Below are 144,179 nucleotides of genomic sequence, written 5' to 3'. Positions count from 1 at the left end.
GAGCACAACAATAAATTATTTTTCCTTACGACGAGACGAAGTATCTCTCAAAAATTCATTGTCAGTTTATTATGCAGTACACAGTTAGGGTCAACTTATCTCGCTCATAGAAAGTGAGCAGGGACAGGAATATTTCATACATGGGCTGAAAAGTCCCGGGCCTAAGAAAGAAAACGCATTTTTTTTTTGTTCAAAATTGGCTTTATTCATAATCGTAGTCTCCATCAAGAGCCGCACAATCATTCCAGCGTCGCTCTAACCGATGAGCATTTTTTTGGAGGTATGCAAACATCCCGTAATCGATGGGAGCCATATCTGGCGAATACGGTGAATTTGGGAGCAATTCGAAGTTCAATTTATGTAGTTTTGCCATTATTTGATCGACTCGTGACACGATGCGTTGTCTTGATATGAACTTTTTTTCTTTGCAATATGCGATGGATTCTTTGCAATTTCCGCTATATAATATTCACTGTTGATGGTATTTTCCTTCTAAAGATAGTTGAGGAATATAACGCCACGCAAATCCCAAAATACCAAGGCCTCAACTTTTCCAGCCGATATTTATGCTTTCGCACCCTTTAGACAAGGTTCATCAGTTGCTCTCCACTCTGATGACGATCCTTTTGATTCCGGAGTGAGGTGATAGATCCATGTTTCATCCATTGTCACATATCGACGCAAAAATTCTGGTGAGTTATGTTTAAACATAGCCCAAACACTGCTCAGAATCATCAAGACGTTATTGTTTTTGGTCAACAGTGAGCTCGCGCGGTACCCACTTTGAACAGAGCTTTCTCATAGTCAAATGCTCAAGCAATCTAAAGCCAACACGTTCTTTTGATATCATTACAATGTCAGCTAAAGTCAAATTAAACGATAATGTGCACTCTTAAAGTCTCAAAGGCCAAAAAAACTAATACATAGAAATGAACCGGCAGCGAACTAGTCCACGTGGACTGTAGAATTGGCGGTTCGTATTGGATAGTTTTTAATAACCGAGTTTTATGATTGGCTGAAGAGTCATGAAATTAAATTTGAAGTCATGTTGTGGTGACGAATGGAAATCGGCAATGCGGGGATGGTTATCGCCGTCGTGTTCAGTTCAGGAACTGATCGCGATTTCGGTGTTGAAATTCGATATTGTTGCAGCTATAATAAATTAAAATTTTTGTTATCTGTTTGAAATGTGACCAGCTTGACAAGTACTGATACTAATAACGAGTGTGATAAAAACGTAGACATTTCCAGTGTAGTGATTCCAATAGCAATGGTGAACAATGCCAAAAAGGGATACCAGTGAATAAGATTCGGATGCATTTGAATATTGAAACACAGAGAGTATGTTTCAATGTAGGGTAGACCGGGGCGATCGGATCACAGGGCGAATCATATCAAAGTAAGAAATCTATGGATAATTCAAATATCGCATTCACATAGAACGCACTCAACCAGCGTTTTGTGTCTCTCCATTCACCTCGCACCCCCCAGACATGGGTAGTATTTCGATCATGCTTGTGAATCAGTGTCGACGACGCTCGTCAGCGACTTAGTCGTTTGTGTGTGTCGCAATTTTGGCGCTCATCCAAGGTACGTACTTACGATTTCTTTGTGTCATATTATGGATTTGTGTTGAAACTCAACTATATTGGTTTATATTGTTGAGCAAGGTGTCTAAATTAGAGAACCAATTCGCTTTCAAGTCTGATCTTAGAGGTCAACGTCTAAAATATTTATTTCAAAAGTCTTGATTTTGGGACTAATCGGATCATATCGTCAGGGGCGAATTGGATCACACTTTCAAACTGATTTATCACATGTTCGAGGTTATTGATTCACATTTATTTTATTGTAGATGATTCGCACATACGAAAGAAAGACTGATGCTGGAGAATGGTCTGAAGTAAAAATGAAAGAGGCTGTAAATAAAGTCCAGAACAAAGAGTCGACCTGATGTCAGGTTGCTGAGATTTTTGCAGTACCGTTCACGAGCTCACAGAGAAGAGTAACTTTATCCAGGGGTATTATTAGGCGCTGAGTTGAACCGCCAGCTTCAGATGAGAACTCAGAAAAAAGTTAGCTGACCGGCTATTGCACTTGGCAAATCATGGCTTCGAAATTACATACAAAGCGGTACGTAAAAACGCGTTCGAATTTGCGGCAAATGCAAAACATAAAATACAAATTTAACAGAGGTGCTGGAATGGCTAGTCAGGACTAGTTTCATCACTTCATGCAAAGAAATAAAAAATAAACTATTCGGAAGCCGATTTTCTCCTAGGTACTGAAGTTGCCATGACATAAAAGGACTGGGTCACCAAAGAATCTTTCAAGTTATGGCTGCAACATACCCATCGCTATCGTTTTTCAAACCGCTCAAAACCTATCATTATCAACAAGTCAAAGCATGGCAACACGCACATCCGGATCAAGGATTCAGGCTGCCACTGTTGGCAATGCTACAAAAGGCTACAAGAAGACTGGAATATTGCCACTAAACGCCAATGCAATACCTGACCTCAGGTTCATTGGTGATCAAGAGTCACACATTGTGGAGTCCCAAGTTCATTCCTCAAGCTCCCAACAAATTCAATCACAAGTGCAAACCACAAATAGACAGCCAGTAGCTGATGCAGCGTCAGCTGCAAGTTCACGACAGTCTGACAAAGCCCAGTCTTTCACGTGTGCAGATGAAAAAAAGGAGATGAAGAATAAAGCAACACCTGGGATAAAAATCAGCAAAACAGAGAGACTGTGAAGTGCCCCAAGTCCAATCCGAAAGTTCCCTACAAGTGCGTCCACAAGACCAATCCTCAAAACAAGTACAGTCAAAAATAAAGGTAGAATTCCAAGTCACAGATACAAAATAACTTATAATAATATATTGCCATCCACAAGTTCGCAACAGTCTAACAAAGCCCAGCCTTTCACCTGTTCAGAAATATTTAAAAAAATTCTTCCATCACCTTTGAAGTCACCAATTACTTCTAAGAGAATTCGTAAACTTATGGAGAGGGAAGGACCATATATAAGTGATTTATGTTCTGATATTAAAATTGATCTCATTATTAATTTTTACCACAGCAAGTGTTAATAAACTCAAAATTCAGTTACATGTTGTATACGATCCGATTCACCACGAAAGTTGGGTCGATGCCGATATTTTCCTTTTTTTACTTTTCAATAGCTAATTAAAAAATATATGGATGATTTAGGTTTTGAAATGTTTATTTCATAGCTGAATATTGCTTCTTACGTTTTCATCAATAAAAATAACATACACTTTAGTATGATTTGCTCAACTTCAAAAAAAAGTGATCCGATTCGCCTCGGTCTACCCTATGTAAGAATCTACATCTCAAGTTTGGTTTCGAGGGAAACAAACTATTACATCAAACAACATCAGATTTGACCGAAATTCCTTCATCAGCTGTCCTACGTAAAATAGTCAAAAACAAACCTTATGAACGCAAGACACGATCTGATACAGGATTACCAAAACTTTTGGATGTTCATATAATAAAATCTTCGAAAAAAAATATATGACTGTTACAAAAGCAATGAGATTCCTACAACTGAAATCATGAGGCAGAAATTTAATAATTCCGGCCATAACGTGAGCTGCTGTGACAAAACTCTTTAAAATTGGTGAAAGATACTAGGATTCAGATTTAACGTAATAAACAAACGTCAAGCAGTTATGGAAAGCAGAAGAATAGTGGAATTGCGTAAAAAATACTTAGAACAAATAATCAAATATAGACAAGAACAACGGCAAATTTTCTATTTGGTCGAAACTTGGCATGACACTCACGACACAGTTACGAAAGGGTGGACTGATGGTTCGAGAATGTGTACGCCTAACATGCCTGCAAACAAAGGATCGCCACTAATCATTGTGCATTGTGGGGGAAGTAAACGGTGGGTTCCGAATTCTTTGAAATTATATGGAAAAAACTGAGGACTGAGGAATGGTTTGAAAACACATTGATCCCAAATTTGGATTCGAATAGTGTAATAATTCTTAACAACGTTTCCTATCATTCGCGACAGCTCATCAAAGTATCGAATACAAATTCGAGGAAGGATGAAATACAAAGTTTTTTAATGGATTACAATTTGTATTTTGAAGAATACTATACCAAAAACCAACTACTTTTGAAGTTTCACAGACAAAAACCTTTGGAAAAAAGTGTGCCCTTAAGAGTATTGCTGAAATATGGTCACACTACTTTCCCTACTTTCCCAGTCACCTAAATAAACAAAATATTTATTACATAGTTATTGTGATTCTTATATAATCAGAAATGATTATTTATTAACGAAATTAGTTAACTCCCTAACTATATTATTAAAGGGGAGCTATTGGAAGGTAAGTTGCACCATATCGTTTACTTACTATAACTCACGCAAATTCACTTTTCAAAACGATTTTGTGTATTTTTTTTCATCTTTTCTGGTTTACTACCTTATTTGGACGTTTACTGCGTTCTGCACCATCGGTGTCTCTACGACCACATTTGAAGTCAGCAAACCAACATTTAATCGTTGTTTCTGATGACGCGGAGTCTGAATAAACTTTTCTAGCCATTGCCTCGCTCAAACGGTTTTTTTCCATCAGAGAGCAGTGTAAAATCAAAACACAAAATTGTTTTTGATCCATTGTTTTAAAAATAACAAAAGTGGTGTCACTCATAGCACAGTAACTCACAAACTCAAGAGTAGAATATCATGTAATTTCAACAGCTTTCATTTGGAAGTTAGTACTAACTGAAAAAGCGGTGAATGCGATAAGACTAGCGCCATCTATGTGTTAGGCCCAAGACTTTTCAGCCCATAAAGTATATTTGTTTTTTCGGTTGAAAATTTCAAGAACTGATAAAGTTCAATGGTGTGAATGTTTTAGATTGAATGACAGCAATTTCTGTCAGAAATTGAAAGCAATTCAATCCAAAAGATTTTCATTCATTTTACGATGAACAATCAAAGAGTGAAAAAGATATTTGCTCATATAGGTACGATACATCAAAAGCATTGATGCACTTCAAACATATACATTTTTTCTACTGATCTTGTATAAATGTCGTTTGTTGACAAAATCTTGTCTATTCGAAATTCGAATAGTTCCTTCTTTTTCTCAAACTGTATTTTCCATTAGCAATTATTTTCTCGGAGCTCAACATCACTAACATTGCATTGGAATATATTTTTTCTGTTATTTTTGACATTAAATTGCATTTTTGTATTCGTATTGAACATTTCCAATACTGATCCTCCAAAGCCTAGACAATCTTCCACTGTTATTTAAAGTCAGGTGTAAACATTATTCATTTGGATTCGTCTAATGGGAATTTTAGTATAATGCTTATTGAAGATATATCAGTAATGCGAGTTGCTATAAAGTAGATACGTTCAACAATCAATTAATATTATGACTTTTTATCACATTTTCTTTTGAAAAAGGCTAATTTTCCGTTTTCCGAACGTGAAATACTGTTAGCCGACAGTTTTACGTAGTATTAGTCACCGCTAGTTGATTGGTAGACGAATCAGGTGAAGAAATGATGAACTTTCCAGTTATTTTGACATTTGACAGTAGTTGGTAATTAGAAAACATTAGGATTTAATACCGAAAACAATTATGACAAAATATTATCAGTCGTCAAAATTTTTCTGTTTGATAATGAAGAAGGAGAATAATTTCAATCGGACGATTTAAGAAGTTTTGGGTATCAATGGCAAATATAAATTGGTAAGCTCATTTAACTTGAGGGGTATTTAAATTTTCAATTAACATTATTTTCAAGGTACCCAGCTAAAATAAAATGTTCAGAGGAAGATCCTATCTTGAACGAGAAACAAATTTCACTGCATTCGCTAGCTGATATACAGTTACGGTTTTTGTGCCCAGATGATTTGGATGAAGTCAGGGGGTTATGCCAGGATTGGTTTCCAATTGAATACCCATTCTATTGGTATGAACAAATTACCTCAACAAATAGGTAAGTTTCTCACTAAAGATAATTGTTTGTGTTACAGCCACTCCCTCAATTTATCATTGAAACAACTCATAAGGAAATTTCCTTTACCTAGGCTAGGTTGTGATAGTACAAAAAAGCATTTACTTGAGATCCAAGCCATTATAAAGTGCTATTAAATCACCTGTACTAGTTAGTGAAATTTATTGCATAAATGAGAAATTTGAATTCTACTGGACGGTTTACAAAACCCCAACATGTGTTTTGCAATACAATGGCTTTCTCAAAGGATTTTCATAAATTACGAAAACGCTAGAGGAAGCTATTGAATAGCGAAACACATTTTGCGTGTCTGTAAACTAGTATGACAACTCTTGAGGAAGTTATTATAAAGTGTTACTTAATTTTCATTAAGTATTGGTCAAGTCCATCAAATACTTCATTACCATTTATTACAGTCACAGAGTAACTTTAATAAGCTACAAAAAACAATGAATCACTTGAATATTTTGATGTAATAAAAGAATAATCAAATGTTAAATTACATTGCTTCTACAGACAACATCAACAGAATAGACCATTAGGTGACCCCTTAGAATTATTCACAGACATATGAAAAGTTACTAACAACAATAATACAAGGGGTTTCTGATATAGAAAAACAATGTTTGATTTCAATATTCAATATAGTTGCCTTCAAGAGCGTTACGACGACTATGGCGGTAATACAAAGATGCAAAAAAGAAAATAGGAATAAATATTTCAAACCAAAATACTTCACAACGTTTTGATTGTTAGTATCCACAAATACCTTCAGTTAATAGCTGGTTTAGCTTCATTTTTATTTTTCACATGTCATCGACATAAACATTTTTTTTTTTCATCTCAGATAGATTCCACTGCGAACTCATAATCATTCGGAGTAAAATATTGTTTTCTGTTCATCATTAGGATATTTGTGAGCGGGGCCACTTGAAGACACCCTGAGCAATGAGTGGGTATGTTATTAATATGTGTCAACACCTCGCAAAATGAACTTGAAATTCTGAAAACAAGCCAAAATCAAACATCCATCTGTTCGTTGACCTCTTGTCCTCCAGCGCCCTCTAACGGTCGTGTCGATAGTGACTCTTATTGATATATTCATTTTAATTATTTGTAAATTAACATTCTTTATGATTTTTTCACAGTAAGTTTTATTCATTGGCTGCAGTCTACAATCAGCGAATAATTGGCCTTATAGTGGCTAGAATCAAGTCATATTCCCACTTAAATGAGGAAGATCGGGGTATTCTCGCCAAATCTCTATCTGATTATGACATTGGCTATATACTTTCACTGGGAGTGCTGAAAGAGTATCGGAGGAATGGAATTGCCTCGCTTCTTCTGGATTCATTTCTCAAACATCTCTTAACAGATGAAAGGAGGCGTGTCAAAGCTGTGTTTTTACATGTTCTCACAACGAATTCTGCTGCCATACTATTTTATGAACAAAAAAAGTAAGTAAACACCCCTAGTTTGAGTGAAATTTCTCACTGTATTAAATCATTTAGATTTTCAATGCAACTTGTAAATTTTACTTTTATTTGTTTCACAGGTAAATATTAAATCAGGTCAGTTATAAAAATAATAAAGATACTCAAAATTATTGTGAAAAAAACCTCCTTCAACCGCTTATGAATGAACGATCCAAATGATCGACACTGCCTGTAGTCCAACCAGTGCTGGAAATCGCACGTTAAAAGGTAATACCTCGTTAATCCTCGGCTCGCACAAGTTTCGACTTATGAGGGTTGTTGTTTGTAGGAGGGCGACAGCTGGTTTTGAACAGACATATATCGTAGACTGTTCAAAAATTCTGTTAAAATCTGTTTTTCCGTTAGCTAGCTGTCGAAACTTGTTCGAGCTAAGGACTAACGAGGTCTTACCTTTGAATGTGTGATTCCTAACACGGGTTGGATGATAATAAGTAGTATCATCTCGAAGTTATGTGACTACTCAATATTACCCTCATGGATCTGTTTTGAAGCTTCTGTAGGCTGTTAAGATTTTCATTGCTTACAAAGTAGAGCAATGTACTGCAATAGTCAAAGTGGGGTGCTTGTATTGATTTATATATTGTTAATTTTGCAGATTCACTCATTTTATTTTTCAATCTATATAAAAGATGAATTTTCGTGGCTATTTTCTTCTAAATATGACTATAGTGCGCATTTCTTGAACTGCTTTGAGTATGTAATAAAACGCTGGCACAAGTGTGTTACATCTGAGGGGGACTACCTTGAAGGGGAAAAAATAGAAATTGACGAATGATTGAATGAATATTTTTGAGAAAAAATAAAATTCCTTTTTTTTTAATAGACACAATGTATTCAATTGATCCTTATGTAAATTAATTGAGCTGATAATAATTCAGGAAATAATATTTACGAATACCACTCGATCTAAAATTGTTTATATCAGATTTCATATCCCAATGTGAATCTTCAGTAAAGTATATTTTATGAAAACACCGCAGGTGATACATTGTAATATCTACTATGTCTATAAGATGTAAATTTTCTTCATGACAATAAACTATATATGATGGTAATGATAATGAAAATACAAGAGTGATGGAAACCACACATGACTCTCAAGTATATAATATAATGATGATGATGGGAATAAGAGCAATGAGAACCGCTCCACACTTTAGAATATATTTCCTTCACATAATTTATCAACAAGAAAGACTACAGTGGGTCACTTCAGCCTGTTAATTTCACCAAGTTACAAAGTATTCAGCAAAATGAAAATTTTGTAAAATGTAGAGGAACGACCATCAAAAGTGTTCACAGACCACATGACACTGATGTATACTTTTGATACAAACTTCATGATTAATAGCACACATCGAGAAGACGGGTCAAAAACCTAATACGTGAAGAGAGCTAAAGTATACTGTGCGAGTGGAAATTTCCAAGTATCTACTCGGCCGTCTTCTAGACATAAGCTCGGTAAACAGTCCGTCTTTCAGGCGAAATTGTATTACAGGTAACCAGGCAGTACATAAAATAAATTATTGGACACTTTGTAGGTATATGATTTTCTTTCTTAAAATTACGTTAACTCAAAACATAAAAAATTATAGGTGTTACCACCTGTTACCATCTTACATTTGATATTTATCGTCTTTATATCCTTCATAACACTCTAATTTTTCCTTCACAAAATGTACTTTTGAATATATATGTTGTACAAGAACTAAATGTGTAAATTAAATTTATCTGTTCCAGATTTAGGCTACATAGTTTTCTACCTTACTATTATTCTATCAATGGAAAATGTAAAGACGGATTTGTGTATGTATTATATATCAATGGAGGACACCCACCATGGACGATATTATATCCTTTTTGTTGAGAAATGACATTTGATTTTCAATTGTATAACTACCAAGAACAGTATAAGGGCATTGAGGAAAATATCTTGAAATTCTTGATCTCTGAAGGTTAAAAATGAAAGACAAGACAAAAATAAATACAATTTTATGGAACTTTCTTTACAAATTTAGATAAACATTTATTGAATATAGCTGAAACTCGAATTAAAATGTCACTTCCCTGTTTTTTTCAATACTACGAAATATTGAAGAATTCAGATGTGTTTTCGTAAATACAGAACACATTCATTTATAAATCATGTAATTGTTCGTGTTTGAAGAATTTTTTTTCAAATATATAATATGGTATTTCAATTGTATTGTTATATGAGTGAATTTTTAATTATAGAAACGTATAAAAAAAAATTAATACAAATTATGAAATTAAAATTCAACAACAAAAATTAATTGGTGCTCAAGGGTGACTTGATTGATTTGTGACTTGTCATTCAAAATTTAAAAATATACCTACTAATATGCCATTATTTTCAAATAATTTTTAAACTTTCTGAGGATGGTTTTCTACTTCACCCTCTTTATAGAATAAAATGTGGGAATCTCCTGGAGAAAAGATGTGTAGATCATGTAAAGAAGTAACTCTCAGACATAAACTGGAAGAAAAACCCCTTTTGAAATAACTACTTTCGTACAAACATTGAATTACACGAAAGAGTTTATTTTTGAATTATTCGCATCCAGAACTTTTGGCAAAACATAAAAGAATTGCTCAAAACACCAGGGTTTTCATGCATCTTGAACCAAACCTATATAATTTTAGCAAAGCTAATAATTTGAAAAAAACTGTAATATGTAATAGAAAATGTTTGCATACTTGCTCAATACTGGGGTCTTTTTACAGATTTCAAACAATCAGTAATAGTTGAATTCTCTTTGTTATTTAACAATATTTATTCAATCATTTATTTTTTATTCGAATGGTCAAAAATATATTATACTCAGGAATATATGTTTAATTTAGTATTAAAACATATATCGACACATTTAAGTACACAGCTTGACATTTGTTTATGTATTCATCTACTTACGGAGACGTGAAGATATTGACTTCATATTCTAGGGTTGTGAAGTATTCGTCAGGAGCTTCAAAATGATGTGTCACAAGACCCTCCTTTCAATTTAATTTTTTTTCACAGATGGCGCCCAGTCGCCATCTTGAAAGTTTCATCTGTCAATTTTACTTCAAAATAAAGTATTCATGCATTAATTTCATTATCCCAAATTTCAATTTTTTGAGTTGACCCGTTCAAAAAATAAAAGGGGGGATATTAAAGAAATGCACTGTATAAATTGACGTTTGCATTTATAATTACGTAGAAAATTAATTTATTCGTTACTTTAGGACCTCCCACTTTAGGATATTTTGAAGATCAATACTTTCTTAAAATTGTTTACCTGGAATGGTTCCATTGAAAATATCTGAAATTATTCCCTGTCATTTTTTACTTCGTATTCTATATATTTTGTATATTCAATAGATTTTCAAATGAATTAATTATCTGAGATATAAATTGAATGATGTAGCCGTTACTACGTGGTAGAAGATCAAAATGATTAATGAATCTTTCTGTGTTTTTTACCACTTTTATTTGTAACTATCATTACTGCAGTTTCGTCTTATACAGACATTTTCAAACTACAATAAAACTGAAAATAAATAATAATGATAGTCCTTTGATAACTAAACTCCATATAGGACGAAATTGCAGTAACGATAGTCTTGAATAAAAGTGGTAAAAAACATAGAAAGTTTAATTTCTCATTTTTCATGATCTGAGATATCTTCGCATATACAATTATATTAAAAAAATATATTTCCAGAGATATTACCTATACCCTCCTTATTTTCATGCCAAGATTTCAACAAAGCAAGTTTATTTCGATTTTCCTTAATTAAAGTTACCGATTATATAAAGTTCATGTGCGGCAAAGTGATAAACGGAGTGGCGATATTTCCTTGGGCAGTATTCAAAATGAACAAAATGCTGCACTGGATCTGGAGAGAGGAGACCGGTGATCAACACCAAGATTACTAAACAAATTAGAACTAGTCGCCAAAAATTATTTGTTATTCGATTTTGTACGGAATATTTATTCAAACCTATTGATATTATAAAATTTTGTTATATAATTATAGGTATATGATACTGTTCTGTTCGATTGGGAACCTATTTTATGGTATCAGTATTATGCGTATTAGACTAGATGTCATGGGGTCAATTAAAAGTGGTTCCGCAGAAGTATTGCTATTTGCAAGGATAAAAATGAACTAGCGTTGTAGAAATTGCTTTAAAATATTTTGCCACCAAATCAAGTAGCAGATGGTATTGCTGAATACAATTTATTGGAAGGTTTTTCGCAAAATACTCACTCTATAGTAAGTTTCCTCGGGCATAAGTGACAGATGTAAGATAAAGTATCTATCAAGTAAGTTGGTAAAAAAAATTATCAGGGCGGATACCAAAAATAAAACGCTACGTGCTACCGGATTAAAAACCATCATCAATTTCGACCATTTGTCTTCTATTGCAGGTGACTATTAGGTTGTTTCAAAAGTTTTGTCCATATTTATGAGTCTGCTTTAAACTGTAATATCTCGTTGAACACTTATTCAATTTAATCGAAATAAGGGCCATTTGAATCGGTGCACTTTTGCAAGTCAATTCCGTCAGCATAAAAATTGTTTGCTCGGGATTCGATGAAGTCAACGAAGGCCTTTATTGCCTAGTCCTGATTGCCGGAAGTTCAGCCGGTGGGAAAGTTATCGAAGTGCTTGAAAAGATGATAAACGGGTGGGGAGAAGTCTAGGAAGTATGATGGGTGAGGCAGAACTAAGACGTTCAATTCGTTTAATTTTCGGACGGTGATTTGTGATACGTGCGGATGGACGTTGTTGTGAGCAGAATCAGATCTCTTCTGTTAACCAGTGCCGGCTGCTGCTGACGCAATATTCGGTTTATTTTGTCGATTATTGCACAATAGGACTGCTGGTTTTGACATTTGAGAAGTGCCTAGATGGCACTTCGGCGTCCAACCATTGTTCTGAACATCTCCTGTTGTCGTAGAGGATCCATTTATTATCACACGTGACGGTCTGATTCAAAAAGGATAGTTTTGGTTGCGCAAAACTAAAGGAGAACAGACCTCGAGGCATGACAATTTTTGTGGATCGTTTAAACCATCAAAAAGCGCATGGAAGCTGACATCCAGTTCTTCCGCAATCCCGCGTACAATTTGTGATGGTTCAGTCTCCACAAGGGTCCTCAAATCCTCGTCCTGTATTACTATAGGTCGACCACTTCGGGGATTATCTTCGATGCTAAAATCTCCGGAACGAAATTTCGCAAACCAACGTCTTACAGTGCGTTCATTAACACTAAAATTGCTGCTTCGGCAGCGCTTTGGTTCAATTTTGTCTGAAAACCGCTTAACGAAATCATAAAGTAAAAAGCCGAAGAGAAGCCTTAAATTTAAATTTGTAAAAAAAATTAACAACATCAATGTAAAGAGTACAAAATTCTCTGTCGATCAGTTTATACCAATACACAGTATAATAAATATTTATCGAGATATGGAGCTACAAAAACACATGACATTAAAACTGACAAATCATTTCTTACAACCTAATAATATGAAAATGAATTAAATTTGATGAAGTATCATGTTTAGTAATTATATACATTTTTTGGACAAAGTATGTAAGTCTGCCAAAGCAAAACTGCAAATAACTTTTTTTATAGGTTTATCAACCAACGTCGTTAAAGAAATGATTTTGTTTTCACCCCTTCAGTCTTGAATAATTCAATACCTACACTTTTTCTGTGTTTCTTATGAACTGAATTTGATTTCATTCTATTGGTAATATACCTATGTAACTTATTTTGCATAATCACTAAATGTTATATTAAAAAATCGAAAGAATATTGAATTTCGTTTGAGATATTTTGGCAATGTTTCAAGGCATTTTTGATCTGGAAACACCAAACGGTTTTGTTCATAGTACATTTTTGAAAGTGGGTATTAAATTATCCTACCCCCTATAGAAACTCCTATTATTTAGAATTCGTGAAAAAAATATCAATTTTTTGGAAAGTAACGTGGATGGAATGAACCTTCTTCATGAGAATAGTACAGCGAACGTGTTAAGAGAGACAGCACTAATAGTAGGGACAAACATAAACTATTCACATGTAAAACAGTGTTATTTACGTAATATTAATTTATTTTTTTCAAATATAAATCTGATATAAAAAAAAATATTTTGTACTAGTATAATGCCAACAAAGCATTGCTGTTTTGCAAATTGTACGTCGGATAATCGATATGAGGAAGAAATCGTGTTTTTTATACCATTTATAAAACCTCATATTAATGAGGTTAGATGTAAGAAATGGATACATGCTTCGAGGAGAGTGGATATAACAGTGCAGAAAATAAATAAATATTCATATGTATGCTCTTAACGTGAAATGAATAGTAAATTTTTCATAGTTGATTATCATTGATCAGAATGAGATACAACCTCAATCGTTTATTAAATTATATTCATTCATTATATTTTATTTCATTACCTACCATCTATATTTGATTCATATTTCAGTCGGAAATAAATCTGAAATTCATAATTATTTTAAATTTCTTTCATTACAATTTGAATCTACCGCTACTCTTTTACTAGAGTCTGTATACTAACTAACCTGTCTATTCACTTTTTTTTTCAGTTACTTTTAAATTACGGCATGCAAGCCAACGTTATAATGTTACAACATTGTTATCCTTTACAGTTGCAAATTTTAGTTTTGCTACAGGAACATCTTCTGTTGAAAACAATCTTTTTTAATTGTACTTTACCATATGTTTATATGAGCATTAGGCAGTGTTTGTCCCTACCGAACTACTAGCGCTGCTAGTGAGTGATTTTTCGTACTTCAGGAAAAAGGTTCATTGAAAGCACAACTCTTTATTATTTCTTTGTTCCATAATTGACATTGAAAGATGAATTCCGACCTTTCTTCTTCTGTAGAACTATATCTAGTCATTTAACCAATAAAGGATATCACTGCTGCACTTTCTTGTAGAAAATTTTTATTGAGAAATTTATTTCAACCCGTACAAACCTCAATGTATTAATTTAATTTTTATATTATTGTATTTAAGATGTGTATGTAATTAGAATTTTATTTTTATTCAAGAAACGGTTAGTGTGATAAAAAAATACTATGTAAATTGTGAAATATTTCTATGTATACTTTTGTTGCTGAAAGAATGAGTTTCCAGAGTCGTTTCTACTATTTTTTGAAACAATTTATATATTAAGAACAATTAATTTTTTGTGTTGGAAAGTTTATTTCACATCATGCTAGATTTGCTTATTTTACCAGGGTACATTTCTGATAAATGCAGATAGTTATCAGCTGTTACTATAGTATTCTCATGGAATACATATGAGATATCTAAAGTCAGCATTTGCTATATAGAAGAAGCAGTCCTGCAGACTAATATCGTCATAAGTTTCATGATGGATATCAAACATCATAGGTGTTACTCTTGGTATACTATCCCATTTACTTCACTTGACTTTTCATTTCATTAAACAAGTATGTTGACAAAACAAAAATTTTAATTATGACTTTTTCATATACCAAAGGTTTAGGATCGATCCATTACCAAAAGATATTTTGCAAGTATTGTCTTGATCATTTTATAATTCATATTATAAAATGAACGAAAAAATCACTGTGTTTGATAATATATGATTTTATTTATATTGAATATATCAAAAATATGTACAAAATATATAGGTATATTATTTGTTTGTTTTATTTTATCTTCTGGTGATTTATTATGAATGTGTTTCATAAAATTTGTTATCTTTTAAATCGAAACGAACGGTTATATTTTTTGAGAGATAAGTTTTTGGAGAAAACTTTTTTGCTTTCACTTCTTTGACTTTTAACAAAAAAAAGTGAACTTTTCTAATGGAAAGAAGAAAGCAATCAAGTTAAAAATAAAATATTTTAAAGATGTGTAGATCATTCATAAAAGTCATTTTCAGGCACAAAGCCTTTCCAAAGACGAAGCCTTTCCAAATTAAAATTGAATGACATGAAACGCCTTCTTTCATATGAACTTTGAAAAATACGAAAATCACTTCTTTTTATTCAGTTTGTACTCCAAACATTTGTTATGGAATTGTTTATTTTAAACTTCATTGCTTTTTCCTTCTTTTGGAAGATTCCCACAATTATTTGTATGAAGATGGAGGAGGTGAATTTACCAAAATCTTTTGAATCATATTGCATCATAACAGAAGTTGAAGTACCGATCCTTGAGGAACCCCAAGGTCAGACGTAACGTCAGAGGAAACGCCTGGAATTCTATAAATGCTAAAAGCAAACTAAGCAGGATGCAAATACTTTCATGTTTGGGAATAACGGGAATAATGAAAACCACTACAGTAGATGTACTGTAAACCCCCAATAAATATAAATAATAATAAAAAGGTTTATTCACGAATGGGCGCGACATAATTTGTGTTCCTTTGGCCAATTGTTTTTTCACTTCGAGGAAAAAACAGTTCATCATTTTTTCTCGTATTGTGAGTATGCTTATGATACTTCAGTATTATTTTTCCTTTTTTTTTAAATACATGAATTTTTTTACAGAAAAGTTGACGAGCATCCATCATTATTTGAATTTATAGCTGATATTTTTTTTTATTATTTTCAAAATCCATTTCTGTAATACGTTGATCTTGTCTATGAAACATTCTCTCACACCACCCCATCCCAAAATTCAATATGTCAATTGTGATTGTGCCAATGCCAAATAAACTGATTTAAGGTTTTTAGGATCTAAAAATGCTTTCAAATATTAGAGTCTAGGAAGTATTCCTCGTATATTATTCGACAGATGCTTCATTTGAAGGTCCCATCTGAAATGCCGATCTATCATTATTTATGAATTGGGTTTCAGAAATTTTTGAATCTAGACCAACATCAATATCTCCCAAATGTGGCAATTCTGATGAATAGGAACAGAATGGTAGATAACAGCTCTTATTTAAGTTGAGAGTAAGTTTATTGTACTGAAGCCATTTAGCTATGTTAGAAAAATTATTCTCAATATTTTCTTGAAGTTCATTCCAAGTGTTTGCTTTGATGCTTTGTAAGTAACAACAGTATCATTTGCAAAACTAATAATTTCCCCCAAACTATCTATGTTAAAAAGACTATTTATGTATATACTAAAGAGTACCTACTGGTCCCAGAACAGACCCTTGCGGAACATCATAAGTTATTTTTCTAGAACTGCTACATACCTTATCAATTCGCACCTGTTGCGTTAGTTCTGACAGATAATCTTTTAACATATCATAGGCGTTTCCTATAATCCCATAATATTTCAATTTATTCAGAAACTTTTGGTGACTAACTGTATCGAAGGCCAAGAAAGATACTTATTGTTGGCACTGATTTATCTAAGGAATCATAAATTGATGTAAATTTGTGAATAGCATCTTCCGTTGATTTACCCTCGCGAAAACCAAATTGATTATCAGACAAAAGGTTGAATTTATTCAGGAAATTTGTGAGTCTGAATTTTATTACATGTTCCGTAATATTTATCCGGAGAAGATGCTCGGCAGTGATACTTGGTATACAGACGGGTCGACAACCGAAAACGAGCTGGAATATACTGTTCGGAAGGAGAAATCTTCTTCTCAGTTATCTGCTCCGTCAGTCGCCCATGCTGAAGGTATCTATGAAATCTTGCAAGAAACATTCATGGCCTCAACAATATGACACAGACAGCCAGGCTGCACTACACTAGGGACGCTGACAAACTCAAAAGTGATTTCGAGAGTGGCCTAGAAATAATAGTAATAATAATATTCTTTATTCAGTAGAACACAGGATTACAAAAAAAATCTATCAAATACTACAACATTTCCTATGCAAACTGAAAAGGCGGAGTTCATCTTGAGCACCTGGAGTGCACAAAGATGGTCTTCCACTCAACCTTTGGACAAGCAGAACAAAAGATCGCAGACAATTAATGAAAATTGAGTAAAACTATAGATATATGTGCTGATTCAAATAACCGCTTTCTAGATATTAGAGGATTTCATAAATTCAAACAAATGTTTTCGAAAGGAGGAGAGTATAATATTCTTAAAGTCATTTGGAATAGCATTGTAAGTGGTCGATATATTATAGAAAAAACTTCTCTCAAACAATTATGATTTGTGGATTGGTGGTGTTATAGTAACTTTCGATCTTATATTAAAATTGTGAACGTCAGTGCGGAACACAATCTTTCTATAAAGGTAGGAGGGAGTTTAGGTAGTAATTATTTTATAAGGTGGAGCAGTGAAGTTTTCGGCGAGATTTCATATTTAGCCACCCGACTTCTCGTAGCTTATGACTGATACGTTGACGCTTACGAATACCATAGATGAAGCGGAGACAATAGTTTTGGTTTCTCTGGATTTTTTGCGTAGATGTTGCCGTAAGACAAGAGCTATAGACCGTACCGCAATAAGTAAAGGTAGAAAGAACTAGAGACTCGCAAAGTATTTTTTTTTAAGATTCAAGTTCAAAGTTGCTCGAGATCCAAACAAAATTTTCAGTTTCCAGATAATTTTACGAATGCATTTCGATATATGCTTTTTGGATCGTAAGGTGTGATCTATCCAGAGCCCAAGATTTTTCACCACATCACAAAACTGTACAGGAATGTTATTGACAGTAATTTTTTTGGTGAAGAATTCTGTCATTTTGCCTCCCGAACAGAATTGCCTTAGATTGGTTTGGATTCAATGAGAGAGAATGATCTTTGGATATTTTGAAATTTCTATCGAGGTCTTCGTTAATTTTCTGAGAACCATTCACTATGTCTGAAGGGTGGAAGGAATACATCACCCGAGTATCATCCGCATACATTTGTAGTTAACAATGAGAGACAACATTTTTGAAAAACGCTGTGAAAATTACATAGGGAATTGGTCCCAAATGGATCCCTGTGAAACCTCACATGTCAGTTCTCTTGTTTGAGAAACCCTAGTATTGAATACAACTCGTAGCTCTCGACCACTTGGATAGCTATAAATATTCTTGTGAGAGTCCAATATATCGTAGAATGTGGTTCAGAGCAGAATGATTTAGGGTATCGAAAGCTTTCGGAGAGTCTAAGAGAACTAGAACAGTAATCATTCCCGAGTCGGTTGCCTGGAAGATACGATCTGTAACATTCAGAAGGGCTGTCGTGCAGCTGTGGCGTCCTTTTCTGAATCCATGAGTATCCGGAAAAATATATGTTTTCAAGAATTCCACGAATTGATCTTTTATACTTCTTTTTAATAATTTTGAGACAACGGGTAAAATGCTAATTGGTCTCAGGTTTTTGAGCTCACTGACAACCTGACATTTCGGTAATGGGATTACATTAGCCAATTTCCACTGAGTTGGATATACATGCCGTGAGGAACTGAGGAGTCTGGCGGACAGGAATAGAGTGACTATTGGTGTTCCCAAAAATACCCGGCCCAACTGAGAAAAAAATGTATTCATTTTTCAACATAATCTCCTTGCAGCTCTATACACTTTTCCCAGCAACTTTCAATAAGTTCGATACCGCTTTTATAATAAGAACTGTCTTGCTTTTTTTTATGACTAAACACAAGAACTACAGGGAAGTCCTAAAGGCGCTCTTAGAGCGGTGCCTGTGCGAAAGTAGTGATTCACATTGGATTTGAATCGCTGTAGATCAAATCCATTTTGAAAAACTTTCTCAGGAAGTTTAGTCTATATAAACTCCGTTGTCCAATTGAAATAGTGATTAAACAGTGAAGTTCGGGGTGTACTGAGTTGAACCTCGAAACAATGAGCAGCCACAATCCGTCGCGTATTTCTGATATGTACCGCTCTTGGTGGAATCAAATGTGCCAGGTCACTTGAACACTTCCCGTAAAAGTATCTATATAAGAAAAACAAATCTCCAACCTTTCTTCGATGTTCCAGACCATTAAGGTTGCGAGTGATGTTCGTGTCTCCAATCAGGCGGATGGCTCTTTTCTGGGTATGTTTGGGGGCGGATCTCCATACATGAGAACAATACTCCAAAGAAGGTCTGATCTGAGCTTTATAAAGCATCAAAAGTTGCTGAGGACTGTACAGTTTTCTAGTTTGGAACAGTGACCCAAGATTTTGAGAAGCTGCCTTTGCAATTCCAGCGACATGATTGTGCCAAGACATATTGGTGTTCATTTTAACCCCCCAAGAAACTAATCGAAGCAGAAAGCGGAATTGTCTGGCCTGACATTATTATTTCCGGTTCGGAAACATTTATCTTTTTGGAGAAAACCAATGCCTGGGTTTTTGTGGCATTGAATTGAACCTGGTTACTTTCACCCCACTTTGAAATTACTTATAGATCCTCATTAAGATATTGAACCTCCTGCTGCTGGTGAAGATGTGCATCCGCAGCCGATGTCCTGGAATCCAAATGTAATGGTGAGACAAGTGTGCTGTCGTCAGCAAAGCAATATATTGGATTCTTGTTTTTTTTCCAATAAGTCGTTGATATACAATAAAAATAGTGTTGGAGAAAATATGAATTGAATAATACAAATCTGTAAGTTTACGATCACTTTAATCGTAGTGTTACCTCAAAGGGTAGGCCTAATTTACATATGCATCAAACATAAATAAAAACCAAATTACAAAAACGTTCAAAAATCTGAATAATAAATCCCTAAATCCTTCAATTTCCACATGACTTCCTTCCACTGTTAAACAACTCAAATCCAAGTTTCCCGTAATACACCAATTTTTATCAGGAATACAATTTTCTGACAAATAATAAAAACGTTTCCCATATGGTGCAAACTTTTTGAAACTCACTGTATATTATACTATTCACATAATGGGGAAAATCTATTTTCTTAAAATCCCAACTGTAATTACTTGAAACACATCTGTGACCCATATGCTTGCCACATTCACAACAGTATGTTGAAAGTGAAATGTTATATCCCTTATTTTTGAGAAGTTTCTTATTGAATATTGACGAAGTTTCAAACACTTCCTCTAAGAAAAACAAATTCTGCAGAATATTGTAGTTTCATTCAGTTTCTTCTTATGAATACAAGAGTTAAGCCCTTTTTCACCTTTCCATTGAACTCTTGATAAAAAAAATTAGTTACACTAATAATATTAATTTTCTAATTATATTATTTTTCTCAATTGTTCCCAAGTTGACATTTGTAACTGAGGAGTCTGAATTTCTACACAAATTCGTTTTCTGAATGTATTTTTTTTTCTATATCAGATATGACAAAATAAATAATAATGAAGCTTACCATCAAAATCCATGGCCGGATCTATTTTTGGTGTTAAAAATGCTATAAATAGGTTCAAGTGATAAATACCTAATGCATATGTTACTATGTACCATCCCTACAAAAAATATTTATTAATGAAGTATACATTTGTGACCATACAAAACCAAGCATGGCAGGTTCTTGATTTTTCATCATTGGGTTCTTGTAAACTGTAGGATAGTAGTAATATGGAGGTAAGATACATAATTTGAAAAACAAGGGTAGCAGGGAAATGATGAATTTGATTTTAATTAAAAAAAATAACAAGGACAATGCATGTCTATTGAAAACAATGCAACTGTATTTTGTTGTCCCTGGGGAACACCGGCGATGATGGTGAAAGTATTCGAGGGATATCCATCGACGGCCACTTGCAGGTAAAGTTCTTCCAGGAAGCTGAGGAGCCATACAAAAATTATTCGACAAGCCATAGCATCGAAATTTGACCAGCAAACCCACATGCTACACACTGTCAAAGGCCTAAGAAATATCAAGCGCAACAGCTCTTGACTCTCCACGATTCTCGATTGCGTTATTCCAAATACGGTAGAAGGTCGCCTGTTGATCTTTGTTTCCATATTGATAATCGCTCAAGATGTTGAATCCTTCCAAATATTTAAGTATATGATGGTTTTTGATATCACTGATAGCAAAGCTCCTCAAAATAGCCATCAACTGTCGACATCACATCTTCATCGTTTGAAAATCTTTGGCCACTTGGTCATTTTTTCAAGTTTAGGAACAGAAAATAATCCGAGGAGACTAAATCAGGCGAATAGGGTGCACAGGCTGGCAATTAAAAACTTTAATTCGTTAATTTTGGTCATTGCGATAATGGATTTGTGAGCTGATGCATTGTCTTGATTGAACAACACATTGAACAATACTTTTTTATTAGCTAAATGCGGTCGTTTTTGCTTGATTTCTTCACTCAAACGTTGCAATAAGTTTACGTAATACACGCCGTTGATAGTTTTACCTTTTTTAAGAGATCCAATAAAGATTATCCCACGCGCATTTCAAAAAACCGATGCCACGACCTTACCTGCAGATGAACCGATCTTTGCCTTCTGTGGAGCCGGTTCTCCATTTTGAGTCCACTGTTTTGATTGCTCATTTGTCTCGGGTATGAAGTGATGGACACGTCTTTCTTCCATGGTTATGAAACGACGCAAGAATCTTGCTTTGTTTCTGTTTAAAATCTGTTTTTCCGTTAATCAGATGTCGCCCCCATACGAACGACAACTCTCAGAAGTTGAGAAACTGCGAGCTAAGGACTAACGAGGTCTTACCTTTTAACGTGTGATTCCTAACACGGTTGCAGAATCATCCCCGCTTCAACCAGATACATTCTCTCGAGAAAAGTATCTGGTCGAGGCGGGAATCGAACCCATGATCTTCCGATCGTGAGTCGGGCGCACTACCACCGCGGCCAATTCCACTGTGAAACTTTGGTTAAAAGTCGAGTGTGAACAAACGCAGCACACTTTTTTGTCATGTCGACTTAGAACAATTACAGAACTACTCAATGAACAATGTCCATCAAGAGGGCACCAGAACAAAACAGGGTTGTACAACGGTAACCTTAGCTGCAGGCAAAGCGAAAAGACAGCTCGTCATATTTTATGCAAATGAATTACAAGCGGCAAACAGTTTATGGACAACCCAAATTATGCTCAGAACAATATGACATGCGTCCAGCAAGCGACATTCACAGACTGGACATGAAACAAGATTGTTGGACAATCCCATGAGACTGCAGTGTTTTTCGAAGATTTGGAAGAAATGGCCAAGTCAGACGGCTCCAAGGAATGATAATAATATTTTTTTAGTGACATGCAGAAACATGTAAGTATTGAATTTGTCAAAAAAACAGCAGCCAATTACCTCAAAAAAAGAACTAATACTCTTCCAAGAAGTGAAATCCACCTTTTTACAGGTACTTCCTAAGATATTGTTTGAATACTTTCAGCCGAAAGTTTATTAAACACAGTGGGTGACCTATACAAAAATAGTGCTTGAAAATAGTATCTACATATAAGTCATTCTTCTGTCTTGTATTAATAGTGTGAATTTACTTATTAGTTTCGAAAGAGTTCGAATTACAAAATACAAAAACACACACTTCGAATATGTATCTCTGTATCTGTATGTAGATAGTAGGGAGGATGAGTGTAGGCCCACAGCACTTAGGCCACATGTGACCCATTGTACATCCTCCAGAGGAGTTGTCCTCCTAGGTCATCGTCCATCCTGTCCTTTCCAGGAAGGTGGACAGGTCACTAGGAGACATCTCCTTTATATCGGCAGGTGTAGGCCAAGACTCGACGAACACACACTCTCTTATTGAGAATAACTCCGGGCAGGACATGCCTGACAGTCTCATCTTCCTGTTCGCACATCCTACATAGAGGTGTGTCCACTAGCCCCATATTATGGAGGTGTTTCCTTAGTTGACAGTGGACAGTCAGAAATCCTACTATTAGGCGTAGATTTTTCCTGGTCATCGCCATATATTTCTTCGGCGCCAGCTTCCGAGGGTCGCCCAGGGTGATCCTGACAAGATTGCATCGTTTGATTCCATCCCATCTCTTAATGGATTGAGCATGGGTGTGACGTTTGGCTATATAGTTCCGCAATTGTCGAAGTTATTAGGCCGTAGGTTCAAATATGTACAAACACGGCATGCAATGTTAAAACTTGATAAGTTTTAGAAATTTTCTACAACTAGAAGTACTAGAGACGCTAGCGATACAGTTGATCAATTTTTTCTGCGATATGAACACATAATCAAAACAACTGGATGACCCCCCCCAAAACATATTTCGAATCTTAGTCGGAATTCGACCTGTGTACCTATAATATGACATTATGAGTTGTTTTTCCGTAAAAACTAATCTCATGTTTCTGAATAGATCAACTGAATGACTTAAGTTTCGAAATTACTGACTCACGGTGTTTCCTCCAGTAAAAACAAAAAACTTACACATGATACAGTCTCCAAAACGAAAGTAAGAATAAAAATGTGATGAACAATTCATTCAATAATTTGTATGACTGCTTTTCAACAAACGCTCGTTAAAGAAAACATGAAGAACTATACCTAAATACTAGAATTTATTTATACAGAGTGTTTCCCAACTACGGTACGAAACTTCATCTAAAAAAAGAACGCCACTAACTTTTTCATCGCTTGTGTTTTCTTCATATCAAGCTTCGTTTTTGAGAAAAAAAATCAGTTCTAAAAACTATCCATGGACACCATAAAATAAAAACCAAAGGTAAATAATGAACAATTTCGACCTTAAAGTAATTGAGCAAAATGTCCACCTTCTGATAAAATACACGATTGCAATCGATTTGTCATTGATTGTCTGACACGTTCAAAAATACCAGGAGTATTCCTCATGACACTACACTTGTCAATTATTCGATTCCTCAAGTCATTCACATTCAGTACAGGAGTTTTGTAAACAAGAGCCTTCAGATGACCCCATAAATAGAACTCTAAAGGATTCATATCAGGACTGCGAGCTGGACAATTTTGAGGTTCTGCACGTCCAATCCAGCGATTAGAGTGGTTGATATCGAGATGCTAACGAGCTAGAACACTAGAATGAGCTGGAGCCCCGTCGTGCATAAACCACTTGTTGCTTCTCACAAGTAGCGGCACTTCTAACAAAATGGGTAAATGATCTCGCAAAAAGTCCGTGTAGGATTCACCTATTATTCTTGCTGGTGGAAAAATGGGCCAATTAGATTTTCCGATATTGTTCGCTGGTGGTGCCCAGCACTGAGACTCCACTGGACCCAATAATTTCGATCTAGTTAGGGCTAAATAAGCGCCTTATTACTTCAAACAACTGTAGCAAATTTGAACCAAATCGGTGTAAGGATATTTCATAAATACCGTTTTCCAACGTCCTGTATCTCAGAAACAAAACAACTGCGGACATATGTTCATGAAAACCTATTTTTCTCAAAACGACCTAATGAATCATCCTCTGAAGTCTCGTACCTTACTTAGAAAACACAGTGTATAACGTGACAGACCTCTACTTTTTTGTAAATCGAAATGGGGGTTTTGGTGTCTTGGATAATATCGTATACCTACCTAGGTATTTCACAAGATTTTGCCAGCAAAAAATATTCCGTTGACGTGAGTAGATATGTTATCGTACTTAAGACTTTCTATCTACAGAACAAACTAATCCTCTGATCTCTAACGGATGGTAATGCAATATCGATGTACTACAAATCAATTGACCTAATAAGAAAACCTACATATATGTTTCAAGTTGCCCTGTATGTCTCACCATCGGTTACGTCTTTGGCATTATTTTTTGAGACGCACGACTTCCCACAACATAAAAATAAATAGTTCACTACCAAACAACGTGTCTCTCGCGGGCAGGTACTACCGTTGTGTGCGACTTTTGACTTTCATTCTTGTGTGAAGTTTACAGCTGTGCTGGTGTTACTCGCAGCTCTATCATTAAAATCGCCAGATTGCCATGGCAGCAGGTGAAAATTGAACCGCGGTCGGCCTTTTGAATTGTTAAATGTGTTCGTCGAAAAGTGAAAATGACGAAAATGTGTTCAGTGAAATTCGCCCTTCACAGGTATAGTTTTAGTGTTTCAGTGCTAGTTTTTTTTGGACTTGTCCACCGGAACGTTTGTCAAGGTGAGCATGCAATATCCAGCGAATGTCGAATGATCAACTAGTGACCTTTCGAAATTAAAATTCGTATCGACAGGTGAAAATACAGAAAATAAATGGTTGGGTGTTACAGTACGTCTGTAGGTTCTTGCAATATTTCTTTTTGAAATAAATATTCCAACTGACACAATAAAAGTGATCTCTCGGTTGAACGGTTATTGTGTGAGAGGCTTGCCAGAAAGTATAAAAACTTTTCTGTAACAAATTGTGGTGTGGTAATGATTGATTGAATATCTTTTGCGTAGACGCAAAAAATTTACAGTCTTGGAATTTTTATAGAAATAAGATTTCCTGTCAGAATCAAAGAGTCTATGATACGTTTATCTCGATGGAGTTCATATATAGAATAGCAAATTCATACTAGAGAAAATTCCCTAATAAAGTCAATATTGATGTTACTAAAGTAAGTGTGTACTTGAATACTGGCTATAAATCGAATTATCTACAAGAACAATTCGTTCAAGCCAGTCTCAAGGTACCTACACTGTAGGTTGATGGACTGATCTATCATAAAACAACTACTCCCCTGGCTAATACCACGAATGGCGCTAGATTATATCCGACAGGTGTCAGTGCAAGATTCTCCACTGGAATTATTCCTGCTATACTGTTGGCGATACAACTGCCGGAATCAATTTTCAGTAATTGGAACAAACTTGCAGACCGGTTTCGGGTTGTTTGGCCACTCGATAGTGCAAAGTAGTTGTCGCAGATAGTTCATTTTCTGAATTTGTTAAACTTTTTTTGTACACATTGTATTTTCTCTAACAAGAATTGTCAAGTTACTGTCATTGATATATGATTGATAGAGGAAAGTCTCCTAATATGGGGTTGTTTTTTTCAAAACACCATAATTAAAAAATGGAGGTAGTTTGAAGTATCATTTCCATATTTCATGTTTCGTTAGATATCTGTTTTAAAAAAATCTGTTTTAAAATCTGTTTTTCCGTTAACCAGCTGTCACACCCCTACGAACGACAACCCTCAGAAGTCGAAACTTGTGCGAGCTAAGGATTAACGAGGTCTTACCTTTTAACGTGTGATTCCTATACTATCAAACATTTAATAAGAAGAAACGTGTTTTTTGAAAAAGCAGATGAAAATATGCAAAATTAAAAAAAAGTGTACTACCCCATATTGGGGGCATATGATATCCTAATATGGGGTACACTATGTTCGCAATATGGGGTACCCAATTTAATATGTAAAATTTCACATTAAGTAAAATTATTTGTTTTTTTTTTGAGAAATATTTATTTATGGAAATGCAAAAAGGATATCTAATGAAAAGTTTCGTCCCTCATGAACATAAAAAAATTCTCATCTAGAAATAACATACAACAAATTATTTGGAAATGCAAAAGTCACAAATATACGGATTTCTTTCACAATTAGCACATTCAACATGAGCCCATTTGAAGCAGCTTTGACACATTACCCATTCTTCGCCACTGACATCTTCGGAGTACGGATTTCCGCAAAAAATAAAAAATGGCATATTCTTCAAAGTTTTATACCTGCTAGTAATCTGAATCTCGATATTCGAGTTCAGAAGCCGAATCTGAAGAAGAACTCCAGGATGTTTGTTTGCTTTTTCTTCAGCAACTGACTGTTTCTTTTTCTTTGGGTATGTTGGATATCAGCGCTCTGCTGATGTAATTGCACCAATTGGTTTTTTTCCTTTTCTCCCAAAACTTTAATATGCTTGTGTTGGACTATGGTTAGGCCAGTTTCATCACAGTTGAAGATCCTGGCTGGACTTTGATTTATTTTTTCGAAAAGTGGATCATACAAATCAAAAAATGCTGCAACATTTTCTCTGGTAAATGATTTAATGCGCGCATATGATATTCCTTGTGGCGTTGTCAATGACAATTCTTTGTGTCTTGTAATAAAAAAAGAAAACCATTTCTTCTCAGCACTTTCTTTTGCTACGCTTAATGGATTTTTTATATTATTAGCCTTGCATAAGCTGTATGCCAATCTGCACACGTCTTTTCGAGTAATTCAAAAAAAAAATGTTTCCATTTCTGAGGAGTCATTTGCGAGCATTGACTCCATTTCTTATGGAAAGACTATCCTTCTTCCTAACGAAGAATTCACAATGTCTTCAGGCGCTTCCTCCATCTTTACGTACCTTTCTGAGGTCATTTGAGGTATATTAGGTGCGTCTGCGCACTCTTCTTGTAGCTCATTTTGCCTTGCCGAACAGCTAAAATTTCTAAAATCATTTGTTCCTTGTTCCAAACTTCTCGTTTTTTAGGCATCTGAAAGAAAATACTTTAGTTTTATACGGAAAGGTACACAGTCCCCTAATATGGGGTACCCCATATTGGGAATTGATAGGTACCCCATATTACGAACAAATTAGATTTTTGAAAGGGGAATGTTTTTGAAAAAACTGTGACGTTTTCTTGGAAAACCAAAACCATTTCCATAAACTACGCCAAATTCTGTATTGAATGATATTATTAAGTTTTCAAAAACTTACCTTTAAGTTTCCTTAAATATCTAAAATGGAACAGTTACCAGAAATTTTTATTCATTCACAAAATTAACATAACCTAAACCGTCGAAACGCAACACGAGTTTGCTCCAAAACGTGAATGGGCGCTTCCTAGGAAGTCGGTGGTTAGTTTTTAATGTTCACAATAGGTGTCGGAACAAGTACTTGCTTAAAATTGAACTACCCCATATTAGGCACTACCTCCATATTAGGTGACTTTCCTCTAAGTCAATTGTATCGAACTTTCTTTTGAATATATTTGAGTTTATTAAATACTTTAATAGTTTCCGATCTATATTTCGTCCTACATTCGACTTATTTAGTCACCGGGTGGGTGAATTTCGAATATTCAACATTTGGCGACCGTGACAGGACACCGACTATGGAGAAGGTAGTGAAGGTACTAGCAGTGCAGCGAAGAACGTTTGACCAGGTTTTCAATGATATTTTAAACTTATTCGGCCAAGAAAACACTTACAAGATTGCCATATTCAGCAAAATCAATATTCTGGAACAGAAAATCCAGGTCCAGATGGATTTGCATAGACAGTGGATTTTTCATTAGACGATGAAGGTGCTTTGAACAAAGAAATATCTACGGCTGATGAATACTCTGACAAGTATTTCAAAGTCAAACTTCTAGCTGAAAATCTTTCAAACAAGAACATTATTGCTGCCTCTCTTTCTCAAGGCTCTGGTCCACTGGTTCTTAACCGGTGGTCCGCGGACCACTGGTGGTCCCTGGAAGCATCCCAAGCGCGGAGCCATCCTAATAAATATGTTAGATAAGTCGACATGATACAATACGACAATGTTTGAAGAAGAGTTACTTTTTTCTCAAAAACTTTAAACGACGGACGTCGCAAGGTGCAGATGTTATGGATGTAATAAGTCAATATATGGAAAATCATGGACTTATGTGAGAACAGCTTACGGGGTTTTGTACGGACGATATTCCCGCTATGCTTAGTTCTCGCTCTAGTTTTAGAGCATTGACAAAAACCAAAAATCCGTTTGCAATTAGGACGCACTGCGTTATTCATCGTCGAGCACCAGCTGCCAAGACGCTTCCAGAATGCTTTGCTTTGACGATGAAAATAGCTATAAAGTAATAAATTTTATTGAAAAGAATGCACTCAATACTCGTCTCTTCAAACAATTGTGTTCTGATATGAACTCTGAACATGAAACTTTGCTTTTCCACAAGGAAGTGCTTTTGGCTTTGAATCAAATTATCTACAAGAATAATTGATTCAGGCCAGTCTCAACTCACCTGCACTGTAGGTTAATGTACTGACACCTATCAGAAAACAACTACTCCCTTGGCTTATACCACGAATGGCGTTGAATTATATCCGACCGGTCTGGAAGTGTATTCCAATAATTGAAAATCATTTCCGGCAGTTGTATTGCCAACATCATATGCACTTAAAAATTCAGTGAATTATAAATTCAGTGAAGAACCCTGCACTGACACCTGTCGGATATAATACAACGCCTTTCGTGGTATTAGCCAGAGGAGTAGTTGTTTTCTGATAGGTGTCAGTCCATTGAACTACAGTGTAGGCGAATTGAGGCCTGCCTAAACGACTTGTTTTTGTAGATAATTGGGTCGATATTGATGTCATGGAAAGCATCTGAAATGAAAATATTGGACATGATGGAGATGAAAACGAAATCATCCAGTGACAGATTTATATTAGATTGTGAATTTTAATGAATACCAAAATCTTTCAGCCTCTGAAACAGTGTTTCTCAACCTGTGGACCCCTGGGGGAAATAAAACAAAGATTAATGTTTAAATTGACATGAAATTTACTTTAATCGAAAGATACACTTCTGGCATTATATCTTAAATATGACTTCTGGCATATGACCTTCACGAGTGGCTCGGACTTAATCTAATCTGGAGGTCCTATTTTCGATTACTTTTTCCAATTTTTGTGGCCGTATATCAGCAAAAGTTTTTTATTTTTGCAAAAAATAAGTTATTTGCACGAAATTCGCTATTCGGGGTTTTTTGACGTGGAAAATCATAATTTCTAACTGATTTTCATGTAACATCTAGGGGGCACTGCGTACGCTGTCATTATTTATTTCAAATTGCCCTAACTTTTTTGACATTAAACTTTTACTTAGTTTTTGTAATGTTCACAGAAACTTCACTTAGCGCCCTAGAAGCTAAATAATATGCATCGATATAGAAAATTGTAAATATCTCGAAAACGATCACCTCTAGCGTTGTTGAGGCATTGTCCCTATTTCACTTGGGAAAGATGTATGAATTAGTACCAAAAGTTTACTGTCAAAATAGTTAGGGCAATCTGAAATGAATAATGACAGCATACGCAGCGCCCTCTAGATGTTACATGAAAATTAATACGAAATAATGATTTCCAATTTCCCCGAGTACCAAATTTCGTGCAAATAACTTATTTTTTGCAAAAATTATTTTAAGAAACCATCAAATAAATTCAATGTCAACACCCTGTTTATCCAAAATGAAGCATTTCCGGTCACAAATTCATAAGGGCCTGTTTTTTACAATGTCTCATAAATACGTCGTTTGAATATTTCAACGTACTTATGTTACACCCTGTATTTCTATTTTCCCAGCAGCGTGTCTCTAATGAACCATTTCCATATCTTTTATCATTTTCGAGATATCCATGTTAAATATCGTTGTCTTGAAATTACTGTTTGCTGGATTATAATTTCAGGCAATAATAAGGTGGGTAATTATTTCAGAATTGGTTTCAAGGCAAAATAGAATTCTCATGATGTTTTTGATGATCAACTTATATCGGTCGAATGATTATAACTGTACATCTACTCCCCTCTACTGGTTATCAGTTACGTAATAGGTCAGAAATAGTATACCCATGATAACTTTTCTGTAGTGGGCAGAAAATATGTATGGTTTTCCTTTTTGCGATACATCACTTGGAGGTGAATATCAATCCAATTCGGCAGAGCTGATTGAGTCATCGAAACACAGAAGGAACGAGAAAAAACTGTGAAAAAATACAAGTGACTGTTTAAAATCAGATCAGCGACTAACTATATGAAATGACCAAGTTGTTTTTCGTTTTAAGTTGGATATGCTTACATTCAAGAACAACAAAAGAGCCGTCTCATGGAATGTGACGCAGAGTAATTTACGAGTTGAGTTGCGGTAAAAAATAGTTATAAACAATTAAGTCGAATAAAAAAATATTATTGAATGAAACTGGCCGATACTTGATGAAAATTGTATGATATTCACTTTAAAGGGTTTTACAGAAACCACGACAAGTGTTTCGCTATCCAATAGCTTCCTCAAGCGTAAACTAAAAGTTACTTCTAAATTACAACTATTTCATACTCTAACAAATTACCTACTTGTATGCCTAGTTTCTAATATTTCAAATTTTCTACACAACAAAGGTGTAAATACTGCTTTCAAAACCAACAACAACTTAGGCATGCACATCATGAATAATAAAGATAAAAGTTCAGTTTCAGAAAAATCTGTAGTGTATAAATTGTCATGTGGGGCATGTCAGATGTTTCATATAGGTCAAACTGAAAGAATGTTCAAAACCCGCATCAAGGAACACAAAAAAGTTTCCAGAATGGAAAAATAAAGTCCATATATGCCACTCATTCGATCATATAGGGACAAGAGTTCAACCATGAATTCAAGCCCCTCCATTTCCGGAAGAAAGAATTGAAACTGTTGGGGAGTATGGAAATAAACAAATTCAAAAAGTCTCAATATCTTATGGACGATCAAACTGAATTGTATAATTCACCATTATTGAAACTGTTCATTTTCAGGTAAAAATAATTAGGTATATTATCCGTACTTTCGAAAAATTATTCATCGAGAAAAGAACAGAAAATTATCAAAAGATTGAAAGAAAAGGAGTGTTTTTATTTAAAACCGGACAAAGGTAACAAAGTGGTGATTTTGGATTAAGAAGATTATTTTGAGAGAGTCGACATCTTAATTAAAAATGGTCCATATCAGAAATTACCACGAAATCCATTATCCAAGATGACCGCTAACGTAAAAGCCACATTGAAAAAATGCAAGATACTGATCACACCGATTTTAAACACGAGGCTACAACTTTCAAATCACACAGTACCAAAGATATATTGTTTACCAAAAATACACAAACCTGGAAAATCGATGCGACCAATAGTCTCAGCAATTATTTCGCCTTCATATAATATCGCTAAATGGTTGAGAAAAGAATTTGAAAATCTCCCGATCTGCCCAACCGATGCGAGTGTTAAAAACTCACAAGAATTTATAGAGAAAATAAAAGATATTAAATGAGGAGAAGGCGAATTATTGGTATCGTTCGATGTGAGTTCCTTATTTCCAAGCGTCCCAATATCACAAGCTCTATAGTGTTTGAGGGATCTTCTGAAATCGAACAGCAAATGAAGCTGTTGAAGAATACATTCAACTCACCAAGCTTTGTATGGATCAAAATTGTTTTCAATATAATGGCTCATATTATGAACAGCGTGAAGAAACGGCTATGGGTAACCAATTGTCTCCATTTATAGCGAACCTATTCATGGGTAGGTTTGAGACGGAAGCTGGAAAAGAACTCAGTTACTTCCCTAGGTTCTGGATCAGATATGTTGATGACATATTCGCTGTAGTGGATTCAAGGATAACCAGAATTGAGAATGTCCTTTCAGCACTAAACAAGAGTATAGAATTCACATATGAAGTAGAAAAAGAACGAAAGTTGCCGTTTTTAGATGTATTGGTCATAAGGAACGAACAGAACGAAATAGAATTTGACATTTACAGGAAAGACACGGGCATTTTCAGATATATTCCCAATGACTCGAATCATTGTCCACAACACAAAATGGCGGCACTGCAATTTCTGGTACACAGGTTAATAACTTTTCCTTTAAAGAAAGATAAGTACGATTATGAAAAGAGAGTGATTCGGTATGTAGCTGAAGCAAACGGTTCTAACCCAGATATAGTTGACAAGAGAATTTGAAAATGCAAGTTTAGGGAAGCACTTCGTAAATCTTCGACTTTTCAAAAAAAAGAGGGTATTAACAAGTTTATAGTAATCCCATATGAACCCCAATACACGAGAGGGCTTCAACAGATATTCGAAAAAGTAAATATGAAAGTTGCATATGAAACTTCTTATAAACTGCAACAGCTTCTTGGTAATCCAAAAGATAGACTAGAAAGGTCGGGGATTTACGAAATCAGTTGTCAAGATTGCAACAGCAAATACATCGGCCAGAGCCGACGAACGATTAAAACCCGCATCAAGGAGCATTGTGCACACATGAAATACGGAAGGATAGAAAAATCCAGTGTCGCCCAACATGCTCTAGACAAGGACCACAGAATTGGTGAAAACAATCTGAAACTGATCAAGCATGTGCATGACACCAGGCTACTCGATGCATGTGAGAGTCTAGAAATAGCAAAATGTAAGAACAGCATGAATGGCGATAAGGGACCCATCTCGTTTAGCCCGTTTTTTAATCTTCTGTTAGGAAGAGAATAATTACTAAGAACTTGCAAGTAGTTAATTACAGAGAAATTCCATATTAGACTTCAGGTATACAACCTCAGGTAACAAATTTTAGTATATAAAGATTAACCAGACTAGACTAGGTATCAATTTTCTTCTCCTGAGGATGCTAACTTTGTTGGCGAAACGCGCGTCGATTGCAAAAATATCAGTTTGGTGTTAGGGCAATTGATCTCAAAAAAAAAGTTATTCAAACAACAGTAATAAAAAATTTGAAAAATCAAATGCAATATTAGAAAAACAATTCAATGCTCTATTAATTTTTTCAATTTCTCAACATCTTTGTTTGAAAATGAATAAAAAATAATTTTTTTCCATTTTTTCCATCAAGTATCTTCTTTAAAATGAGAGTGGAGGAGAAATAAGTTTTTCAAAAAAAATATTTTTGATTTCCACTTCTTTTGTAATGTCATTCAAAATGGTGCTGAGGAGGTGATGATAAGACAGGTGTTTTGTTCTGAAACTTCGAAGTACACCGTTGAGGGTCACAGTGTTCCATGTGAGTGAAATTTCATATCGATACTTCACTTTCATATTATATTGTGTCTCAGATTAGTATTAGTTTCAAAGCCATAACAAATGGTTGAATTACAACCTGGAATAAATTGATTTTCATATGATTCAATGTTCATATGAAAGTAGTTGTTTCGAAAGGTCGATTTCTTCCACTATTTGAAAGTAATTTTCCAACTCTTTTCTATGAAGATAGTGAAGTATAATTCAATGTTATTGGTGTTTGGATAGTTTCTTCGAAAAGGCTCTTTTTCAGTTTGTATCTGAAAGTAATTTCTATGCAAGATCGACGTGTGTGAAGACGTGAACGTTTTTTTTCAATAAATTTTCTGGTTTTCAAGGATCTTTTTCCAAATTTCGAATATTTATTTCTTGTTGAGATATTTGCAAAAAACAAACACCTTAATTTTTGTTTAACTAGGTTATTTATTACTTTCAAATTATTTGTTAGCATAACTAGGCTCGAATTGTGGATTATTCTTCGTGAAATTACGAATTGAATGATATCTCAGTCGTATTTTACGATGAAGGTGATAATAGGTGACAAGGGAGATTGGAGCCTGAAATGATATCAAAATTTGGTCGAAGCCTAAACCACCATCGTACTTATGCCTTGCTTGGATTCTGTTATCAGATTCCAAAGTGGTTTTGCTAGTTTAACAGAAGATGTAGCAGATTTAACCTAAAATTTAGTTGAATTATTCAAAAAAATTAGTTGAGTATTTTAAATGAAAACTCTGTTCTGTACTGTAATTTATGTTGACTTACACTATAATACAATAATAATACAAGTCATTCACTAAATATACAAGTAGAGTTTGAATATAACTATTACTAAAAGTAAATGGTGGTAAATGAATACGAAGCGCCCAAAAGAAGGTTTCCCTTGTGTAGTTTATCGAATTATATATAAGTATATTCATGTACAATAAAGATACAAGTTTGCATATAAACAAGAATCTGATTGAACAGTAACTAAAATATATTTCCATAAATATTCACAATATACTTCCAACAAAAGTAGAAATCAGTTTCACACGATTCAATTAAACTAATTAACACATTATTTGAACAAACGATATTGGTACCTCATTTAGAAGAATTCAAGCGGTGTGAATATTTCTGTATTGTATGCGTCTCGTCTATGTGGTTGTAGGTCAAGCGAGAACATACTCGGCAGCGCTATTTCATCAGTCTACTAATTCAATAATGCGCAAGTGTTATATCCTCAGAATAGTCCAAGGAATAGTCTCTCAAATATTTGCTGCAAGTTTAATAAATACCCTGTATATCAAACAATATGTTCATGCACAGTTTTCTCTAATATGTATCCGAAAGTAGCAAAGAAATGGGGAATTATATTCAGAGTGGTTGAATCAGTCAACCAACGTATGGTTTGACAATTTGATAGAGGTTATTTTACTCTAAGTATGTCAATATGTGAATTTCCATAAAGGTGTATCCAGTGCCTCGTAATTGAATTTCAAAAACTCATTACAATGAAAGTTTGTAGAAACCAAACTGATCTGCTTCACAACTCCACACAATCTGAGTCAATCTCAATTCGTGTGAAGAGGATTTCATAAAAAAATCCTTCATTTCACATAAATATCACATGGCTCACGTCATATTTGGTAAAAATTCAAATTCAAAATGGCACTTGGATAGTTATTTGTTTGCCTCAAGGTTTGCACCACCACCTTGCGGCAATAATCTCCTCGAATGGAGGCTTGCATGGGATCCTCTTGATTGAACTGGAATGATATATGATGAGGGTTTAACTCAATACACTTCGAATCACACTTTCAAAAAACTTTTTCATGTGAAGAATAAATTTCGCGAGAAAGTTCTTCCAATTGAGTATTTTTCTACAGCGATTTGCATACAACGTAAATCCCGGATTTTCTGCCAGGCACCGGTCTCAGATTGTTTTATATATTTTCTTACAGTACTCGTTCATCTCCATGAAAACACAAGCTCTTCTGTGAAGAAAAACGTGCTATTAGGTGATAACTTTTTTAAATATTATTTTAATTTTGATCCTAATTTTCAACTCATGTGGGTTCTTCGTTTATCTCTTTTTCCAGATTGTTGAAGGTGAATGGCTCGGAAAAAGCATCAATAAATAATTAATATATTCTAATAACAGTACTTGAAATGTATATCATTTTCATTGATTGAAAGTTTAATTGAATATAAGGAAGAACTATGACTAGATGAATCGACTGAAAATATAATTGAAATGCCTATCAAAGTTTCACTGTGGCCATTCTTAAGCAGCGAGCGTGTGAAATTTTCTGTAAGCTATTGTCAATCAAGTGGAAATTGCAATTAGTTGATCACACGGGAACTAATAATTAACGACACACTACAGCACATTCTTGATTGAATCTTTCGTGGAAATGGTCTGAAATGGTAGTAAAACCGGGGTAGATGAACTAATTTCAGCAGAAATAACTATTTCTATTATTTTTTATTCATTACAAGACACAGTTTTCTTCGTATCACTATTTTTCGGGTTTGTAGGCCGTCGGTTTTCGAGATTTCATCCTGACGTTTCGGTAGCGCGTGGCTAGCTTCTTCAAAGGTTTATATATCCTGAATAATCTCCGATGACTGCTAGTTTGTTCCAGTCTTCATAATATGGGAGCCCAAGCGGGGATTTCGGGATTTACTAAAGCGCGGCAGATTAATATACAGGGGGATACCTTGTACCCGGTTAAGTACCTCCACCAAATATGAGCCCCATATATGAGGCCGCCCGTGAAGGATGAAGGATCAGATTAGTAAAAAAAAATTTATCGTCAGAAATTCTCAAGCATGTCACATTAAGGTAGGGTGAGTTAATTACATGCTAAAAAGTGTATATTCCACTAATCTGACAATTTGAGAGTAACGTAAAGAAAGACGAGGGCAGCAAAGTTGTAAAAAAATAACGTCATTTCGACATTCTTGAGCGTAGCTAATTTTTTTGTTATTTTGAAAGAAATAATTCAAGGATGACGAAAATATATAATCTGACGATTTTCGCAACCTGAAATAATTCAAATTCGTCGATAAAGTTCAATGCGTACAGCTGTGTGATACCTATATTTCCCTCTCCGAGTTTCTATTCCTCATTCACTTTTTCTCTATCTCTTAATCTCTCACTCCATCCTCACTCTGAATTCTGTTGCCATGACGCCATCACAGCTGATCACAGAGACTCGTTCATGATAAAGATGATGATTAATTGATCAATCGATTTAAAAAAATTAAACTTTTCGAGCATTTTTTTACTTATTTTCTTATAAATACAAGTATTCTACTTAAAAAAAATACACTTATTTATTTGCATGGTAAAGATGAACCATATATATCTTAATCTGACGCGCTTGAGTATTTCAAAATGACGAATTTTTTTTGCACACTATAATAATGGCCGCTAGTTTGCGTCAGATGGAAATCGTCAGATTATTGAATGGGAGCTTTTTTTTGTTGCACTCAACACCCATTCAAAAAATCTGACGCGCTCGATTAAATTTTTTTTCTTTTAATTTTTAACCCTTACGTACAACCACCCACATTATGCAAACGATCAGATTAACATACGAACATTATTAAAAATACGTAGGACATTGATGCTATCAATATCTGACGCGCTCGAGTATGTCCATGCAACAGTATTTTTTACATATTCAAAAATCTATAGCCGCTTTCCCCACCTATGAAAAGATATATATTATATAACATTTTTTTCTTCTTATCATCTAAGCTTTGCAACCTAATATGTCTCTATGACGCTCGAGTAAATTCCCATTTTCCATCGTGGGCTCCCATACTATCAGGTTTCATTCGATTGCCATGCTCCAGGGGTAGTTTCAGCAAGGCATTATCCCTCTCCGCTAGCTGGCCCCGTGTATGATGGATCCGTTCTCGTAGATAGGCTCTTTCACTTCTCGAATAGATCCGATTTGGCTGAGCTGATTTGAAAGACCATTTCAGTTTCAAGAAAGCTGGTATGATGTTGAAGTCCCAACAGCAGCATTGATATGTTAACGTTTCCAGTAAATGTGCTTTACGTTTCCTACCTTCATCAAGTTGCAGTTTTCTTGAATTTACCATCCAGTATTGGCAGTCACAGAGGTGAATACTCACTGTACCCAGCAATTATGAGATGCTCTCTTGAACCTCTCAGAAGGGCTAATCCAGGGCGAAAAGTACATCGCTGGAATGTGGATGTGGACTGTCTCCTGGAATAATATCTACGACAGCCACAATGGACTGCAAGGTGCAATATTTCCACCTCAATGACCCTAGCAACATATGGAGCCATTTGTAACTCGGCTATAGTTTTCGACACATAAAAGAACTCTTTCGTCTCTATCTTGGATGACTAATCGTTCGATCGTAAGCGTTTACACACCTGACCAGAGGGAATCTGTTTTCTCTCCAGGTGCAGATTCTGCTGCTGTTGCTGCTCAAGAACTCGGTTCCAAACAGATTCATAAGATATCCTGCTCTTGATCAGCAGGTGGCTAAATTTCTTCCTAGCTGCACCATCTAGCCTTCGAAGTATGTGAACGGGCTCAGGAGTTGGAGAACTGAGAAGCTGTCGCTTGCAAAGGAGGATGCTGCAAGCAGCTTCATCGGACCAGAATCTGTCATTGGCATCACTTTAGGCTTTGCCAAACAAAGATTGAACACCTGGATGGCAAAAGGATGTATGGACTTGTGGTAAAATCTTCCAGGATTGGCTCACTCCAAGGCGTTTATTCACCCTTCGAAGCTTGATACCAAACAATAGGGATGAAATACGATATCTAACAGGCCTTCTCACAGGTCGCTGTCATTTGAATCATCATATGCAGAGACTCGGACTGTCGGTAGACAGCGTGTGTCATCTCTGTTTGTGCCTGCTCCGCTGGGGACCAAATCAGGATTTTAGGAGCTCGGCAGAAAGACCGGACCTGAAAGAACACTCACCATATGAACTAATCGGCTCCGTTAAGAAGCTGGGTTTATTTGGTGGAGTGTGAATAGATATGAGATACAATAAATCCTTCCGGGTTGCGATGGAGGGTCGAATAGACTCACTCACTTTGTATCTAACCTAACCTAAAGTGAGAAGCTGTCGCTCTTGATATTATGTTACAGGAAGGTCAGCTGGAGTCTTTTTGTCTAAGTTCAATCACCTCTTCAGACTTAGGGATGGATTCTTTGGTTACTTTAGGATCCATAAGTGTCCACACGAGTAACTAAAGAAAGGGGGTCCATCAAGAAAGAGCCCCATTTTATCAGAACCCTGCCCAGTATCTCGAGGGTCCGTTAGAGACACTGCAAAGCTCAGAGCATTACATCTTCCCAGTACCATATATAGCGGTACTACAATAACCGAATTTGCTCATTCGCACAAATGCAGAAAGCAACAATCGGTAGTTCGCCTAAAATATATACTGGACGATTAAAAAGTTATTTAATTATATGGAAGAAATACAAACGGGACTGACCCAGAACAGTATTCAAAGATATGTTATTTCTATATATGTAAATCGTTTTCAAAATTGTTACCATGTTGAGTGCATGGAGTGAATAAAAATGATACAAAAATGATATACATAATAATACACATATACATAAACATATATACACACAAATACCTATCAAGTCTGTGTAGCAAGAATATTTTTTTTCAAGATGTAGGAAAACTTTGAAAATGAAAAAGAGAGAGTAATTTGACATCGTATTGTATGATATGTTGCACCTATGCATTGGAGAGTTCAAAAAACAGTTTGTTTAAGATTGTTCGTATCCGAATGGATGCTGATGCCTTTTTTATTGATATAGCCTATGAATATATTCTGTACTCTTTCAAGTTTATTTATGTAAATGTCTTATCCAGGGTTCCATATCACAGAACCATAACTCAGAATACTATTGACGTATGACATATAGAGAGTACGGAGAATCTGTATATTTTTAAATTCCCAACAAGTTCTCATTATGAAATCTAACATTTTCTGAGTCGTTTTAGAAGCGTAGAATATATGTTAATCGAAAAGCATTTTAGAATCAAACTTGGTTAATTAATGAGTTGAACACAAAAACCCATGCATCGGTTTTCTCTAAGAAGATAAATGTCTTCGAATCGGATATAACTGAGGTCATTACAGATCACATTTATCAGTGTAACTCTCAAAATCCAACGGGACAATCGGCTTTTCAAAGAATATAAGAAAGTTTTGGTTGGGCCAAAAATCCGATGGTTCATAGGTTTCAAAAGTTGAGCAGAGATACGCCAGTAACTATACTGTATGTAATTCTTAGATAACACGAATACCTGAGGAAGTCTTCAAAGAGAAAAGACCAAATTCTTTCATCAAAATTGAAATTATACCAGATGCAGGACGTCACATCAATGCTGACCAATCACTGCTATTCAATAAAGCTGTCTGCGAAACATGTAAACAATCTGATATCTCCGGATACGACATTGAAACTGAAATAACTGAGGGAGAAGAAAAAGAAGTGGAGGAAGAAACAAGAGAAACTTTCAGAAACAAAATGGATCCAATATGTGAACAGAATCTGCATAACTTACAACTTGGTAATAATGAAATATGATAAGAGTGATATCATAGACTTGCCAAGCTTTAATTTTCACAGTGATTTGTTCACTTCTCAGTATTATTTTAATTTCAGGGTAATATGATGCTTGGATTGAATATTTAACTAGACAGGTCAGACAATTCCGCTTTCTACTTCGATAATATTGTTGGGGGTTAAAATGGAACAACATGTCTTGCCACAATCATGCCGCTGGAATTGCAAACACTGTTCTGAATCAGAAAACTATATACACCTCAGCAACTTTTGACGATTTATAGAGCTCAGAAATGACCTTCTTTGGAGTATTGTTCTCATGTATGGAGTTCTGCCCCCAAACATACCCTGAAGTTGCTGGATTACATCCAGAAAAGAGTCATCCGCCTGATTGGAGACGCGAAAATCACGTGCAACCTTGAAAGCCTGGAACATCGAAGAAAGGTTGAAGATATGTCTCTCTTGTATAAATACTTTCACGGGAGGTGTTCAAGTGACTTGGCACATTTGATTCCACCGAAAGCGGTACATATCAAAAATACGTGACGGACTGTGGCTGGTCATCGTATTGAGGTTCAACTCAGTACACCTCAAACTTCACTGTTTAAGAACTCTTTCATCTGGAAACCTGCATTTATGTGGAATAAACTTCCTGAGAACGTTTTTCCAAATTAATTTGATCTCCAGCGATTCAAATCCAATATGAATCGTTACTTACCAGAAAACTATAGACCATTGTCTCTTATATCAGTGTTTGCGAAACTATTTGGGTATTGTATGTTACAGAGGTTAGCCTCCTTCATTGTGAGATTTAATCTGATACTAGATGAACAACATGGATTCAGAAAGTCCAAATGAATCACAACAGCAATAACAGAAACATATGCAGGGTGTAACTGAATAAGTGTAAAACATTTAAGGAGGTGATTCCTCATCGAAAAATATATAGGATCTTTCATATGAAGAAACTTCATTGGAGTTGTACATTGTACATTCGTACAAACTTAATGCATATCAGCCATTTCCTCATTTGTGTATGCCATTTCCATAACAAGTGAATTATTAAAGTAACAAATGAAGAACAGAACAACACACAATTAGTATTAATTCAATTTCGAAAATTCACAAACTGAGCGTCATACCAATTTAATTGTTACTATCGCTAATAGCGACCTACTAGATAGATTAGTTTCTCATTTTCGCATTTATGACGATGTATCTCTGTAGTTGTTTGTTTTAAATGATAAACAAATAATAAGACAAAAAGTTACATTGGAAATAAATGTTAGTGGTTGCGTTTTACACCCCTTACAACCATGGGGTAAACCAAATAAATTACTGGTTGAGTGTCTTTTTGGTAGTACATAACGTCAGGTTAATGTCAATATTGTAACTTTTTCAGTGCTTGTGGAAAAAATGTTATACAAATTTCATGTACCCCCTTTAAGGAGCTGTATCTTAACAAGGTATGCAAGATCCTATCTTTTTTTCGATGAGGAATCACCTCCTCAAATGTTTTACACTTATTTACACCCTGTATACACCCTGTATAGACATATTAAAGGAATTGGAAGTCCTATTGGAATATACTGCGATCTGGGCAAAACGTTTGATTGTGTTCCACTCGATCGATTGTTAGAAAACCTTTGGACTTATGGGATCAGAGGAAATACATATCAATGATTTCGGTCTTATCTTGATGGTAGAAAACAATATGTACATATATCTCACATTAAAGATGATGTACAAAACAGCATACACTGCTCAGATTTGATATCGATAAATGTAGAGGTACCGCAGGGACGTGTCATTGCACCTATATTGTTCTCTTTATATATAGCAGATATTGTCAAATATTCAGATGAATACAAACTAACACTTTACGCAGATGATCTGTCGATCCTAGTAGTAAGGGACTCCTTAGAAGCCATCCAACAAAACTGTAACGATTTCATGACAAGAATTATTCTTTGGTTTTCAACAAACAAATTATATGTCGATACTGGTTAAACAAACTTTTCAATATTTCAAAAGGGGATTGAAAACATAGAAATTAAAATGGGAGAATTTTATTCCAGCTAACTGGATACTTTTGTATCTGACTTGGTTTTACTTTTCGACTTGGTCAAGACATTGGTTTTGTTTAATATGATGAAATGATAAGATAATTTTTTCCTACCGTCAACAACAACTTTTTATTTACAAATCTACTTCTCAATTGTCTTCTTTACAGGGTTAAACAGAAAAATTGACACAAACATACAATAAAATTAAATGAACAAGAATAAAAATAACAAATGTTTCAAATTAAACTTCCGCAGGAACACTCCCTCCTAGTGATGAAATCTTATTCATCACTATTATTCATGTTTATCAATATCTAGAAGACAAAGTTTGGTAACAGGTCTTCTGTATGTACCAATATTTGTTTTTACATCGACCACTCGTACATTGCCATCTGAACCTGGATATGTTGCAGTAACTACACCTTTGGGCCAAGTATTTCTCAAGAATTGGCTGTCGACTATAATCACCATGTCTCCAAAACCTTGATTTTTCTTGTGGGTTGATGTGCACCATTTTGTTCTTCTGGTTAATACCGGCAAATATTCTTTGATCCAACGTCACCAGAAATGATCAGCGAGCAATTGAGATTTTCGCCATTGTTTCCTTGTGAACAAGTCATTTTCTTCAAACTTTCCTACAACTTGTGCTACACTTGAAGTACCCAATAAAAAATGGTCTGGTGTTAAAGCTTCAGCATCTGAATGGTCCAATGATACATGGATAAGGGGGCGGCTGATCCTCGTGGTATCTTCTCCTTCGAAAAGTTCCGTAGAGTTATTTTAATTGACTTGATGAGTCTTTACCAACTGCCTCCCATGTGTGGAGCAGAGGGTGGAATAAAGTAAAACTCTATATTGTTAGTGGTCAGTTCAAAAGTGATTTTATTTGGATCCAAATCTTCAAGAGACTCTCTCAGTTCTTTATCGGCACCTCCTAAACTTTTCCTATTATCAGACATTATTTTTTTAGGATACCCTCTTCGTCCGATGAGTCTTCTTATTGCCGTTATAGCTGAGTCGGTACTTAATGATTCAGCAATTTCCAGATGGAATGCACGAGTACTCATGCAGGTGAAAAATGCCCTATATCTCTTCTCTCGTCGGTGACCAACTGACACCTGCATTGGTCCAAAGTAGTCCATACCTACTATGGTGAAAGGTCTGACAAAAGAAGTCAAACGAGAATTGGGTAGGGGGGCCATTTCTGGAATTGCTGGCTGAGCTCTTTCGTTTTGGCTTCTTACGGCTGACCTAATATTGAGAATCCAATATCGTTGTCGAAGCTCGTTCACTACATACTCTTGGCCATTATGCGCTGCTTTGCAGTGTAATGAAAAATTAGCAACTTGGTGAAATAGTTTTTGGGGTCTAGAATAATTGGAAATTTGGTGTCTGTACCTAAATCGTTAGAGTATACTACTCTGCTTTTCAACCTCAAAACTCCTTCAGCATCTAAAATCGGCGAATGTTTATATATTCTGCCAGATGAATCAACGATTCTTCCGTTTCGTAGTGAATTAATTTCTTCTGATAAATCTTCGATTTGAACACATTTCAGCCAAATTGTTTCTGCGGTATTTCTTCTCCGAAGGTTGAAGTTCTGCATTGTTCGATGATTTATAGACAAATCTCAACATCCAAGCTGTTGTTCGAAGTAAATTTAACCATGACGAAAATCTTTTCATGTCTGGTAAAGGCTGTTTTAGATCTGAACTGATTTGCTTGGTGACACCAACAAAATTTTTCTTCACTTCTGATGTATCATTCAATAATATATTTTAATTTACTTACTCTATTCTCAAAATTGTCAGTTTCAAATGTGAAATGTCAACCTATATGCAATTTGTGACGTGTTTTATAATACTTTCACTGTAATCTGTAAAACCAATGAATAAATTGAATTGAATCGAATTTTCCTGTAGTGCTTGTGTTTTGTCCTTAAAAAAAACAGTGAATAAAAATAACAATGTTGAGGCTTATCATAGATTTTAATATCTTAGAACTCATTGCTTCATATAAAATTGTTATGGTATATGGATTATTGGGTTGTTTATCGAAATATCCTTCAAGACGAAAATATAAGTTCCAAAAAATATTTCTAGAATTCGGTTTTGGGTTCAACTGATATGAAAACTGAAAGAAATGTGTCCACCTTTTGAGGAGAAACGTACCCGCCACTTTCAAGTCGTTCGGTAATATCTAATTGTATTCGTAACAATATGTACCTACTTACTAATGAAATTCGCGTACAACATACAATCCTCACATGACTAATGGAGAGCTGAGTAGTAGGTCAAACAACGAACCCATCGTATGAATTCCTTTATTTTTAAAACGACTCGGTAGAGGTCAATCCAAGGAAACCACTCAAAGGCGTATTTGCAGTTATGAGTTATAATTGTTCATATTCACTAACATACTATAATGTTTCCTTTGGTAATCTTTCAAGGTCGACAATTGCATCTCATTAGTCGGAAAAAGTTGTTCTTTATCGTGTGGCGTGTTGGAAAGGTTGTCGAACAGCAAATTTTCACTTTTTCAGATGATTACCGAGGTGAATACCTGTATAATCACATGAAAGGAAAATGAAGGCACAAAAACTCTGAAACATTTTCTATAGTTTGTTCCGTTATGTAGGTAGGTATTTTCTCTTGGTACGAGAAGAGTTCGAATAAGATAATGACATGTAAATGATATAAAAACAGAACGTGATGGAATACTTATTGGTTTTAATGAGGATAATTTAGTTTGTTTATTTCGTTCTTAAGAGTTATTGGAGAGAGCATCGCTTCAATCTAATCATTTTCTGATCTGAATACCATTATAAGTTATCATGTGTTCCAATTCAGATGATAATTCGAGCGTTGAAAGTATGATGAAAAAATAAAACGTATATACCTACTTATACGAGTAGCAGAATATACAGTGTGTGAAAGCCAAATGAAATAAATTTAATATTTCGGTTACTGTACATATTTTGAAAAATCCCGAAACACGTCAAATGTAAATTATAATTTTACATTCTTCAACGTAAAAATGCCACCCCTACCTTCAACCCCCTTCGAATGACAGGTACAACCCCCAATTTTTTAAATGGGAAGTATGAGTTTGTGGTATATCGTTTGGAAGGTCTCTTCATTCTCTGTTCAAATATGTTATTGCTTTCAAGTTTATTGCAGCATTTAAGATAAAATAAATTAAAATCATATGGCTACCGAAATTCGATAAAATACACTCAAAAACTAAAATGTAATGCCAAACGTAATGAAATGTGAAATACGAAAAAAAACTATGGATGTTGACGAAGTAGATGTTCAAAATGTTCACCGCGAACGTCTGGGCAACCTCCTAATCTCAAATAAAACTATGTTCTGACATTATTTAACATATCAGGCGTGCCCGACATAATCGCAAGCGTTATTCGTTCTTTCAAGTCATTCAAATCTGAAGGTTTAGTTTTGTACACACTGCTTTTTACATATCTCCATAAAAAGAAATCTAATGATGAAAGATCAGGTGATCCCGCTGGCCATCCAATCGATCCTCGCCTCCCTATCCACCGATTGGGAAATGTTGTATCGAGGTATTGCCAGACACATTAACTTGGTAGTGCTCCATCCTGCTGGAACCATATCGTATTCACTGGAACTTGAGGGTTTCCTGGATCAGTATATGAATTTGCTAAACTTGGAATTACCTCATTTCAAAGTAGTGTCAAATAATTATCACCATTCAAGTTGCCTTCAATGAAAAAGGGACCAACGATATAGTTTCCTACAATCCCTGCCCAAACATGAACCTTTTGAGGGTACTGCGTGTGTTCTTCTCTCATCCAGTGAGGATTTTCCTTTGGCCAGTAACGGCAATTTTGCCGATTAGCATGACTGTTAAGAGACAAAGTACACTGATCAGAAAACATAATGTCTTCTAATTGGATGATATTGTTTTCCAACATGTCCATCATTTGCCCACAAAAATAAGTTGTTTTTTCAGAATCGTCTTCCATGAACTCCATGAGTGGGTATCATTTTATAAGGATGCATTTTTTTTTAATATGTTTACTATAGATGTATGGCTAACATTCAATATAGTGGATGCCTGTCTACTCAATGTATGTGGGTTTTTCTCAACTCAAGCATCACATATAATTCGAGTTCATCATTCATTACATTGGCAGCTGCTCTTTTAATCTGCTCCACATGACCAAGCTCGCGAAACTGATTCATTATTTTGATTATTGTCCTTAAGATATGGGCGGTAAATTAGGAAATTTCTAATAAAATAGGGGAGCTACTTCCTGTTGTGTTCGAGTTTTATCTTCATGACCAATCATTTGTAAAACTGTTATTTTATGCATTTCCGTTAATCTAACCATTTATCAGACTTGAAGTTAACGAACTTTAAACTTAAATTAAAATACTGACAACTAATACTGTAACATATAAAACAAGTTGACAAGGCGTTTTAAACTACCGTTGCCATAAAAATTATCTACAGTTTTTTAAAGAATACCATCTGAAAAGAACATTGCTATGGTTGTTGCTTACTTTCTTATCATCAATACTTCAACATGATATATGTTTTGCGTATATTGTAATGAATTTTGAGTGTATTTTATCGAATTTCGGTAACGACATGATTTTAATCCATTTTATCTTAATTGTTGCAATAAATTCAAAAGCGACAACATTTTTGGATAGAGAATGGAGAGACCTTTCAAACGATATATCACAAGCTTATACTTCCCATTTGAAAAATTGGGGGTTGTACCTGTCATTCGACGGGGATTGAAGGTAGGGGTAGCATATTTTCATTGAAGTATGTCAAATTAAAATTTAAATTTGACGTGTCTCGGAATTTTGTTAAAATATGTACCGTAACCGAAATAATGAATTTATTCCATTTGGCTTTCATATACTGTATAGGGTATAGCATGATAACCGTCGGTTTGCCGTGTCTTGGAAAATAATAGGATTCATATCCTGATAACTGTGAAATATAGGTTTTTCCATATGGTTCATCGTATGAAAATGACGGCGTAACAGATACAGATAATTTATTCATCATTAAAGTTTTTTACACAATCGTACAAAACTTATCAGACTAGTCAAAACATATTATAGTATTACAACTTATAAAAACATTATAGAGCTCACAAGAAAATATGAAAAACTCACAGAATGTGCATCAAACAGTGAGGTACTCCTCTATTGTATAAAAAGTATTTTCATTAAGGTAATTGAATAATGTTGTTTTGAAGGTATTAAAATTTTTTATCTCACCAAAGATCCTATTGAAACGGTTATAACATAGAATTCCTTGGTATTTTGGAGAATTCTGTCCCACACTAAGCCTAGAGAATGGTAAGCGAATGTCATTTTTTTTTCGTGTTTGGTGTTGGTGAATTTCACTACTTTTCATGTAGGTATCTTGCTCTTTTTTAATATTCATAATTAAAAGATGAATATAAATTGATGTTAAAGTTAGAATTGACAGTGATTTAAAATAAGCTTTACAAGATACATTATTTCGAACTCCCATCATGCATCTTATGATTTTCTTCTGAGCAATGAATACTTTATCAATATGTGTTGAATTACCCCAGAAGATCAAGCTATATGTGAGTGCCGACGAGACTAGACCATGATATGCCATTCTGAGAACCTCTATTGATACAATGTCCTTCAGTTGTCTGATAATAAAATTGATACTACTCAATTTCCCTACCAGATTTTCGATATGAGTTCTCCATGTCAGTTTCTCATCAATTGTTACATCCAGAAATTTTATGTTTGATACTTGCTCAATTGACTTATTATTTATTTTACTTATTTTAACAAGAGGGCTTGCGTCACTGCTGATATTTTTTTGTCGATAAACCATGAAGAATGTTTTGGAAGCATTTGAATTCAATCCATTATTCAGGCACCATTGAAAGAATTCCTCAGCGCATACATTGCTCAGATGAATGCTTTTGTCCAGATTATCTTGTGATATCATATGATTTGTATCGTTGGCATAAATTATGGTTTTTTGCGGGGAACCACATGATTCCAACACTTCCGGTTATACCGGAAATTAGTATGAACTTCCTTGATTCAAATATAACACCCTGTATATTTTCACATTTCTGAATACCTGGCTTAATATTAATGTGAGTTTGTAATAATAATAGCTTTATTGTCCAACAGTTCCTCATTTATAGAGCAACACAACATTATATTCACAATGCTGAAATTCAAACATAGAAAAATTAACGAAAAAAAACATTTCTTATTACCTAAATTAAGTACATGTTTGCAACTCTAATGAGATTACGAGGGTTTGTAGAAAATATATCACAATGGGAACAAATACTATTGAAATTCATACACACGCCATAGAATTCCTAACGGCGAGTTTCTCTATTTCAAAGCTCTGAATAAGAACTTGTAGATCTACGTTGCATGTTTTTGCTGGACTTGACTATTCCCATTCAATTTTTTGTCTTTTGGGAAATAAATTATTATGATTATTATTATCATATGTTGGAGCATTATATTAATTCCTGCGGAGAGGTCTAAAAATGGGCTGGGATCGTGAAGCAGGCCATGGTACTTTAAAGTTAATTTGTTCCAGAATTTTAAGACGGTCTACTTTCTCATTCACTAGTTTGAATGAAAATATGAGCAATGCACAATTCCTTCGATGTTCTAAACTAATAAGTTTCAAACGTTCATATATTCCATCATTACTAATACCTCTCCCAGGATAAGATCCGCCTGTTCTGAAAATTAAAAATTTTGAAAAGTTTCTTCGAACTCTTTCAGTGTATAGATTATAAATCTCATAGAATGGAGTCCAGACAATACTTGCATACTCGATCTCCGAACGTAAATAGGTGTAATACAACAGCTTCATAGTTTCAATATTATGAAAGTTTCTGCAATTTCTAACAATGAAACTATAAGCCTTCAAGGAATCAGAAACTTTCCGTGAAATATGTCAACGAAATGTTAATTTTTGGTCAAATATTACCCCTAGGTCTTTCATATCATTGTAACTCAATAAAACTCAAGAAAACTGTTTACTCAAGAAAACTAGTTATTCGGCTCTCGAAGGATTCTCCCATAAAATTCAAAAGTTTGACAAAATACATGAATAAGCTATTATTGATTCATCAAAATACTTCATTCCTTCGTCTTGTAGAAGAAACATTTCCAAAATGTTATACAAGGTTTTCGGAATCGATGTCTAATTCTAAAGAATAAAAAAATAGACTAAAACTTTTTGAATTGAAGGGGTTATATTTTTAGGAGTGATACATTTTTTGGGAAAGAAAGTTTTTGGCTTTCTACTACTCCATCTGATACAAAAAAAAGAGACGAGAGAATCTTCCAAAGAAAGGAAGGAAGTAATCAATTTGAAACTCTATACATGAATGTGTAGATCATACAAAGAAGTAACTTTCAGAAAGCCAAAAACTTTCTTTCCCAAAAAATTAATCACTCCTAAAAGTATAACCCCTTCAATTCAAATAAGATTCCTCTTTGCTGGGATTGAATCAAATAGGTGAATGAATGTCATTACGATGTCATCGATGACATAAGCAGATCAAGCTTATTCCGTGACATTCAAAATCGTAATTCATGAATGAAGTGTGTGTATTTTCTATAATGTTATCCAATTTGGTACTGAAGAGCCTTAGGACAAGTGTCTTGAGGCGAAACATCGGTGTATACCAGTGAGGGTGACAGTGTTCTATGTGAGTACAATTTATTACCATTCATTCAAAGTAGAACTCATGTGAATGATATCTGATTCTTATTCCACAACAAATGTTTGAAATACAAACTGAGTAGAGAAAAGTATCTTCTGTATTCATATAGTGTTCATATAGAAGTATTTGTTTCGAAAGAATTATTTTCTTTCGTGTAATTCAATGTTTATATGGAAGTATCTGTTTCAGGAGGACTTTCTTTCAGTTTGTGTCTGAAAGTTACTTCTTTGCATGATCTACACATTCATGTATAGAGTTTCAAATTGATTACTTCCTTCCTTTCTTTGGAAGATTCTCTCATCCCTTTTTTTTGTATCAGATGGAGTAGTAGAAAGCCAAAAACTTTCTTTCCCAAAAAAGACTAAAACTCATTGTTCTCAAATGGAACACTCTGTATTTCAGGATAGTTCTGAAGCTCCAAGATGATTAGACTGATTTTCATGAATCATTCCCTATATCAAAAATCAATCTTTCACTAGATATTTCAGTTTATGTTGAAAATATAATACGCATGCCTACCATAAAACTTTGGGCTACAAAATCTTCATTTCGAACCGTTACAGAAATTTCATAAAAACTAATGAATAATGAATTAAAAAATGATCATTCTGAAAATTTCATGAAAAAGCGGAAATTCGAAAATATAGCATTATCTTTCTACTTCATTGTCTACTTCAGAACATGTTCGAAGACATTTTTGTTAACATCCAGGCATGTATTAACTCTAGGGCGTTGAATGCTTGTGAAATATCTTTCTTCTCCAATCTTTTGATAATTTTTTTCCTTCTCCCTAGTCCAAGCTACTATCATAACATGTTTACACTCCCATTGAAATGTCTCTAAACCCGCTCATGGATACCACGCAACACATAATCTAGTAATTCTCTATAAGCTTGTGTTAATTCAACAGTACAGACGTTTCCTAGTTGTTTTTTGTGTATTTCAACGAATCATTTACATGAAGTGCCTATAGAATATAAATGAGCCTCTCTTTTTGTGAATATAGGACAATTATATGAAGGTGTGGTCTTATAAATTGTTGAGATGAATTGAAAATGAAGAATAGAATACTAGCGACATGCAATAATATATATACCTACCTGCATTTTTTTTGCCATACTTGTAGTTATACTTTTACAACAGCTTGTAAGTAATAATAATGATATGATAAAATTTACAGAAAAAAGCATGTTACCAACTATCGATTTCAATTTTGAAATAGTTGAATATCCTATCTCAAACCAAAAGTACGATTTTATTATTCGAAGTGATTCACTACGTAAAACAAAGCGGTTTGTGAAACCGCTTGAATTTATTTTGTGTTGAAAAAATCTGTTAGAATCTGTGCGAGCTAACGACTAACGAGGTCTTACCTTTCAACATGTGATTCCTAACACGGTGATTCTCGCGCGATAGTTTCAGTTGTGAAGTCAAGCTTCAATATCAACCACCGAACAAATTTCATCCTTTGTCTAGAGTTGCCTTACAGTGGAGACTAAAGGCGGATTTTCACCAAACAGACTCGCTTACGACTAGTTTCGTTTTCAATCGCCATTTTCACCAGTTACAGCCAAGATATACAGAGTGGTCCAACGAAAAGTATGCACCTTGCTTTCCTCCTTTTTTTGTAACTTAACGCAAAAATGCTTGGACAGGTCAATTTTGCTTTTGAGAGGGACACATTTTAGATGTATTTTTCTACCTGTGCCTTCAACCCCCTAGCGAGGGTGAGTAACAACCCTAAAATTTTAAACGGAAAGTGGGGTCGAGTGATATATCATTTGAAAGGGCACAAAATTATCTTTCCAATGATACCTAATTTGTTGTATTTCACTCAAACATGTAGGTATTATGAAGAAAAACAACTACAACCCAGTACTTTGAAATGTGTAATTGACTTAGTAGAATCCTATTTCAGCAAGTGCTGAAAATGTGACCCATTTGCTTCCATACAATAATAAAGATTTTGTTCAAATGTATTCTTAACATTCTGTAGCATATCAGGTGTTATACTTCTGCACTCTGCTGTAATTCGTTGGCGAATATCTTCTATGGACTCGGGCTGCGAAGCAAAACATTTATTTTTCAAGTGTCCCCAAAGGAAAAAGTCTAAAGGCGATAACTCAGGTGACCTGGCAGGCCATTCGATGGGGCCTCTCCTTCCAATCCACCGTCCAGGAAACCGGTCATCTAAAAACTCTCTTACCGGAGCAACATAGTGAGGAGGTGCTCCATCTTGCTGGAAATGAAGCCGATCATCATTATGATTTGGGTCATTTCCAATTATTTCTGTTATGAGAGGATCAATTGTTTCTTCAAGCATGTTCAGGTAGACCTCACCAGTTAAATTCCCAGGAATAAAAAGTGGCCCTACGATATGACTACCTAATATGACACACCAGACATTGATTTTTTGAGGGTACTGGGTATGGACCTCTCGGAATAAGTGTCGGTTACTGTCATCCCAGTAACGGCAATTATGCCTAATCACATCTCCATTCAAAAAAAAATGTACTCTCATCGGAAAAGCACGTGTTGAATGATAGGTGCGGATCATCAATTAGTAGCTGGCTCAGCTGGCTCAGGAAGATTGAGTTTAATCTTCCTCTTGTAGATGATCACTTGGTGATCGAAACACGTGTCGAGGTGTTGAAATAACAGTTTTCTATTGGGATATTGGGAATATTCATTACTACACCAAAAGTTCCAAACAGTGCATCAGAAGTACATAATTATCCTCTATTGATTTTTGGTGGGATGAGAACCACTTCTTCTGTCACTCGTGGTTTTCTCCAGAATTCGAAGTCCCGACCTCTTCATCGAAAGGCAGCGAACTGGGTCTTGTCTTGGTGTCTTCCTCATCCATGGTAGTTGATTTTACATGAAAATGGGGTCAATTCGTGAAACTAAAGTGAAAGTATGTATGTACGTGTGTCGGGGTGTTATAAACATATCATAATAAAAATCGCAATGAGCTGTATTAGTAATTGAAAGCGATATACTATTCGGAAAGATTAATTTTTGGAGAAGAAAGGTTTTGGCTTTCAACTTCCCCATCTTCTTACAGAAAAAATAGGGAATCTTACAAAGGAAGGGAAAAAAATAATTCCAAACTGAAATATTTACAAAGATGTATGGATCGACGATGAACTTTAAGAGACGAACCTGAAAATAAAGCCCTCCTGAAACAGCTACTTTCATGGTTTTTTCGAAAGAACTACTTTTATATGAACATTGAATCATATAGAATCACTTTTTTCTATTCAGAGTTTGTGCTCCAAATATGCGTTATGGAATTGAATCAGATAAACCTCACGGAATTGCTACACAATATAGCATATGAAAGAAGTAAAATTTCACTTACAGGAAACATTGGATTTTCAATGGCGGACATCGGTGTTTCGGAATAAGACAGGTGTCTCATTGCCTCTTCACCACCAATCTGGATAACATTACATTCTTCAAAAACTATTTTCCTACGGCTGGAATTGAGTCAAATAAGCAAATGAATGTCGTACTGTCATCGAACACACGAGTAGATTTAAATTATTCGTGACACAAAGTCGTTATTTTATGAATGAATTGAGTACTTGATCTTGTAATGTTCCATTCCATATAATGTTTTTATTCCAAAATGTCCGCCATTAAGGACGACGGTGTGAAATGTTCACCTCTTTCAAATACTATATTATGTAGCAATCCTGTGAATTATATCTAATTCAATTCCATGACGAATGTTTAGAGTACAAGCAACACGAAAAAGTGTTTTTTGTAAAATCAAAAATTCATATGAAAGTAGGTGTTTTGATATAGGTTCACATTTATTTTCATTTAATTAATTCATTCAATGAAAGACTCAACATTTATGAATATTTTGTCAAAATGCAGTGCTAAATGATTCTTACATCTGAGGTTTTGACCTTTCACGGTTGGAAATCATTTGGGAACTTAGGTTATCCCGGTTAAATAGCCGTAGGCCAATAGAGAGATTGATTCCGAATGAGAAAGTCGCAAGGCATTATTACCAACCACTGCTGAAAATTCCCATCGCAAATATGAGCGAAAAATTCGAATCCAATCTTTTTATTGGACCACGCCTGCCTAGCCCGGATACCCAAAGTTCCCAATTCTTACATTCGTTACCAAAATATTGCCTGTGCTCGGAGACACTTTCTTTATTGGACCTAGCCCGGATTTCAAGTTTTTCATCGTCAAAATGTTGCTTTTACGACAAATGCAACGCATTACTACCAAATAGTGCTGATAATGCTCGTCGCAGCTGTGGCCGAAACGTTCAGAGACAATCTCTTCATTGGACCACGGTCCACTTCAACAAAGTTTGCAATCCTCACTCTTGTTATCAAAAAGTTGCCTATACGAAAAAAATATGATATTACATTTTGTGTGATAGAGTAGCAACGATTCTTCGTGTTTCATTACTTGTTAATATTTTTTGAAGCCAGTCCCATGGTTCAAAAGAGTGGACATTTTGAATTCAGACAAAAAATTATCATTGAAACTGAGGAGAAAATAGGAAATTGCATTTATGGTAGGTCCAATTATGAATGGCATTCAGTAGGTATGCAATAATTGAACAGAAATACTTCATTTAACTGTCTTCAATAACATTACATAGAATATAATGAATATGTAATAATTATCAATGAAATTTTCATTCATCTTGGTCAATTATTGTAATCTTTGCACCTTTTGAGTAATTGGTATTCTCTTCAAGTATCTAGAACGCTCTCCGGGTGTTAATATTATTGGCAAATACGCAATCGTTTTTTGTTTTACAACGAGTTACGAGTATTTCAGAGTTTGATCTAGTACAGTTATACTTGCGATTACTTCAGTGTCGGCGTTTCGAGAGGTATACAACATCTCCTAATACTTCTTTCACATATTTTAAATTCAAATGATTATTACAATACCAAACTTCATACATAGATTATTTCTCAAATAACATGATATTTAATACTTTTATTATATCTATATGCAGAAGGCTGCCATTTTTGGTTCACTGTGCTTTCTCAGGGCACACGAATCTCGGACCCAATGGTCACTTACTCCACGATGTGAGGAGGGGCCGTTGCTTGATGATGCTGACGCCCCCTCCTGAATGTATCGGGACTTCGGGGAATAAATGCCCAACCAACGCAACTTCAGGTTGAAAAAATATTTATTTTTCCCAACATAGCTACCATGTGTAGGACAATATGAACCAATTCAATTAGTTCGGACTTCCATTGTCTTATATGATATAAAATGATTTGAAATTCCTGAAAGAATAAAAAAATTCAAAAAGGTTAGCTATAAAAATAACATATTATATTAAGAAAAAAAACTGAAATTACTATGAAATAAAACACAAGCAACAATGGGGAATTTTCCTCAATTTGGGTTATTACAGCAAATGCATGTTTGAACAAAATAAAGTTGAGTTTAATTCATGAGTTTTTCAAATTCACTTCGAAAAGTATTCAAATTGATGTTGGGTTTTAATTATTTAATGGATTTGTTTCTAATTCACATATTGGCAACAGCGCCTATATCAAGTTGAAATAATTTATACGTATCAAGATATTCTACTTTAAAAAAGGAAAATTATCTTTATAAATCAACAATTAAGGCAAAATATAAATTATAGTTCAATACCACCTCCACAAGCCACATAGACAACAGTTGTTTTGTTGTTTATTTATATAGAGGTTAGGTGCACAAACTGTCATATGTCATATGTCACAGAATGTCTCGGAACACGCAACATAAGTAAACAGAACAGCACGGCTCTGAAATATGTCATCTTTATTTGTCTCATACAGGTAACAGATTCATTGTCCTTTATTAGTTATAACCGATGTTGCCAAATGGTGAAATAGAAACGAATCCCTCTGAATGTTGAATGCATTATTTCATTCTTCTTTTTTAAGTATTCAAATAATTTTTTAAAGAAAAAGGTTTAAATATTAAGTTTAAAATGCGTTGTTTTAGAGCTCTTTTATGAAAACTACTTGATTTTTGCTAGGAGGAACATTCCCCATTGAAAATCGAACAATTAACAAGAAATGAAAATTTAAATTGAAAGATTCCAAGCCAAGTTACTTTACGACGTTTCGATTGGTAGTATTCACAATTATCTTCGGGTGATGACTGGACTTATTTCTCCGAGAGCTGACTATTTATAGGTCATTTGAGTGCTTTCACACATGCTTTTTTCCCTCTCTCCGCTTTATCGGTTTTAGCGGAAGCTGACCGTTTGGCGGGAGTTGGCCGCTTCCGCTTGATGATAGGTTTCCATATGTTACGTATCTCTATGCTAGCTTGGCTGAATACATTGTTGGATAACATGTATGCAGTTTCTTTGAATTTCCTCCTGAACCAATGTTCCTCCCTATGTATGATCTCAGCTAGGGACCACTCGATGTTATGTTGATGAATCCAAACATGCTCTGCTATTTCTGATTTGTTGGTTGACTCTCGCTGTGACTGTTTTTGTGCTCGGCAATGCGAAGTTTCTATGGCCTTTTAGTTTCACCAATATACAGGGTCCTGCAACAGTGGCGCGGTGTTCCATATCTCTATATAGGAAGCAGATAGGAATCTAATTTTCTATAATATTACCTTATTGCTCGAGCTCGACAAAATAAAAATATTGGCGGTCACACAGGGTGTTCGATTTTTTCTGGGCGGATCCCAACTGTGTCTTTTTAAATGGCAACCTATATTTTTTATCGCTTTTTCGGTTTCTTCATAGAAAATAAAATAAACTTTATGTATATCTGCACTTCGAAAATATTGATGGTTTTCGAGATATCTAGCATGACAGGTTTTTTTTTCCAATATTCGTCACTCAGAATATTTGAAATTATAAAGTGGTGCCAAGTCCAGTTGAAATTTTTTTTGGTCGAATATTCTACATTGGTAACTCTCTCAAACGATATATCTGAAATCGACCTGTGATATACAGGGTATGAAAAACCGCTTGCCAAATATTGTAAATGAAAATTTGCAAAATCTTCCTTATATTAAATGGAACACCCTGTATATTATTGATCCATAAGAAGCGCCAACGAAACCTCTACAAATTTCATTAAGTATTCCCTATGGCTAAGTTCAATAGTTTTTCTTAAATGAGCATTTCTTTCGAAAAATGGTCATTTTTTCAAAGCGAAATCCATTTGACGACTGATAAGAATATACAAAAAATACCCTTTCCTTAAAATATCGCCCATTCCTAAAATTACCTGTTGCTAGATAAACAAGTTGCGAATTACACCACAAAATGGACGTTCTTGAATAGTTACAATAATTTCAAAAATCTCGGAATTTGTGCCATATTTTTTCGGTCTAAAACAACCTTTCAGCGAATGAAATATTTATTGGAAATCAAGTAGTCTGGCAAATGACAGAACAAAATATTTGTCTGCAAATGAATATTGAAATTTTTAGTCAATCGTGAAGTGGAACTGTCGGTATAATTTCATCAGAATGTTGTTATCAAAAAGTGATTTGATTGATATGATTTTCATATTAGGTGAATCAGACAGGAATTGTTTATTGGCACGTAGAATTTATTCTCAACGGTATCCAGATAGAAGGCAACCAGATGAAAGATCTTTCCGAAAGGTCTTGGGACGATTCGTTGAAACTGGATCTATTAATTATTCCAAACATGAGCGCATCAAGCCAGCTACTAATGAAGATAATGAATTGCAAGTTCTTCTTGCTGTTGAAGAAGATCCTAGTAGGAGTCAACGACAAATTGGGGAAATAGTGGATATAAGTGAGAGATCAGTGCAACGATCGCTTGCATCCATACCACGTTCAGTTACATCAAGAACTACTGTATGCTGATTTCGAGAAAAGAGTGAGATTTTGCAATTGGGCCATGAACAAAATTCGTCGAAACGAATATTTTTTCAATAATATTTTATGGTCGGATGAATCGACATTCCATAAAAATGGATTTGTAAATCGACATAATTACCATTATTATGCGACAGAAAATCCTCACTTATTGAGACAGGTGGATTATCAACATAGGTGGTCGATAAATGTCTGGGGAGGCATCATTGGAGAATATGTAATTGGTCCATACTTTTTTGAGGGACATATGAATGGTGCAATGTATCTCAATTTCTTACGAAATGATTTACCAGGTTTGTTAGATGATATTCCTCTTGACCTCCGCAATAGTTATAACATGATGGTGCACCTGCTCACTATTCGGCAGAAGTGAGAGATCATCTAAATGAAGTATTTCCCAATAAATGGATAGGACGGAATGGGCCTGTACGGTGGCCCGCTAGATCACCAGATTTGACGAAACTAGATTTTTTCTTATGGGGATACATAAAAAATATGGTTTACGTTGAGCCACCAACTTCTCCCGAAAATATGCGACTTAGAATAACGAATGCTTTTCGCAGCATTACACCAGCTGTTTTGCGCAGGGTAGAACAGTCTTTCAAACATAGACTTCAGCTCTGCATTCAAGAAAATGGAAGACATGTTGAACATATTTTATAAAAGTTTCATTATCAACCTTAATTAAACTCTCCCTTTTGTAGTTTTGTAATTTGCCAGTTGACAAATTTGAATATCTAGAACTCAAGCTCTGAATGAATATAATAATATGAAAAAAATAGTTATTTATAATGTTTCTTTCTTTTAACTTGTTTGGTTTGATATTGCACGATTTATGAGTGAAATTCTGCATCCAATGAAAAAATAATTTTCCATTTAGCAAAAAGTGATAGGTACATACATTTATTTCGTTAAAAAATATTTGTTTGGACACCTTCTAATGTACAAAATTGAAACAAGATATCTTTCGTATATTTTTATCAGTCGTCAAATGGATTTCGCTTTGAAAAAATGACCATTTTTTGAAAGAAATGCTCATTTAAGAAAAACTATTGAACTTAGCCATAGGGAATACTTAATGAAATTTGTAGAGGTTTCGTTGGCGCTTCTTGTGGATCAATAATATACAGGGTGTTCCATTTAATATAAGGAAGATTTTGCAAATTTTCATTTACAATATTTGGCAAGCGGTTTTTCATACCCTGTATATCACAGGTCGATTTCAGATATATCGTTTGAGAGAGTTACCAATGTAGAATATTCGACCAAAAAAAAATTTCAACTGGACTTGGCACCACTTTATAATTTCAAATATTCTGAGTGACGAATATTGGAAAAAAAAACCTGTCATGCTAGATATCTCGAAAACCGTCAATATTTTTGAAGTGCAGATATACATAAAGTTTATTTTATTTTCTATGAAGAAACCGAAAAAGCGATAAAAAATATAGGTTGCCATTTAAAAAGACACAGTTGGGATCCGCCCAGAAAAAATCGAACACCCTGTGTGACCGCCAATATTTTTATTTTGTCGAGATCGAGCAATAAGGTAATATTATAGAAAATTAGATTCCTATCCGCTTCCTATATAGAGATATGGAACACCGCGCCACTGTTGCAGGACCCTGTATAATTCTCCGCACTCGCAGAGTATCTAGTGAATGCAATTCTCGGAATCGCAGTCAACGTTTGGTGGCCTGGTTTTCGTGAGGCTGCTACGGATAGTGTTCCCAGATCTGAGGCATATTCTGATGTTATACTTGCACCCAATCCTTCTTATCCTTTCCGACAATCCTCTGATGTAGGGAAGCACAAGTATTGATTGTGACGGCTTCACTTCCTTGTGAGGCTCTTGCTGTCTTCTAGACAACATCTAGACACCATCACTTTGGATTAACCATTCCGCTGAAGATCATTTTTGAGGATGCCTAGTTCCTTTTCGAGACCTTTCTTTGTATTTCAGAGCCTGAGAGCATGGTCTGCTAGAGTCTTGATGATTCCTCTCTTAGTCGATTGATGGTGATTGGATTCCTGGTTCAGATACTGTCCCGTGTGAGTGGGTTTTCGGTATACAGATATTTTCCCATGAAACATTGTCAATTATCTCAAAACAAACCATGTATAGTGCTCGCCGTTGACAGTGATGACCTCGCCAACGTCGTTCTCAAAGAAATATGGACCGATGAGGCCGGCAGCCCATAATCCACACCAAACGGTGTCTTTTTCGTGATGCATGTAGATTGATATCGTCTCAAATTCGACAATTTTGTTTGTTCACGTACCCATTCATCTTGAAATGGGTCTCATCGCTGAAGATGATGTTTCGATGAAAATTATGGTCATTTGCCAACTGCTCCAGATCCCATTGGGCGAACGTCGTTGTCTGTGGTCGTTTACCTTCAGTTCCTGGATCAAATGAATTCTGTATAGGTGCAGGCCCGAGTCACGACGCAAAATTCGCGAAGTTGTGGCCTGCGAAAGGCCGAGTTCCTGCGGCTGTCTCGGATTATCCTACACACTCTCACAGACAGCGGCGATGTTTTTGGCAGATCTTGCATTCCGTCGACGTCCGGGTGTCGGTCGATCGTTTAATGAACTGGTGGACTCAAATTTATCCACCACATTGCGCGTAGTCTTCTCAGTACGACAATTATGGCGATTGTAAAATGGACGAAGCACGCGTTATGTTGCCCGAACAGAACACCCATTTTGATAAAACAATTTTATTTTTTGCACGTTTTGTTAAATAATATGAATCCATGTTGATTTTGGCAAAACAGAATGAATAAATGACAACTAATTTGACAGATGGTGTTTCAACAAGGTGACCGTCATTGTCAATGTTCGGAAATCCCTGCTGGAGTACTTTTCTTATTGTTGAACAATATTATTCGTATTTGTGGACTGTTCAGTTGGGTATTTTGATGGTGTTCTTTCCTGAAAATTATTTTGTGAAGTGGAATTCAAATCGTTCAGGAAGTTGATTTGCTTTTTCCATCGATTTTGATACTGTTGAATGATGTTCGTCATACATAGAATACAAATCAAATTTGTAATAATAGTTAATTCATCGAAATGCAGGGAACATTAAGTTGGTTACTACTTTGAAATACAGCAAACGACCTAATGAGCCTTTTGGTTCAATTGTTGTGTAGATCGTAATAACACTGGAACATCCAATAGAAAATCATGCACTCACTTCGTTTGTTCACCCACGACTTTCCTCTTCCGAATACAATTCTTATTTTTCTCAGTGACAAGATTATAGAAGGTGTAACCCATTCTTCGATTTTGTTCCATCAAGCAATTTCAGCTAGACCCGTCATCAGATAACTAATGAACCTATTGACGGCTTAATTGAATTCGAGAAAGTGAAAAAATCGCAGCGCCTCGCGTGAGAGATAATAATTCTCAGCAGTTTCTAATTCCGCGCGCATCGGAAATTTCTCTAGGTATTGTGACTCCGGTAAGTGATTCTCATGCACTAAATATAGCGATCATACGTAAATTATGTATTATACAAAACCGTTATGATATCAAACTGGAACAGTCATTGGAGCAATCCAAGCGGCTACTGACATTTTCAAGATGATCGGAAGGCCAGTAGCGTGACGTTTTTTAATTCAATGTTATGTTTTTGAACAATAGATCGTCAAAAAATTCATATAGTATTTCCGAATGTGTTTTTTTCAATTGGTTGTATAGTACAGCAACCAGAGACGGCGTAAGAGGTGGGCCACCGCCATTAGAGAATTCTCAACATTTGTTTGAAGGTGATTGACAATGTTTCATGATGAATTTCGTTAGCTCGGACTTCCATTGTCTAATATTATATGAAATAATTTGAAATCCTTGAAAAAAACATTTAAAAAAAATTAAAAAAGGATAGCTGAAAATAACAATTATATTAAACAAAAAACCCTGTAATGAAATTACAGTGAAATAAAACACAAGTAAAAATAGAGCAATTAAACAAAAAAAAATTGAGAGATTCCAAGCCAAGTTACTTCGCGACGTTTCGATTGTGTCAGTATCCACAATCGTATTCACCCGTCATCTTCACCAGTCATCACCCGAAGACGATTGTAGATACTAACAATCGAAACGTCGTGAAGTAACTTGGCTTGGAATCTCTTAATTTTTGTTTTTTTTTTTTAATTACTTGTTATTTTTTCAAAATAAATATTTCTGGAGTTTTTTCCCAACACCAAACCGTTATTTCAACACCTCGACACGTGTTTCGATCACCAAGTGATCATATTCAAGACGAAGATCAAACTAATCATACTTACAAAGTTATCCTTATTTATAACATAGATAACTCTTCTAGGTTGTCTGACTAATCTTAATGAACTGAAGTCTATGGACCTGTTTTGTTGCAAAATATGATGGGCGACTGCTGATTTTTCAGGTCTTCCATATGATTCCACATCTTATTTTAATAGATCTTTTTGTCTATCCTCAATATTTTGCATCGCAGTACTTACATTTAATTTTGTAAATTCCAGACTTTTTCGAATTCTCAACTTTGTCTTTTTGATTTTCCAAAAGGCTCTGTAGTGTATGACTTGTTTGAAAAACCACCTTCATATCTAGTTCCTTAAAAATCTTTCCAAAGTTTACACTTTTCAAAGTGCATCACAAGTTCTGGTTTTACTTCTATTTCATTTCACTGTAATTTCAATTCAGGGTTTTTTTGCTTAATGTAATTGTTATTTTTAGCTATTCTCTTTTAATTTTTTTAAGTCCGAACTAATGAAATTCAGAGAATTTTCAACATAAAAATATTCCATTCTTGGGCGCAAGAAAACATGTGAATGAAAAATTCATGAATATATTTTTTTTCCATAAACTATATTTGTATTGTCTTCATTATCTCAAGAAACATTAGATGTTTATGTATTAGGATTAACTGAATTAACTTAATGTACGAATTTAACAAAATAATGAAATATCAAACAAAAATTACAAGTAATTAATGTGAGCAGTGAACATTAAATTTGTTAATAGGTATCAAAAAAATTATAAATAATTGAACAATCAATATGACCCAATGTGAAATTTTCCATAATTAATATAAAAATATTTAGATGATTCTGGCTATATAGTTTTAATTCAATTCATTAAATACTTTTTCAATAAATTTTTGGATTTGAGAGCAGTTTTAGATTTTTTATTTCTCCAGGAATTGTATTATATATTATAATTCCACCATGATAAATTGATTTCTGCCCAAAATTAGATTTACCGATAACAATTTTGTTTGTATAGTATGTGAAAATCTAAAAGATTTTTGGATTCATACAAATTCACCGTTGGTTCTGAGTAGGATAATTTATTATTGAATTGCATTCAATAGTTTTATTTGGTGGAGATTTCAAAGGTTTTATTGTGGATAAATTAATTCAAAACTTCTCATCTTTTAGTTTCAGATCATTCGTTTTTATTCAGTCTAGTAACATTATTTGGCGTTAAGCTGCTATCTATGGGGAATCCCCGTTAATAGAAAGCCAATCAAAGTATCATATGCAGACGCAGTCTCGCTTCATGTTCCTATATTATAATCTCCAAAAGTATTTGATGTGAGAATAAATAATAGTTTTGAAACGGTAACACGTGTTCAATAAGTGAAAATTTAGATTGTGTCTTGAAGAAAAATAATAAAACTTGTGCTGATTTTATTTATCAGAAATATGGTGAGAAGAATTACCTTACTTACCCTATTATTCATTTCTATAGTTTTCTCTGCAAAATATTAATATTTTTGGGGAGGTAGCCCATGGTCTGATTCACTGGCCATGGCCATGGCTTCGGTTGTTAGAGCTCATTGTCTAGCTTGATCTCTTCAATGAGACTTCATAGCCTTGACACTGATCCCTTCATATAACTGGCAGCCTCTGGTTTTTTTCCCCGCATCTGGCGTGTCTCAGCCTTGCTATCGCTCCGCATGCACAAAGCACATGCAGTGCGGTTTCTTCCTCTTCTTGACAGATCCTGCATTGGATTTCTTCTGTCAGACCCATGTTGCTCATATGTTTCCTTATTCCACCAATCTATCGATTCGGCTTGCATCCATGAGTTTATGGATGTCTTCATACATGCTTTCGCTACCCCGCATAAGGGTTCTGGTCTCATAATAGCTTTGAATGCACCTTCACGGGCCAGATTGTCGGCCTCCTCATTGCCATTGTGACCCTCATGTCCGGGTACTCAAGCTAGATGACCCTATTTTGGCTAATTAGCTCCTCGATTTCGCTCAGACAGCTTCCCACCAGTCTTGGGAAGACTTGAAATGAGCTGAGGGCTTTAATTGCCGCCTACCAGTCGGAGAAAATGGCAAAGGTTTTATTTATGACCTTCTGCTTGTTTATTTCCCCTAACAGTGTTCGATGGCCGATGCTGAGTGTGATTCGAATATTACATGGTTGAAAATCATGTCTATTATGTGTTTCACATCTTCGATTTGTTGCGCTAGAATCCACCTAGAAAAAGAAGTAAAGTAAGTAAATGGTTGCAGTATCAGTGACTTTGAATGGGGTTTCAATACGGCAATATATATTTATATATATATATATATATATATATATATATATATATATATATTTTATATATATATATATATATATATATATATATATATATATATATATATATTTATATATATATTTATATATATATATATATATATATTATATATATATTATATATATATATATATATATAATTTGTATTTTCTAGTACCCCTGACGATGAGTTTAAGTTACTCGAAAGCTTGAGAATAGTTATAAAGAGTTCACTTATCAATTGCTGCAACCCAATAGTGAACAAAAGTTATATATATATATATATATATATATATATATATATATATATAAATATATATAAATATATATATATATATATATATATATATATATATATATATATATATATATATATATATATATATATAACTTTTGTTCACTATTGGGTTGCAGCAATTGATAAGTGAACTCTTTATAACTATTCTCAAGCTTTCGAGTAACTTAAACTCATCGTCAGGGGTACTAGAAAATACAAATTACAAATTTTTGATAATAGAATATAATATAAATGTAAATGTACAAATTTTCGTCTAATCTTCAACCTCAGATTCGTCACTGTTGCTACCGCTATCATCAAAGTGAATTATGATTGGTTCAATATTGTGTTCAATACGGTTGTCTACGTCCCACATTTTTTGCTCCTCTTTTAAAACATGCTGCATGCATTTCTTCCAGTCTTCTGCAGAAACAGTTCGAATAGCTTCTTGTAGGTCATGTTGCACGTCCACTTATTTAAATGTTCTGTTTTCTCGTGCCACATATCCTTTTACTTGCGCCCAGATTAATTCTATTGGGTTTAATTCGCAGTGGTATGGTGGTAACCTTAAAACTGTAATTCCACGACTTAACGCCATTTCATCCACTGCGAATTTTTTATATTTGTCTGTGTGTAATTTTGTTAGCTGAAGTAGTTCTGTCTTTAAACTATCTTTGTTATATTGGATGTTCTTATTAATTAACCATTCTTGAATTGCTGTTTTTTTCCATGATTGTTTCGGTAATGGTTCTAAATGTCGACTATGGTATGGGGCATTGTCCATGACGATGACAGACCCAGGTTCCACAAGTTGAATGATGCCTTCAAACCATTTTTCAAACACCTCCGCATTCATCTCTTCATGATAGTCGTCTGTTTTCTTAGATTTAAATATTAATTCACCATTTGGTAAAAATCCACTGTCGCTTCCTATATGCGTAACTATCAGACGACTACCTTTTCCTGATGGCTGTTTTAACCCAACTGACAAACCTTCAATAAAGGCTTGTCGTGCACTTGTTATATTACCATCCTGCCATACTTTTTTGACCGTATGTCCTTGGTTAACCCATGTCTCGTCCATGAAGTACAATTTTTTTTTGAGCTTCCGAAATTCGTCAATTTTTCTTAGATAGTTTCTTCTTCATGCTATTATTTCTTGACGTTCAATGAGAATGCTTTTCCTATCAACTTTTCCGTACGTAAATTTCATTTCGTGTACAAGTTTCCTAAATGTTTCTTTACCCATTTTTGGGACCAATTCATGATCGCTAAGTGCCTCCAGAACTGTTTGTAGTGTGGGCAGCTCATTTCTGAAAAAGAAATTGTGAATAGTTCTGCGTATACTGGTTTTGGCTTCTTCATCAACTGTGATTTTTTTTCGTCCGCTACTAGTTTTTGGCGTTTGTACGTCCCCATGAATTTCTGCTTCTCTTAGTATTTTGTAAATCGATGATTTTGGTACACCGGTATAATCAGAGCACATATCAACTAATTTATCTTTTGTAATTGTGGAACTTAATGATGTAGAAATGCCCGGTTGGTTATTCGGAGGTAGGTACACACGTAGAATTACAGCACATATGCACAAAGTCATCTTTTGGTGGCTGATGATCTCTTTCAAGACAGTGAAATACTCGCAGTACAATTTGTTTTTCTCTTACTGACCGAGACTCCGACCGTTTTACCTTTTTCGACGTGGAAGGCCCGACCATGTCTCCCATTTTTTGAGTAGTTTGAGAACGGTGTAGAAATATAATTATGTAACGCTTAAACACTTATTAGCACTATTATTTCCACCAATTGTTATCACAACACCTCGATTGCTGACTAACTTAACTGTAAAACGTACAATTCACTCTGTATAATTCACAATCCAATGATACGCTCATGGCTGCAAGTACATTAGTGAGGACTACAACGATGAGATGGAAGTTACGGTAAAGTGACAAAGACAGAAATATCGTTGCGTACAGCGTTGCCACTAGTTGTAATAAATATCTAACACTATACAGAAAATAATGAATTTTAACTGATCAGTAATCAGGAAATGTATAAGTATTACTCATTACAAGCTCATTACTGATTTTTGTCATAAATAATACCTTTTAATCGTACTAGTATTGTGTATTATCTATAATTTGCCACAACCTACAACTCTACTACTTACTATATTTTGATTCTGCTATAAACTGGTAACGAAAAATTTAGATATGACAACGCGCTTTACTCTCAATCATTATTGGTTTTACTATAGACATGATGTTTTATATTACTTTTGAGTCGTTTTTTTTATATTGTTGTTCATTATTCCAAAAAACTACATACAGTTTGTAAGTTTTGTTAAGTGTTTCTCAATGAATTTTTTTTTTTTAATTTCGAGTGTTTTTTTAAATTCATAAACCCTTCTTTTTGCACCATCAGAGGGCCTCGTGAAATGTACCTTGCCCACATTGAATTTAGCTCTTGCACCGCCACTGGCAGCAACCATGTCCAAAACTAATTTTTGGACAAGAAGAAATTTTCGTACAAAAATAATGTTCTCTCTACAACCATGTTGCCTTGGTTACATGGTCTCTTATCAGCTTCAAATGGTTGATTTTGTTTTCATCATTCATTCATCAAAATGTATTTAGTTCATAGCTTCTTCAAATGAATTCAACCAACCAAAACGAAATTCTACAAATGCAATAATAAAACACTTCCCCTATTTCATTTAGATGCAGTTCTCGAGTGGAATAAACATTTCCCCTCGCCAATGGCTTCGTGAGGACTTCCGCCAGTTGTTCTTTCGATGACACGTGTTCAACAATGATTTTTTCATTTTCTAAAGCTCGCCGAAGGAAATTTTATTCAATGTCAATACATATTCTTTGTGAAAATCCGGTTTACGGGTGAATAGTATCAGATTCTGATTGCCAACCATCACTTTTTGAGCAATGAATGAAGCAAATTTTTATTTCAAAATCATAATAGCTTTGGTATATGACGTGCTTATAGAATTCCGTTTTCTGCTCACCAGAAAAGCTATCATTTTTTACGTACTTCCATCCCATGGCCAATGAACCCTTCGGTCACGTCGTCAACCTTTCGAAATATGGGCTGAGTAGCAGCTCTTTTACAATCACTTGAAAGTTTCTGTTTTCCCTAGAATTTTTTATATAGAATTCTAAATATTATATCATCTTTCTGCCAATATCTTCCACTAGTCAGGAAGTTATTTTGAAGATCAAAAAAACCCACGTAATTCCAAAGAGACACGTCACAAGCAAACATTGTTAATGGACCTTCAAAAATTTCGTCTATTGTCTATTCGTCTATTAGTGTATTGTGACCTGACATTTCATGTTTGAACTTTGGAAAAGCGCATATCTTGGAAGTTGAATGACTTCTAGGAGAAATCAGAAAAGGGGCTTTCTATCTCCTGAGAATTGTGCGTCATACTTGAATTAACTTATATAGTGCATTACATTTTGAACGAGACACCCTGATTAACTTCTGGTACAAAGATTTGCAGGAAAAGAAAACATGCAACACATTTTGACATATTTACATTTGATGTTACTTCCCATATCTCAAAACATGTCAACCATAGGTTACAGGGACACATTTTGACATATTCACATTTGATGTTACTTCCCATATCGCAACCCCAGAACATGTCACCAATTTTTTTAATGGATCACCCTATATTGGTATGCATCATCAGATGCCCCCTGATGAGCAGATTTCAACAAAGTATAAAGCATATGGTCTGAAGCTTATGGTTCGGGAGCTACAAATTATTTGAGTTGAAAACGAGCCACCCTGAATGAACTTCTATACAATCTGTTACCTAGGTTTCATAGGTGTTTTTGTGAAGTATACTTCAAAAAAGTCTTATTTGACCTAGTTAAGTTTGAATTTGATATTTTCTTAATTTTGTATATGTCTCATTCTACAATAACGATTATCTACCAGGTGAAGTTACAATTGGTGTTTCTGTTTTTGTGAATTCTTGAGAAGCAATGTTTTATACGCTTCGAGAACGGATTGAAGTTGTGAGTTTGTACTACCAGAATGGAAATAATGCTAGAGCTGCTGCCCACAAATACGTTTCGTAATTATGAACAAATTTATGGAAACTGAATCTGTTAACAATAGAAAGCGTAACCGTTCAAGTTGTCAACGATGAAGCTATTTGTACTGCAGTTTTAGGGCACGTTGGACTAATGAAAAATTCGCAATTATTACTGAGTTATCTCGAGAATCAGGATTCAGTCGTACAAATGTTTTCAGGATCCTTCATAAGTACAAATTCCATCCATATAAGATTAGACGAGTTCATGAATTGAACGAATATCATTTCGATAGACGTATCGAGTTTTGTGAAAGTCTCACTAAACGAATCAACTTGCATCAGAATTTCTTATATAGAATTCGTTTTTCGGATGAATGTACATTTAGTTCAAATGGAGAGGTGAATCGGCAAAATTGTCGATATTGGAGTGACACGAATCCTCATTTATACCGTCAAGTTCATATACCCAACGACCTGAACACTTGAATGTTTGGGCAGAAATTTTAGGTGACCACATCATAGGACCATCTTTATCGATGATAATTTGACTAGTGACAAATATTTGGACATGTTGGAGAATCGAAAAATACCATGCATCAATAGGGCAATTGAGGAGGATATAAATTTATTCGAAAACAAAATAGTTTTTCAGCAGGATCGTGCACCTCCTCGTTATGCAGCTCCAGTGCGACAATTTTTGAATGACCATTTTCCTTGTCGCTGGATTGGCAAAAGAAGAGCTACAGAATGGCCACCAAGGTCTCCAGATCTCACTCCTGTGGATTTCTTTCTATGGGGTCATTTGAAGTCTGAAGTGTATAAGATACAAGATTTGAGAGAGGATATCATGAGGTATTGCAGAGAAATAACTTCTGACATTCTCAACTATGTGAGAGCGACAATGGAAGCTCGTTTGTACCATTGTATGGAAGTTGGTGGAAACGTTTTCGAACATTTAAGATAGAAAATTGTTTTTTTCTCATTGTCACCAGATTTTGATTCAAGAATTAAGAAAAACTCTCTTTTTCTGATTTATTGCTTCCATATTTGTCTTTAGAACGAATATTTCAAAATGTGGCCTCCTGTATGATTGTTGACCTGTTTTTTTTTATTTTTCCTGCACATCATTGTTTCAAAAGTTATTCAATGTGGCTCGTTTTCATCTCAAATAGTTTGTAGCTTCTGAACCATATGCTTCAGACCATATGTTCTATACTTTGTTGAAATCGGCCCATCATGGAGCATCTGCTAATGCGAATATAGGGTGATCCTTTAAAGAAAAATTGATGACATGTTCTGGGGGTGCGATAGGGAAAGTAGCATCAAATGAGAATATGTCAAAATGTGTCCCACTGTATACTATTGTTAACGTATTTTTTATTTTTCCTGTAAATCATTGTACCAAAAGTTATTCAGGGTGGCTCGTTTTAAATGGAATGCACTGTATATTTTAACTCCAAACACTCCAGACTGATAACTTGTGGTATAAAAAATATTATTTTCTTTTTGAAAGTTATGATTCGCGTTTAATGAGGTGTCTGAGATTAAAATGTGAACTTTCTACGGAACAAGTTGACTGATTTTTCATTATTATTAGTAGCATGATTACGAATATAAATACCGAGAACAAAGGAGAACGAACCAGCAAATCTATTTTTATAAATATCAATGTGAATTGTTGCTTGAGGTAGTATTCACGTAATTTCAGACGTCAGTCGTATTTCACGTTGTTCGATTCTGCACGCCTTCTTAAAAGCATGAAGATACCTTCTATCCATTTTTATACCAGACCACACCCAAGAAGTGTATTTTCCGAGTTCGATAAATTTTTAATCCCTTGAAAGTCTCAACAAAATGATCTTTTTTCTCTTGGTAAAAACCAACATGAAAATGTTGTTTTTTACCAAGAGTGTTTGTCGTTTGGGAAATGTTATGTTTACAAGTCGCGGCAAGTGGAAGGGATTACTAACCTCACTTTTGTAAGTGTCACACATTTCATAATTTGTCAAATAAATATTAAAATCGATTATCAATTCATTGTAGAGTTCCTGATGAAGAACCGATAAAGACTCGAAAGCTAGAACAGAAAAAAGAGTTCACTTATTTTACCAGTGTTGGTATGGTGTCCCATATAAAACTCCGCGGGCAGATATCTGAAAAATGAGAGAAAATATCCATATTTCGTGAAGGCAGATGATTTTGATGTCAAAGGGTACTCTTATTTGGGAAGAGATCCAGCAATAGGCGTCATTCATTAGTGCGTCGCGACACCGACGCCAATTTTTTTAAATGGTAACCTAGATTTTCCGATTCGTTTCTGGATTCTGCATTAAATTCTGAATTCAGCCTTATAGCACCCTTGTAGTTTTCCTTGAATACTGATGAAAAAAGGAAATTTCATTGCATATTATAAAGAGGGCCATGAATAAGTCAAAATGAATGCAATAATACGTGTTTAATAAAATCAATCCACCAGTTATGATTTCATTGTCTGTTCAATTTTATCTAGTTGCGTATTTCTGTATAAATTAAAATAAATGTTTCAAATTACCAAAAAATATGTTAATTTGACCATAACTCGACTAATTAGTGATAACAAGAATCATTTTAGTAAATGTTCGAACTGCCTCCCTTCACATAGAATACACATATTGCATCTTTTTAGTAACTCCCGTGACAGCTAAAAGCGTCTCTCGCGTTATGGAAGCACAAACATTTTTTATACTATTTTTCGAATCCTCTACATTTTGTGAATATCGCATATAAACTAAGTCTTTGATATATCACCACAAAAACAAATCTATTGGAGTAATATCTGGACTTCGAGCTGGATATTGTATTGGACCCTTATTTCCAATCCATTTCTCATTAAAAGTATCATCCAAATATTCGGTAACTATTCTATTATTATGTGCAGATGCCCCATCTTGTTGAAACCACATATTCAGTCGAGTTTGTATTCGTAAAGTCTCCAAGAGATTCGGCAAAACATGTTGTAGAAAAACTAAGTACCTTTCCCCATTGAGAATTCCTTCGAAAAAATCAAATAACCATCAATGATTCCGCACCAAACATTAATCCCCCACACAGATTGAAATCTCGTTTCTTGCACCCAATGAGGGTTCACGTCAGACCAATAGTGACATTTATGTTTGTTTATTATACCGTTGTTATGGAAACGGCTTTCATCACTCCATAATATTTTTTTCAGAAACTGATCATCATCATGAATACGGCTGGACAACCATGCAATGAAGTTCAATCTTCTATCAGCATCTCTTGAATATGGGAATATATTTTAGTTATTAAAAAAGAAACATGAAGATTATTACCTGGATGTACTCCTTGAACCAAATATATTTTGTATGGATGGAATTTGTTTTTTGACAAAATACGTTATATTGACGATTTCGAAATATTACAATGCATTGCAACTTGTCTTTTAGAAATATATGGTTCCAACACCATTTGACCTAGCACTGCAACACTGTTATTCTCATCAGTGGCCGTTTTTGTTTTTTTTTTCACTTCCGTTCATTAAAACATCCATTTCGTGCCAAAGATTTGGCTAAGCCAGCGAATGTGAAGTCTGACGGTAATTTTCTGTCAGGACACCGATTAGCGTATATTCTCACTGCTTCTTTTGAATCCCTTCTTGCTTCGCCATAAACATATTTCACATCCAACTTTTCTGCATTTGAAAATTGAACCATTTTTTTAATTTTACGAAAAACCAACACAAAACTGAATACACTTTCGTCAAATCTGACAGGTCTTCTGACAGATCGATAAATACATTATTGCATTTATTTTGACTTATTCATGACCCTCTTTATAATATACGCAATAAAATTGCCTTTTTTCATCAGTATTCAAGGAAAACTACAAGTGTGCTGTATGGCTGAATTCAAAATTTAATACATAATTTAAAAGCCAGTTGAAAATACTGGGTTACCAGTTAAAAATATTTATATACCACCAACACTGACATTAAAACATGGCAAGTTGACTGGGGTGTCACACCAATAGTTGGTTCCACTTATGTCTCGCTTGCGTTTACGCAGTTATTTTTATCAAGTGCTTTTCTGGGTTATTCACATTTTGTCTGTCCGGTACTGATGACGCCTAATAAGCTGAAACATCTATCTACCGGTGGCTCTTAAATTGAAATCAATATTGGAATGACTAGAAATCAATGTGAAGGAAACATTTATAATTTTTACTTACACAATAATTGAACAAGATTACTATTTTGTACTTATTTCATTTACTCGTTTAAAATGATAGTGGTTGAATGTATGAACGAGATTGTTGGTGTCGAATTTGTTCTATCTGTTATATTTTTTCCCCTATTTTTCAAATTTATTGGAATGTTCGACCGTTTCGATTATAGTATGTGAGCTCTAGTTACCTTTTTGTAATTTCCAATGAGTAGATGTAAAAGTCAGTTTTATTTTAGTAAGTTATTATAGACTTGATTGAGGTTCTAGATATCGCTTCTATTATTAATACTATTAGGATATTTTTTATGTGGATCATCTCAAAGAAATTTCTAACTTTTGTATTTCTTTCCTTGATCAAACTTTCAACCTTGTCAAAGTCGAATTTATGTTCATTTTGGACAAGGCTGTTGAGTCAGTTTTAGAATATTTGTGTACTTGTATCTATGTTTGTAGGTATTGTTTGGACTGACCTATATAGGTACTTCCACAATCTTTGCATGGCATCCTAAATCGATCATTTTTCAGCCGTATTTTTTCTTCTTTTCAGATATAAAATGTGGACATCCGACAGTACTTCTAAACAGCAGAGTAACGTTAAGTTCCCCAAGTTTAGCACCAGGCACCGTGGCGACATATCAGTGCGACGAAGGATACGAAACATTCGGTAACACAAATACTACCTGCTCCCCTTCCGGACAGTGGATTGGTGAACTTCCATTTTGTGGTAAAAAATTATTTATCTCATTTATGTTAAAAACACACTTTTCAATGTATCATGTTATTGTTGTATTTCTAAGAGACTATTCTACTCCAGTGACAATTGATATACACAATTTTGACAGACCACATTGATACCCAGAAAATATAGAATGCTATTCCGTGTTAGTATTTAAATTAATAATTAACCATTTAGTTACCAAGAAAAATAAAATTCGTTCATAAATCAATAAAGACTGAACAGTATCAAGAAAGTAACAAATTTATACTTATAAATGGGAAAGTCACTTACTTAACTCTCACTCATTCATCTCTGTCTCACGTACCGTACGTACGTACTGCTGAGTCCTAGGAAGCTAAAATTTGGTATAAAGGGGCTTCTTAGCTCTTAAATGCGCACTAAGGAAGGATTTTCAAATATTCCGAATGGAGCGCCCCCTTTGGGGATGAAAGAGAGCGTTTACATATGAAAATTACCTTTTCATCACTGTTTCTCTGTACCGCTATATTTTCGGACACTGAAATTTTATATGTGGGTTCGTTTTATGTTACAGATGTTCAATAAGGAAGGAATTTCAAATATTTCAAGTGGGGCGCCAGCCGCGCGGAAAAAAGGAGCGTTCATAAAATAAAGTTACCTTTTCATCACTTTTTCTCCGTACTGCTATATTTTCAGAGGCTTAAATTTTGTATGTTGGTTCGTTTTATATTCTAGATATGCAATAAGAAAGAAGTTATGAATATTCCAAAGAAAACGCCAGCCGCAAGCAAAAAAGGCCCGTTTATAAAATTATCTATTTTTTCATCATCCACTAAATGAAAGCGGTTGCCTCAAACTACACTTATTCTTTCTTTTTCTGTGAACAGTGACAGAGAAAATTAAGCTAAATCGTTATCTGAAAAGTCTGTTGTTCAGTTTTCTCAATTTTAAGTGAATCGATGGAAAATAAACTATAAACAAGTATAGACTCTTTCAAAGTAGACATTTCAACAGCTACAATAAAACCGAGAAGAGTTTTGAAATAGAAATGGAAACCAAGGAAATATTTTGTGAAACATTTTGTTTCCTTGAAAAACTGTAAATATTTTGAGGTTTCAAAAATACTTGCTAATAAAGCATTAAAAAAGTAGTATGCCGTAAATTATCATGTGAATTGAATTGTTTTTGCGAGGGGAAAAAATTAAAACGAAAAATCAGTTTGTTTCGATTTCTTCTCAAAATTTAAGTTTATAATAAAAAGTACTTCGCTTGGAAGTTTTTCAATTTTTCATTATCTAGAATTTTCCTATAAACATTTGGACTTGAATAATTCTGATTTTTCTTGTAAATATGCTAGGAGAACTTTCTCAATAATATTCTTAATAAACTGTGTTTCACACCTGTTTATAAACAGTACATAACAAGTTTCGTATAATTTTTTAGATTAATCAGTAAATCTGTTGTAGCTCTATTCACTGTTTCAATTATATCAGCTCCACAACAAAATATTGTAATTGTAAACTGTCAACTCAATACAGTCTTACAGCTGTGATTGCGGAATTATATTGAAGGTGACCATTTCTAACTTGCATGAAATACATTGACAGGAAAACCTATAAATGTATTGATTTTGGAGCTTGAATATTAGGTTTCGGGGCTACATAATTTCAAGACGGTTCATATTCGATTTGTAGGCAAAACAGTGCATAAATTATTTTGTATTGTGTAAATTACTTTTTGCACTAATGCAAAAAATTCAATTTTTGGCATAATGGATTTTTACACAAAACGTATATTATGTTTTAGATTAACTTTACTTTATTTTTCTCCATTCTCAAACATAATACAAGACTAAACTGACATATCAAAGACTCCTGTAATTATTGCAATACAATTAATTATTTCTCTGGGAGACTTTATACAGTTCATTGGATTCTCGGCTTATTCTTACTGCCACAAAATATCAGTGAACATATACATATTCAATATATTCATTATGAAAATAATTCAGAATATTGATTAGAAATCGGATAATTTTAAATTCGAAGAGAAGACCAAGGTAGTTCAACTTTCTATATCGTTTTTATGGATATGTTTTTTTCATAAAACTTCAGACCACATTTCTCTTGAGGTGTATCTTAACAAAAAACAACCTTGAATTACATAAATATTTCATTTTTCAAATGCCATCGAGCATGACCATATGTCGGGGAATTTCTTTTTGATCCGCCTACGGAGTCATGATTATTATTGACCTATCGATTACATTCTGATAAGCCCGATTCACGTCAAACAGATTATTAAAAGTCCTCTTACCTCTGCAGGAATATTAGAAAACTAGCAATGAAATGTTATGTAGAAAAGATTGCAACAATATCATATCTTCATCAATTTGATACAGATTACTGTAATGTAATGTTTCACCTTTTATCGTGCTAGAAATCGTACGTTGAAAGGTAAGGTCTCGTTAATCCTTGGCTCGCACAAGTTTCGCCTTTTGAGAGTTGTCGTTCGTACGGGGGCGGCAGCTGGTCAACGAAAAAATAGTTTTTGACAGAAACCGACAGAAACAGAGAATTTGGCTTACAACAACAAAATTTTCTTAAATGGTCAAATTTTTTCAGGAATATACATTGATGAAAGTCTCTGTTGGAATACTCATATTGGGCCCTGAAGAAGCTTCCCATCAGAAGTGAAAGCTTGACAAAGTAGAGCAGAGTTTTGATTTTTTGACCGAGAGAAGAATTCGTGGCTGGCTTTAATGTAAATCAAAGTATTTTGTGGGGTTGCAGTCAGATTGTAACAGCTCTACCAATCTGACTGCAACCCCACAAAATACTTGGTTAATACTTTGTTAAATTTGAAGTTCTCTAGGATAGGAATATGCTGAACTGATTTGGGGAGTCTCATTTGTCATCTACTGGCGATTTTTGTTAAGTTTTCGCAAGTCAACCGACCTTACTCGACCCGCTCCCTACTATGTAAAATAATGTTTGTTACATTTTCGGAAGTAGACTTTCCATACACGATATGCTTCCTACTATATAAGTATTGTTGATTTTTTCCTGAGTTCTTCTTGATTGATCTCTTCTCCCCGTAAAGGTTTGAAATGTTAAATATAAGGTTTTCACAGACAGGAATATGCTAAACTGATTTTTGGGTTTTGATTCGTGTTCTGTGTCGTCATCTACTGAATTGATATGGTTCAAACTATATTGAATTGCTATGAATACTCCCGTTATATTTTGTGTGAGGCATCAGACTTCGTATTTACAGGATAAATACTCAAATACTGTTGTTCCTAGTTCGAAACAAATTTTCTCGAATTTTATATATAAGAAAAAGAATTATATATGAGAAAATGAATTTTATATAAAAGAAAATTAAATATTCATATTTCCCAAACTACGACGAGTACCTCCGTGAAATTATCAAATTAGCATGACATGCTTTTGATCAAAGAATGTAAATTTTCACGTTCGGGGATAACTGTGTAAAAAATATTTTCTGGTTTTTTTGGCCATGGTCTGCAGGTTTTCATGTCTGACGTTTCGTCTACTACTGTGGTAGTCTTTATCAAAGGCGATGTGGTAACGGTCGCAGTGTCCAAGTTGGTGATCCAGTTGTTCCCTTCGTTACCATCGCATTAACTACGATGATGCTATTGGATTTTGGTTTTATATCATTATTATAGTCTATTTCAAAAGAGTGTAGAGTAATAAAATCTCATTAAGTATTCAAAAGCGCTACAGGGTGATCCGTCAATAAATTCTGTCACTTCCCTAGTCCGCATTGCAAAATTATGTCGTTTCATAAAGAGCAGGTAGGTATCACCCTGTTTTAAGGGATTTGTCCATTGTTATCGACGGATAAATACTGAGCCAGAGGCGCGCTAGTGGGATAATTGCCAAAAGAATATGCATTCATAAAAATTATATTAAAGGAAATAAAAATTTAATACAGCAGAACAGTGTTATTAAAAAAATATAAAATGTAACAATAAAATATATACGAACCGAAATCGGGAAATACTCACAAACACACACGAACTAACTTTACGTATTGAAACACTTGTGGGGACTTTAAATCAATTTATTCACAAAAACGACAAGAACTTTACTGGATACGTTATTACAATTTGACACTTGAACAATACTAAAACTGTGAACTTCCCTTAACGTTTAACAACACTCTATTTATACCCTAATTGAATGTTCTAGAGATTACTAGGTACAATTTTCGAGAACCTTCCGAGAAAATAATTATTCAGACTACCCTTAATTCTAAACCCTAACCTAAGCAAAAGTGTCACTGTCACTGATACACTGGTCTCTGTCCAGATTGCTTATCCTGCTACAGTATTTTTACAATTCAATTAAATTATTCTACATCAGTATAGTCTTCATCCGAAGAACTGTCATCATCCCCTGGTGTTATAATTATAGGGTCAACCACCTGATCGACCAAGTTGTCCAGTTCCCACATTTTATCTTCCTCTTTTAAAACATGCTGGATTGCTTTTTGCCAGTTTTCTGATGTGATTTCCATAATGGCTTGATCAAACAATACCTTGACATCTTTCATTTTAAATGTGGTATTGTGCCTTGCAACATATCCTTTAACTTGTGCCCATATAAGTTCTATAGGATTTAATTCGCAATGATATGGCGGTAGGCGCAGCACAGTTACTTTATACTTTTCTGCTACATCTTCTACGGCATATTTCATGAAGCGAGATTTATGTTGTTTTACTATGGCTAGTAGTTCCTTCTTTACTGAATTCGTCTCAAACTGAATACCTTTATTTGACAGCCAGTTAATAATTTCTTGCTTTCTCCAAGCTGAAGTTGGTACCTTCTCTAAGCGCCTTGAATGGTAGCTTGCATTATCCATAACCACGACCGAATCAGCTGAAAGAAATTTTAACATTTCCCCGAAGTAGTCTTCGAAGACATCCGAATTCATGTCCTCATGATAATCTCCCGTCCGGCACGACTCAAAGCTTAACAAACCTTCTTTTAAAAATCCGTCTTCGCTTCCAATGTGAGCAATTATAAGCCTCTTCCCTTTTCCCGAAGGCACTTTAATACCCGTCGAAAGGCGTTCTATGAAAGCTTGGCGAGAACTTGTTATATTTTTATCTTGCCACATTTTTTGACTATATAACCTTCGTTTATCCACGTCTCATCAAGATAAAAAAATTTCTTTTGCTCTCTGCGGTACTGCTTTATAGTTGTCAAATATTTTCGTCTCCAGCAATAGTGCCTTTCGATTGTGCTTTTCCCAGGCAAAATTCATACTTTTTAAAGTTTTCCATAAAAGTTTTCTGGATATCAAAGGAATATCGTTATCTTGGCTTATCTCGATAAATATTTTTTCAAGAGTGGGTATTTCCTTTTTAAAATAAAACGAATGAACTTTTCTTCGAATGTCACATTTGGTGTCTTCATCTAAGATTTTTATTGGTCTTCCTGATTTTCTCTTGCATGGACTTACCTGGCCTGATATCTTTCTTTCTCGCAATAATTTAAAAATCGTGGACTGTCCAATTCCAGTCATTCGGGCACATCGCTCAACACTTTCTTGCACAGACAAACTAGGGTGATCGTGTTTTATGCAATCATATACATTTAAAATTATAACTTTTTCGCAAACAGATAGCGGAGAATTTTTTACACTTCTTTTCTTTGGAGTAAATGTCCCCATTTTATAACTTTTTCACTATTTTTATATCACAATATCACTGTACGTTTAATTGGTGTAGTAACAATTACTATTATAACTCGAATGTTTAAGACACCATCACAATATATTTAAACTCTTTTTCTTAATTACCTGGGTTTAATAGGTATTGCATGATTGGTGGGCAGGGTCAAAAAGGGATTATTATAATGACATGGCACCTCGGAACTAAGTGTTAACCCTTTTTTGAGAAATCATGCTCAAGTATATGAACCTAAATTGCATATTAAATAAGTTTACAAGAACCACTAAAATTAATCTTAATCTTTTTTTAAGAAATTTTACTTACCTAAATACATGTAGGTACTTAGTTTTAGACCAAATTACTTCCCAAAAATGGCCTTTTATTATTATCTATGTCTGTAATTTTTAATTTACTTTAATTATTAAGTTTAATAATCCTAAGATTTGCCTACGCCCATGGACGACAACGAAATTCAGGCAAATTTTATGACACTTCATGATTTATTACTCTACACTCTTTTGAAATAGACTATAGTGGGTCTGGATTCTGGATTGGTTTCTCTCGATTGGATTACCTGACCTTGTTTATGTACCTTTAAGTGCATCTTAGAATGAGATGATGTGACTGACACCCATGAAGGATTAAGAATCAGATTAGTAAAAAAAAATTGATCATCAGAAATTTTCGAGCGCGTCAGATTAAGGTAGGGTGAGTTAATTACATGCTGAAAAGTGTATATTCCAGTAATCTGACAATTTGAGAGTGACGTAAAGAAAGGAAAGGGCAGCAAAGTTGTAAAAAAATAACGTCATTTCGACATTCTCGAGCGTAGCTAATTTTTTTTTATTTTGAAGGAAATATTTCAAGGGTAACGAAAAATATATAATCTGATGATGTCCGCAACCCAAAATAACAAAAATTCGTCGATAAAGTTCAATGCGTGCAGCTGTGTGATACCTATATTTCCCTCTCCGCGTTTCTATTCCTCTTCCACTTTTTCTCTATCTATTACTCTCTCACTCCGTCCCCGTCTCTGAAGTCTGTTGTCATGACGCCATCACAGCTGATCACAGAGACTCGTTCATGATGAAGATGATGATTAATTAATCAATTGATTACAAAAAATCAAATGTTTCTGTTGATGGTGAACTTTTTTTGCACATTATAATAATTGTCGCGAGTTTGCGTCAGATCGAAATCGTCAGATTATTGAATGAGAGCTTTTTTTTGGTGCACTCAACATCCCCTTAGAAAATCTGACGCGCTCGATTAAATTTTTTTTCTTTTCTCTTCAAACCCTTGCATACAACCACCCGCATCATGCAAACGATCAGATTAACATACGATCATTATTAAAAATACGTAGGACATTGATGCTATCAATATCTGACGCGCTTGAGTATGTCCATGCAACAGTATTTTTTTTACATATTTAAAAATCTATTGCCGCTTCACCCACCGATGAAAAGGTATATATTATATGTAAAACTTTTTTTTCTTCTTATCATCTAAGCTTTGCAACCTGATATGTCTTTATGACGCTCGAGTAAATCCCCATTTCGCATCGTGGGCTCCCCCACGATGCGTATCACTGTGTTCAGAGATACGGTTACCTCCACTTTTTTCCTGGTTCCAATCTATTGTCCTGTAACTTTATACATCATAGCATGCGTTAAATCCAGTAGTTCTGATTCTTTGCAGACTTGTTTATGATGTTTTCAAATTTTGACGATTAAAATCCTGAAGGACTAGTTTTTGAAAAAACTTGCTTTGAAAGTTTTTGAAGTAGACTAAATTTGCTACAATATGATACTAGAACTGTCTCTGTAGACCTAGTAGTTTCCGGGATCAAGCCTTTCAAAGTTTATAATTTTTTTTCGAACTTCGCAATTTTTTGCAATTCTGTCTTTCTGATTAATTCAATTTTGAGCCTGATTATACCATCGAAGCTTTTTATGAATGGATGTTAAAAAATAAAATGAGAAGTGTGAACGTTGATGTTTGAGAAGAATGAACTAGGAAGACATTGAAATAAACAACTCAAAGAGTAAGGAGTGAAATGTAGAAGAATTGATAAATTCTTATTTATGTGATGGAACACATGATTCAAAAATAAAAGTCAGTTTTGAAATAAAACAATTCCATCTTTGATTTTGTCTATTATTTATTGAGCTACGAATACAAGAATGCACCAATCCCATGCAGTAAACAAGAAATAAACGAGCGAGGCCTGACTGCCGATATTATTAAATGTGTCATAGCAACGCACTTCTTTCTATAGGAATCGTCATACACTTGCGACTGATATGACTTCAGCAGCTGCTTTCATCACGCGTAGTCTTTCTGCTTGAGGATCTGAGCTTCTAATGTCATACCATGTACTGCTGAGAATTTTATAACCTGTGCTTTTAAAACAAACAGTCGTGTGTTTGAAGGGTCTCTCAACGATCAAACTGTCCTCCCCATACTTTGCAAACAAGCGAGTTTTGACTGTTCGTAGTTGAGGTCGTTCTCCTTCTATCTGGTCCATGAGTTCATCTAGAGAGAATTGACACTCCTCAACGTTCTCTTCCAGAAATGAATAAATCTTTTTCATGGCCTTATCAACTGTGGGATGCTGACGATTTTCCCTGGACTTTCCTGTTGGTGGTGCCTGGTAGAGCTTTGTTTGGCAAAACCTATGATATCTATCATCAAGGGCTACCAAATCTGTCTTCGCAAATATACGCTCTTTCATTTTACGAGTCAATTCATCACCACGTTTCTCAGCTGCTTTCAAGATGGTTGTATTGAGAGACAACTTTTCCGCAGTAATGTTCCGTTTTTCTGGCTTCTTCTTCCTTTCTGTCACAAAGAACTCTCCAGTTATTTTGTCTCCACATAGACAACAGTGTTCTCTGAAATTGAACTGCTCAGAAACTGATCTCGTGGCCCTTGATGGCGTAATATATGATTTTCCACTGCTAACATCTGCTTTGATCAACTTCGGATTGTTGTATTTTATCTGACAAGCACTGTGCACATATATCTCATTTACGCCCTTCAATAAACGCTGATTTTTCTATGTTCTTAAGGGAAATACTCGACGCAAAAAGGGTTTTTACACCTCTTTCCTTCACTAGGCGCACTTGACCTTCACTTAAAGTCTCCTTACATATAAAACACAAACCCAGACTGGGACTGAGATCAGACATTCTGTAGATTTTGAGTTCAAATGGCACTCACGTTATGGGCAGCCGGCTAGTCAAAAACAGAGGTCACAAACTTGCATTATTCATTAGGCCAACATCACAAATAAGTCTGCAAGAAATCAGAACGACCGGATTTTAAAAACTAGTCCTTTAGGGTTATTATCGTCAAAATTAGAGAAAAAGCCCGATTTTTCGCTGTTTTTTCGGTTTTTGACAAAGTTGCTTTCGGCGCTTGAGGTCACAAACTTGGATTATTCATTAAGCCAACATCACAAACAAGTCTGCAAAAAATCAGAACTACCGGATTTGATGTATACTGCCCCATACTTTCAGGCGAAAAAGTTACTGGATTACTAGAACGACCCGCAGCTACAAGGACTCTTGTATGTCCGGGTGTTGCTAACAGCAGGGGAGCCCACGTTGCAAAATGGGGATTTACTCGATCGTCATTGAGACATATTAGGTTGCAAAGCTTAGATGATAAGAAGAAAAAAATGTTATATAATATATACCTTTTCATCGGTGGGGAAAGCGGCAATACATTTTTAAATATGTAAAAAATACTGTTGCATGGACATACTCGAGCGCGTCAGATATTGATAGCATCAATGCCCTACGTATTTTCAATAATGTTGGTATGTTAATCTGATCGTTTGCATGATATGGGTGGTTGTACGTAAGGGTTAAAGGTGAGAAGAAAAAAAATTCAATCGAGCACGTCAGATTTCTTAAGGGGGTGTTGAGTGCAACAAAAAAAAGCTTCCATTCAATAATCTGACGATTTCGATCTGACGCAAACTCGCGGTCATTATAATAATGCGCAAAAAAAATTGACATTTTGAAATACTCAAGCGCGTCAGATTAAGATATATATGGTTCATCTTTATGTTGTAGACGTGCTGTCTCATAATCTGACGATTATCTAGAGGGATTCGCTTAATCTGACAAAAACAATATTTTTTTTTAATTCATTAAACTTAATTAATCGAAAAGCTCAGGAAATAGCATGCAAATGAATAAGTATAAGATTTTCAAGTAGAATACTTGTATTTATAAGAAAATATTTTTTTTTAAATGCTCAAAAAATTAAATTTTTTATAATCAATTGATTAATCAATGAAGAAAAGAGAAATGAAACTTTCTATGTTTAGTGGTATAAAACATAGAAGGTTTAATTTCTCTTTTCTTTATTATGATTTTCTACCACGTAGTAATGGCTACATATATCAATCAATCGATTAATTAATCATCATCTTCATCTTCATCACGAACGAGTCTCTGTGAACAGCTGTGAGGGCGGCATGGCAACAAAAATCTGAGTCGAGACGGAGTGAGAGAGTAATAGATAGAGAAAAGTGAATAGGCAATAGAAGAATAGAAACTCGGAGAGGGAAATATAGGTATCACACAGCTGCACGCATTACACTTTATCGACGAAATTTGTTATTTCGACTTGCGGAAATCGTCAGATTATATATTTTTCGTTATTCTTGAATTATTTCCTTCAAAATAAAAAAAAATTAGCTACGCTCGAGAATGTCGAAATGACGTTATTTTTTTACAACTTTGCTGCCCTTCCCTTTCTTTACGTCACTCTCAAATTGTCAGATTACTGAAATATACACTTGTTAGCAGTTAACTAGCTCACCCTACCTCAATCTGACGCGCTCGAGAATTTCTAATCTGATCCTTTAACCCTCACTGGCGGCCTTATATATGAGGCTCATATTTGGTGGAGGTACTTAACCGGGTACAAGGTATCCCCCTGTATATTAATCTGCCGCGCAGATTCCCGAAATCCCCGCTTGGGCTCTCCTATTATAAAGGGTCTCTGGGGTCTGTAGGACAGGAGGTTGAAAAAAGATGGATTACTCCATAAAAAAGTAGCTTTTCAAAAATAAAAGACAATTTTTCAAAATATATTTTTTATGGAGATACGGATTTTAATCCATTATAGGTTTCAAAAGTGATATTTATCAGCGTAAACGGAAGTGACCAAATATATCATATGAACCAAACAACCTTGAAACCAACCCAATGGAAATGTTCATTCGCACTGATACATTTTTAGAAACTGTAGATATCGATCAAATAACCTCGTCGCAGAGTGTGATGAATGCCAAATCAGATTTGAAACGGTTTATGAGTGAGGGGCAGATCATGAATGAAGCACCACTCGGATACACTCCATTGCTTTTCATTGTTCTATGGATGTTCGGTAATGTACCTACAATAATGAAAGGTAGTTAATTGAAATTATAACTTTCGCTCAGAGGCGGATTTGACGAAGTTCGAAAAGTAACGAACCCTCCCTCAAAATTCCAAGTCGTCTGCCAAATGCCTGCCCTAAATCAAAATGATAAATCATCCACAAACTGCGGAAAAATGTAGGATGTAGTCTGAAATCGAAATTTCATCATCTTTTCTAGATTGGGATCATTATATACACTACCGGGCATAAAATTAGTGTTACCTCATGAGTTGAAGTTATCTTGTGAATTTATTTTTTCATTTAAAATATTTTGGATGTACCATACTGTATTAATGAATTGCTTCAAAAACATAGTTGTTGTTTCTGCGATAAGCGTTAGACAAAAAACGGGCTCTTGTCAGAATTCCTAAAAAAACTTTCAATTATTCATTTATTTATTTCATACACTATTCTACAGGATGAACCCGATTACAGGATAGGGAGAAACAGTGGCATTTACAAATGTGTAATAACATAATTTGATTTGTGAATCAATAAAAAAAATAAAAACAGAACTGTCAGTTAGTCAGTTAGCTAAGAAATGTCTTTTGATTTGTATAATCTGGCGGTTGAATATATCTAGGACAAGTCTAACAGAATTACAAGTATCGCACATTCTATAGATTGGGGATTTTTTTCATTAAATTTGTTAGTGGAGTGTTGATATAAAAGGTGACACTATTCCTAGATAACCGTCTAGGAACCCAAAAAATCAACATATGTAACAATTGGGAGCTGGTAATGATATTGTTTATGACCTTGAGACTACAAAAATTTTGAGTTTCAAGCAATTCATAATAGGGTATTCCTACAGTAGAATACGTGTCTTCGAATTTGAAAGACATGTATTTTAAAGCGCTTCTGTAGGGCTTCTACTTGATTTATTTGACCACACAACAGATGCATATTCCAGCCTAGATCGAACAAAAGTGACATAAAGTAATTTCAATGTTGAAGCTTTTTCGAGGTCGTTTGTATTTCTAACTAAGAATCCATACATGCGATAAGCAGCTGTCAGAGTAGTGTCAATATATTTATTGAAAGAGAGGAGTGAATCAAAAGTAACACCTAGATCAGTGAGTGTGTCAGGACGCTACAGAACTTGATTGTTTATGACGTAGTTGTGTAATGTCAGATTCGGTTTTCAGTAAGTGAGAAATTGCATTACATTTGGATATTTTGAGAGATAGATTATTCTCCCGACACAATGCAGCAACACGATTTAAATTCAGACGTTCGCAATCATTAGAACATGTTATATATTGTGTTTCAGTTTCAAGGCATCTGCGTATAAAATGAAATTGACATTAATCACATCTCCGATATCATTAATGAACATATTGAACAGTAGGGGTCCTAGATTTAACCCTTGTGGTACACCAGATGTAGCTACATATTCGACAGATTGAGGCAATTGAGTTGGACACGCTGCTTGCAGTTGCAAAAATACGATTTGAAGAGAGTAATTAAGTCATTGTTAAAGTTTTATCTGTCAATTGCCCTTTGTCTGCTAACTCCAAGGCCTGATTCAGGGCGAAGCAGGACTGCAACAGCTAGAGATGAGAGTTTTCTCGTAACTAGTGCTTTGAGAAACCGAACAGTTACGGCAGTTCCCCTTCGAAGTAATCTGCAAGAAGTCAGAAACGTAAATATAAGTGGATAGTTAGGAGGCTACTCCGTGCTGCTGGATTATCTTTCCGAACTAGAGCTACTGGACCGCCGTCTTCCCGTCAACACTGGATTGCAAGATTGAATTTTTCACAAGAACACTTGGCTTGGACACAGATTGGATGAATCGTCACTCTGCCTCACGAGATAGACGTGTACGACTATGGAGACGACCAGACGAGAGATATTTAGGTTAGGTTGAGTCCAAAGTGAATGGGTATATTCGACCCTTCACCGCAACCCGCAAGAGTTAATTGTGGCTCACACCTTTTCACACTCGACCAAATAAACCCAGCTTCTTGACGAAGCCGATTAGTTTGTATGGTGAGTGATCTTTCAGGTCAGACGGTAAGAGTACGACTCTGCCGAACTCAAAAAACCTGATTTGGTCCCCAGCGGGGCAGGCACAAAGTATATGCTCTGCTGTTTCATCATTAATGAAGTAGTCGGATAGTCAAAGCGCAAGCCGCGACAACCTTCCCATATGAGAGTTTTTGCACATCAGCTACACCTGACGATGCCTTAGATTCAACCGTGCAGGGCTTTTTCGCCTCTGGTTTTGGTTAATCATCACTTTAGCGCAAACATTTGCTAACCTGCTTATGGGGGGTTTGCTCCTCCACTTGAGACAGATTCTGCGCACGCCGCTCAAGAATTTGGTGCAAGGCGGTTTCATAAGGTACCCCACCCTTGAGGAGAAGCCTCAGTCGTTTCCTGGCTCCACCACCAAACCTTTTTTTTTTAGATTCAGTTATTGGATCAGGAGTTGGAGAGTTGAGAAGCTCTCGCTCCTGATCCAAATTTACAGGGAGGTCAGTTGGAGTCGTAAGCTCGACATCCACCTCCTCTGTAGACACGCTCCTTATCTAAATTTACAGGGCGGTCAATTGGAGTCGCAAGCTCAACATCCATCTCCTCTGTAGGGGGGTAATATAATATAACCAGACGAGAGATCTGCCCAAGCATGTATTGCCGAGCGACTTCCATTTGGTGGCAGATTAATTATGGCATGGAGAGGCATATCGTTTGACGCTCGCATGGAGTTAGTCTTCATTGAAAATGGCACATTGAATGCACATAAGTACCTATTGGAGGTTCTATATGCCTTTTCTTGGAGACGACGCAATATTTATGCATGATAATGCACGGCCCCATACTGCTTGTATCGTTACTCAGTGTCTTAACGAGGTTCATCTCACACGATTTGTTTGGCCTGCTCACAGTCAGGATTTGAATCTCAATGAACATGTTTGGGATCAGCTTAAGAAACGGTTACGGAGACATGTGCCGACTCTCAAAAATTTTAGAGAGATATGCGACATAGTGGTACAAAAATGGGTGAATCTTCCGCAGAATGCAATCCAAAACCTTATTCAAATCAAGCTGTTATCACTGCAAGAGGAGAAAACACTCTTTACTGAAGCCCTTACATTTTTCCTTTTTCAAATAAATGTATAACAGATTGAATAAAAAAGCCCTCTCGAAACAGCTACTTTCATATAAACATTAAATCACAAGAAAGAAAAATACTTTTGAAACAACTACTTTTATATGAACACTAAATTATACAAAAAACACTTTTCTCTATTCAGTTTGTATTCCAAACTACAAACATTCATTAAGGAATTGAATCATATATCATTCACAGGATTGCTACACAATATAGTAAATAAAAGTGGTAAACTTTCACTTACATGGAACACTGTTTTCCTTTCCGAAGCTCTGGTCTATCAGATATATTCCTCACAGTAGTAGGGGGCTGTGGAGAATCATTCTTCAGAGTCGTAGGGGGCTGTATAGAATAAATCATTCCTCAGAGCCGTAGGGGACTGTGTGGCATGGTCAAGTTATTAGAAACTCAAGTTTCTAAATGCAAAAAACTGTTTTCCTCATTGGTGGACATCGGATGTTGGAAGAATCTCACATTTTTTGTATGAAGATGGAGAAGTGGAAAGCCAAAACATTACTTTGCCAAAAATTATTCTCCCCGGAAAATATACCCCGTTCAATTCAAGTCGATAAGCTAATGAATACTAAACATTGCTCCAAGCAAATTATATTTTTGATGCAAATTTGCTTTAATTTTTCAAATTCGCTGAAAAGTAACTCCAGTAACTCCATAATATGATTTTGGGTCAATTGCATAAAATTCATCTGCACTTTAATAATTACTTTATAAAGAGATATTTTATATTCCATTTTTCAATTCAGATATCGGGCGTATTCGGAAAGCTAAACAGATCCATTTCCATTAATTTTTGCCCATAAGTATTAACATCTCTGCCAAATGATAATGCTTCAAAATGAACTTTCAAACAGCTTTTTTTTCTGATCTGATAAGTTTGTACCTAATACGTTTAATTAACGAATAAATCGGTTTGGTATCTTTTTTTTTTCGACTTACTTTTCGAATATCAATATTGAGGGCGATCTAAAAATTGTAGGCTAGATAACAAGAATAGTGCTATAATATACAGTGTCATCCCCAAATTCTGCACCATAAGGAAGTTTGTGCATTCCCTAAAACTATACATGCACTAACAAAATACTGTAAAACACACGTAATATACGAGGAGCCTTCAAATATTTGATTTTGAGACAGGAGTAAAGTACTCTCATTTTGAAAAATCTTGGGAAATGTTATTTGGAAAAGTTGTTCAGCATCAAAAAATACATCTAGATTTGAAGTCGTGGCCGTTTAAGCGAAGTTATATTTTTCAACTTTTTTTTTTAAATAGGGACTACGAAAAAAATTGCTAAAACGGTAAATAGACAGCATTCTGTATACGACAGTTTATTTTAAAAGCCTGTAATATTACGAATTACACAACTATGGTGTTAACCACGATCAATTTTTTTGAAGAGTGAAATAACTCGCAAAGTTTTTGGTGCAAAGTTATTTATATTTTTTTAACACCGAAAAGTACTCAAAATTATACATTATTGTAACAAGAACTTGATATTCAATAATATTAAATCACAAAACATAAAAATAAAATAGGTATTTTGGAGCAAACTCATTGATTTTCTGGAGATTATTTTGGAGAACTATTTTGGACAAGAAAATCTCAGAAAATCATTGAGTTTGTTTCGAAATACTTCTTTTATTTTGATGATTTGGATTTGATATTATTGAATATTGAGTTCTCCTTACAATACTGTATAATTTTGAGTACTTTTCGGTGTTAACAAAAAATAAAAATAACTTTGCACCATAAACTTTGAAAATCATTTTACTGTTCAGAAAAATTGACCGTGGATAACACGATAGTTGTGTAATTGGTAATATTACAGCCTTTTGAAATAAACCGTCGTATACAGGATGATGTCTATTTATTATTTTATCAAATTTTTCGTAGTCCCCATTTTGAAAAAATGGATGAAAAAACAAATCTTCACTTACATGTTCATGGCTCCAAATAGATTTTAAATAACATTTACCAAGATTTTCCAAAATAATAGTACTTTGCTCTTGTCTGAAAATCAAATATTTGAAGGCTCCTCGTATATTACGTGTGTTTTACTGTATTTTGTTGGTGCATATTTAGTTTTAGGGAATGCACACACTTTTATCAAGAATAGCTTCTTGTCGGAAAATCCTTAATAAATAAGTTTCCCATATGGTGCATACTTTGGGTATGGCACTGTACAAAAGAAAAGAAATTTGGCTGGTCGTTCCAGCCAAATAAACAGACAAATTCTTCCGCTTCATTACTTTCGTATAGATATTATTTTAAATTAACAGATATAAATAGAATAATAATTGCGTTCTAATAATAACTATATTCAATTGATATGAATTTTTCATTCTCTGTGTCTTGGAGAAAGTAGAGGTTAATATTCAAACGGCAGGTGAAATATTTCGTCATAGTGTTAATGCATTCAACGTATCGAATTCCGCAAGAGGATGTGTACAGTTCAACGTATTGGAAATTTCCATTATTTTACTTTATATTCTTCACGTTTGTAGACAACTACTCTCCATTATTTTCCAAGAAGAGATAATATTCTAAATCATTATAATGTAAAAATTTGCCACTTGAGAATTTGTAATTATTTGGATTTTGTACTAGAGATACGAAGTAAAATGTTATCATTATCTACTACTCTATTCGATAGAACATTGCTAAACAGAATATTCATGTTGGAAGTGATAGATATATTATAAGGAGAAATAATTTTTTTAGAAAGAAAAGTTTTGGTTTTCTACTTCTCCATCTTTATACGAAAAAATGTGGGAAACTCCCAGAGAAAGAAAGAAAAGATATAATTTCAAAATATACTCTTGAGATTATGCAAAGCAGTAAGTTTCAGACACAAATTGAGAGAAAAAGCCTTCTCTTTCAACTATTTTTACAAATTTGGTCATTTCTGAAAACTTTTGACCATATAAAAAGTATCAGGAGTGATAATTCATTAAGGAATAAACTCAAAACCTGGGTCTTAGGCTTGCCAAGGCTTCAGATACACCAACACGTTGATATGAAAAATGTTTACTATCATAGTGACATGCATAGAAACTGATTCACATATTCATACAAGAAGATTGATGATATAATTAAAATAATATGTCTGATAATTTTAAAACGTCTTAGCTTTTATTTATTTACTCATACCACTTTATATTTTAAATTTTAAATTGTATTCATTAGTATTCAAATTTCTGCAGACCCCACGCACAGGTATATCCTTCTGTGGGAATTCTATATTTATTTGGAAATTGACTCGTACAATTTGTATCATTGAACAATGTATCTTTGCCAATAAATATTATTATTATTATTATTATCCACGAAGATACCAGGTACCGTTGAACCTCAAGCTATGTTACTGTAATCAAGTCTTCAAATGCTCTGTATATCAAACCGACAATACTCTTCCATCATTTGTGTAAACCCCAAATCACTAAATAAATAAAAAAACTGTTACAGGTATTAATGTCGCCTACCGAAGACCTGCCAACCAGTCCACCACCGTGAAAGGAGGATCAGCCGTGAATGCCAACGATGGCGACAAAAGCACCGAACACGACGGGAAGAGGTGTTCGGAAACATACAAAGAAACTAGTCCATGGTGGCAAGTCGACTTGCTGAGGCCGTATCCTATCAAGACGATAAGAATCACCACTAGAGGCTGTTGTGGGCATCAGCCTTTGCAGGATTTGGAAATTAGGGTGGGCAACAGCAGCACTGATCTGCAGAAGAACCCGCTGTGTGCCTGGTTTCCTGGAACAATAGGTGAGTCACTCAAGAAACGGTTTATTATGAGATTTTGTTGAGATTTTTACCGGACAATTTACAAAATTGCACTACCTGATTCGCTATGCTAATTAGTGCGTTATATAATAAACATTCGGATCAAATGACCTTTCACCTACTTGATGAATAATAATTTCACCTGAATTTAGGTAAAAAGTAATTAAAAATTCAAACATCATAAAAGAAAATTCAACCAACCCATCAAATAGACATGTAATGAACTAATTACCAATTTCCACTTCAGAAAACAGATTCAGAAGTGGAAAAAAGTCAATTCAACTCGGTCATTCAATGAACTTTCAGAATTCTCAAATGATAATAATAATAATATCGTTTATTATGCATAAAAAATACATTTATACATAAAAGTAAAAGGGTTAGCCAAAGGCTATCTTCCACCTCTCCCAAAAATTATACAGAGTGTAAGAAAATAATTATAAAAATACTTATTCACCATCATAGCAATGATAGAGAAGGAAAAAATTATAGATCATATAGTTGCTAGTAACTCATAATATTCTTAACATTATTTTGGTCAATTTAAGAATTTCATTGCATTACCATACATTGAATTTTAAAATTTTCAAATTAGCACACTAAAAGTGGTAAAATTTCATTCAGATAAGAAGGGGCTATATAAGAAAAACATCCTCCAAAATAGAAGTACGGTGCCTAGGATGTTGAATGAGTTGATTCTCAAATTGCCTGCTTAATAAACTATATAAATAACTAGGTGTTTTAGTTTGAATTACTTAAACAAACATTTTTTTATCAAATATTGGACACTGTACCTCACATTCAACTTCTTCATTTCGAACAAAAATTATGTGACATGTTCACCACGTGGTATACAGCATACGAATCGCATGCAAGCATTTTGTATACGTTGTAACTTCTGCTTGTTATATTGCGGCAAAAAATTGTAATACACCTAACAACAATACTCGATATGGGGGTAAATGAGAGTTTCAACTTACCTGAGTTTCATTTCTTCTAATAACTGATACTTGAATTTGTATAGCGATTTGAGTTTGAAGAATGATACTTTGAAAATGTTTGTCACATGTTCATGGAAAGACAAAGAGCTATTTATGGTTACGCCAAGATTTTTAGCATTGTCTACCCAGTCAATGTCTGCTTTATCGAGAGTGAGCCTAAAGTTACACTGAGTTTCTACCATTTGTCTTTGAGATCCTATGCATGAGGCCAAAGTTTCATTTGGATTGATTTTCAGTCCATGATTCTCCAAGTAAAGGAATGTTTTGTGCAAATCTGTGTTTATATTGGCCACGCAACTTTCTGTATCGGTGTTATGAGAAGACAAATATAACTGTATATCATCTGCGTATAGATGTACTTGACAATGTGATAAGAAAGTGGGGTAATCAAAAATAAACAGTGAAAACATCAAGGGTCCTAAAATACTTCCCTGCGGTACACCTGAGATTGTTTCTTTTAGGGGTGACCATGAGTAATTATCCAGTTTGACCCTCTGTGATCGGCCTGTGATATAACTGGCCATTCATTTGAGAGAAATGTCATCAAATCCTATGAACTTGAGCTTGCTGATGAGTAAATCGAAATCAACTAAATCGAAAGTTTTACTTTAATCAAGTAGTACTAAAATGGTGACTTTTGATTGATCTCTGAATTTCGCAAGATCATCGATTACTTTCAAGAGGGCAGTCTGTGTTCCGTGTTTTTTGCGGAACCCAGACTGCTCGTACGGGAGTATTCGATTTTCTTCAAGAAAATCTCTTATTAGCAACGTTCCAAACATCTGGAACAATACCCTGTCTGTAGGACTCGTTGAAAATATGTTCAACTTCATCAATACAGTGTGGTATCACTAAAGGAATCCTCTTGATATTTATATTGTCAATACCTAAAGCATTAGATTTTATTTCTTTGATAGCAGTCAAAATATCATCATCACATATTATTATATCGGTGAGGGAAAAGTTCATAGGAGCGTTCAATTCATTATCATTGTAGAATGAAAGAGTGTTATTATTTACTATTGAATGTCCAGCCACGTTTAAAAAATAGTCATTGGTTTCTTCAGGTCTACGTAGATCAATTGGCGGGCTATTGGTTTGCGAGGATGATTTTGTAGTCTTCAAGATTTCTCCATGTCAGTTTTGAATTGTTTTTATTTTTGTTCAAAACACATTGTATATATGCTGTTTTTTCACGCTTTTTCACGTTCAATTCCTAAAAATTCCAAATAATCGAGTTTCAAGCCTTTCCCTTCCAAATGGAAGGGACAGGGCAGGACAGGCACCTGAACAAAAACTCTAACCACCAGCCACAACAAAAGAGAGGGGATAAAGTCTAAGGTCAGTGGACTCTCGAAGGAACCTCAGGTATCAATAAATAATCTGAAAACAAATACGGGGCAGTATACAAAAACCGGAGAAGATACTATCAGAGAGCTTTTCCTGGTACACTTTCCCGGGTCAGAAATTACAAATCTAACACCGGAGTCCTGAGCGAATTCAGAACTGGAGACCCCGAAAAGGACATCCAGAAAGGACTGGCAAATGACAAAAGGTGATAGATATGGAGAAAATTAAATGGGCTGTAAACTCATTTCAACCCTATAAGTCGCCGGGACCTGATGGCATATACCCAGTAATGCTTCAAAAGGGACTGGAAGTACTTTCCAAAAAATTGTGTATAATTCTCAGGGCAAGCTTAGCACTGGGACACATACCAAAAAGTTGGAGACTGATTAGGGCCACCTTCATTCCGGATCCTAGGAAAATCGGACAGGACTCGGTGAAGGCTTTGAGATCAATTAGTCTCATGTCATGTGCGTTGAAAACGCTAGAAAAACTACTTGACAGGCATATCAGGGACGTATCACTGGCTATCAGACCATTACATCGATACCAATATGCATACAGGTCAGGTATACAGATCAGATTATGCAACGAAGGGGTAGAAGCAGCTCTACACATCTTATGCGAATGTGAGGCACTAAATCACAGGAGGCAGGCAATACATGGACGTACAAAATTACGCCCAGAAGAATATGACGAACATCCAACCCGGAACCTGTATAAACTAGTGCAGGGAACGAGACTGATGGAATGGGTGTCATGAGAAGATGGGAGAATAAATGCGATACGCCCAAGAGGCTGCAGTGTTTTCTGGAGACTTGGACTGAATGAACAAGTCAGACAGCTCCCAAGGTACAAAAAGGTCAGTTGAGGACCCCAGAGAACCTTTAGTAACACCCGGGCTATACCAGGTTCCTTTTAACTGAGGGTCGGTCTACCTGGACCCACCAAAAGAAGTATGGGTACGCGTCTCTTTGAACACAAGAGAAAGTTATCAACTTGGGCAAACCGATAATATAAAACCAGAGTCAAATACAGAGTCCAAAACGCGTGTACTCGGTACATCTGTAATATCAAATACCGGGAGAATGTGACACCTCTAATTAATGACATCGGATGGTTGAAAATGCATAAAAGACGTGAGTTGCATCAAGTATATTTCCTTTTCAAACTATATGTTATGATTTGGCGAAAAAGCTAACCCTAAGTCGTCAAGTTCTTAAGAGATACCTTAGAACAGTTACCACCCTCACCATACCCAAACATTTCACTGCTGAAAAATCGTTCACATATCAGGCTGCTACCACTTTCAATATATATCGTAAATATATAATACCACAACCATGTTTACCGTTCAAAAAAATAAAGACGATAATATTCGGTAAACAGTGATCAAAACAATCTGTAAGACGTTATCTCATCTTTCAATAACATACTTTTATTTTTGTTTCATGACCATATACTGGTTGGTTGAGTGAAAGAGTAGCGCAAGTCTAAAGCTTGTCGCCCACTTGTCCGGCACAGCACAGTAAGGCCCGTCTCGTTAAAATACGTATAGGATTGAAACAATGAAAATAAATGGACAACCGCTCGCTAGCCCGGCACGGTACAGCCAAGAGCGGCCGCCGTCAGAAAGGATTCCAGCTCTTCGATCCGGTCCGGCATAGCCTATAAAATTTTTACTAAATTGGAAAATATTGGAAATATTGACAATTTCTAGACAAATATTTTTGTAGGTCTCAAGTGAATCTAACAAATGACTTGAAGTATTTTCTCAACTTGACAGCTTGGTTGTAGTATCCACATTATTAGTATTCAATTATAATTTGAATACTTTTTTATGAAATCTAGCTTGTACTATCTATATAATTGTTATTGTTCGGAACCAAGTATTTTTAATTGACAACTACAAAATATAAAATTGAATTCACTACTATTCGATTCATGTTTGGTTGTAGGATTTACATATCAATAATTACTTTTTCCACACTTTTGAAAGTCTTCAACTCTCAAACACCGTCTTTTTCATTCAACGAACATCTTTAAATTTACTTGTTTTGCTTATCTTATTTATTTGTATCTATACACAGCTCCTGTATGAAAAATTAGTGTGATCAGTTATGTTGTTCGGACACTTTCATTAACAATATTAATTACCTCACGCGAAGAGAAGAAAATAATTACATCTCTGAACGATAAATATTTTATTCATGAAAAACCAACTCACTGACAGCAACTACATATTCATTCAGAAGAACTTAGGATATTGGAAATATTAATGATACCCATACAACTAAAAACTATGCGTTTTCTTGAGACTGTATATAATAAGAAATATGTATGTGCGATTCATCTAAGTTGACTCAAAAACTGTTACAAGACCGGACAATAGAAAAATTTAATGTATTATTAAAAGGCAAATTACTCGTAGCTCGTGGGAATGAACATATCTAACAATTGAAAACATTCTTCAACACTGGGTTATATTTTATCATTATTCTTGGTCTGAATTTCACCTTCAAGCTTCACATCAGACTGAAATTATCCCATCCATCTTGTTTTTATGATATTTTTTGAAGAAAACACTTATGTTTCAATAACTTCTTACCTCATAATAAACAGTCGTGAAAAAACATGTGTTGCTGTTTTGTAAACTGTTCAGTGAAAAGCTCACCAAATTGCAGCCGACTGAACTTTTTACTGGATCTTTTTATATCGGGGAACAATTCCTGTAAAATACCAGCAAATATGAAAGTTGTTTTTTCATTTTATTATTAAATTACAAGCTTTTATCAGAACTTACGCAATGTCTGTATGTGTGTATGCATGACTGCATGCATGTATGTATGTATGCAGGTACTATGTATATATAGTGCATTCCATTTAAAACGAACCACCCTTTTGGTAAAATGATTTTCAGGAAAAATAAAAAAACACGTCAACAATAGTATACAGAGGAACACATTTTGACATATTAACATTTGATGTTCCTTCCCCTATCGCACCCCCAGAGCATGTCACCAATTTTTTTTAATGGATCACCCTATATTGTTTCGCATTATCAGATGTTCCATGATGAGCGATTTCAACAAAGTATAAAATATATGGAATGAAGCTTATGGTTAGGGAACTACAAATTATTTGAGTTCAAAATTAGCCACCCTGAATAACTTTTGGAATAATGATTTCCAGGAAAAATGAAAAAACACCTCAACAGTAGTATACAGGGGGCACATTTTGACATATTCACATTTGATCTACCTTCCCCTATCGCAAACGGAAAGTAGAATTATGGTCTGAAGCTCATAGTTTGAAAGCTAAAAATCATTTGAGTTGAAAACGAGCCACCCTGAATGAACTTCTGTACAATTTGTAACGTAGATTTCATAGGTGTTTTTGTGAAGTATACTTCAAAAAAGCATTATTTTGCCTAGTTAAGTTTGACTTCTATATTCTCTTCATTTTGTATTCGTCTCATTCTACAATAACGATTACCTACCAGGTAACCGTCAGGTGAAGTTACAATTGGTGTTTCTGTTTTTGTGAATTCTTGAGAAGCAATGGTTTATACTCTTCGAGAACGGATTAAAATAGTGGGTTTGTACTACCAGAATAGAAATAGTGCTAGAGCTGCTGCGCATATGTTCAATGATAATCATCCAGGAAGAAATGTACGACCCAAATACGTTTCGGAATTATTGAACAAATTTATGGAAACTGGATCTGTTAACAATAAAAAGCATAATCGTTCAGGAGTTATCAACGATGAAGCTATTTGTACTGCAGTTTTAGGGCACGTTGGACTAATGCGAAATTCACAATCTCTCTCTAAGTTATCTAGAGAATCAGGAATCAGTCTTACAAATGTTTTCAGGATCCTTCATAAGTACAAATTTCATCCATATAAGATTAGACTAGTTGAATTGAACGAAGATGATTTCGATAGACGTATCGAGTTTTGTGAAATTCTCACTTAACGGATCAACTTGCATCAGAATTTCTTGTATAAAATTTGTTTTTCAGATTAATGTACGTTTAGTTTGAATGGAGATGTGAATCGGCAAAATTGCTGATATTGGAGTGATACGAATCCTCATTTATACCGGCAAGTTCATATCCAACGACCTCAAGAACTGAATGTTTTGGCAGGAATTTCAGGTGACCATGTCATAGGACCTTTTTTATCGATGATGATTTGACTAGTGATAAATATTTTGATATATTGGAGAATCGAATAATACCGTGCATCAATAGGGCAATTGAGGACGATATAAATTTATTCGAAAATGAAATAGTTTTTCAGTAGAATGGTGCACCTACTCATTATGCAGATCCAGTGCGACAATTTTTGGAAGGTTATTTTCCTGGTCGCTAAATTGGCATAAGATGTCCTACAGAATGGCCACCAAGGTCTCCGGATCTCACTCCTGTAGATTTTTTTCTATGGGGTCATTTGAAGTCTAAAGTTTATGAGATAGAATCAACAACATAAGAAGATTTGAGATAGAATATCATGAGGCATTGCAGAGAAATAACTCCCGAGATTCTCAACCATGTGAAGGCAGCAATGGAAGCTTGTTTGCACCATTGTATGGAAGTTAGTGAAAACGTTTATGAACATTCACTATAGAAATTTGTTTTCTTCTTACTGTCCAGTAATCAGATTTTGATTCGAAAATTAATAAAAAATCTCTTTTTCTGATTTATTGCTTCCATATTTGTTTCTTGAACAAATATTTCAAAATGTGGCCTCCGGTATAATTGTTGACCTGTTTTTTATTTTTCCTGCAAATCATTGTTTCAAAAGTTATTCAGGGTGGATCGTTTTCAAATCAAATGATTTGTAGCTCCCGAACCATGAGCTTCAGTTTATACTTTGTTGAAATATGCTTATCATGGAGCAATATAGGGTGATCCATTAAAAAAAATTGGTGACCTGCTCTGGGGTGCTCTGGGTGGTCACAATGTGTCCCGCTGTATACTATTGTTGATGTGTTTTTTATTTTTCCTGAAAATCATTGTACCAAAAGTTATTCAGGGTGGCTCGGTTTAAATAGAATGCACTGTATATTGTGAATGACTTTGAAGATTAGGATCGCATTATCATCTTGTATTTCCTCAAGGTAGACAGATACTATTTCAAAATTGAAGTTCCTAGTTGTGAACGTAATTCACAGTTCATAGTTCACTATGACAAAAAATATAGGAATATACAGGGTGTAACTGAATAAGTGTAAAACATTTAAGGAGGTGATTCCCCATCGAAAAAAAAAATAGGATCTTTCATATAAAAAAACTTCAGCGGAGCATCCCTTGTTAAGATACAGCCCCTTAAAGGGGGGTACATAAAATTTGTATAACAATTTTTTTTCACAAGCACTGAAAATATTACAATATTGAAATTAACCTGACGTTTTTTACTACCAAAAAGACACTTAGCCACTAATTTATTTAGTTTACCCCATGGTTGTAAGGGGTGGAAAACGCAACCCCTAAAATGTATTTCCAATGTAACTTTTTGTCGCATTATTTGTTTACCATTTAAAAATTTATTTCCGATAGCCTGTTTCATTTTAAACAAAAAATGTCTCTTGGGTTTTTTGCCCAAAATAAACCAGCTCGCAGCAAAAATTATTTTACGAACAACTACAGAGTACTGGATGCACTTCTCTTAAAAATTGAACGTTTGCCTCACCATTCAATCGAGGAGGTAGAAAATGAGGCCCAATTAAATCATCCCCAATAACTCCGAGCCACACGTTAAGAGAAAACTGTTCTTGATGGTTAGTTTCGACAATAGCGTGAGGGTTTTTATCAGCCCATATGTGGTAATTATGAAAATTAATAATCTTGTCCCGAGAAAAACTGCATTCGTCTGTGAATTCTATCTTCTTCAGAAAGTCACAATTTCTTCTAATCATTTTCAGCATCCAATTGCTAAATTCAGAAAGTCTCGCGGTAACAGGGCCTGTACTCGTTGCAGATGGTAAGGGTATAAACGTTGTTCCTTTAAAATTCGAAATACCGCCATATGCTCAACAATTAGCTAGCAAGCAATCTTTCCAGTACTGGTACTAGGTTGTTCTTCAATCAAATGTAGTATTGCTTCCTCAAGCTGTGGTGTTCGTACTTCTCGATGGCGACCACACTCCTGTGTTCTTTTGTCGAATGAACCATATTATCTTAATAGTTGATGAAGTCGAGCAAATATTCTATGTGAAGGATGCTGCCGTTGAGGATACATTTCAGCATATCTTCTAGAAGCTCCTAACCCATTTCCCTGCGACAGACCGTAAACGTAATGCATATCAGCCATTTCCTCATTTGTGTATGCCATTTTAATAACAAGTAAATTATTAAAGTAACAAATTAAGAACAGAACAACAACACAAAATTAGTATCAATTCAATTTCGAAAATTCACAAACTGACAGCGTCATACCAATTTAATTGTCACTATCGCTAATAGCGACCTACTAGATAGATTAGTTTCGTATTTTCCCATTTATGACGATGTATCTCTGTAGTTGTTCGTAAAGTAATTTATTGCTGCTAACTGGTTTATTTTGGACAAAAAACCTAAGAGATGTTTTTTGTTTAGAATAAAACAGGCTATCGGAAATAAATTTTTAAATGGTAAACAAATAATAAGACAAAAAGTTACATTGAAAATATATTTTAGGGGTTGCGTTTTCCACCCCTTACAACCATGGGGTGAACTATTTAAATTTCTAGCTAAGTGTCTTTTTGGTAGTACAAAACGTAAAGTCAATTTCAATATTGTAACTTTTTTAGTGCTTGTGAAAAAAATTGTTATACAAATTTTATGTATTCCCTTCAAGGGGCTGTATCTTAACAAGGGATGCTCCAATGAAATTTCTTTATATGAAAGATCCCATCTTTTTTTCGATGAGGAACCACCTCCTCAAATGTTTTACACTTATTCAGTATTCCCTGCTCTCCGTGCGAAGATTGATCGTGTCGCTAGCACATAATAATAACTTCCATTTGAATTGATTCATTCTTCATTGTTTTGAATGAAGTTCAATCTGATCGAATGAAAAAACAACTATCGTTTCATTATTCCTGACACTGTCAATCTCACTTCAAAAATGCAACTATTGTTTCATTATTCCTGACAGTGCCAATATCACTTCAAAAATATATTTCCTTTCAGATGAAGGAGTTTCCAAAACATTCACCTGTGCCCGAGTTTTGACTGGACAACACGTATTCTTACAACTGGTCGGAGTGGAAGGTTCATTGTCATTATGCGAAGTTGAAGTTTTTTCATCAGACGGTGAGTAATTATACTTGATAAGGTAAGACGGGTCAAGTGCAAACATTATATTCATCAATTTTAAGTTTGAAATAAAAAACTGGACGCGGTTTGGTGACTGAGTCCGAAGCGAACTCACGCTTATTCACCAGTGAATGTCAACACCACCTCTATTGAAAGCATTATCAGTCAGCTGCAAAGTAAAGCTCGTGAAAGTAGATAACTTGGCGAATCTTAGTCCAATTTTGAAATTCGAAAATGGGAAATGATTACCAAAACAAAAGTTAAACGTATCCTCAAATCAGGAAAAAGATACTATGACGAATTACAGTCAAATTTCGATTCTGTCAGTTTCATTTAAACCAATTAACAGAACAATTCAAAAGCATCTGAACAACTGGAAAAAACCACAGCTTGGCAAATCTAGCTGTGCCTCTAGGTTTGTTCTGGTTTTAACATCCGAAACTGTTTCGAAACTGCGCAAGACATGATGCGTACAAACAAAAAGTCTCATACAGTCCGAAATAGTATCGGACACTTGGTTAAAACAGAACGCATTTTGAGGAGACAACTGTGCCACCTATCGTATATATGGAGAGATGAAGACGATAAAATACTGTTGATCATATCCATTTTGTTATGTAGCGTATCCTTGTAGTCAATTCAAACGTAATCTAACCTCAATCATCAATTATTTAAATCAAATAAATAAAAAAACATCCTAGAAAATAGCCCGAACAAATTTTCACATGAATGCGCATGAGCAACGGGAACAGTTCTCAACAGTTCAGTCTCAAGAGCAAGTACGATTCGGGACGGATCATTTCGCAGTCGAAACCAGAACAGAAGATTCATCAATCCGAACTTATCCTCAATAAACCAGAATTCTCTTCATCAACTGCGCATGATCCTGACGTCCTAGAACCTGAATTTCGTACAACCAGAACAAACCTTCTGAATATTAAATGCGTAGTGAATCAGCCGGCGAAATAGGGTGGGAGCTCATTAACATCGAGAACCTCGAGTAGTCAACATCGTGTTAGTACAGTGGGTGGAGAAATTATTTTGTGTGGTGAACCGTACTATCTGGTAGTGAACGATTACCATCTCTCTTTATCGTTCGCGCAACTCAAAGAAACATCTAGATTTTCCAAGCTGTAATTAACTTCATAATAGACAACATGGTTTTCGAAGCCCTACTGATACAAATTCAGCAGTAGTAGATGCTGGTACTCAATTTCAACTTGACTTGGAATCTTACGAAAAATATGGTGTTCTGTCACCGTCGATTCGAAAATTCTACCAAGTATCATCCATCCAAGAGAAATGAAAATAGATAGATAGATATACATTCAATGTCATAAGAAATACATCTTGTCGACAAACATGTTTCTACTGAATATTACTGGAGTTTTTTTCCAACACCAAACCGTTATTTGAACACCTCGACACGTGTTTCAATCATCAAGTGATTATCTTCAAGAGAAAGATCATACTGAACATATTTAAAAAGTTATCCTTATTCATACCATAGATACATCTTCTAGGTACCTGCGTCTTAAGGGTCTTAAATTAATTTCACAATATTGCCTTATCTACTAGTCTTAAATTAATTTTACAATGTAACAATATGTAATAGTCAGATAAATCTAATAGTCAAAATATACTATTAGCTATATAGTAAACTATTAGATATTGGTCCAACATCGTTATTCATAATATTATTATGTTTACTTATTTCTACACTCTCATATGCATATAAATGCCTGTTGTTATTAACTTGTCCAACTAATCTTAATGAACTTGAAGTATATGGAATGGTTTCAGGTCTTCTATATTTCAAGTGTGCTAAGCGTTCCTTACATCTTATTTCCGAAAAACCGACTTTGTCTTTTGGACTTCCTGAAAGGCTCTGTAGTGTATAACTTGTTTTAAAAACCACCTTCATACCTAGTTTCTTGAAAATCTTTCCAAAGTTCTTCGTGTATTGGTGGTATGGAACTGAGATATATTTATCTTGGTTTTTGTCGTTTTTAAAAGTCGAGATTTCGTTCATTCTTAACCTAAACTTCTTCATCTACAATACCCCTTGAGAAACCGTTAGTGGCTGATATTTCCTGTATTATACGTTTTCCTTTTGTGAACCTCTCATGTGTGAGAGAAAAAGTCAAAAGATGATGCACTAGAAAATTCAGCCCAGCACATTTGTGTTGTCCACAGTGATATGAACTGTACGTTCTTACAGAACCATGTTTTTGTATGTTGTATGAACTCTAAGGAGTTTTTTATACTAAAACCTGGTTCCGCAATAGACAAGCCTTCAAATTCCTTAGTGAGCCATTCTGCTATTTGGTAGGTAGGAGACCAAAAGCTGACACGATGGGGCGCATTGATTTTCCCGGTTTGTGGATTTTTCAGAGGCAGGTGGGTTGGAAACTTGTTCCGTTTCACTTGAGGGGTAAGTATGTTGTCGAATTTCTTGAGAACGTCTTTTACTTCGGCAACGGGTTCCTGGACAATTTCGCATGTGGTCCGTTAGTGATGAGAATATTGACCCTTTCGTAGTAGTCCGATTTATCCAGAATTACTACTTTGTTGCCTTTGTCGGTTTTCAAATAGAAAACTTCTTTGTCTTTCAATCGTTTGGTAAGTTTTTTTTGTTTTTTATCGTCGTTTATTAAATGTTTCCGTTTATCTGTTATCATGTTCCTGGAGATTTGATTCCTGACTTTCTCCCGAACTAGTTCCTTCGAGGAATCAGGTATATATTGAATCGGACTTTCAACAAGAGCAACAATATCCTCAAGGACTTTCTCGGAAGACGGGATGTATTTATTTCTACTGAAATGTTATGTATATGTAGGAACCTTCAATTGGCAAGCCTGTCTAGCATTGTGGTAAAGCTGAGAAGTGAAGGTACCTTTGTTATCGTGTTGATTCAAGAACAGTGTGTCATTAGTGTTTTTGTTTTCCTGAAACCCAAATTGATGAGAAGTGATTATTTTGTTTATATTGAGATGGTTATTAAGTTTTATTTTAACTAATTTTTCAATCAACTTTGCTAGAGTTGGTTGTAAAGATATTTGTCTTAGGTGTGATGGATCATCAAGTAGAAAACAATACCAGCGAAAAATGTAGGTCTCCCGAGACGTTTTTCGGGGGTCCATTCTTAACCTTCTACTTTTTTCATATACATAAACTCCTACAGATGACATATCTAGAGCAGAGCTTCTTAAACTTTTTTATTCACGACCCCATTTATAATTGCGAGTTTCCTGACGACTCCATATAAGTATAAAAGAAAAAAAAAAGAATATTTTTGATGATTTATTCATTAGGTAACCATATACATATGAAAATATATGATTTTAGAATTCTTTCAGAAACATACAAGAATCCAAAATTAAAAATTGCACAAAAAGTTGTAAAATTGTATTTATTATAGTAACAAAAAAGTATGCCTTATTTTTCATCAGAATTGCATTTTTTACAATAACATGAATCAAAGAGAATTCTGACCGTCTGCAAGGAAAAAATTCAATGAGATGGATGTGCCTGTTTTTTATTTCTTGATAACAAATTGAATTTTGTTGGAATGTTTGACACTGCTGGACGTAAGACGTCTTCAACATTTTTTAGTGATGAACGATATTGGAATTTGATATGTATTAAAGCTGACAAAGTAACTTCACATAAATATCTGGTGTTTAATGGCAGAAGAACATTTAACGCCATATCAGCGATTGTGGGAAATTCAGTTCTAGTTATGATCCGGAATTCAGTCAAGGGTTTTTTGGAAATTGTAGTTTTAAGTTTGAGTCACTCGAAAGCTCACCAAATACCTCTTGAGCTTCAAGTGGCAGATAATCAATCTTACTTAAGCCAATCCAAAAGAGCTTTTTCGAATCCAAGCTACCTTTTTGAAATCAATATTTAACATAAAATATGTACGGAACTGTGTTTCTAACGCTTTTAAGTGGCCTATAATTGACACTGGAAAAAATTTCAAACGAATTTTTTATACTTTTGTCTTTTTTTTGATCTTTTAAATGAAACTTTCAATATTATCATCCGAAGTAAATATATCGCAAAGAGAGAAATTGAGATCGTTTGATTTCGCAAAGATTTCTGACAAATAACACCACTTGAATACCCATTAGTCATTTTGAAAAAAAGCAGCAATTTCACATTTTCGTTCGGATAAAAATATTTAGATTTCATCCTTGAACAATAATCTACTTAAACTTTGACCTCTTGACAACCATCTTTCTTCTACGTGTAATAATAAAGTTGTGTAGTTTGAATCCGTATCCTCACAGAGATTTGAAAATAAGCGGCTGTTAAGGGCATGGCTCTTAACAGTATCCTGAAGCATATCGTTCAATTCTGGTACTGATTTGTTTGCTGCAAGGGCCTCTTGTTGAATGAGGTAGTGAGTAAAAGTGATATGTTCATATTGGGCAGCTTGAAAAAATGATTTGAAACCAATATTTTTGGGGGTCGTTTCAAGGCTTCTTTTCGCTGTTCCGATGTAGAACAAACCACAACTAGATTTGGTACGCTCCTGGGGTACTAAATGGATGCCGGGGTATTTTACTGACCTGAGACAATTCCTTATTCTTCTTTTGGACTTCAAAATGGCCCTAACTCCATGTTCGAATTGTGTCAATGAACCTCTGAGGAAGTAGTTATTTTCCTTCAAATTTTAAAATTGAAAAAAATTGGATGACCTACACATTTTAAATATTTGTAAAGGAAAAAACAATTGAGTATAGGTAGCGTCATATAGAAGTTTTTTTTTAAATTCAATCCTTCCTGTTCTTCTGTACTATGTTTGTTTCCCATACAGAGTTTGCTGTGGATCGATGCATTCCAAAAACCTCTCCAGACGGAACAGAAATCGCCACCTTCGCCCAAACGTGCTACAAATTCGGCGTTGACAAAGGGGGATCCTTCGCCGATGCCAGGACGTACTGCCAAAAGCATTACGGGGACATGATGCACTCGATGACACCGGCGCAAAACTCTTTTCTTCACGCGGAACTGGACAGAAGGAAATCAAAGTTGCAGACGCAGTTGGTTTGGATTGGAGCTCAGAAGGAGCCCGGAGTGATTTCGAGGACTTGGAAGTGGGTTAACGGTGCGTATGAGTTTTAGGTGTCTGTGTCTTTTATTGTTTTCAATATCCAATTTCTATTCAACTGACTTTGATGTCATTGACTTTGAATATTCAACGCCCCAAGTAAAATATATTCATTCAAATATTATATGTGTAAAAGCTTCATTGTTTATATTCAAAATACCTTGACAATATATTCAAAATACATTCGAAGTAGCCACGTTCATTCTTCCTACATGATACATGAATGATATATACAAATATACATTCAAAATTGAATCGAAATATCTTCAAAAGATATTTAAAATATCTATAAAACTCATTCAAAGTAATCACCTGCAGTCTTCCTACTTATATATTTCGTTCAATGAATATACAGTGCATTTCTGTAATGTCCCCCCCCTTTTATTTTTTGAACGGGTCAACTCAAAAAATTGAAATTTGGGAACATGAAATGAATGCATGAATAATTTATTTTGAAGTGAAAAAAATTAAACAGAAAGGGGGGGTCTTATGATACATCTTTTTGAAGCTCCTGACAAATGCTTCACAACCCTAAAATATAATGTCAATATCTTCAACTACAACAAAATGGCGGATTTTTTTATAATTGCCTGAATACATTGACATTTAACTACATAATATGAGGTATTAAGCTTGAGGTCAGTTCCGAAGATGCTCGAAATGGTTGCCTTGAACTTCTTGACATATGAACAGCCTATTCGATATTTCACGCCGAACATTATCGAACACAGTAACGTCAATGTCTCTACAAATATTTATTATTCTCTGCCGTATATCCAATATTGAAGCAGGTTCAGTTTCGTAAACCTTATGCTTCAAATAGACCCATAAAAAAAGTCCAAATGTGTCAAATCTGGCGAACAGGTTGGCCATTCTGTAGGACATCGATAGCCTATCCATTTTAATTTTGTATGGATGATACCTATTCCTCTTCGAAAGTATCCACACAGTAGAAGGAGACACCTCACAAACATTCGCGACGGAATAAGTACTGTTCAGGATTTACTACCATCTTACAATTATTTGCACTTTCCTCAAATATTTTCTACAAATAGGAAGATTCGAAAAACGTTCATTGAAAATCATTTCGGTCTCGTGAAAGTTACGCATCGCATTGTAAATAAAAGCCGCTTCAATTTTCTCTTCCAATGGACGAAAATTGACCATTTTAGAGATTGTTGACGTGGTACCTTTCTACTAGTAAAACCGAAAACTAAATGAAAATATTCTAATTGAACAATGATGTTCATTGTCGTACCTACTGACATCTTTTCGTTTTTATAAACAAAAAATAACTTAACAATCCTTATCGGGTTGTTGGAATTGCCATATGGCAGATAAAAAGGAATATTTCTAGAAATATCGATATTAATGTGTTGGTCTTCAGGAAATTATTAAATGTTCCGCCATTTTGTATAAGGTGAAGATATTGACTTCATATTCTAGGGTTATGAGGTATTCGTCAGGAGCTTCAAAATGATGTGTCACAAAACCCTCCTTTCCATTTAATTTTTTTTTTCCAAATAGCGCCCAGTCGCCATCTTGAAAATTTCATCTGTAATTTCACTTCAAAATAAAGTATTCATGCCTCAATTTCATTATCTCAAATTTCAATTTTTTGAGTTGACCCGTTCAAAAAATAAAAGAGGCGGGGGACGTTAAAGAAACGCACTGTATAAAAATAGTAGTATCGAAAGTATTTTTCTTTTCGTATAATTCAGTGTATATAAGTATATCGAGAAGTTGTTTCAGGAGAGTTTTTTTAGCAATTTTATCGAATGAAGATGGAGAAGTGGAACATCAAAACTTTTCTTTCCCGAAAAAAATTATTCTCTCCTAAAAATATATTCTTTTCCTGAATTGATACTGAAAATATGTTTTTCTAATTATAGGCGCAGTTGTACAACGTCCAGCCTGGGGAAAAGAACAACCCAACAATTACAATGGAGAACAAAACTGTGTGGTTTTAGATGGCGGACAACACTGGTTGTGGAACGATGTGGGATGTAATCTGGATTATTTGCATTGGATATGTCAAACTGGTGAGATTCCTAATGCAACTGAAAAATGAGACATGTTGATAACCCTAACTTTCAGGCCCTTTCTCTTGTGGGAGTCCTGACAAGCTGATCAACACGACAGTAGTTGGTTCAAATTATGAAATTGGCTCCACTATTGAATACAAATGCCCCGAGGGACATAAACTTGTAGGAGATGATAAAAGAAAGTGTGGAAAAAACGGATACTGGAGCGGAGCTGCACCAACTTGCAAATGTACAGTAATGTGAAATTTTCAATATCATTTTATTTTCAATATTTTTTTTTATTCGATGATGCTGTTTTTCAATTTTTCTCCGTGGAAGGATTACTTACAATCTATTTTGAAATATTTTTAACACACCTTCGTTCATATTGAGTTATATCAGATAATATAATTTTATTGTTTTGTCAACCACGTCCTGAACAGAAAAAAAGTTCATTTTGTTGAAAATAGACTTTATTCATCAACGTAATTTCTATCAAGAGCCACACAAACATTTCAGCGCCGTACTTATATTTCAATAACACTTTTGTAGAACGATTTTATCTTTTATCTAAAAATAGGCCTCAATTCCAGCAATAACCTTTTCATTCCAGCGACATTTCTCACCAGAGAGCATTTTTCTGAGGTCTGCGAACAGCCAGTAGTCCCTGGGGGCCAAATCTGGTGAATACGGTATATGCGGCAGCAAACCAAAGCCTATTTCATGCAATTTTTCTATCGTTTTCATTGATTCGTAACACTGTGGATTGTCTTGATGAATGAGCACTTGCTTTTTCTTCAATGGGGTCGTTTTTCTGTAATTTCGGCCTTCAAACGCTTCAGTAATGCTATATAATATTCACTGTTAATGGTATTGCCCTTCTCAAGATAGTCAATTGATGTTACACCACGCACATACCAAAATACGGAGGCCATAACGTTTCCAGACGATTGTTGTGGTTTCGGGCGCTTTGAACGAGTTCCACCAGTTGCTCTCCACTCAGATGGAGTGATGGATCCATGTTTCATCAATTGTCACATATCGACGCTGAAATCTGGGTTCGTTATCTTTAAACATGGCCAAACACTGCTCAGAATCATCAAGACGTGTTTGTTTTTGGTCAACACTGAACTAGCGCAGCACTAACTTTGAACACAGCTTTCTCACAATCAAATGTTCTTGCAATATAAAGCCAACACCTTCTTTGAACATCTTTACAATGTCAGCTAACTCACGCAACTTCACTTTTCGATCATTCGAAACGATTTTGTGAATTTTTGTGTGGTGTTCCTGCTTCATTTGGACGTCCACTGCGTTCTGCATCATCGGTATCTCTACGACCATGTTTGAAGTCAGCAAACCAACGTTTAATTGTTGTTTCTGATGGATCGGAGTCCTTATAACACTTTTCAAGCCATTCCTTTGCTCGAATGGTATTTTCACCATCAAGAAGCAGTGTAAAATTAAAACCCGAAATTGTTTTTGATCTATTGTTTTGCAAATAACAAAAGTAGTGTCACTCTCAGCACAATAACTCACAAACTTATGAGTGAAATTTCAACAGCTTCCTTTTGAAGGTTAGTACTTACTGAAAAAGCGGTAAATGAAATAAGTCTAGCAACGTCTATGTGTTAGGCCCAAGAATTTTGAGCCCATGTAGTACTTATAGTACTGTTGGAGTCAAGCTAGGTGTAACTGGTTATATTTACTCATTGATAAATGAAAATGAATCTACTGTTTGGTACTACCTCATTACCTTTACTTGTTGACCTTATTACCTTCATTTGTTCTCAGCTGTAAATATCAGTGGTCTTCTAATACTTCTCATTGATATAACATTTCTGCTCTTCCCAGTATCCAAGACCTTTCATTTATATTTTAACTTCGATTGAGAAGAAGTGGGAGTAGTTGGACGGTGAATTATATTTCTCAAGTTTCCAAAACTTTCCAAGAGTAGGTACTTTCCGCAATAAATTGTGATAATAATAAATTTATTAAAAACAATCTAAATACCACTTGTAGTTTCAAACTACATAAATTTTTTTATTAATATTTGTTTCCCGAAATCTTCCTTATACTTCAGCTAATTTTCGATCTTATTGTTGTCAATCATTCCCTAAACAAAATAAAACTGGCCGCCGCTGGACGTCGTCAATCGATTATGACTTGGTCAAGGTCGCGCTTAATTCAACTTGCGCTTTGCGATCGTTTTAGATGTAGCGTCACTTCGAGAGACATCCAGCGACTTTGCTATTAGCTTCCAGAGACTTCCATCGCGATATATAAACACTACCAACAAGCAGATCAGGAAGTCTAGTTGAAAGTGCCGTACGGAGTGATCTCATAAGGCAATAGACATTCAAGTATTAGTTTGAAGTTTCAGTTGAATTGTTTGTGTTGTATTGTCAATGAAGCAGTGGGATAAATTCAGTTTAACTTTAGGGTGTACTCAATTATTGTCAAACCTACGAAGAAACATAACATCATCTTCAAAAAATTACATCATTGAAAGAATTATTCAAAAAGTGTAATCAATTTTACATTTCATTTCAATACTAAATCATCCCAATGTACTTTCATTTTTTAGCTTCGATACAAATTACAGCTAATGGTAACGTCATTCATTCATCTGATGGCATCGTTTTGACGATAAATTGGATTATTTTTGAAACGTATAAAATGGGTATAGAAACGTATAGAATCAATTTGTTACTGAATCACTGGTGTTTAATTTAAAATTTGATAAATTTTTCAATTAAATATTTAATTGAATAGAACTGGCCGATACTTGATGAAAATCTATATTAAAACCAATTAATACAGTTTATTGTATGATTTCCACTATAAAGGGTTTTACAAAAACCGCGACTTGTGTTTCGCTATACAATAGCTTCCTCAAGCATAAGCATACTTGACGAAGCTATTGTATGGCTTCGTGTCGAGGTTTTTGTAAAACCCATTATAGTGATAATCATACAATAAACTGTATTAATTAGTTAATTAAATGTTTATTCTTCAACACCTTCCTGTGATTCAATACGTTTGGGTTCATTTACCATAATTCATTTTTCATAATATACATCACTGAATTTTCAAACAATCAAAATATTTTGAAAATATGTACTTGTCACTTATCACTATTTCACTTTTTTTTGTTTTTGTTTTGTTTCTCAACTTCTGCTCAGTGCTTTTGTTTTGTTCTAACGTAGAATATATGAAAGTGCTACAAGATGTCTGCTCTTCAAACAAATCAAATCTCATTACTCAAAAGACAAATTACAAAACAGGCAAAAAAAGCTGCAATATTTCAAACCGCCTTCGTTACAAAGTTTAGAAAAAGGTCGTTTCGACGCTTAAACATGGTTGTTAGACGAATGAAATATCAAAATGTAGAACTGGAACCTCTGGTGTAGAATAAATCCAGAACATTTCCCAAACACCAGAGGTGTAATACTCTTCTCAACGCGCGTTTCACCAGCCAAGTTGACGGAGTTAATTGCGTCATCAATGGTGAGGTCATTCCATTTGGTACGGAAGTGAAATATCTTGCCATTGTCCTTGATAAAAAACTCACCCGGAACGCTCACTTGAAAAAGTTTTACACAAAGCCAGTATCTATGAACATATCGAACGATATGTGGTAAAACTTGGGGTTTAGGTCCCAAACAAATCCATTGGATTTATGTGATGATTGTCAGACCAATGATCAGTTATGATGCAATTGCCTGGTGGCCGAAGACTTTACAGAAAACGGCCCAGGTGAGGCTCTCTGGCTCACAAAGACAGGCTTGTCTGGCCTTCAATGGTGCCATCAGTGCCACACCGTCAGCGGCCATGGAGATCCTTCTAGATCTACCTCCTCTACACATTTTTCTGGAGAGAGAGGCTAGATGGACTGCATATGGACTTGTGCATATTGCCAATTGCACAAATCAATTTAATGCAGAGTACAACAGACTGTTGGTTGACACTGGAAGTCACATCATTCTGTAAATGACCTCTGACTTAATGCCTTCAACTGTTAACTACAAACTGCCTTATAAAGTACTGTTTCCGAGTAGAGAGGACTGGATCCTCCGGGAGAAGGAAATATTAAGAGCAGATAGTTATTGGTTCACAGATGGATCAAAAACACCTTCCGGTTCCGGTGCAGGTGTTTTCAGTCGCAGATCCAGGACAGAGATATCAACCTGCGACTGTATTTCAAGCGGAAATTTACGTTATTGAATTGTGTTCGGAGAGATTGGAAGAATCCAACCTCATACACAAGTCAATAAAAATATCCTCGGACAGTCAAGCGGCGTTGGAAGCTCTTAGCTCTTACCGAGCAACATCTAAATTAGTAGTAAATTGCCAAAAACGACTCTCCTGATAGGAAGACTTAAAATATTATCTCTGGTCTGGATTCCTGGCCATACTGGCCTGGAAGGCAATGAGGCTGCTGACTCACTTGCAAAGGAAGGTGATACAAGTAGCTTCATCAGACCAGAACCTGTCATTGGCATCGTTTTAGGCTTTGCCAAACAAATATTGAACACCTGGATGTCAAGAAGATTTATGGACTCCCGACAGAATCTTCCAGGATTGGCTCACTCCAAGGCGTTTATTCACCCTCCAAAGCTTGATACCAAACAGTTGTTGGACTGCAGTAGGGATGAACTACGATGTCTAACAGGCCTTCTTACAGGTCACTGTCATTTGAATCATCATATGCAGAGACTCGGATTGTCTCAATACAGTGTGTGTCGCCTTTGTTTGGAAAATGATGAAACAACAGTGCACATACTTTGTGCCTGCCCCGCTGGTGACTGAATCAGGTTTTTAGACTTCGGCAGAGCCGTACTCTTACCATCTGACCTGAAAGACCACTCATCATACAAAATAATCGGCTTCGTTAAGAAGCTTGGTTCATTTGGTAGAGTGTGATTAGGTGTGAGCCACCATAAACTCTTGCGGGTTGCGGTGGAGGACACTCACTTTGGACTTAACCTAACCTAACGTAATTGCGTCGAAGCTATTTTATGGATTGGATGGCCTTGGTGTAGGGACGTTTCTGCGGTTTCTGCGATTATCAAAGTGTTCTGATAGTCCCCAAAGCAGGTACTACCCAATTGGCAGAAAGGAAGCCACACTCACTACCAATAGAATAATTTCAGAGTCTTTTTTTGTCCTTTGACCTTTTTGACCTGATTTGAGAGCAATTAAGTATAGGGAGCCAGATTTTATCATTGTTCAGTTGAAATAATTTCATACTCAATAGACTGTTAAAGTTTTTCAGCTCCGGCTTAAACTCCAGTTTTGGAAGAAATTCATATTTTGCAAGTGTGAAGAATATTACGAGATAGATACTTATAACTTATAACTATACTATATTCTTATAACTTCCCAACTCCATATCGAAAAATCTAAAATTATTATTTATCAACAGACCTAGACTGTGGCGATCTTCCCGGTCTAGATCATGGATCAGTATCCATTGAAAATCAGATAACTACTTATGGATCCAAGGCTGTTTACACCTGTCACGAAAATTATACGCTCATCGGGCACGAAGTAAGGATTTGCGGTGATGATGGAAAATGGACAAACTCTACTCCACTATGTTTATTCGACTGGTGCCAGGATCCCCCAAGCATTCATGGTGGAAAAGTTACTGTTACGGGTCATAGAGCAGGGGACACAGCTTTGTATGTCTGTTATCCAGGATATATTATTTTTGGAGAAGAGGTGAGTTTCACTCCATTGTTCAAAGGTATGATAATCAAAAATTATTGATTGTGTAATGGGAGTTTCGTGGTGGCCGTGGTAGTGGACGGACGTGCCGATAACGTCCGTCCACAAAGAAGGTACGCCGATGCCATGTGCTATCGCGGGACTTTTATATATGTTGTGATTGTTTATGTGAAAGTCATTAATATATAAAAGTTTATGTGGAAGTTTAGTCAAAAATGTTCAGTGAGGGCCCCCTTTATTCACACCGGTATCCAGGCCGGGGTGGTTCGGATAACCATATAAAGGAGGCCATAAATGTGAATTCAAAAAGCCAAAGGTCTCCCGAAGAGGAGGCGACCCAATAAATATATATGTGGAAAAAATCAAAAAGTCTCGCGAACAGGAGGCGACAATAAAAAGTTATATTGTTTTTATCAAAAACAAAAAATCGACAAAAAATGGGTGGCAGCATTAATTTAGAGAGAGAGAGACTGTGTTATGCCTAGCGAAGGCTACGTATTCTAGTATTTCCTTTTTGGAGAATAGAAAAATTCATTTTACTTCAGAAATTTAAACGCCATGCTTGGTGTCTCATAAAAGTTAACGATGTCGGAGAATCACACCATCGAAGCAAACATTTATCGGTTATCAGCCATGAAATGTTTATAAAAACCAGCTGTGGTTTTTCGATGGACGCGTAGTCAGAATAACCACGTATTGTAACCGGCAAAAGGGAGACAAAAATATGTCAGCTTTCAGACCATGTATCTACAGACCGCTTAGCTAAGCGAAACATGGTTTTTCCCCTGAACCATCTTAAATGAGGAGGGGCCATAGGTTAATTAATGATAAGTTTTGCAAATCGAGATCAACTGAGGAATAAAGAACCTCTCGCGATTGATCGAGAAAGGTAACAAAAAATTATGTCAGGGTAACTGCGATTTCTTGAGAGTTTGTTGAAGAGAGCCGTCGAGGGGAGTTTTATGAAAACAGTCGGCGCGATAGAAGCTTCGCGGACGAGTCGAAAGGGAGAATTTCGTCAAGCGGAGTCAAGTGCTACAAAAAAAGGAGTTCAATACGGAAACCGGGCGATTGAATCGATTTCAACTATTTTTCTGTCGTAAGGTGATCAAAAAGCGTGTAGAGTTCGAGCAGGAATCAAGCCGTTCAATGCGAAAAAAAAATATAAATTTCGTAGGTAGATATCATTTTTTCAACACTCCATAGTAGGTAGTAGCACAAAATTTTAGTTTTTTTAAGTTAGATTATTATTATTAAGGTTAGATTATTATTTTCTTTTGGTTCCTGTTTTGTTGTATCATGTTCTTTCATAGAATATAGTAGTTTTAAGATTGAAAGCCGGTTTTTATTTTAATTACACTAACCTACATTGTAGGTGAGTAAGTATAAAGTAAGTGATTAAATTTGGCCCCTCCTCTACAACCCGCTAAGGATTCATTCATACTCGACCAAATGAATCCGGCTTCTTCACGAAGTTGATTACTTTATTTGGTGAGTGACATTAACATCAGCTGGCAAGAGTGGGACTTGGCCAAACGCAGAAAACCTGATCCAGTCTGCGACGGGGCAAGCACAGACTATATCCCCTGCTACCAGGGTCTGACTTTCATTGTAAAGAATAATCAACTCCAAAAGGCTGACAGACTATCACGACGAGGCAAATTATTATTCGAATACCTTCTTGATACTGAAATCTACGATTATTTTCCTTTATTTTAAAGCTTACTATGAACAGTCTTCCCAATATCCGTGTTTGCCAGAAAAACACAAAAATATTCATGTATGCTACATAAAAATAGTTTTTGAACAGTACTTGTTGGAAAACAGACCTCAAACACAATTAATTTATGATTCAACACTAGACAGTGCATTTCCACTAACGAAAACACCATTTATGTGTTACATAACCCCTTCAATTCAAACCATTTATGTGATCGACAACTTTCAATGCAAGGCAACAAGTTGAAAATCAAAGCCCGAACAACGTGAGTTTGAAGGTGATCGACAATGTTTCATGATGAATTTCCTTAGTTCGGACTTCCATTGTCTGATATTATATAAAATGATTCGAAATCCGTGAAAGAAATAAAAAGAAGTATTAAAAATTAAAGAAGAAGAATAAAAAAGAATAGCTGAGAAAAAAAACAATTATATTAAGCAAAAAACCTGAAATGAAATAAAAGTGAAATAACAGACAAAAAAAATGGATAAAATTGAACAGAAATTAAAATAAAATTAAAAAGTTAAGAGATTCCAAGCCATGTTACTTCAAGACGTTTCGATTGTTAGTATCCACAATCGTCTTCGGGTGATGACTGGACTAATTCCTCCGTAAGCTGACTCAAATGACCTATAAATAGTCAGCTCACTTTGGTTTTTTGCTTAATATAATTGTTTTATTTTCAGCTATTCTTTTTTATTCTTCTTCTTTAATTTTTAATTCTTCTTTTTAGTTCTTTCAGGGATTTCAAATTATTTTATATAATATCAGACAATGGAAGTCCGAACTAAAGAAATTCCCAAACAACGTAGTATTTATGTTTCAATACCAGACAACGCTTTTGGACCCGCCATAGTACCCGTCAGTGGTACTAGGCTGAACCACACATGCATTTATGGGCTCAACTGTCCTTAAAAACAAGCCTGAGTGAATAAGACAGTCCTGTTTACCGTTGATAATCAAGGATTGAGTTCTTTGTCGTTCCTATAGATGGTGTCTTCGTGAGCGAAGATGTCAGCGTCCTTACTCACTCAGGCTTGTCCTTTAAGGAGAGTTGAGTCCTGCAATGCATTTGTGCAACTGCGTTGTAAACCTATTGAATATCATAAACAGTCCGTTGGCTCTCAGATACTTCCCCAGAAGGTGGAAGCATACGATCGTCGTCATGATCTCGAAACAGGATCAGAACCTGCTGTTCCCGCAAAACTATCGCCCGATCAGTCTTCTTTCGTCGACGACTAAGCTGGCTGGAAGAATCATCCTGCAAAGGCTCAACGAAGAAGTTGAGAACCGAAATGTTCTGCCCAACAAACAATTCGGCTTCACGAGAGAGCACTTCACCGAGTTACAGGCTCTGAGACTGGTCAAAAACACCATCGAAGAGCTGAACAATAATTGAAAGTTCACGTTGTCCTCTTAGACATTTCAAAGGCCTTTGACCGCGTATAGCACGAAAGCCTTCTTCACAAATTAGTCGCGTTTGACCTGCCTCGGGGCCTGATCCGGTGGATTGGATCTTTCCTGAAAGACAGAACATTTCAGGTTAGAGGGCTCCCTGTTTGACAACAGGGAGATCCTCGCTGGAGTGACACAGGAAGCTGTGCTCTCTCCCACGCTATACTCATTTTACACCAGCCACCCTCCGAGGTCCGAGCGTCTGAAGGTGTCTCCCTATGCCGATGATACGGCTCTCCTCTCATCTTCCATGTGTCGCGAGCTCGGGATCGCCTTCATGCTTGTTTTGGTAAAAAATAAATAGTCCTTACTCTTGACATGTGAGACTCCGTGAAGTAAGCTGGACCATGATCGTATTCTTCATTCCCTTAGCACACAAATAATTTCATTCGTTTTTTAGGTTATTTCCTGCCACCTTGGAGGAGAATGGTCGGGAAAGGCACCAACGTGTAAATACGTCGATTGTGGCTCTCCCCCCAACATTGATAATGGGCGATATGCTCTCATCAACGACACAACCAGCGTTGGTAGCATAGCCGAATACACATGTGCACCAGATTACTGGATGAATGGTCAAAGAACACTGAGGTGCAACAGAGAGGGAAAGTGGTCGTCAGACGCCCCATCTTGCGAATGTAAGTTGTGAGTTTAGCAATAATGATTTGATGTAGTTCTGAAAAAATTCCATAGATGGCGTATAAAGCGGTTGATGGATCAGAACTCTCATAGCCTATCTACTCGTGCCGATGTTTAATTAGGTTTATAAGAGTATGAACTTTCATAGCTGGAGATATTTTGCGTGTTTGTTGACCGTGGTCTTCAGGTTTTCGTTTCGTCTTTAGACATTGTCAAAGTCGATGAGGAAACGGACAAAGTGTACAGCAGATACATGCAGTATTGGTTTGGGTCTTCATTTCTTCTTCATCATTTCATTTCTTTTGATTGAATTAAATGACCTGATACGTGTGCAGTTGAGTGCAGTATGACCCAGGCAATAATTTCTATTATGTTCAGAGAGTCGATAACTCATACTTCTTCTCGTTATTCCAGTGTAGACTGATTCACAGCTATCTGATAAACCCCCGATGTGGCTAAAGACCCTTTGAGGTCCTTATTTGACTCAATGTATCTGATGGTTTCAGTTGGCCTAACTATCGATTTCAAGAAACCTCCTGATCAGGTCCGTAACATTCTTCACATAGGTCAGGAGAGTTTTTCCATTGACAGGCTTATTTGGAGTTACCTTTCCATTGTTTTTCCTAGATCGTATTGTTCACTCGAATTTGGCTATGTTATGACCATTTCCGTCGGAAACATCTCAACTGAAGTTTGGATGTACCAGTGAACAGACATGAAGACGGTATATTGGGTCGTTTGAATAAAGAGAAGTTGAAGCTTTTACTCTCAATCTAGTGTACTAGAAAATCCCAGAGAGTTTACCTGACCCTTTGTAGCTCTGAATCAATCTACATTAGAACCACGCTGGGAAAAAGCCATAAATCAGAAGTAGGAAAGGTGTACTCAGAGAAGGTCTCTCGAGTTATCGCATCTGGAACTCAGGACTATCAATAAAAAGGATGCGATAATTAACATTAGTAAAGTTTAGCTGCCAGCACTCAACTGCACACGTATCTGGCCACTCATAGAACCCGAGGCCCAAACCAAATTATGCAATATCTGCTGTGAGGACAACTAGACGAAACGCCTGGCCTGCAGATTGCGGCCGATGAATCCGGAAAATAGTTTGACAAAGTATTTCAATAATGTTTTACAGTAATCACCTGCGAAGAACCAGAAGTACCTGCTGGAAGCTACGTTGTGGGTTATGACTTCAACGTCCATTCTACCATCGAATACAATTGCGAGGTCGGTCATATTATGATTGGCGAATCAACACACGTATGCAACACTGATGGAGAGTGGTCAGGGATCATTCCCAATTGTGAATGTAAGTATATAATGCTTCAAGGAGTATAATTTCCCGAAATATAACCAAGTTGATTTCAGATATCGATTGTGGAAAAGTTTCTGATGTGTCCAATGGGGACGTTCAATACATTAATGAAACGACATATCTGAATAGTGTAATAAGCTACAGTTGCAATAAGAATTATCGACTGAATGGAGTACCAAAGAGAATATGCCTTGAGAGCAGAGAATGGTCTGATTCGGAACCTAAATGTGAAGGTAATTGTCACTATACAGTGTGTAAAAGCCAAATGGAATGAATTCATTATTTTGGTTACGGTCAATATTTCAACAAAATCCCGAATCACGTCAAATTTAAATTATAATTTGACATACTTTAACGGAATAATACTACTCCTACCTTCAACCCACGTCGAGTGATAGGTACAACCCCCAATTTTTTAAGAAGTATAGGCTTGTGATATATCGGTTGAAAGGTCTCTTCATTCTCTATTCAAAAATGTTATCGCTTCCAACTTTATTGCAACAATTGAGATAAAATAAATTAAAATCATGTGGTTACCGAAATTAGTTAAAATACACTAAAAACTTATTGCAATATACTCAAAACTTATTTCATGTTGAGGTATTGATAATAAGAAAATAAGCAAAAACCATAGCAATGTTCTTTTTATATGGTATCCTTTAAAAAACCGTAAATAATTTCCATGGCAACGTTAGTTTAGAACGCCTTGTCAACTTGTTTTGTATGTTACAACAATAGTTGTCAGTATTTTAGTTCAAGTTTAAAGTTCGTTAACTTCAAGTCTGACAAATGGTTAGATTAACGGAAATGCGTAAAATAACAGTTTTACAATTGATTGGTTACGGGGTGAAACCCGAACACAACAGGAAGTAGCTCGCCTATTCCATAAGAAATTTCCTAATTTATCGCCCATATCTCAAGGAACAATAAGCAAAACAGAGAATCAGTTTCGCGAGCTTGGTTATGTGGGGCAGATAAAAAAAGCAGCTGCCAATGCAATGAGTGATGAACTCAAATCAGATGTGACGCTTGAATTTGAGGAAAACCATCATACATCGAGTAGACAGGCATCCACTACATTCGATGTTATTAGCCATACATCGATAATAAACATATTAAAAGGAAATAAAATGCATCCCTATAAAATGATGCCTACTCAGGAGCTCATGGAAGACGATTTTAATAGAAGAACTTATTTTTATTAGCAAATGATGGAAATGTTGGATAACAATATAATCCAATTAGATGACTTTATGTTTTCTGGTGAGTGTACTTAGTTATTAACAGTCATGCCAATCGGCAAAGTTGCCGCTGCTGGTCAACGGAAAATCCTCACTGGATGAGAGAAAAACACACGCAATAGCTTTAAAAGGTTAATATTTGGACAGGGATTGTAGGAAACCATATCATTAGTCCCTTTTTCATTGAGGGCAACTTAAATGGCGATAATTATTTGGAACTATTTGGCATCATCACATTACCAAGTCCGGCAATACCTCGATACAACATTTCCCAATCGGTGGATAGGGAGGCGAGAATCGATTGAATGGCCAGCGCGATCAACCTGATCTTTCATCATTAGATTTATTTTTATGGGGATATGTAAAGAGCAATGTGTACAAAACTAAGCCTTCAGATTTGAATGACTTAAAAGAACGAATAACGCTTGCGATTAAGTCGGTCATGCCTGATATTTTAAATAATGTTAAAAGACAGTTTTAATTGAGATTAGGATGTTGCCAAGACGTTCGCGGTGAACATTTTGAACATCTTCTTCATTAACATCCATAGTTCTTTTTCGTTTTCCACATTTCATTACGTTTTGCATTACATTTTAGTATTTGAGTGTATTTTATCGAATTTCGGTAACCACATGATTTTATTTATTTTATCTCAACAGTTGCAATGAACTTAAAAGCGATATTATTTTTGAATAGAAAATGAAGAGACCTTTCAAAAGATATATCACAAGCCTAAACTTCCCATTTTAAAAATTGGGGATTGTACCTGTCATTCGACGGGGGTTGAAGGTAGGGGTAGCCGTTGAAGAATGTCAAATTATATAATTCAAATTTGAAGTATTTCGGGATTTTTTTTAAATATGTACAGTAACCGAAATAATGAATTTATTTCATTTGGCTTTTACACACTGTATAGTATAAAACAAAGTAGCTTTCGTCTATCAAGGATCTCTATCTATCGGATTTTGATGAGGATTTTTGATAGATAGAGGAAGGTTTATATGTATATAACAAGCATAATATAGTAAAGAAACACTGATAATTTTAGAGTTTTCTAATGTGAACCCTACTAGACAGATCAAAAATGTACTAAAGTATTGGACACTTTTAAAAGGTCTACAAGCAATTATATATGTCTATCTCTTAGGGATAACCCACAATAACCATTTTTAATCCTCGAGAAATAATGGCTTATTTACGAAGCGATTTAAAGCAATACAGCATTAATTATCCAATTAAGTACCTTGAATACATTGTGCATTTAATATAGATCAGTGTGGCCCTCTACAGCCTGTAATTCAAATGAATATATTCAAAGATATTACAGATTTAAAACGCAGGTGCATAGCGGTTGCGGCGGTACTGGCCGGGAGGCCTACGGCGCGTTCCTTTAAATAGCGCGTCGCAGGCCGCGCTTCGTCCTATAGGCATTTATGCCTAGTGGCGATCGCAGGCGTTTATATGTATATTTAGTATCAGCATTGCACCGGGGCGGAGCAGGGGCGGGTCGCTTGTTAGTTATATCACTTCCTTTCGTTCAGAAAGTATGAGTTAAAATTCATACACCGAATTTTGAAATAAACCACTTGCCAGGTTATCTAATTTCCTTGACAATGCCAAAGATAAAGTGGACAAGTTAGAGAAATCTGTGTCCACAGTGTATTAGTGTTTATGTGGGACAATGTGGCCGAAATTTCTCAAAACGGTATGCTGCACATGAAAGGTCCTTCAGACTAGGTAAAAATTATTCGGCGTTTCCAAACCATTCCTTGGGATGCAACCACAAGTTCCCCCTATGCAAGGAAGGGTTGCAAACTCAGTTATTTGAAATCCTTGGAAATTCATAAGCATAAACATTGCAGGTGCAACCTGTTAAATGATCAAATCGATCTAGTTTACTCACCGGTTTTCAAATTAGCGTATCCACGTTGTCACAGGTAAACAATATTCAGGTACTCAAGTTAAGTTTAATGTATAAGTTTGAGAATGTCTTTACGGGACAAAACTGCAGTAACGTTAGTTACAAATGGAAGTGGTAGAAACATAGAAAGTTTCAATTCTCATTTTTGAAAATATTTCAGAAACACCTAATGCATTCATGCCTAAAACTTTTATGCCAAACATCGTTTTATAACTTCATTCCGTCATTTCAAATTTCTAATGAAAGCTCTATGGTGACATTGTATTCACTTATACATTAGAATTAAGTTTAAACAGGCTTATTCCTAAATTTCAGAGATACGATGCCCTGAACCAGTTTTGGCAGAGCACAGCATTCTATCTGTTACCGGGAATGACAGAATATATGGCAGGACATTGATAAGAACAGCAGAATCTACAAATGTTGGTGCTACTTCCTACAAAGTTGGCGCCCTTTTGAAATATAGATGTGAAAGGGGTTACAAAATTGTTGGAGAGCCACTGAGTACGTGTGAGGACACTGGAAAGTGGAGCGGAAATGTGCCGCAATGCATATGTAAGTTTATTAGTAGGAAAAAAAATCTTGTGAGGGATAAACTCATGAATAAACCATAATTTTCAGATGTCGACTGCGGCGTTCCAAAAAAAGTGGAAAACGCCAAGATTATGCTGCCATCAAACGCTACCTACTACGGAGTTTTGGCCTTATATACTTGTGATGACAACTACGAGCTGGACGGGGTTTCACGGAGGTTCTGCCAGGAAAATGGAACTTGGAGCTCCGACTCCCCCAAATGCAAAGGTAAACTTTTCTCAATGACTGTTTCACGCGTATGTTTCTTAAATGATTTCTGAGGAAAGTACCTAAATGTCTACTGAGGATCGCACGTTAAAATATAGGACCTCGTTAAAACTCAGCTCGCACAAGTTTCGGCTCAAGAGGGGTGTAAGGGACATCAGCTGGTTAACGGAAAAACAAATTCCAAAAGACCTATTTCTCGTCTAAAATTATTTGTAATAATAATAATAATAATTTTATTAGTTTCAAGAAACACACAGTTTTTAGACACGTCGCGTCGATACAGTTTCTAAAATAGGTTTGAGAGATATAAGATTCGTCAATATATTTTCTAAAAAATGCTTGTAGATAAATTAGATTTACAAAAAAATACAAGTTAACAAGATAAAATACCAATCCTATAAAAATTGACTGAAATGTACAGCCATGAGCTTTTACAAATTATAAATCACACAGCTGACATATTATATACAGGCTGATTCACGGTGGATGGCACATTAGAAGTTTCTGGTGAACCAGACAACGGATCACTTTGAAAATTTAATGGAGTGCATATTCGGACATTCTCTAGCCAACTAAAATATTTTCGACAATGCGGTGATGCCGCTTCTATTAGAAAGCAGTAGCAACTTTGATTTTTCAAATGGAACACTCTCTATATAATATTATTTTTGGAATCTCCAACAATTGCCCGACAACTTTTCTTGATATTTCTCTATACCTATCTGTTACCGTTTTCGAAATAAAAATCAATTTCAATTTTTTTCTTCGAAAATCATGACTTCTAAAAATGCCGATATCTTTTAGTTAAGAAGTACTATGATATCGAAATTTGGTTTGGAGTTAGGTGATACTTGGACACTTCCCACACGTCAGCCTAATCGCCGTTACTTCAATACAGGGTGGTAAAAAAATACAGTTTTTTCGTTTGCTTGAAAAAAATGCTGGAATTTGATTATTTTAAATGGAACACCCTGTATATTATTGAAAATTCGGGAAGCTGCTGAAATTTGCTTCCTTTCTATGTATATCATACCTATACCTAACTAGTCAAGTTTCGGACTTATGAACATTTATTTGTGAAAATGTCCCTTCAGAATGGTATTTCCATTCGGTATTTGGTAAGCAGGCCATGATTACTATTTGACAGTAGCGTTGTGACATTCTCCTAATAATATCGACATTTTCGTCACTTCAGAAGTTGCAAATACCTTCAAAACGATGGAACAAAACTATTCAAACGAAGTTCTTATGAATTTGTTTATTATTTTTGGACAGTGTGACAAAATTATCAGCAGAACATGTAGAAAGTTCAATGAAATGTATCCGAATCTACCGCCAATGAACCTCAAGAAATTTATACGAATTCAGAACAATTTCAATATGTTTGGATAAACTTTAAAAAAGCACCAAGAAACTTGAAATTGGAAATATTGATATGAATAATTATAAAAAAGTAAAACAATCATGTGGAATATTTCAAAATATGTTCGAATCGCTGGCCGTTCACTTCCAAGCACTTTAAAATGCGGGTGTTGACTGCTTTCGTGGTTGCAGATCTGATTTCATTGGGATCCAAATCTTCAAATGTTTGGGCAATCCTTTCTAACAATTCATCTCTCGAACGCACGGGTATTTTGTAAACTTTTTCTTTAAACATTCCCCACAAATAAAAATCTAATGGATTAAGATCGGGTGATCTCGCTGGCCAATTCCATGGTCCCAAGCGCCTCATCCACCGATCGTCAAATAGTCTATCCAGTTCTGCGCTCACATCTCTTGTGCAATGTGCAGGAGCTCCGTCTAGTTGGTACCAACAGTTTCGATAATCTTCGAGTGGCAGATTATCCACGAAACTGTCTACAGTATTCTCCAAAATATTCAGGTAGCTTCTGGATGTTAATGACTCCTCGTATATCACGTACCTCAATTTGGCCGGCTTCTTTTGTGACGTGAGGATTTTCACTGGACCAATAATGACGATTTTTTCTATCGAAAATCCCTCCTCTCGAAAATTTCGATTCATCAGTCCAAATAATTTTATTTAAAAAAAGTGGATCTTCTTGAATGCGTGTCAACAACATTTCACAAAATTCTACTCTCTGTTGAGGATCTTGAGGCTTCATTGCTTGAATTTTGGTGAATTTATAATCATGCATTTTATGTCTTCGCAAGATTCTTTGAACCGATGAATATTTTATACCCAAATCTTCTTCAGCACTTCTTATCGATGACTCGGGAAATGCGTGAAAATATGCTAAGACATTAATCTGGTTGTCTTCGAAAGTTACGGGTCGAGGCAAGTTTCTTGGTGCTTTTAAAGTTGATCCAAATGCATTGAAATTGTTCTGAATTCGTATAAATTTCTTGAGGTTCATTGGCGGTAGATTCGGATACATTTCATTAAACTTTCTACATGTTCTGCTGATAATTTTGTCACACTATCCAAAAATAATAAACAAATTCATAAGAACTTCGTTTGAATAGTTTTGTTCCATCGACGAAGTGACGAAAATGTCGATATTATTAGGAGAATGTCACAACGCTACTGTCAAATAGTAATCATGGCCTGCTTACCAAATACCGAATGGAAATACCATTCTGAAGGGACATTTTCACAAATAAATGTTCATGAGTCCGAAACTTGACTAGTTAGGTATAGGTATGATATACATAGAAAGAAAGCAAATTTCAGCAGCTTTCCGAATTTTCAATAATATACAGGGTGTTCCATTTAAAATAATCAAATTTCAGCAACTTTTTCAAGCAAACGAAAAAACTATATTTTTTTACCACCCTGTATTGAAGTAACGGCGATTAGGCTGACGTGTGGGAAGTGTCCAAGTATCACCTAACTCCAAACCAAATTTCGATATCATAGTACTTCTTAACTAAAAGATATCGGCATTTTTAGAAGTCATGATTTTCGAAGAAAAAAATTGAAATTAATTTTTATTTCGAAAACGGTAACACATAGGTATAGGGAAATATCAAAAAAGTTGTCGGGCAATTGTTGGAGATTCCAAAAATAATATTATATACAGAGTGTTCCATTTGAAAAATCAAAGTTGCTACTGCTTTCTAATAGAAGCGGCAACACCGCATTGTCGAAAATATTCTCTTTCTTCGTGAATAACTTCGAAAAATTGATCAATTTCACATAAAGGATGTTTGGTTAATATTTTCTTCAATAAGTTTTTGAATCTTCTAAGTGGAAAGTTACGAAATTCGACAGATAAGGCATTGTATAGCTTAATTTCTATATTATCTGTTCTTTTCAACCTCTTAGGTGTAGGAACAAGCTTTGATTTATTTCTTGTATCATGTTAGTGTATATCCTTGTGAGCAACTTTATTCATTAAGTTTTGTTGAACAAGAAGCAGATTTTCGTAGACAATAACTGAATATAGGGTCATTATTTTAAGTTTTACAAATATTGGTCGACACTTTTCATCATAATTGGCAGAGATTACGCTTCTTACTGCAGATTTTTGAATGGCAAATATTCTATTAAGATGTACCTTTGATGCATTATTCCAATTGATTATACCATACCTAAGGACTGAATGAAAAAGTGAATGATATGTTACAAGTGCCGCACTTTGATTTACTATTTTTTTAATTCTTCTGATAGCAAAAGCTGTTTTACTAAGTTTATTTATATAGTCTATCCATTTCAGGTTGGAATCTATTTGTACTCCCAAAAATTTGGTAGAATTTTTGTTATCTCAATTTATGCTAATTGTTTCAAAAGTTTGAGTTTCTTTTTTTTTTGTTCATTGAAAATCAAGTCATTTGGTGTGAACCATGATCGAGCTTTCTCTAATATGTCAGTATGGATCATATTTTTTGCCCAAGGCTACATCATCTGCATAAAATATAGTTTGTATGTCTGACGAATTCATCATGTGAGGCAGGTCGTTGATATAGATTAGAAACAGAAGTGGCCCCAATATTGACCCTTGTGGCACTCCTCTTAATATTTTTCTTTTTTCACTTTTGGTATTTCCTAGATCAACAATTTGATATCTTTCGTTAAGGTATGACTTCATCATGTACAGGCAGACACCTCTCACTCCGTATAAATCTAATTTGGCCAATAAAATCGAGTTACTTACAGAATCGAATGCTGAAGTAAGGTCTGTAAAAACGCTCACATATTTTTCTTGGTCATCAAACGCGTCTTTCATACTATTTGTGAGAAAGTGTATTGCATCAGACGTCGATTTTCCTTTCCGAAATCCGAATTGATGAAGACTCAGAAGAGTATTTATATCAAAGTATTTTACTAGTTGTTCGTAAATCATGTGTTCAAAAATCTTTGAAAAGGTTGGCAGTATTGCTATCTGTCGAATTTTTTTTGTTTCGGATCTAACACCTTTTTTATGAATTGGCAGGATTGTATGGAAATGAAAATTGTGTCTAATACACACGGGCTGGAAACAAAAATTCACTGGAGTATTATGGAGATAACCAAGTATTGTTTGTTGCTTCAATATACCTTTCATTTATGATTTGATTTGCCAATTTTTGCTCATACTTTATAATTCTAATTTCTACCTTCCTGACCTACCTTCCGAACCAAACCTAACAGAAGCAAACGGTTACGACAATAACGATGAAACGACAACGAATAAACGCACGTAAAACGATCGAAAACGTACGAAAAACGGTCGAAACCGCAGGCGAAACGGTGCGTTTCGACCATTTTTCGTGCGTTTTCGACCGTTTTTCGCACGTTTTCGATCGTTTTGCTTGCGTTTATTCGTTGTCGTTTCATTGTAGTTGTCGTAACCGTTTGCTTCTGTTAGTTGAATTTCCGGTGTCACGAAACCGGCATAGTTCATCTACTTCTTGTCATTATCTCGCGTTCTGTGAATGCAATGTTGATAACTCCCCGTGCCACCTAGGAAGAATAATTTCTATTCGCAGCCCATCAGACATGTATTATTGCAGAATCGTATCTGCGGAATCGTAACTTTCAACAAAATACATTTCCTCGAGAAAAGTATCTGGTCAAGGTGCGGATCGAACTCATGACCTTTCGATTGTGAGTCGGACGTACTACCATTGCGCCAGTTCACCGTTTTAGATGGATTTATGGAAGGAAACAATTGTATGAAAGAAAATTCAATAAATGTCAAAATGAATCTCTACCAATACTAAATATGTTTTTCAAATTGAAAAACAATATAAGGTTTTTTGTTAGGCGTGATAATGACAGAAGAAAAAGTGAGTTGGATAAATTTTTTGTTTCTAGATGAATGTTCGTGACCAGAATTGAAAAACGTGTAAGCTCCGAAAATATTGTTACGTTTTCCCGTGGGTTTGATAATAATTGACTACAATGTAAAATAATCAAACTCAACTTTATTCCACTGTTAATACAACCGAACACTTACTAAAACTTCAGTGTTATTCAAATGTCTATCGTAGTCTTTCTCAAAGTGGGCGACAACTCCCCCTTGTGGGCCTATAGGAGGGCAGTAAAGGGCACAGAGAAGATTGGGCGGCGTTGAAACGGTTTAGAGGAGCGATGACTGATGTAAAAATGTTGTTTTGCTTTTAACACAAACTTTACCGCTCCTTTACGCTTGACGCGCGTGTCCTCGTGTAACCCATCTAGGGGCCTAGACAGTAACTATTTCCTGTCTGATAGTTGTCAAACTGTACAATAGATGGCGGTGAGCTTCAATGCGAAGCGAGACGTTTCTAGTCTCCATTCTCGAAAGTACTAGGCCCGCCCGCTGCCTCATATAAAAGCGCGCACGCCATCCAGCCAGCGACTAGCTGGCGTACGTGCGGTGGTGAATACTGTGAGTGGTGTCATTAGCAAGTTCTTAATACTCGATTCTTTACTTCGGCATTTTTGGAAACAAAATTATGTCGAAAGCAAAAAAGAAGAAACGACAGTATAGCGCGGAATATATAAAATATGGATTTATTGAAAATCCCACAAATCCATCTTCGCCTATGTGCCTTCTTTGTCAGTAAACATTTTCGAATGAAGCGGTGAAAGCCTCAAGGATACAAGATCATTCAAATAAAATCATTAGATAAAAAGACAAAAGTGTGACTTATTTTCAAGGACTGGAAAAGAAACACTCAGCTCAGCCAACTGTGTCAAAACTTTTTTCAGCAGATTTTAAGCAAGATGACGACGGACTCCGAACTTTCTACAATATCTCCTTGCTAATTGCTCAAACAGGTAAACCTCACACTATTGGAGAGGATTTAATTTTACCGGCAATAAAAGAAGTAATATTTATTATCAGGGCCGTAGCGAAAAGAAAAACCAGGGGGGGGGGAATCCAAATTTTCCAACCCCACCAGCAAAATTTCCCAACTTTTGAAGAAATGAAAGCCGAGGGATTAGTTACTACTATAATATACTAATTTTCTTACTTAGCTATCCAAAGATTGGCTGAATGCTTATGTCCGTTAGGGTATGCACAAACTAAAATAAATTTTGGTGATTATAAAAATAATAATGGAAATTATTCTACTTTGGACCGAGATCATCGGTCTTCCACCATATCCACAATGTATAGGAATATTCAATACAAATGAAAGGAAACAACACTTAAATAATATTGTGCTTATTGTTTTCTACTATTATTTTTTCTATCTTCACGGCCCGAAATTTCCCAACTTTTCCAAATCGGAAAAACAGCGAAAAATTGGGAATTTTGTAAAATTGTCACTTCAAAATTTATGGATGTTCAGAACTGTTTTCTTACTTGGGAGAAATTAAACTTTTTTGAAGATTTCAAACAACTCAGAATTCTCTTCGAATTATGCATGTTGGGAAATTCCAACTTTCTCTTGGTTCTTTCCCTTTTCTTATTATCTCTCCTTTTCTTATTATCTCTCCTTTTCTTTTCTCTCATTTTTATTTTTTAATTTTTATTCATTTTTTTACTATTATTTTTTTCTATCTTCATGGCCCAAAATTTCCCAAGTCGAAAAAGCAGGGGAGGGAGGCTTCCCCCCCATCCCTCTTCCCATGGCGACGGCCCTGACTACTATGCTCTATAAACCAGCGGCAGATATTAACTGAAAAATTCCTTTGAGCAAAGGTTTCGTGCAAAGACGAATTGATGAAATGGCTGAAAACATTGAAGAGTTGTTGTACAATCATCTGAAGACTTCTAAATTCTCAATTCAGTTGGATGAGTCCACTTTACCAACCAATGAAGCATTGTTGTTGTCATACGTGAGGTTTATTATAAACGAGAAAATATATCAAGAACTACTATTTGCCAGAAATTCAGAGAAAGATACAAAAGGAGAAACCATATATAATACACTAGAAAAATTTTGTGATGAGAAAGAAATTCCATTGAAGAATATTACATCAGCTGCTATAGATGGCGTTCCGGCTATTATAGGACGTCATAAAGGCTTCATAGCGTACTTAAAAAATTAAATTTCAGATGTGCTCGCTGTACACTGCGTCATTCATAGATAACATTTGGTTATGAAAAATTTAAGTGAGCGCCTTTCTGCAATATATCATCAAAGGTTTCAATAAAATCCGAACCAGCTTTTTAATTGACAGATTATTTAATCAGCTTTGTGTTGCTAATGATGAAGATTTCAACCGATTGATATTTCACACAGAATTGCGTTGGTTATCAAGAGGTAACTGTCTGACTCGATTTAACAATCTATTTGACTCTGTAATAGAGTTCTTGGACAACAAAGACAAAGAATTGCACGACAACCTCATCACTTCAAGGAATGATATTGCGTACTTGCCAGACCTGTATAAATTATTTAATGATATCAATCTCCAACTCCAAGGTGACGACTTGAATTTGATTAAAACAAAAAATGTCATTGCTGCCAAATTGCTCTTATACAATAATAATATCGGCAGACGTGAGTTTCGCAATTTCCCTAATTTCTCAGCAGTATCCTTCAACAACGACGACTTGCTTGTTTACTGCCAACATTTGGAGAATCTCCACAGTGATTTCGAAGAACGATTCCAGGACATTTCAAAATTGGAAATACCAGACTGGGTGTTGGATCCTTTTTCAAATGTCAACACAGCAGGATCACCCGCTGGAAGAAGAACTCATAGAACTGATAACGAACGAGGAAATAAAAATAAAATTCAAAAATGGATATCAAGAATTTTGGCTACAAAAGCCAATCCCGCAATTGTACCCTTGATTGTGATCCATCGTTCAACGATTTTTGATAGCATTCCCATCATCGTATTTGTATGAACGTGAATTTAGTGCTGTGGCAACGTTGCTAATTAAAAAGAGAAATCGTTGGCAGATTACCGAACGCGGTGACTTACGGCTGTTTTTAAGTAAATTCGAGCCTGATATTAACAAACTTGTTAAAAATCATCAAATTCATCCTTCACATTAGATTAGTTTTAAAATTCAAATTGAAATATATTTGTTTCAATAATATGAATAAAAGTTTTCCTAATATTACAAAATGGGGTTTCACATTACCCTCATCAGAAAGTCTTATTTTCACATGACACACATGATTTAATTATTAAAATGATGACTGCAATTGTGACTCTTAAGGTGTAGTAAATTAAAAAAAATGGGGGGGGCGCTAGAAAATAATTAATTCTCGAAGTGGGCGGTAAACAAAATAAGTTTGAGAACCTCTGGTCTATCGCCTTGTTAGATCGCTCGTAGGTAGCGTTTATATATTGTCAATCGAAGGGCCTCGAAGGTGGTAAAATATTCGCCGGAATTCCATCAAAGCCGGTAGCATTATTCTCGAAGCAACGCCGGATCTAGAACGGCCGCGAGCGCACGTCGAGTTGAGCACGTCACAATTGACTTATGACGACCAGCGGCGGCCGGTATTATTTTTTTAGGGGATGGTTTACAACAATATTCTTTCTCATCAGTCAGAAATCTCTTACTGGTTGGAAAACTCCCAAGTACCATTTCGAGGATTTCTTGTGAGAAACTCGCTGACTAACCATCTTACATTTCTAATCATTCTAATACACATGTCTTCCTTTCAGAAATCCAATGTAAAACTCCTGAAACCGTGAAAGGTATTACTTTCTCTGTGAATGCACTCCGCATTGGTGGAATAGCACGCTATCACTGCCCAAGAGGTCACAACTTGATTGGAAACGACACCAGAGTTTGTTTGCAGAAGGGCACTTGGAGCGGATCGGTTCCAGTTTGTACCCGTATGTATACATGCAAGTTTGTCAATTGTAGGAAGAGCTTTCTAAATTTCGATGTAGTCCCGTCCATTGAAAGTGCGTTCGTCAGAAGACTGGAGAGCGAGAGAGAGAGAGAGACAGAATTATCAAGTGTTTTCCTAGATTTGACAAGCTATTTTTTTTATTTTCTACTAGCGATTCGTTGTGGCAGCACATACTGAGGTATAAGCACATGCTTATATCCCAGCATATACGTTACTGAAATTTTCGTAGGAATCTCTGAAATTTTTGAAAATAAATACAGCGTATATTACCCATTGATGATAGGTATAGTTTTCTATAGGCGAATTAATTATTAAACTGGTAGTGTAATTTTTAAGTTTGTCCATTTCAAACAAACAAATCTTCTCTCTTCATGACATCATTGTTACTATTTTTATTCGGATTTGAAAGCCGTCAATTTTTGAAATTTCTTCCCGACGTTTCGCTGAAGAAGCTAGCATTAACCATTTTGCCATAACACCATCTCATTTATTTAAGCTAATTACTAATAATCTTCAATATAGAGTGACTTAATAGAAAAAAAAAACAATTTCACATTTCTGACACAATCCAAACTCATAATAATGAGTATAATCTATATAAATTCAATTTCCAGTCGATCGATAGGATAAATTGTAGTGAAGGTGCCTATTTGCGGATATCATTAAATAATACCGGGAAAGCTAGCAGAAGATAGCTTTTTCGGTTCCGGGAAAAACCGAAAATTTTTGAAAAATATATGTTGCTGTGTCTTCTTAATTTTAAGAAATACTCGCATTGCGAAACTGTTTATACATTCAGTGGACTATCAGAAACTGATTGTAATTCTTTTATATATAGGTTATCGTCCGATTTGGGACACACTCAACATTAAAATTTAATTACGGACCTGTGTTTCTGTAGCAATTGTTCTATCGATAATGTTCATATAATATTTTCATATTTAAGTTTTTACGATAATCCCGAGAGTTTGGATAAAATGAAGTTCATCAATTTTTTATTACGGCCCTGATAATCGCTCGATTAAAAACAATTTCTCACTATCTTCTTGTGTCACAGATGATTCTCTAAAACTCTGTAGTACTTAAAATATGTTAATATATTACAATTACCAAAAGTTTATGGAAAAATTCAGTCCCACCAAATTTCCATACTATTCAACTCTGGTTCAGGTTTTAAGTTTTCATGGTCCTTTTTCACTTACTTTCGAGTTTGTTCGTGAAACTGTAATGGTTTCAATTATTTTTCAGTATTTTGAAGACCAATTTAAAACAACATCAGTTCATGAAAAGCCGAGATATCGAGTAAGAGGTCTACCAAGAAATACTGAAAATATTTTTACTATGTTGATTGAAATTCTATAAATTATATTTTTCTTGGACTTGGGAGTATTCAAATACGTCGAAATAGATATTTCATCATATCGTAAACCTGCTGCCATTCGAAATTTTCACATTTGATTTCTAAAGTTTCTACTTCGTCCACTACAAGAACATATGTATTTTATTCATTTGATCAAGTGACAAATATAATAGTTGGTTATTATTTGAATTTATTCTGTTGATATAAAAAAGTCAATGTTACAAAAAAAAACTCTGAAAAAGACCGCGGCGCTTCTTCAAGTCAAATTAGGTATATTCATCACCCAGTCGCACTCAAAAAATTTTTATGTTTTCAGCTGTTGATTGTGGTCATCCAGATTCTATTGAAAATGGCAGAATCATTATTGAAAATGGAACGATATACAATAGTGCTGTCGAATACCACTGTATACCAAACTTCGTGAGAACGGGTCCTTATTTAAGGAAATGTATGGAAAATGGTGAATGGTCCGGTGAAAAGCCCATGTGCAAAGGTAAGTTATTTTATCCCCTCATATCTGAATAATTTTCAACTACGTTCAAAACATTCACATGGTACTCGTAATTTATTTATTTGTTTGAGCAAGAAAAATAGTGACGGTATAGTTATTCAAAAATATTGTATACTTTTCACTTTCTTCTTTCTTTGGAATGAGCAATAATTGATTGATTTCAGTGGCTACAGAGGAACCTCAGTACTCTTCCAATATGGGAACTAGCATAGGAATTGGAGCCGGAGTAGTAGTTTTTCTTTTATTCATTCTAGGAATGATTTACCTAAAACTGTGAGTATTATATTTTCTAATGTTAAAAGATTTTTAACACACTTGAAAGTGGAGTAACACATAGTATTATAAGAAATAAACAACGATAATTCCCAACGAGCTGATAAGTTCGTAGACTAACACATAGATGGCGCTACTAGTATTAAATTCACATGATTTTTATTTTACCGTAACCTTCAAAAGTCACGTACAAATTTCACAGCTGTCGGACTATTAGTTTGTGAGATAGAATGTTTTGAGTGAAGCAAATTTTGCTAGTTTGAAGAGAAATGTTGTTAAAATCAAGTCTTCACTTGATAAACATTATTCGGAATTTGCCCTAGGAAAATCAACCGTTGAGGAGTGGTTTGCTAACTTCAAACCAGGTGAAATGATCACCGATAACGATGCACGCAGTGGACGCTCCAAAGAGGCCGTTTCCGATGAAAACATCAAAAAAGCAGTGTTTGAAGCTGTTCCACCATAAAAAAACCCGAATTTATGCGTCGGTATGAGACAATGGATGAAACAAGACTCCATCATCGTCATCTTAGTGGACTGCACGTGGTCGACCGACTCCAAAGCGTTCAAAGAGGGAACAATCCGCTGGCAAGGTTATGGTATCATTAATTTGGGATGCGCATAGTATAATATTCATCGACTATCTTGAAAAAGGAAAAATCATCAACTGCGACTATAACATAGCGTTATTGGAGCTTTCGAAGGACGCAATCGCGGAAAAACGGCCCCTTTCAAAAAAACAGAAACTACTGTTCCATCAAGACAATGCAGTGTGTCACAAATAAATGAAAATAATGGCAAAACTGCATGAATTGGGCTTCGAATTGCTTTCGCATCCACCGTATTCTCCAGATCTAACCCTCAAAGACTTTTTCGTGTTCTCAGACCTCAAAATAATACTCGCTAGAAAGAAACTTGGCGCCGATGAAGTGGTAATTCGAAACTGAGACCTATTTTGAGGCTAAAGACAAATCATACTATAAAAATGGTATCGTATGTATGACTGCTTGCCCCTGAAGAAACATGAGCCTAATGCAGGGCACCACAAAATTGTTAAAATGCATAAAAATTTGTAACACAACAAAAGATATAATAAACGTATTTGATTGATTGATATGACTACTGTAATCGTTATACCACCTTCGACGGCAACAATATTGAATCTTAAAATCAAATTTCATCAAAAAAATGTATATAATACATATGCTGAAATTAAATCCCGGATGTACATCCGTTCGTCTTTTATATAATCACGACGTTTCGGCAAGATCGCACTTGCCATATACAGTAGTTTAGTTCTGGTGTGGGAAAAGTGTTTTCAATAGGTGCATACTATTTCATTTCTCTTTTGATTGTGCAGGTCATTACAATACACTGTGTTTAACAACGAGCTCTCATCAGAGGTTTGAAATGAAGGAAATTTTCATATAAAATTTTCTGATATCAATAGATTGAACTCTTTTAAAATATTCTCCACGATACAGAGTACCCAATAGAAGCTATTCAAAATTCCGCCAGAAAAGTACTTTTGAAAAATATGAGATTGTATGGATCAGAAGTTGTTCCAAAAGTAACGTCGAAAATAGATCTACGTGAAAATGATTCAATAAAAACTAATTCGAAGAGTTTTTTTGGTAATGTTTTGTGTTTTCATTGACGAATTATAATGTCACAAACTTAACGGTTTGTAGATACTTAGCAAATTTCTAACATAATTTCATTTGAAAAAGTTTTTTTTCTCAGAAGGAGATTTCGAATGATTATGTTTCTTCAGTGTTGAAAAGTAATCTGATTGAGACATTGACAATTTTTTAGCAAACGTTATGTTATATTATAGTTATATAGTTTCTATACCTACTTCGTATCAATTCGGCATAAACATAGTTGAAGAACATTTTTTTTTGATAATTTTTGGATGAGGATTTTATGTTTGTTATTAGTTGAATAACAATCTTAACTTTATCAAGATTGAATCTCCAGAACAACTTGTTATTCCCGAAAATGTTGGTCACCTAATAATCCAATAATTCGTCTAGAACTAATTTCAATCTGAAATTTCGTTCTTGATTTTTCTGCTGAAGAAGTTCAATGTAATAATGTTTATAACTTCCAAACTGCTCGGTATTTACCTATTCAACTCCATCTTTTTAAAAAGAGTATTTGTAGAAGGACTTACATCTTGAATAAAATATTAAGTGTACAATTCGAAAAAATCAGAAAAAAATTGTTTTCAATTTTCGATTCAATCAGTATTAGAAGAAAAAATATTGTGATCAAATTATCAATCAATAATGACAAAGTTTTCAAGAAAAAAAGGTTTTGACACAAACAAAAAATGTGGGAATCTTCCAAAAAATAGAAGAAAGCAATCAATTTCATGCAATAAAGTATCTTTCAAACACAAAATGAATGAAAAAGCCCTACGGAAACAACTACTTCCATATAAATATTAAATTACACGAAAGAAAAAATACTTTTGAGATAACTACAATAAGGCAAGTATGATTTGAAGGTGTTATATTTTTAGGAGTGATTAATTTTTGGGAAAGAAAGTTTTTGGCTTTCTACTACTCCATCTTGATACAAAAAATGAATGAGGAAATCTTTCAAGAAAAAGGAAGGAAGTAATCAATTTGAAAATAAGTAACTCTATACATGGATGTGTAGATCATGCAAAGAAGTAAATTTCAGACACAAACTGAGAGAAAGTCCTCCTGAAACAGCTACTTTCATATAAACATTGGATTACACGAAAGAAAAAAATTCTTTCGAAACAAATACTTCTATATGAACACTGAATTATACAGAAGATACTTTTCTCTACCCAGTTTGTATTTCAAACATTCGTTGTGGAATAAAAATGGAAAGGGAAAATGTTTTTGTATTCGAAGTGTACTATGACGATGTAATGATAAATATTCGATAAAACGTTTCTTGTCAACATGGCCACCATCAACTTTTTTTTCAATACAGATCTGTCTTTTTTATAACAGATATTGATAAAGCCATAAATTCACAATCCAAGGATATATCACATTTGATATTTTTATAGCGTTTCATTTGAAATAACCACCATCATCAGTGACAACAATCAAACTGGAAAACAATTTATTTTATCATGAACTTTTGTAAAAAATGAAACCAATACGGAAAATCATAGCTACATGACAATCTACATTCAATGCTCGAATTAACGACCTCTTTGTTGAATGCACATAAATCGTCGGTCCAGACAATTTCTGTGGCAGTTTTCTAGCATAACAGATGTAATACTAATATATACATTTCTTATTTTTTGTTTGAGATGGTCGATATATGTACTTTGTGTTAAAAAAAACTTTATCCTTTATGTATCCCCAGAGAAAAATCTAAAGGATTAAGATCTGGGGATCGATCTGGCCGATTAATTGGTCCATTGTTTCCACTCCATTTTCTTGGGAATATTGCATCCAAATGTGTCCTTACTATTGCTGCATTATGGGGAAGAGCAACGTCCAGTTGAAAATATTTCATTAGCGAATATTCAGTGGCATAGTAGCTTTCATAAGTAGCCATCGAATTCATTGAATAGAAAACAAATATACATTTTACTATTCAAATGATCATCGTAAAAGAAAGGGCCAAGGATGTTTGTTTCCACAATTCCCAACCAAAAATTTATTCCGGGCCTTTATTGGAAATTGGTTTCCTTGTTTAAATGATCATTTATATTATTCCACCTATAATAGATATTTCTGTTAAACCAACCATTGTTGGTGAGTTTTGATTCGTCCGTCCATATTATTTTTTACAAATATTTCCAACTTCAGTATTTCTACGTCTTGACCACTTCGCAAATCGTACTCTCCTTCCGTAATCCCTTTCATTGAGGTGATGAATCCTGTAGCGAATCCTGTAGCATTTATATTTGTTCTTTTTCAAAATACTTCTGGTGGATAAAAGATGTTTTCACTGTGTAAATTTTTATGTGGTAATATTTGCTTACCCATAACATTTATTTGATTCCTCACACTTCCAGTAACCACACATTTTCTTGTTTTCTTTCTGACAAATGCACCATAGGTAGTCCCTCAATTTTTTTTCTAATCGTCTAAACATTGGGATGTTCGGAATACAACGATTCGAGGATAGCTCAACATACATATTTCTTGCCAAATGAGGATTTCTATTTGATTTTGCATAACTAAATACCAAATCAGTCCTTTCATCATTTGAATACATCTTTGATATGTGAATAAACGTCCGACAGTTCTCAACAGATATCAACACGCATTCATTTTTTCTGCCATAGAAACCAAGCAAAGCCTACGCCTTTAAGATGGTAAATGAGATGCCATTTGATCATACCAAATTATACAACAATCGAATTTTGACCAAAAACTTATATTTTCGTTACTTCCAGGACTGAGAATTATAAAAATATTAGAAATTATAATTAATTAGGGAGAAACAATCTTTGAAAGAAGGATTACGGCAATACAAAAATTTCCAAAACGAAAAAGTGCAAATTTTCATTGTGTTAGGATACCTACCTGTCGAATTTATTGGGTTGTTTGAATTACATTTTGAAGAAATCAAAATAATTTACAAAAGAAGTAACAACAGGACCGTAATTTGAAATTGTTGTCACTAATGATGGTAGTTATTTCAAATGAAGCGCTATAAAAATATCAAATGTGATATACCCTTGGATTGTGAATTTATCGCTTTATCAATGTCTGTCTTAAAACAGACAGGTCCGGAATTACAATGTTCAATATTCTTCCATAGATTGTTTCCAATTGATTTCCAAAGCTCTTGGTTTTTTTGTAACAATGATGATTTCTGTTGGTCAAAAATCTGGAATAAAATTCATTCACCTTTTGATTTCAGGCGAAAACCTGTTGCAGTAAAAAATACCGAGAACGTGGAAGGTGCTGAGAGAAAGGAAGACAGAAATGCGGCTGTGATGAGCTACTCAACTCTAAATGGAAACGGATATACGAATACTCCCATAACACCGAATGTTTATGAAAATATCCACGAAGAAAACATGTATGACGCTCCGTACGAAGAAACGGGTAGAAGAAGTAGCGGCGAATATGAGCCTGAACCCGTGGGAAGGACAAACGGCAATGTCATAACTATAAATGGGGTTACTGTCAGATGATTTTCTAACAATCGCGATGAACTCATTTTGAATGATCAACTAGAGATGATTAAAACAAACCATATTTCAGAAATAAGGCCTGATTTCAGTTTAAAGCTAATATCAAGGTAGGGAAGCTACCAAAATCTAAGATCTTTGTCAGCGTCAGTTGTCAGTATTATATTGTAATACCTTCTTGGTACAATGACATTTTTTATTCAGTTAGTCTTTATACTAATTTATTATTCAGTTCATTCTGTTTGAATAATCTGCATTTTATTTTTTTATTTGCACTATTGAATCTTTGTATACTTGTCATTTCCCAAAGAGTTATTTTTTTTTATTGAATTGTTTAGAAATCACTTCAGTTACACTATTTTGATCGTCGATTGAGTAAATATGTCTCAACGTTTCATCGACACGTTGGCATCTTCAGTCCAAAGACTGACATTTTCACTACAAAACTGGGGTTTCTCCTGTCCATATGATTATATCCATGCAATTGAAGTTAATTTCCTAGTTGCTTATTGTGGATTTTTTCCTATCAATGCGTTCGCCTGTCACTTCAAAAATTTTTAATTTGATTATTTCTCATACGTAATGAAAGAGAGAGGGTGAGAGAGAGAATCCACTGTCAGCATGTCCAGCATATGCGGTATCAGCTTATATCCATTGACTCAATGTTGCCCCAAGAGTGCTTCATTACATACTACGGCACTTTTACAGTATTGACGAGAAACCAGTGTTGCCCTACGCTCCGGGGGGATACTGAATCCGGTTGTGGAGAGAAGTGCCGAATTTATTAGAACTATTCATTCCCCACCCTCAGGCTCATAAAAGCTGATGAACCTCATGTACTTCTTTTCGACCAGCAGAACACTCTGTCAAGATGGTTGTTCCGATTATTGGAGTCTTTGGTGGAATGATACTCTCTCCACTCTCGAATTTCAAGATCATCATATTGCATGTGCTCAGGGCAGATGATTCTCTGACCCAATCATCACTTACCTCACGGTGTGGGGAGTGGTCATTGGTTAATAATGCTGGTGCACCTTCCCGAATGTGTCAAAGCTTCAGAAACAGAACTTGACCAGCTCACTCTTTGGAGAAAAAAAAATAATGATAATAATATTCATCAATAATACCAATGAAAAACAGAAGAAGAAAGTAGTAATTGAATAAAGTATTTCAATGAACTGTACAGCAGATATAAATAATCAAATTGTAACAACAGTCAAAAACAAAAAAGGTAAAATGGAAATTGAAATTTCATTAAGAGGAAGATTTGAATTTTGTTGTATTTTGATTTATTTTTAATTTCTCTGGAAGATTGTTATATACGTTAACATCTAATTGAAATAACAATTTCTCCCTGAATCTTATATTATAATCATGGATGGTATGCATTCAACTGAAATTCAAAGTTGAATATTTGTATTTTTTAACACAGAATGAATGAAACATGTTTTCAATTGAACAATGGATTGGTTTTCTAAAAGATCCTAAAAATCAATGCAAAGTCTTGAGAATTTTATATTTTTGAATATTTGTTGGTGAAAGTCAAATTCTTTTTGTTTATGATAATTCAACCAAAAGGTCAGCAATGTAATGACATAAATTAATGATATAGGACCCATAGAAATATAAAGTATTATTAAGTCTTCGGCGCATATCTCAATATAACTGTACCCAAAATTGAACCGTGTGGAACTCCGAATTTATAATGAATTTCAGACGTGCGCTTGTCTCAGTGTCTTCTTAAATTGTTGGCAGAATGTGTTTTCTGAAGTTCTGGTATGCATTTCTAATTGATATTTAAGCTCTTTCACTGATAGTTAACATCACTTTTATGTTAACAATTCAACAAACATAAAAATTTGAAGACATCAGGCAATTTTTTCTGAATAAATGGAAAAAGTGTTTTATTTTTCTCGAAATTTATATTAATTTATAATGAGTTTCATCGCAAAATAACTTTTAGGACATGTATCTCAAGCAATACCAAATTTTGTTGGAAATATCGAGGTATCTACTTTTTATTTTCCTTCAGTTCTTGTACGATGCCGAAACTTTGTCAACTAAATATTTATACATTGGGAGACATGGTAGTTTTGTTGAAGAAAGGCAATCTTCTTGTTAACAATTCTGAAGATTCAGTTTTAATAAATAGATATGTAAACGAAACTATTTCGAGTTTACGGCACAATACTTCAAGAATTGGCAAGAACAATAAAAATTAGACTCTATATTTCTTCAAGACCTAGATCAAAATAAAACTGGTGAAATTACAATGACTGAAAACTAGTGATTCAGGAATCGAAGATGACATAAACATAATTTGACATGATTATTATCGTGATGTCTAATCAGAAAAAAGTTATAAACTTGCCAAGTCGTTGGTATAATCACTTGTTTTTCAGTATCAACTTCCGTTTCAGATTACTTCCGATACCAATGTGACTGAACTAATTTATTGGGTGATAAATACGTAGGGATCTTTACTTCCAATTACTTGATTCTTCATGTATATATTTTTGTGGAAACTTGTAAAAATGTAAAATTGTATAGAAATCAAAAGGAGTATAATATATTTTGTAAAGTACCTACCCGGTTTTTCATTCCCTTGTTGTCATTCATATTAAACCTTCATTGAATGCTAATAATTTGCTAGTAATTAATGTCGAAAAAAACTATTTTGTTCTGAAATAAGAGAGAAATCAAATCCTAATTCGATATTAATCTTTCACCATACTATTCTCTCACTCTTCGGAGCAGAGTGAGGGAATGAAGAAAAAGAGAATTCATTCCTTAATAATTGTATCTAATTTATTGAATAATACCAGTCTGAATAAGGTGAATTTTAATTTTTCCCGAAAAATATTTATTTATTCATCAATTTCTATGTTGTCCCCTTTCAAAGTAGTCCCTCTCAAATATAATACACTTGTGCCAGCGTTTTATCAATCCTCAAAGCGGTTCTGACATGCACGTTTTGGCATGTCCTTGAGCTCGCCCGGCGATTTTGTTTTTATTTCCTCGATCGTCGCAAACCCCGTACTTTCAGGAATCTTTTCAATTTTCGGAACAGAAAAAAGTCGCAGAGGGGTAAATCTGGTGGATACGGTGGCTGAGGCTTGACGACCATGTGGCAAGAACTCCTGATGCACTACGCCACGGTGATTGAAAAAAAACAGTGAGCAAAACCTTGAAATTTGATCGAACTTGGCGAGCTATTTCTGGTCTTGGTTTCGATGTCATAACCATGTACCCATGCGTCGTCACCAGTTATGATCCTTTTGAGCAAATCTGGATCTCCATTGACGTCATTCAATAATTCCTGAGCGATGCTCGCGCAACGGTTTCTCCGATCAAATTCAGGAATTTTGATACGAACTTCGCTGTCGCATGCTTCATGCCCGAAATTTGCGAAAAAACTGCATGGCATGAGCTTACCGATACGTCGACATCCTCGGCAACTTCTCTAATAGTGATTCGATGTGATTCTCCACAATAATTTTCTTCACTTTCTCAATATTTGAATCGGTTGTTGATGTACCGGGGCGTCCAGGGCGAGCGTCGTCATTCATGTCTTCTCGACCTTCTGTGAAAAGCTTGTACCACTTGTAAACATTTTCCTGACTCAGAGTACAATCACCATATGCCACTGTCAACATTTCGAGTGTTTTTGAGCACATAATTCCATTTTTTCACACACAATGGTGAGGGGCAATCTAACTTGATTGATATTTCACATAGGTACTCTACATTCCATTGATTGGCGTCTTTTTTAGGCCTGTATGGTATC

The 144,179-nt window shown here is 35.1% G+C and overlaps 2 protein-coding genes across 2 annotated transcripts; both read left to right on the top strand.

The window, feature by feature from the left end:
• The first annotated feature begins 5,579 nt into the window (after positions 1–5,579).
• Positions 5,580–11,571, top strand: Naa60 (N-alpha-acetyltransferase 60). Its single transcript, XM_023161295.2, has 5 exons — positions 5,580–5,752; positions 5,808–6,002; positions 7,169–7,477; positions 9,257–9,367; positions 11,324–11,571. Exons 1-5 carry the CDS (start codon positions 5,736–5,738, stop codon positions 11,454–11,456), a joined length of 765 nt encoding a protein of 254 aa, XP_023017063.1. The 5' UTR covers positions 5,580–5,735; the 3' UTR covers positions 11,457–11,571.
• A 13,643-nt stretch (positions 11,572–25,214) lies between these two features.
• fw (CUB and Sushi multiple domains furrowed) lies at positions 25,215–142,978 on the top strand. Its single transcript, XM_074178231.1, has 17 exons — positions 25,215–25,487; positions 74,062–74,238; positions 91,960–92,265; positions 101,808–101,930; positions 106,759–107,049; positions 108,945–109,094; positions 109,150–109,326; positions 114,505–114,803; positions 118,385–118,619; positions 119,759–119,932; positions 119,992–120,171; positions 123,416–123,655; positions 123,722–123,901; positions 132,909–133,082; positions 134,779–134,955; positions 135,138–135,246; positions 140,119–142,978. Exons 1-17 carry the CDS (start codon positions 25,388–25,390, stop codon positions 140,393–140,395), a joined length of 3,369 nt encoding a protein of 1,122 aa, XP_074034332.1. The 5' UTR covers positions 25,215–25,387; the 3' UTR covers positions 140,396–142,978.
• The last annotated feature ends 1,201 nt before the right edge of the window (positions 142,979–144,179 follow it).

The sequence above is a fragment of the Leptinotarsa decemlineata genome, unplaced genomic scaffold (assembly GCF_025532065.1).
Source record: "Leptinotarsa decemlineata unplaced genomic scaffold, Ldec_3_MD MMD2_tig00003736_RagTag_RagTag, whole genome shotgun sequence".
Classification (NCBI taxonomy): Eukaryota; Metazoa; Arthropoda; class Insecta; order Coleoptera; family Chrysomelidae; genus Leptinotarsa; species Leptinotarsa decemlineata.
Note: the sequence above shows the minus strand (reverse complement) of the source record. Positions and strands in the feature narration are given on the sequence as shown.

Excerpts from the sequence above, each read along its gene's own strand:
- Naa60 (XM_023161295.2), top strand. Across the intron at positions 7,478-9,256 it reads CTATTTTATGAACAAAAAAA|ATTTAGGCTACATAGTTTTC; the intron begins GTAAGTAAACAC and ends TATCTGTTCCAG. Across the intron at positions 9,368-11,323 it reads CACCCACCATGGACGATATT|CGATTATATAAAGTTCATGT; the intron begins ATATCCTTTTTG and ends AATTAAAGTTAC.
- fw (XM_074178231.1), top strand. The coding sequence starts at position 25,388 with ATGACGAAAATGTGTTCAGTGAAATTCGCCCTTCACAGGTATAGTTTT. Across the intron at positions 109,095-109,149 it reads GCATTGGATATGTCAAACTG|GCCCTTTCTCTTGTGGGAGT; the intron begins GTGAGATTCCTA and ends CCTAACTTTCAG. Across the intron at positions 120,172-123,415 it reads TTCGGAACCTAAATGTGAAG|AGATACGATGCCCTGAACCA; the intron begins GTAATTGTCACT and ends CCTAAATTTCAG.